The 143984-nt window shown below is 37.5% G+C and overlaps 6 protein-coding genes and 1 long non-coding RNA gene across 11 annotated transcripts; 4 read left to right on the forward strand and 3 right to left on the reverse strand.

Annotated features, from left to right (window-relative positions):
- Window positions 1–2045: 2045 nt before the first annotated feature.
- Window positions 2046–10007, reverse strand: hic2 (hypermethylated in cancer 2). Of its 2 annotated transcripts, XM_053475872.1 has the most exons (3): window positions 9948–9995; window positions 9199–9208; window positions 2046–5276 (listed from the first exon to the last, which is right to left on the reverse strand). In XM_053475872.1, exons 1-3 carry the CDS (start codon window positions 9993–9995, stop codon window positions 3553–3555), a joined length of 1782 nt encoding a protein of 593 aa, XP_053331847.1. In that variant the 3' UTR covers window positions 2046–3552. The 2 variants fall into 2 exon arrangements, with proteins under 2 accessions (XP_053331847.1, XP_053331846.1); XM_053475871.1 differs by lacking the exon at window positions 9199–9208 and having other exon boundaries at window positions 2046–5284; window positions 9948–10007.
- A 5129-nt stretch (window positions 10008–15136) lies between these two features.
- On the forward strand, window positions 15137–18602 carry ube2l3a (ubiquitin-conjugating enzyme E2L 3a). The gene is made up of 4 exons (XM_053515517.1): window positions 15137–15214; window positions 16347–16442; window positions 17103–17289; window positions 17428–18602. Exons 1-4 carry the CDS (start codon window positions 15188–15190, stop codon window positions 17580–17582), a joined length of 465 nt encoding a protein of 154 aa, XP_053371492.1. The 5' UTR covers window positions 15137–15187; the 3' UTR covers window positions 17583–18602.
- A 5714-nt stretch (window positions 18603–24316) lies between these two features.
- Window positions 24317–69653, reverse strand: rasgrf2a (Ras protein-specific guanine nucleotide-releasing factor 2a). 2 transcript variants are annotated; one of them, XM_053516499.1, is made up of 28 exons: window positions 69028–69653; window positions 56074–56180; window positions 54925–55072; window positions 49093–49182; window positions 48718–48971; window positions 48496–48575; window positions 47644–47837; window positions 47430–47539; window positions 46942–47060; window positions 46630–46790; window positions 46155–46221; window positions 45206–45342; window positions 44191–44273; window positions 43027–43275; window positions 40961–41053; window positions 40257–40600; window positions 38764–38901; window positions 38499–38588; window positions 37325–37431; window positions 35913–36025; window positions 34310–34370; window positions 34037–34140; window positions 31948–32032; window positions 31586–31783; window positions 31375–31454; window positions 31170–31287; window positions 27022–27090; window positions 24317–26790 (listed from the first exon to the last, which is right to left on the reverse strand). In XM_053516499.1, exons 1-28 carry the CDS (start codon window positions 69304–69306, stop codon window positions 26692–26694), a joined length of 3777 nt encoding a protein of 1258 aa, XP_053372474.1. In that variant the 5' UTR covers window positions 69307–69653; the 3' UTR covers window positions 24317–26691. The 2 variants fall into 2 exon arrangements, with proteins under 2 accessions (XP_053372474.1, XP_053372475.1); XM_053516500.1 differs by lacking the exon at window positions 40961–41053.
- Window positions 69654–77206: 7553 nt separating this feature from the next.
- On the forward strand, window positions 77207–82141 carry ankrd34ba (ankyrin repeat domain 34Ba). The gene is made up of 2 exons (XM_053476180.1): window positions 77207–77276; window positions 80424–82141. Exon 2 carries the CDS (start codon window positions 80485–80487, stop codon window positions 82135–82137), a length of 1653 nt encoding a protein of 550 aa, XP_053332155.1. The 5' UTR covers window positions 77207–77276; window positions 80424–80484; the 3' UTR covers window positions 82138–82141.
- Window positions 82142–83128: 987 nt separating this feature from the next.
- Window positions 83129–88174, forward strand: LOC128505646 (uncharacterized). The gene is made up of 5 exons (XR_008355597.1): window positions 83129–83203; window positions 84299–84346; window positions 86317–86348; window positions 86465–86648; window positions 87153–88174. It is a non-coding gene; the product is annotated as an uncharacterized LOC128505646 (long non-coding RNA).
- A 1685-nt stretch (window positions 88175–89859) lies between these two features.
- zfyve16 (zinc finger, FYVE domain containing 16) lies at window positions 89860–118672 on the reverse strand. Of its 3 annotated transcripts, none has more exons than XM_053515961.1 (18): window positions 118545–118672; window positions 117818–117916; window positions 113277–115312; window positions 110192–110288; window positions 104118–104294; window positions 103813–103952; window positions 103385–103595; window positions 101527–101649; window positions 101256–101411; window positions 100921–101145; window positions 99311–99393; window positions 98767–98871; window positions 98527–98677; window positions 98348–98428; window positions 97826–97991; window positions 92246–92351; window positions 91962–92138; window positions 89860–91617 (listed from the first exon to the last, which is right to left on the reverse strand). In XM_053515961.1, exons 2-18 carry the CDS (start codon window positions 117885–117887, stop codon window positions 91459–91461), a joined length of 4263 nt encoding a protein of 1420 aa, XP_053371936.1. In that variant the 5' UTR covers window positions 117888–117916; window positions 118545–118672; the 3' UTR covers window positions 89860–91458. The 3 variants fall into 3 exon arrangements, with proteins under 3 accessions (XP_053371936.1, XP_053371934.1, XP_053371935.1); XM_053515959.1 differs by having other exon boundaries at window positions 103376–103595; XM_053515960.1 differs by lacking the exon at window positions 118545–118672 and adding an exon at window positions 118183–118462 and having other exon boundaries at window positions 103376–103595.
- Window positions 118673–124047: 5375 nt separating this feature from the next.
- LOC128505572 (MARVEL domain-containing protein 2-like) lies at window positions 124048–141847 on the forward strand. The gene is made up of 15 exons (XM_053476075.1): window positions 124048–124325; window positions 125905–127082; window positions 128532–128564; window positions 128664–128809; window positions 129146–129317; window positions 130382–130432; window positions 131000–131116; window positions 134762–134817; window positions 135062–135710; window positions 135979–136146; window positions 136865–136983; window positions 138906–139088; window positions 140954–141125; window positions 141349–141390; window positions 141567–141847. Exons 2-15 carry the CDS (start codon window positions 125931–125933, stop codon window positions 141663–141665), a joined length of 3159 nt encoding a protein of 1052 aa, XP_053332050.1. The 5' UTR covers window positions 124048–124325; window positions 125905–125930; the 3' UTR covers window positions 141666–141847.
- Window positions 141848–143984: the final 2137 nt, after the last annotated feature.

Below are 143984 nucleotides of genomic sequence, written 5' to 3' on the forward strand. Positions count from 1 at the left end.
GTCGAAAGCTCCACATTTCCAAAATATGTAGAACCATCCCTGAAGTCTGAAGTAGAAACATTATTGTCACAGTTTGAAACTTTGCCATCCTTTTCATGCTGTTTCAGCTCTGAACACTTCAGTCGTGCAACACATCCCTGCTACGACACTGATGTACTGGTTAAATGCTGATATGTACACAAGAGATGTACATAGATGTTTTTTTTTTTCCTGGAATCCTGTGTGGTTTATGAAAGTGACAAGGAGGACACAGTAATGTCTCCCTGAGCAGATACGAGTACTTCAACACCAGGGTGGATGCCAAGCATGACCTGCTTAATTACCATAACTAAGTTTCTGTTTAAGGAAACCAACATTACCCTTAAGGAAGCAACCATTCAAATAATTAAGATTTTGGACCAAGAGTATGTCTGTAAAGGGCAGATATGAGCAAATGGACAGGGCTGCAGACTAACTAATGGCCTGAGAATTTGATGCTGCCCATAATCTCCTTAACTGCTTAATCCTTGGCAGAAAGAGGAAAAAACTTGTGTCAAAACAGTGTTTACAGTGTAATAACTTATGGAGTTACATGATATACAGGACCATGCAAACATTTTAAACCACCACTCATTTCTTCATATTAAATAAAATTTATTTATGTTGATTAAACAAATGGGAAAAAAATGTTTTACTGCAACAGGCTGCAAAGTGCCTAAAGATACATTTTAAAATTTGCTTGTTTATGTAACAACCTCAGCAGTAACCTCATTTCCCCTCCATCAGTTCCAACCCCTGTATACCAGTGTAAGTATGTATCCAATTTATAAACTTAAAGCACTTTTTGCAAGTTGCTCTGGATAAGAGCGTCTGCCAAATGCCTAAATGTAGATGTATAATAATTACCGGCCTGATCATCCATCATTATCTGCACCGGTTTCTCACTGGTTTATGCCTCAGTTACATTTTCTTAATGCTTAAGTGATTCATAGGTCACTGTGTGGCTTAACAAAAAAACATATCTCTAAAACTGGACAGGTACAGGGACTGGACTTAAAAGGGGACAAAAAAAAAATCCTTCAGAAAGCCTGGAGAACTATTCCTCATGACTACACCTTAAATACAAGAAAGCCTGGCTCTTTGGAATCAACATATGAAGAAATAGTGTGTGGCTAAAGACTTTTGCACAGCACTGTATATGGATTTAAGTCTCTGATAAGATGAATTCAGACAAAATTCCAGGAAAAAGGAAGGCAGTGTACATTGTTCTAAGGTATATGACAACAGCTGCATCTCATGATCATTAGTAAGCACTTGCACTGGGCTTTGGATTAAGAACCAGAACAAATAAAAACAAACAAAAGGAATGCCATTAAAATTTGCATTGACAAGGGTAAAAGTTACACATGGAATGTGATGCACTGGAACTGGCTGTAAAAAAAAAAAAATAATAATAATAATAATGCAAATAGAGGGTGTAAAAATTTCAGCAGTGAAATATGAATATCTCCTAGCAGAGATACTGTCTGAGCTGATAAGGTAACAGTGACTCCCAAGTCAGTAACCTAGGACGACGACTAGGGTTTTGGAATAACTCGTCTTTCTCAGAACTATGCAAAGGATTTATACAATACTCAACATCAGTTCCTGTATGAGCCACAAAAAAGCCCAAGAGCATTTCTTTTGACTGTAGAAACAATCCAGTGTATTGATTCCTCATTGAATGAACTTCTCCAAAATGGTGGTCATGTAACACAGGCATAACAACTCTACTCAGTTTGTCTTACTTCTTCCTTTTTTTTTTTGGTCTGAACTAAAATAAATTAGTCCTTCTAAAGTCCTTCAATAAAGTTCGTCTGAAGACAAAAGCAATGACAAACCAACTTGAGAAACTAATGTAAACTTCAAAATTGAAAAACTGCCAGCCCACCAATCAGCAGAAGTTTTACAAAAGTTGTTCATTGGTTTTGTGTACAATGTCCAGTATAAACTAACATCATTCATCTTTACTGAGATCTAAAAGTAAAAAAAAAAAAAAAAAGAAAAAAAATCTGTTTAATATTTTTTTTCTCCTGAAATGTTATTTTCTGTATTTAATCTAAAAACTTTGGTAGTGACATTCTACAGAAAAAAGTTTTGTTCATAAGCCATTATTTTCCTCAGTACTAGTTTTCTCTTTGGATTTCTTTAACATAAAACTTAAATACATGCATCCAACAAGCTAAGTTCTAGTTCTACTATGTTAAATATTAAAAAAAAAAAGAAAAAAGAAACACACAAACATCAAAACCTTTGTTGAGAGATGGGCAGGTTAGGACCATTCTGAAAACCTTACCAAACTTTATACAACCTTGTGGGGACCAGCTACATCCAGACCCCCACTTTTCTACCAATGAACGACTGTTCTTAAGAATTAAGAGGTAGCAATGTGACAAGACTACAAATAAAAGATTTTTAGTGAAGCAAAAACCTTAACAATCATAACTGAATAACAGTACCAACAAAATTGACATTCAAAATTCAATAAAACAAACCCAACCAAATCACCTGAATCGCCCCACCCCAAAGAAATATCAAAAGAACTTCCAGTTGAAACATTCACTGAAGCATAACAATAAGTTATCTAAAACAAGTACCATTACTTTTGGCTTTTTGTCTCAAGAGTAAACCCCTATATAGATATATATTATATGAGTAAACATTAGAGCTGAAAAGAACACCCAGAATCACTCTTCTATACCCCCCATTTGCCCATGTCAGGCACAGAAGGAGCCCACAAGGGTACATCGAATAATTCCCATTTTTCACACCACTTTTTGCAACTACTGAATGGACCATGATCAGGGACAGCAAAAAAGCTCCAGCATGTCAGTTTTATGTAACAATCAAAATCTAAACCGACGAAATGTGTGCTATTGTATGAACGCTTTTATGGACCCTGTCTCCTTCATGGCTAGAAATAGGCAATGGGCATATGTTACTAAAGCTTGTGAATGTGTTTGGTCAGATGCACAAAGCTTTTATAACACTATAAACATTTCTAAAGGCTCTTAGTCATATTTCAATCTTCCTTTAAAGTTAAAAAAAATAATAATAATAAAATAAAAAAAAGGGTTAGCAATTATTAGTTAATCAATTAGAGACAGTGTTTTACATTTTCTTAACTCCTGTCCCTTGCTTTTTGTGGACCGAAGAAAATTAAACTGTATACTTGGAGACAACAGCTAGTGAAACATATAATGAAACCAATGCATAGACTGGTCTAAAGCGATCCAGAGCGCCCAAAGAATTTCGAAACAGCATAATTGCTCAAGGCATACATTCGCAGCATTGAAGGAAGGGAAAAAATAAAATAATTAAAAGAAAAAGCCATCATATCATACCAATAAAAAAAAAAAAATCTCTTTTAACTGTTGGGGCATTAATATATAGAAATACTACTCCTGTCACTCAAACAGAGAGCGACCGCACCGTCAGATCACCCACTCATAGCCATCATCTTTACAGAATACAGGTGTGCACTGTAACGAAATCTTTTTGCGCTCAAGGTATTCCATTCAAAATGTCTTTGGCTTATGATGGGGAGGTATGCATTCGAAGGTGGCTGATGAGGTTACGCTGTTGGGTGAACTTGCCCCCACAAAGCTGACATTCATAGGGCTTTTCCCCAGAGTGTACCCGCATGTGCTCTGTGAGTCGGTACTGGCGGGTGAATCGCATGCCACACTCCTCACAGGCAAACGGTTTTAGACCAAGGTGGCTGCGCATGTGTCGCGTCATGGTGCCGCGCTGCGTGAACATCTTCCCGCAGATGTTGCAGGGAAAAGGCCGCGTAAGCCAGTGCGTCTTCTCGTGCTGCCGCAGCGTTGCAGGATCTTTGTAGCTTTTATTGCACACTGTACAGCAAAAGCGTCGCGCTTCTATGCCGTGCACTTGGACCGTCTGAGATGACAAGTCCTCAGCTTCAGCCTCATCTTCCTTTGGATAGGTATCGTCCTCCTCCTCTTTGATGTAAAGCTCTTCTTCAGTATGGGTCTCCACATGGGCGTTTAGCTCCTCCGAGCTAGGGAAACCTTTACCACAGGGAATACACACATAAAGGTTGTCACCAAGGGCAGGCTCAAAGCCTTCCTGCCGATAGACATAGTTGGCACTATTGCGTCCACCTTCATTCTCACTGTGGCCACTCTCTTCACTCTGCTCCTGGCCATTCTCCATTCCTTCTTCCTCATCCTTACACTGGTAGGACAGATCCGAGTTGACGTTTCCTCCACCTGTGAGCCTTTCTCCAGCCACATTCAGCCTCTTGGCAACTCCGTTGGGCAAAGTGGACCTTTCCATATCTTCACCTTTGTGACCCTCACCCTTGGCTTGTCGCCTGGACCTTGATATCTGGCGGGTGCTTTTTCGTTGCTCAGCGTCTGGAAAATGCTGGTTCTCGTCACATTCCTCTGCTTCACCAGTTTCCATAGGCTCTCCAGTAGTTAGGCTCTGTGGGTTAGTAGGGAGATCATCGAATGAGGCACTGTTGGCTGTGGATTCTGAGGCAGACTGAGGTGATTCTTGTGGGATACTGCTTGGACTTACTTCTTCAGTGACCGTGCTTCCTGAAGGGCTTTTCTTAGAGAGGTCCAGGCCAAGCTCCAAAAGTCCACCACTGCTTGTAATGGGGCCATTGCTCCCATTCTTACTAGTAGAGGGACTAAGAGAGTTGGCTGGGTTTGCACACTGAGCATTCCTGACAAAAATCTCATCCTCTGACAACTCATCTTTAAGGAGCTCATCATGTCTCTTTATTTTTTCACTGTCTTTAAACCCTGAAATTTGGTTTGGTGTGATGGGTGTGGAGGACAGCCTTTGGTTCCTAGAAGTTCTTCCATTGGTAGGAGTTGTGGGTTTGTTGTGGAGAGATCTGCCATTGCGTTTAAGCTTTTTTCTGCAGAGAGCAGCTAGGTCATGGAGTTGGAGGTAGCTTGCTGCCGTTAGGAGGGCATTAAAATTGTGGTCACTGACCTGATCTGAGGACAAAAGCTTGCCGGTGTAAATAAAGTCCAGTACTTGCCGAAAAATTGACGGATTGACCATATCTGTGTCGAGGTTAATTAAGTTGTCATGAAGGATGAGGGACTTAAAGTAGATACTACTGGCTGCCAAAATGTTCTTGTGTGCCCGAAAGAGGGCATTTTCTACAACTATAATCACATCACACAGATAACCTTTGGCTCTTTGTTGGTTCAGCTGCAGCAGCAATTGTTTGGCATGATTTGGCAGTTCCATTTCCAGCTTTTTTCCTGCACCTAGAAACCTGTAAAGATACATAAGAAGATCAAAAACAAGAATGAAACAAAGAAAACACTCAAAATGCTATTCAATGTACAGTAATTTTCTGACAATATATATTGTGGCCTAAACTAAATCCAATGTGGGAAAAATGACTATTTCACAACCATTACAGACTTTCAAGCAGAAACCTGTGCTACACAAAACACTATAGGTGTAGACAATCCAAGCACAAAGCAGGTAAGGCGGTGCAGCCAATAGTAACATTTTTCTCGTCTTAGCCTTCTTAACGTTCCTGCCACCACTCATTAATGCCAGCCTCCAGGGTCAGTCTCTTTGTTGAAAGATGGGGGTTGGGGAAAGGAGACCAGTGGATGTTTCTGGCTGGCTTGCATGAAGGACAACATGAAACTTGAGCCAGAGGAGATACTTAGGGTGTGGTGGGAACAGGTAAGCCAACAGTCCCTCCATTGGATAAGCAGGCCCTGACTTGTAACAGAATCTTTGCAATTTCCAAGATAAAGGTTAAGTCATTTAGCAACAAGTGCTGGTATTGGTTGTGGAATCTATAGGATATCACAATACTTGATCAATACAAAAGAATAATGGTCATCAGTAATCAAACTGCAACCACAAGTGTATTAATAAAGCCATTTATATCTACAATTAGAGATCTTACAGTGGTTATAATCTAAGTGGATACACTATAATACTTTTCACCTAGAACTTAATGAATTAAGCCAAAGTAATATAGGATACGTAGTGTATAAATTATAAACAAAAAGTTATTGTACAGTGGGAGCCATTACATTTAAACTGTTTTGTAAATAAGAATATACATAGGCTTCACAGACACCTTAACTATTTATGATCTATTTGACAAACGTCAACCATAAGCTTTTCTTTCACAGTAGGGAACACCAAAAATTCAATCAGAAAGTCCAGACTTTTGCTTTATAATCGATTTTTTGTAGCCAGCAGAGGCGGTCACTGAAAAGCTGTGGAGAAGTATATTCATGGGTAAAAGAAGGTACAAGAATAACAAGTACATCCTTGTTATGGTTAGGCAACTGACCTTATTTAAGTAGATCATGTGAACCGAGCCCTTCCTTTTAACAATATCTTTACTTAACACTGGTTTCTGGAAATCGGAATTATCTGAATTTACTTCCAAAAAACCACCACACACTGTAGAGTTAGCCTTCTACTTCATTTAACACACCTGATTCAACGCATCAGCTCCTTATCTAGGACTTCATGGATTCAGTCCTTTGGGTTAGAAGAGGGTACATATAATTCACAATCAGCCTTTGGGCATCCAGTACTGCAGTCTGACACACCCGGTATCTCAGATGTCAGCCAACGCGACTTTTCCATATGGCAGAATAACTTGGGAATCTTCCCAAAAAAAACATGTTGACTTATTGCCGACATATTGACTTAACACACCACTTTGACTAGATCACAGTGGATTACTGCACATTATTTTGCAGTGGAAAAAAAAACAAACAACAACTTTGTTTAACAGCTTATGTGTGTGTGTGTGTGTGTTTGTGTGTGTGTGGGGGGGGGGGGTCTTTTGCAATTAGTCTTCCTCCAACTTTAAAGCCAATCCTAATTCTACTCAGAGTAAGACAATCACTCAAAAGATTCAGTTTTTAGACCAGAAGTATAAAAGCACACTTTAAGAATTACCAAAGTGACAAAAAAATATCTCGGGTCTGCCTGATGACTAGCAGGAAAATAACCCAACAGTAACGGTAATGAGAGGAAAGAATTTATCTGAATTGCATACACGGGTTGATAAGGTGCTGCTGACCCTCTTTATTGCTCTGTAGACATTCCTGTCCATGAACAGACCTGCACCGGCACCAAGATGAAACAACTGGCCTAATCAACAAGATTGCTACCAAGAGAAAAAGCCAAAGTGCAGAGGAACAGATCAGCCATACAGTGGGTAACCTTGTCTGGCAACAAACATGATTAGCCTTGAAAAAAAAATTTATAATAAATTCATCGGATTCCACAAACCATTAAAAACTTAATGTCTTTTTCCATTTGTGCAGATCCTATAAAAAGGCGATATAGAACTTAAATACCTAAAAACAGAGCGATACAGCTACATACAAGGTGTGAAAAGGTAAATAACATTAGAACAGAGCATTTATTTCCTCACAGTTATTTAAACATTTCCTGATTGAAACACTGTTTTTTAGAAGCATTCTGTAAGAATTTATCTTTTCCACAGATTGATAAGCTGCTCCTGACTCTTTTTACTGCTCTGTAGACATTCCTATCCATGAACAGACCTGCACCAGGACAGAGATGAAACAACTGGTCTAATCAGAGAGATTGCTTTTAGGAGAAAAAAAAAAGTGCAACAACAAAAAGAAGCGAAGTAGTAGACAAAATCTAATGTGGGTTGTGATTTGCCACATAAACCATTTCATCCAAAGCCGCAAACTCCCTGTGGTCTGTTTTTATTGTGCTCAATAGAAACAGACCTATGCATAGACTAAAAAGGTTTTAAAACATTGGGCTGGCTAGAAATACAGTTTATAGGTTTAAATATAAAGTAAATGGGCATTTTTCTCAAAAATTACTAATATTAAAAATGTAGCCTTTCACCTGTGCGTGTGTTTGTGTGTGTGAGAGAGAGAATAAGTTTCCTTCCCTTGACTCAAACTGCTACCTTAGCTTAAAAGCCCCTGTCTTATTTATGATTTCAGAAATATCAGAGAGAGAAGAAAAAAAAAGAAAGAAAGAAAAAAAAAACCACACGCATTTAAAAAGACAGCAGTCTTTACTCATTCCATAAACACTAATTTAATCAAAATGCCGGTTAGAACCAGGAGCATGTTATCTCAAGAATGCAAGACATCCTCGTTTCACTGCCCAAACCCATTTTCATTTCCTATCAGAGACAAACCTTGTTTCTGTCAAACCTAACCATGAAGGTTCAGCAAATTCCGCTCAGGTATACAAAAAGCAGCCTACAAAAGGCTCTTGAGGTTGTCACAAACACAGTTTTCAGGTGCGAGTCTGAATGATGACTTTGATGATAGCCTCAACTAGGACTCAGGACAAAAGATTGAAGTCGACTAATTAGAAAGGAAAAAAAAAAAAAGATTAGATCTGATGAAAATTTAAGGTTGTGTTCATCTTGTGCTCAGAGTGTTACAGACAGTCGTTTTAAATTGTGTGCAAGGGTTTAGCAAGAAATTGTTAAAACGCGCCAAATGGGTCAAAGATTCTTTCTCCACTTGGCTGCGGTTAGAATTACTAAAATAATGACTAAAAATGAAACAGTGAGATATTGCGCAGGTTGCGTGAGGCGTGTTAGGGATCTGAAACAGCAAATTACCAAAAACATAACACGTAAATGGAATAGCTTTTAACCAATCAGCTTTTCAACAAAAAACTGTTGAAATGTTACAACATACAAACATGCCAAGCATGCTGGGCAAGATTTCAAACATATGGCACTGCCTTTAAGCAACACAGTTCCTGCTTTTCAAGAACATGTTGTGTTATACATAAAAAAAAAAACTAAACATTTCCAGAAAAATGTACATCATCCGAATTTCTATAAGCGTTGAAATGAAATTTATCGTGCAAATTTTTACTCAATGACACAAACACAATGTGTGCACCTCCTGGGCAGGAAAAACCTTATACATTAATGTGAGTGCATGGGTGGGAGAAAAAGCCCTTGGGATTGCTCTCATTCAGGGAAACTGTCATGCACACTTCTACCTTCTGTGCAGAAAAGACCATTGTAAAACAACACCCCCTCCCCCCGAAGTCGTTAAAATAGACGAGATGAAAGGTTCACTTAAGAAATCCAATCACGTTTAGTACGAAAAAAGGAGAGAGAACCAGGAGAATAAAGTTGCCGTAAACGCCAGAGCTCGTCGCTTAGCATAACCTCCTGATCACAACGGCTTGGCTAATCGGAACAGAGAAAACGCAAACGTCGGGTTTTCTTCCAGTATATCGAAATATGCCATTTCACATATTGGTAGGATTTTCTTTTATTATTATTTTTTAGTTAAACTGTTAAACAGAAACAGAGGGCTGCTGCGCGTGCACAATCCCAAACTATACAGACATATGTAGTAGTACACGCAAAACGCACGCGCAGCTTTCCCTTTACTGCAAAACAAGCTTTTATCTAGGACTCTCACTCTCTCTCTCTCTCTCTCACACACACACACACACACACACACACGGGATTAAAAAAAAAAAAATCCGTAAAACCACAACTCGCCATTTGTCACACAGACCAGAAACATACTGACATTATAAAACTGCTTCAAACTGAGCGACTTATCACATTATTATTATTATTATTATTAGTAGTAGTAGTAGTACTACAGTTGATGAAGAAAGCAATTTTTACCTAAAAGCAAATAAATCCAGTGAATAAAGGACATTGCCACTAGCTTGCCAAGCTTGTCCTGGTGTAAAGCACTAAACAAGAGAAGCCCCTGTGGGCGCGCGCACACACACACACACAGAGAGTCTCTCTCTCTCTCTCTCTCTCTCGCGTGCGCACACACACACACCGTGCTATAGTTTCAGCAATATTATTTTATTTTAAAACCCGCATTCCTGAGGGGAAAAAAACCGCATCCGTGTTGTTGTGCCCTGCCGCCGAAATGAGAGAAAGAGGTAGAAGAGTTTACCTGAATACAGCGACCGAAGCTCTTCACACAGCCATCCTGCTCTCTCATCTCACAGCTCTGCGAGCGCCATCTTGCAGGCTTGTGACGTGAAGAATCCTCACCCCTGACCCAAATTTGAATAAAAGCCAGGAAAAGAGGGGGTGAGAAAGGCAGAGGGGGAGAAAAGAGGGAGCCACCAATTCGCTTCAGTGCCCGAGGCGTTTGCTTATATTCAGTTATTTGTTGTATGATTCATTCACACTCACCCTCACCAGGCGCTACTGCCCACCATACATACATACATACATACATACATATCACTCATCTTCTATACTGCTTTATCCTGTATTCAGGGTCGCGGGGACCTGGAGCCTATCCCAGGAGGCGTAAGGCACGAGGCAGGGTACACCCTGGACAGGGTGCCAATCCGTCGCAGGGCACACACACACACACGTAGCAATTTGGGATACTCTCACTTTGTACATCCTATAGCATAGTGGCCTATAAAACAATAAAACCATTACTATGTACATATCATTAAAACCACAATCCCACAAATCCCCATGTGCCACCCTTGGTGCCGCAGGGTCTTTGGGGTGTGCTGGGATGTTTGACGTTGGTAGGGCGATCCTTTGGGTGCTTTGGGTTGTGCGGTGGGCCCTTCATGATATGGACTTGTTTGTCGGGTGCATCCCATGGGTGCTCAATCCAATTAGGATATGGAGAATTTTGTGGCCAGGTCTGTGGCCTTGGGCTCATTGTCTGCTGGGCCACACACAACATTTTACATTTTGCAAACAATAAACCATAATAAGGTCTGCTTGGTTCTGTATATATAAAATAAATGAAGAAAGAGTAGCGACAGAAATATTTTCAGAAGAACTGTGGAACAACCTCCAAGCTGCTCCATAATACTTGCCAGCTAATTTTCTTAAAAAACAAAATGCACAAACTGCGCCTCATTCTACTCACTTGACACACTCACAAATAACTTTATTACTATTTAATGCTCCTCATGTGATTTTTTTAAATGTATAAACTGTTGTTGTTAATTGGTGTTTTTTTTTGAAGGCACCTTTGCTTTATAACAAACAACTTTTATAATTTTCACACAGAGATGCTGTGTAATATGGCATAAAGCATTCAACCAGTAGGCAGAAGATTGAAACATAAAGATAAATGTTCCATATTAATGTTCAATGAGGGGTTAAAAAATTCATCATGATATATGAATCTACACATGTCATTGTTGATATTGTTTTACTTTGGTGCTTGGTAATTTATTGTATTTATGAGTATGAATAAGATGATAATGTAAACCCTATGGTTTTGATATTGTTTGGTAAAACATAACAGTTATGATCTTTCACGATCAAATCAATGGAATGTTTTTAAAGAATTACCTGCATTCATCCAGTACAGTTCCAGTAGAATCTGTGCCAAAGTTTATTTTAATATTTACTCTATCACTCCTCAAGTGTATGAAAAATAAGAGAGAAAGAGAAAGAGTGAGAGATTTACATGGCTCTTGATGGTGTCAGCTTAACAATTAGTTTTTTCTGTCCTGGAGTGCACAGTGTAATGCATACAGTAATTTAGGGGTTTCCCAGTGTTTTAACACACTTGATCCAACTTCTTAGGTAATTATCATGCACTTCATAAGCAGAATCATGTTTGTGCCAGTGCAGGTTTTCAGCAGAACTGAAAGTATTTCAAGGATATCAGTGTTCGCCCTCCCACCTTGTTGTTCTAATAATCCTAGGACTTTAACTGTGTTGAGACAGGACGTCATGCTGTGTACTCCTGTGCCACCCAGAGGACATTGAGAGACATTAGCATTTATTTTCCTTATTCCATCTCTCTCTCTCTCTCTCTCTCTCTCTCTCTTTACCTGTCTATATAATAATAATAATATTAATAATAATAATAATAATAGTAATAAGGTACATTTAAATGGTTTTACCGAATCTAGAACTAATTATTGTAACACTCATATTTCACTGACATATATTACAATATTACAAAACTTACAATAAACACAATTTTTTAAATAAAAATAAACCATATACTGTATATAAACCTGTTACTCTTACAGCAGCTATAAAACAATAATTCCCTCACTTGCTTCTACCTTTTACATTCAAAAAGAAAAAGAGATTTAAACTTTCACTGGAATTTAACTGGTCTAATTTAAATCTCAGTTTAAATAGTATAAGCATGAATTTAATTACAATTTTTAAAATTTTTATGGCTCAAATAAATAGACAAATAATACTGCATGCATTTAAATGACGAGCCTAATATTGGAAAACCTCATAAAATGTACTAAGAAAGTACATGAAATTTATTTTACAGTTAACTCTTGCTATAGAACATTGAACAAATGTATTAATGCACACCTTTGTTTTGCCATGCAGCTAACACTATTGTCAGAAACTGCCAGAACTGCTAACAGTGCATTACTCAACAACTTTAATCCATATATATAGACTTCAGCAAGGACTAAAAAGTGAAGAATGAAGAGTTTGTTCAGGTAAGTTTAAAAGCTTGGTGTTTATTTATTTTTTGTACAATCTTCTTAAATATGAACAAACGTCATATAATTCTATTTACCACCCCCTGCTGGACAAAATCTTTACTGCCTCGTGATGGGTATATGTACAGTACAGTATATGGTGCCTTGCTAAAAGTATTCATACCTCTTAAACCTTTCCACATTTTCTCACGATACAACCACAAATGTAAATGTTTTTTATTTACATTTTATGTGAAAGACCAACACAAAGTGGCACATAATTGTGAAGTCGAAAGAAAACGGTTTTCTTTCTTTCTTTCTTTCCTTCTTTTCTTTTCTTTTTTTTTTTTTTTTTTACAAATAAATATCTGAAAAGTGTAGTGTGCATTCGTATTCAGCACACCCTGAGTTAAGTCTTTGTAGAACCACCTTTTGCTACAGCTAAATTTTTTTGGGGGAGTTTGTCTCTATAGGCTTTGCACATCTAGACTCTATAGGCTTTGCCCTTTCTTCTTTCCAAAATAGCTCAAGCTCAGTCAGATGAACAGCAATTTTCAAGTCTTGCCACAGATTCTTAATTGGATTTAGGTCTGGACTCTAACTGGGCAATTGTAACACATAAATATGCTTTGATCTGGCCATGGTATCCAGGTTAATGTCAGCATACCACCGAGAAGGACGAACCACATCCAACAGGAGTACTGTGGACACAAGAGGAAGCTGTCTGAAAAGGATGTCTGGGTGCTAAACCGGGTTGTATCCAAAAAACTGCAGAATTAAATGTGCATCTCAACTCTTCTGTTGCCACCTAAACTGTTTGTCGGGAGCTTCACAGGGTCAATGTACATGGCCGGGTTCCAATAGCCAAACCTTTGGTCACTTTTGCCAATGCCAAACATCGATTTCAATGGTGCCAGCAGCAAAAATCTTGGGCTGTGGACAATGTGAAACATGTATTGTTCTATGATGAGTCCACCTTCACCTTCACTCCACATCCGGTAGAGTTATGGTGTGAAGAAGCCCCAAAGAAGCGTACCACCCAGACTGTTGCTTGCCCAGAGTAAAGCATGGGGGTGGATCAGTTATGTTTTGGGCTGCAATATCATGGCATACCCTAAGCCCCATACTTGTGCAAGGACTACTAAACCATTCTGGAGGACCATGTGCACCCGATGGTTCAGACATTGTATCCTGAAGGTGGTGCCGTGTATCAGGATGATGATAATGAACCAATACACACAGCAAGACTGGTGACAGAGTGGTTTAATGAACATGAAAGTGAAGTTGAACATCTCCCATGGCCCGCACAGTCCTGGCCACTATTCTGCAAAAAGAATGGCTCAAAGTCCCTCTGGCCACTGTGCAGGACTTGTATATGTCATTTCCAAGACGATATGATGCAGTATTGGCCACAAAAAGGATGCCATACTAATGAATTATTGTGGTCTAAAACCAGGCATTTCATTGCCCAACCCCTGTATAAACATTTTTCACTCAATCATTACTCACTATATCGCTTTATCCTGTATACCCAGGAAACTTAGGGTAGAGGAGGTGTTCACCACTTGGATTTAAATACCAAATAGTTAAGAGCCTTTCATTGAATAATTACTGCAATGATTAATCTAGTTCTGTTGGCAACTAGTTCTTTACCCCGAAACTGATTCCGTGGGCAGCTTCTTACTTCTTAAACAACCATGTCATAAGTCATATCCTGTAGTCGTTCCATGCTCTTTAAAAAGAGTATTGGCCTGCATCAAGAAAAGAAAACAACTAAGGAGATTGATGAAATTAATAAAATTTGGTTAAGAACTGAAAAACGCATTACTAAAACCTGGAAGGATAGTGGTAAACCATCATCTTCGAGGAAGAAATGTGGTCAGAATAACATCCGGAATGAGCATGATGGGAGATCACTTAAACACTGACATCAAATCATAAAAAACAACAGTAACAGTAATTCATGAAAGTAATCAAATGTAATAAAAATAAAAGTAATCAGAAGTGGGGTGGTGCAAGGCAAACCCTTTTGTTCTTTGTAATGAACTACACGTTGTGTTTTTACTTTTTTAAATACACTTCCTGTGAGACGATCTACTTTTATCATTCACATTAGAGCTAATATAAGCTGTTGTTTCCTTAACAGTCATTTCTACCACTCGGCTTTCTGTAAGTTAACAAGATAAGACATATTCAGTTTGTCATGTTACAGAGATATCAGAAAGCGCACACAATTTTTTTCATGTAGAATATTCTTTGAAGCAAAACATACTAACTAAAGCTTTTAAATGGGAGAGTTTGTCTATAAATCTTACATAAATGTCTCCTTACAGAATGCTTTCTTGTATCAAATATTGTGCAAGATTTCTTTGCTGGTATTTTAAATGGCCATTTTCTTTTAGAGCAACACTTTATTTTGAAGGAGGGAATTTAAATGATGACTCTTCACAGAACTATTTTGATGACTCACAGTGACATTTAATTATACTGTATAGGTTTTTTTTTTTTTTTTTAACTAAAATCAGGGACCATCATTTTACACACAAAAATGTATATAAATATAGTTAGAGTAACAGTAAAAGATAGACATCCATTTTAATTTCTTAACAGTTTACAGCTCTGTAACTTTACATTGTTTGTTCACATTTGAATTTCTGATGACACACTGTATGTGCTAAGGGGGGTTTCCAGAAGAATAGTTATATCTGTCGCGGTGCACTCTGGGTAGTTAGTCAGCAAATCCAAGATGGCGGCAAGCAGGAGGCTGCATAAGGTAAATACCCTGAGTAATCCCTAATTATTGTTGTTAAATAAGATTTACTCCACTTTCCGCCTAGTCGCTTTTATGTCGTGCTTATAAGAAGCCGGTGTAAATTCAAAGTGGAATATTCCTGTAACTTCTGTCTTATGTCTAAGAAATATGATGATGGAGAAGCTAAAAAGCTAGCCGGTTTCATCGCATTTAACGTTAGCCGACAGCCTGGCTATGTAGTTAGCCTGTTAGCCCGCTTGCTAGTGAAAAAGCGAATGAACATGTTCGCTTGCCAAGGCCGCCGGCAAAAAGAACCGAATGTACTTTTCGCTAAAGTGTCTTATATTTCTCGCAAGCGACGTGTTTTTAATTTGAGTTGAAAAAGGTTAATAATAGGATTATCTGTCTGGTGTCACCGGTCTGAAAAGGTTTTGAGGAAACTGTTGGGTTAAAAGAGATCAAGTTAGCTAGCCGAGGACTCGGATGGCCTAAGAGCAAATTAGCTAGCTGTGTGATTGCTGATGGGTTTTCAATTTAGTCGTGTAACTGCTGGATAAAATCGTAACCAGTTAGTTAACATTATAATTATTGAACTTTAGTTGGCATAGGCGACTGGTTTTCTCCTAATTTCAGTGTCTTTATACCTTTCAGTAACACGGATTTATAATAGCAAAAGTGTTAGTTGGACAGAAGCAGGAAGTCACCGAGGTGTCGAATGGGTGTAGCTTTTACTTTAAGCACTTACATTTTACAGTATGCGATACGCTTGTCCCTGAAAATCTCGAGACTTGTTTTCTATTATTCTTAATTTTATTAACGTGAGATCACTCCCTAATTTATTCCCACATTTGATAATTTGTAGTAGATTGTAATCTAAGCATTATGACGAAGCTGGTGATTCACACAGCAATTAAGTTCGCCTGAAGTATCCTGTTCTCATGAGCTGCAGTTTTAAGATGGAAATGAAAATATAGCTGTATGAAGTTGTTTATCTCATCACCACCCATTAAATTAACTCTTTTTATTAGTCTTATGTTTGCATTGTTACAGTATAATCTAATTTGTGATGTAAAGCTCAGAGCCTAGTTTCAGGTGTTCGAACTAACCACTCTTGTCAAAAACATTTCCCGGATTTGTGCAATTTGTTTCATAGGAACTCGATGAAATCCGCAAGTCTGGAATGAAAAATTTCCGCAACATCCAAGTTGACGAGTCAAACATTTTGACTTGGCAAGGGCTTATTGTTCCTGTAAGTATGATTATAGTGGTATTTCATTGAATATGTATGGAAAATATTATTTTGTACATCACAATACATTTTATTTTCACTCAGATTTTAATGTATGTATTTGAATAAATTTATTTTATAACACTTAAAAGCAGAAAGAAATCTGCAGTAAACAGGCAATGTGTTAAGTTATGCGATGCTGCAATTCAGTAATGCCAGAAGTTTGTTGAAGAAAATTGTTTGGGTTTGAATATATTATGAATTGGAAATGCTCTGAACAGCAGAAATACTAATTCAAACTAGTTTTAAGACTTTGGCCTTGCTCACAGAGGGCAAGGTGAACTTGTGGGTGGGTCTTGCAGTGTTATTTAAATAATGCTTTTGTTATAGTGGCCTGCATTTAAATCCACCCCAAGGGCAAAAAAACCACCTAAAAATGCCTGTAATCCAACTGAGTCTGATATTTACACTATGCTGTCTAGATGGAGGTGTTTCCAAGGCGTGGTATGAATTGTACGCACTTGTTTTGTGCGGTGACCATGATTCGGTCATGCATTGAGTTAATTGAGCATTAACATGTTTGTCAATGTTAGGTGGTGCATTAAAAAATGGATTATAAAGTGTTTTCGCTCACACACAGATTAGTTAGAAATAATTAAAATGGATGTTTGTTTATTTCAGGACAACCCTCCGTACGATAAGGGTGCATTCAGGATTGAAATCATCTTCCCTGCTGAGTATCCCTTTAAGCCACCCAAGATCACCTTCAAAACAAAGATTTACCACCCAAACATAGATGAGAAAGGTCAGGTGTGCTTGCCAGTCATAAGTGCTGAAAACTGGAAACCTGCAACCAAAACCGATCAAGGTAAAGGCTCTGCATAGGAAGAAGCAACGTAGGCTTGAGTAATTAATATAAATGTAAATAATCTGCCGTTCTATTTAGGTCTCTGTTGTCTTTCGTATCCAACAAAATTTTCTTCTGTTTTTCTCTCCCACAAATTAGTAATTCAGTCTCTCATCGCCCTTGTCAATGACCCTCAGCCAGAGCACCCACTGAGGGCCGATCTAGCAGAGGAATACTCAAAAGACCGTAAAAAATTCTTTAAGAATGCAGAAGAGTTTACAAAGAAACATGGTGAAAAGCGGCCGGTGGACTAATAAGATGAGTGTGACTCCCACTCCTCTCCTTTGCCCACCTCTCCAGATCTTTAAACCTCTGCCTCTACCCGTCACCCTCCCACCCAAGCTCCCAGCATCCACTCCGAACTTGGAGCAGAGCATCCCAAAAGCATTTCGACCTCGCTACAGGACTTTTATGACTCAGTTCTACATGCCCTCTGGGTGCCAACTGGATGGCTGGTTTTTCTATAGTGTATAAAGCAAATGAGATCCAAATACATGTGTAAATGGAAACTTGGACAAAATGGCAAGTTTTGGGTAAGGAGGGTGGGGGTAAATGCTGTTCCTTTTAATTTGTTCTTAATTTGCACAGAGCTGTGTACTGGTCATAAAACCTGCTGTGCAATGAACCGTGACTGTTTTTTTTCTTTTCCCAGAGCAGATTACTACAGTGAATTTCATTCTGTTATGTCTTTTCGGTCTTTCTCCTCCACAAAATTGTCTTTGTTCGGGCTAAAAACCATGGTAGGCGACACTTAACGTATCAAAATTATAAAGGTGTGTGTGGCATACATTTCTTTTATATTTCTTTTTATTCTTTTGTTTTTGCTTAGGTTGCACTGTGTTCTGTGGAACGAAGTGTTATGTTCTTCATAACCTCTGTAATTCATCCAATATTCAAAACTTCAGCTTATTCACTGTTCCCGTATAATGTTTATGATGTTATAAAAAAGGGAAAAAAAACACAATTCGTGTCTGATTTTAAGAATGCTTTTACAGCTTCTTTTAATAGATTATGGTTTAATAGATGTCATTTTATTCTGAAAGAAACTTTCAAAATTACTTATTATACCATAGTGCCAAATTAACACACAACTGGGACCAGAATAATTTGTTTTAGTTAATTATTTGCAAGAGGTGTTTCAATTTAGCAGGATATGTTAAGTCTTGATATATTTTTATCACCAAGTGGAACTAATTTATGTACACATGGTGAATGACAACACAATAAACCCAACCCATCTTCTGATGTAGTCAAAATAAGAAGGTGGATCATATTTTCTGAATTATAAAGACCTTCTCCATCTTTTTCAGATAACTTATACTTATGTAGTGTCAAGTATTTGAATGAGCAATGCATTGACTGAAAAATGGCATGCAAATTGTACTATTTACATGAGGTAGCGCCATGGAAAGTCTGGTCTTATAAAAAGCTGCATTGTCCTTATGCTCCTAAATTCTAATGGTTTAAAGTCAAATCACTCAATCACTTAACAGTGTCTTAAGAACGCAAAATTTATAGTGGGTGGCACCTTTTTTGCTCTCAACAGCCTGTCATTTGTGTCATGGAGTCCACAAGACATTGTACACATTATTTTGCGATCATGGTCCATACTGACATAATTGCATCATGCAGTGCCTGTTGATCTCACTCAATGCTGCAAATCTCTTGTTTTACCAAGTTGTTCCGTTACATTCAGACTGGGAAGTGTCACTGAAGGAAACTGAACTCATTGACCTTTTGATAACACCATTTTTATGCTAGATGGGTAAATTGTGATCATAAAGTAATTGGGCCGTTGGATTTAAGTGAGTTTATTGTTATTAAAAGTGTCAGTGTTTCTAGAAAACATTTCTAACTATCACACCACTTCCACCAATGTGGAGTGTTAACACCAGACAAGTTGTGTCCATTGATTTATTCTGTTGGCCACAAATTATTCTTGCTCTATTATATCTGTGCCACTAGAAATCTAGATTTATCAGACCAGTCTTCAACCTTCCAGTTTTGGTGATTAAGATCATATGTAGTGGTTATCTGAGTTACTCTAGCCTTTCTGTCAGTTATGGAAAGGCTAGTACGAGGTACCGACAAGTAGCCTGCACTTTTGGACCAGCAGTGGATATGGCAGATCATAAGACACTAGCAGTTCACTTAACTACTCTGCAACCATTTCGTGGTTTAGTGCAAGTAGTAATAGTGGACTTCCAGACAGTAAGGAATTGCAGTAAGAGGTGACAAATGCATGAACTTGTTTTTCTGCATCATGTACAGTACATCCCTTATCTTGATAGTTCTTATACAAGTTACAAATGTTCATATATAATACTTAAAAGGTATAAATAAATTGAGATGCACATATATGTTGCTGAGGTGTAAGATTACTTATTCTATGCTGCAGTTCTTTTTTTATGACCATTACTGGAAGGCTATCTTTACCAAGACTGGTCCCATATATGTAAACTTTAAGAATGAAAAGATTATGAAAATAGGTTTGAAATGTGTGGAGAAATATGTATAAATTGTAATGACTAGGTTAGGCTGAGATGTCAATAGGAAGAAACCTTGAGAGGAAGAACTCAACAGGGAACCCATGCTCATTTGGCTAATATCAGATTGCAGACATTGATCTGTAGTCATACTGTGTGTTAGGAGCCTGAAAGTTTAGTATAACAGGAGAGGTGGTTAAGTTAATATAAAGTCCACTTTTGTTGATTGAGGCTCAGGTACAAAACTGTTTGTGGGAATTTCAGTTTTGAACTACTGAGCAACTGCAGTCATCAACCGAGTAAAAGACCATCTTTATGGTCAAGTGGAACCATGCCAAGTCACCACACGCATCCCAAGAAGACAATTTAAGGCCATTCTCAGCAGCAAGCCAGAGGCCTACATGTGATGAGAACTTCAACCAGAAGTGAGGCAACAGGGGAGGAAAGGGGAGGACTGGTTCACTGGCAGCTTGAGAGAGAGAGAGAGGAAAGTTATGTATGCTAACAGTGACATAATCTATAAGGCCAACGTATATTTGGTGCAGGGGACAAGCAGCGACTCTGGTTGGACTTACTATGACAGCATAACTAAAAGGGACAGCCAGAAGGAAAGCCAAACATGAGAGTTTCCTGTGAAAAAAAGCAACTTGTCACTTCACCGTTAACAAACCTACGTGATCAGTGAGAGTGGGGAAGACAGCATCTTAACATGCCAATTCACCATAAAACTCTATGCTTGTGATTTTCCCCGGATATGCCCCAATACTTATGACTAATCTATTCACAAAAGGCTTGACTAAATAAATGTGTATCAATCCTAGACTTATACACTGAGACGGTGTGTCTGAGTCCCAAACATTAATTGGAAGGCTATTACATAACGTCAGGGCTTTGTAAAAAAAAAAAAGCTCTGCCCCCTGCTGTAGTTTTCATAATACGAGGTACTGACAAGCAGCCTGCACTCTTTGTCCAACAGGCATGATGGATCATAAGACACTAGCAGTTCACTCGACTACTGTGCAACCATTTAGTGCTTTAGTGCAAAAAAGTAATAGTGGAATTCCAGACAGTAAGGAATCACAGTAATTCTACCTAGAGGTGACAAATGCATGAACTATTTTTTTGCATCATGTACAGTAGTGACAATACATCCCTTATCTTGCCAATATTTCCAGCACCTTGTTAAATCTATGCTAGAAAGAAGTAAGGAAGATCTGAAGGCCAAATTGGGTCTGAGAGTACTATTTGTACTCTGTGTACCTAATGAAGTGGCCAGTGATTTTTTTTGTTGTTGTTATTGTTGCACCTAGTGGACCCAATCAAACACACGGTTTGGGTCTAAGGTATTAGGCAAAAAGGTAACCCTGGTGTTTTATGGAACAAAGATTAGCATTATGTGATGTACTTCACTAAGCAGCTATAGGCCTGAGAGTTAGGCCCACTACATAATCTGTCCAGGGACAGAGGCTGTAATTACAGTAAATGAGGAGAAGATAGCGTTGGATGTCTTTCAGCTGCTGCCGCCGAAGGGTCGCCACAGCGGACCATTCGATCCAGACAACAGCATGGCACAGGTTTTACACTAGATGCCGTCCGGGTGCAACCTTCCCATTTTATCCATGCCTTGGACCAGGAAAATATTACGTTATAATTTGTAATAATAATAATAATAATAATAATAATAATAATCTGGTTATCTTATCAGAAACACTTCTTTGAGATAAAAATATTATGTTGTATTTAAGGTTAACATCTGGCAAGATCTTAAAAAAAATATGATAAACTGTTGATAAACTGTATGACAAGATTTTTTAAAAGAAAAAATTGTAAGCAACAACCCACGTTAGGGGTTTTGGAGATAAAGTCAGAGAGTCCAGACTGAGGTGGTTTGGACATGTTCAGAGGAGAGATTTTAAATATATATGGATGCTGAGCTTGGAAACTTCCAGGCAGGAGGTCTAGAAGGGAGGCCCAAGAGGAGATTTATGGATGTAGTGAAAGAGGACATTAAGTTAGTTGGTGTAAGAGAAAAGGATGCAGAGAATAAGGTTAGATGGAGGCAGGGGATTCGCTGTGGCAATCACTAAAAGGGAATAGGCAAAAGATAAAGAAGAAAATGTACAATACAAAAAATTGTAAGTTTTAGCTTGTTCAGTGTCAGAGTGACACGAAAGCTGTGTGTGAGACATTTTGTCCCTTCGGAGCTTGGACCTGGTCACTTATGTAAAGTCACAGATTATTAAGTACAATTAAGAGGATGGAGGAGCATTCTGGTGGTAAAACCAATAAAGCATTGACTAAATATTTGGCAAAAAAGGTAATCAGTGTCAACGTGTTCCATTTAAAAACAAAATGACATTTGTAGTTTAAAGATTTATTTTTACAGATCTTCAAGTGTATGTGAGACATCTGTTTAGATGTGGTGTTAGGGTGCGTGCACATAACTAACCAGTCTGTCTGAATAATGGTGTCACTACCTTGATGTCCTGGCCCCTCAGACTCATTTTTTTGACCATCGGCACAATTTTTCTGCCCTTTAGATGAACTCAAACACTTAAGTTATACATACAGTTCATCTGACCATACCACCTGTCAGTGAGCTACTGTATACATAACTACTGGACATAACTCCAAAATGTAAAACAATAACGGAACAAATTTGAGAAATGAATGATTAATATCTGGTCAACTCTATAGCTTGACCTACGGCAGCTGGCATTTAACCACATCAGTCATGGGTGGAATCAACAGATGGACATTTCAGAAGGTTCGAGTCTATGTAATATTTTTGAACTACAATAGCTGAGGCATACTAAATTAGGGTAAACATGATAGATTAAAAATAAATAATATAATAAATTAGGAGCTTTGTCATGCTCATCACTTGCAGTTAGGACCGTACAAACAGCAGCCAATTATCCAGAAAAGGGAGCTGCAGAAATTCCTATGCACTCACTTTCCAAACACTTTATTTGCTAGAGTTAAGCCAAAGAGAAAGAAACTGGATTGATATCTCTGCTTATACACAGATCGGCCATAATATTAAAACTATTAACATTAAAGCTACCGGGGCACCTCTGGCCCCTTGCTGTGTGTCAGGACGTGGCAGTGGATCCTTTATGTACTGTGGGTTGTGGCGAGGGGTATACCTGGATGGACATGTTGTCTGGCATATCCCATGGGTAGTAATCAGATTTTGATCTGGGAAGTGTAGAGGCTGACTTAGTGGCCTTGGCCTCTTTGCCTGCTGGGCTCAGTACATGGCATTCTGTGGTGCGCTGGGTGTTTTGTTATCTTTCTATTGCAGCCAGTATACATTCGTGATCAGTGATCATGCTTGGGTACATTGGGTACGCATTTGATTTAAATGAATCCATCAGCCTGTAGTTCAGCTGTGGCAAGGCCTTAAACTTATGGCATAAAGTGACACATAACTTCCTAATAACTTCCTAAAAAAGTGACTAATAACCTTAGTAACCTTAACAACAACCTTGTACTAAGAGGCTAATTGTTAAGGCTAATAACCTTAACAAGCTTAATATAAGTGGCATCATATTGAGTGACATCTCTTATCGCAAAAATCTGCAAATAACGAATAATCCTGAGTGAAATCATACTGAGTGATATCACATTTAGTGATCAAAGTGTAATGCATTTTTTCCAGCACCAGGGGCATTTTAAAGCTTTTCTTGGGCTTTACTTGGGCTTTTTTTTAATATGCTCAAAATCACACATGTTGCATGGTGCACCCGAGCAGAAATGACAGTGGTAGGTTTCTTGTCTACCATTTGAAAGGCCGGGTTCTATTCCCAGCCAATGCCCAAACCCCAGCCACTGGATGCAGTGCCAGTCCCAAGCCCGGATAAAACGGGCGAGTGGCATCAGGAAGGGCTTCACGTGTAAAACCTGTGCTAAGTTGTTTTGTAGATCCGATGTAGCGACCCCTCAATGGAAACAGCCGAAAGACCAATAACAACATCAGCCTATATACTACTAATAAAGATATTGGCATCAACCTATAAATTGTTTATGCTGGAGGTAGGGATGAAAGTATTTTAAAATTCTTGCAACTACTATGTAGCCAAAAGAGAATAAACCATGGAGGTTTTCTTTATATCTCAATTTATTCCACTTTAAAATAACCACAGCAACTGTTTCGTGGAAAATGAGTTCTAGTTCAGTGGCTACAGCGGTCACAGACTCCCCACACCTGCACGGGCACATTTCTCTAATCTTCAGTTGTCCTTCTTCAGTGGACCTGTATCTAGTATAGCCTCAGATTTCTGTTCCTGGCTGAAAGGGGTGAAATTTAAGTGGTATTCTGCTATTGTAGCCCGTCCATTTCGCCACTATTAGTTATTTAAGTACCAAAGACTTGTGACTCTAATCGAGCCTTTGATGCTCATAGATCGTTTTTTGTTTTCTGCACCATCTGTGTAAACCTTGCTTTCACATGATTGGCTGTTTGAATCATAGCAGGAATAAGCAGGGGTACAGGTGAATAATGTAGTCAGTCAGAGTATTTTTAATTCCACATACAATGCTTACTTTTTGAAGGGATATAACTGTTTGCAGCTGACTATTTTAAACTAGCAACATATAGACCAAATGAGTGCATTAAATCACATAGAGCTTTGTGCATAAAAAAACAAACAAGCAATTACACTGATTACATTTACAGTAGCATTTTAAATAAACAAATGGCTTATTCAATTCAAACGAATATGTTAACTGTTAAATTATTTACAATTACAAAAACAGAAATGAAAGGTTTACAAATAAAAAGATATTCTGTCATGCTGGGACATTATTAGTATTGCTAGGATGTTTACATTTTAAGAAATCCTTTTCCAATTATTTTCATTTTCTCTTAGATAGCAAATGCTACAAAATTGATGGGAATTTTAATTAAATAAAAAGACCTTACCCATGGTACTTCTGAGTTGCAGAGTAAATGCTTTTTATATACACTATTAGTAATGCGAAACTAATACCTTATTAACATAAATCAGACATTTGTGTTATGAGATCATTCAATCTGCTATCAAAAAAATTGAATCACATAAATAAATCACATTAAAAGCAGCATTTTATTTTCTATTTATATCATCGCTTATATAATTTCACAAATAACTAAAGGTGCTGTGCGGGGTTAATCCCTGAGATTGCATGATGTTTCACTCTTCTCCAGTAGGTGGAGCCATTGTTAATGCAATAGACCACATTGAACACCTTCACAGCCATTTAGAAACAAAGAGACATGAACAAAAAGTGTTAAAATGTGACCCAGGTTATAAAGGTTCAGTCTATCACACCATCAGTACCCTATTTGATTAAAGTCATTGTGTTTCAGCATGGCTCCATGATATTCTGTTGTCAGTGCAAACATTTTAAAATGTAGGAAAGTCCAAATCATTCTGTCCTTGAGTATGATTTTTATTTTACACAGATATTCCGCATTCAGTAGAAAGGCACAGTATGACCTGAGTATTATATAAGAGAATATTCTACATCTAGCATTTTAAATGTCCCATAAATATTATATCATAAGAAACGTGATAACAGTAACAATTTAATAAGATGGATGTGTCTGTGTACAATTAAGACCAAAAGGTTACAGATTCTATTAGGCGCAATTAGGACATCTACTTTAATTCCATAAAAGGGATAAAATAATAGTGTGTTTCATCTCTTATTTACTTTAATAAAGTTTTTAAATTTTACTTACAGTTTGTCAGTTTTTGCCAGCATTGCGTTTTTTTAATTGTTAATGGCTTGAATTTATAGACTTCCACGTGCTTTTCACTACACTTTGCTGAAATTTCTCTTGATCAGAACCAGTATAAATCAGTCAGGTTTGACGTCCTCCTTTCTCGGACACATTTTTTCTTCTTTTTTTAAATTGAGAACTGGGTTACGGTCAGGGCTTTATAATGGTCACGTCAATATTTTTACTTTGTGTTTTTACATCTTACAATTCCTTAAAAAAAAGAAGAAGGTACATTTAGGGTCAGTGTCCTATTAATTCAGTTGTGACCACGTTTAACTTCTGGATAATGTCTTGAGGTGTTGCGTCAGTATTCTTTTATAGAATAATATAATATCTTTTAAGATAATCCTCCTTTCTCATGACACCATCCACTGAATTATTTTTTTTAAAGAACACCAGTCGCTTTTTCAGCAAACGCACAATTCCACAAGACGATGCTCTCACCATCATACTTTACAATAGGGATGAAAAATTAAATGCCTCAATTTAAATTATAAGCCTCACCCTTTCCCCCAATACAATACAATCTTTGATCATTATGGCCACGCAGTACATTTTTTTAAATTACTTCATCTGACCTGAGAACACTCCTCCAACAGCCTGAATCTTGCCTAAAAACCTAATCCTGGCTTGTTTTAATGCCAGTCTTGGAGGACAGGCTTTCAACAGTCTCCTTCAGACCATGGTGATGCTGGACTCTCTTAACTACATTATCCAGAGTGACTCTGGTACCTGATGCCTCTCACCAGTTCTTTTGTTGTTGTCTCATGGTTTAGTAGAAATTGGTAGAAATACCCTTTTTGCTAATTAATTGTTTTCAAATGACCTCTGATTTGAAGAAATTAAATGCCCTAATTGACTTACCAAAAGAAATATAAGGTAACAAAAAATATTAATGAATACCATCAGTCTAAGTGTATTAAAACATCTGCCCTGAACTGTATAAATGTCATGTGTGATCGTAAACAAACTGGAAAGACAATCATGATCTCTCCTCATTTTCACATTTACCTAAGCATTTCCCGGCCAGTTGCCAAAGTAGGAAATACTTTTTCTGTCCATATGTAATGTTCCAGGATGGGCTCACAGAAGGGCTAAAAGATTACTCTAGTTGCCAGGTGGGACTCTTGGTTCAAGCCTTAGAGAAAGTTCATACAGTGTGTCATCATCCATAACGAGCATTTTGTCAAGCAGGAACTGTGTCACCTGTTCAGAAGAGGAAAGGAACATGACTTTCAAAACATTTGCCAGAGTCTCTCTAAGCTAGAAAATCTGCAAAACAAAACGTAACATTTAATATAATTGCTCAAGTTTAAATTATTTAAATATCTTTTGAAAGGTGAAACTTTAAATAGCTTAGGAGTGCTTCGAAATTAAAATTAGCATCTGCTCCCGTAATATCCAGTGTACTGCTCCAAAGCTCAGATGTTGAAGTACCTTGGGTTGATGCTCTATCCTGTAGGGGGCCTGCTGAAACTGGCGTATCTCCCTTATGATGTGAGAAATCTGTAGATTACACACAAGGAATTTATTACTGCTCACACTCTCATATTTTAAAGGGATAGGTCAGAGTTTTTTCAATTTTGTCTTACATTTTGTTTAGTTTCCAGTGTTGAAATAATGAATACAGCATTTGTGCATATTTCTGGCACCCAATTGACAATATTAATGATGTGTAAGATGATGTGGACCTTTTGTATATATGTAATAAATCACTCACTCACTTATCATCAATACCGCTTTATCCTGTATATAACATTGCGGTGGGCCTAGAACCTATCCCAGAAGACTTATGCCACGAGGCACGAGGCAGTGTTTACATTTACACTTGAATAAATGAGATCCTATATAATGAGTATATAATATATATATATATATATATATATATATATATATATATATATATATATATGGAAGGCGACAGTGCTGAGCTAACACACAGTGCCAATATATTGATAGTGCCAATATATGTGTATAAAATACATTGCCAGGCCAAAAAAAGTAGCATACAGTCCAAGTTTTGCAATGTTTGTGTATTTGCAACCTTACACAACATTAAAACATTTATTTCGATTCAGATTTTGGTCAAAATCTTGTATTGATAAGTGTTTTGGAGAATCTAACCACTCCATAAAGTCTTCTCCAGCACATCCCAAAGCGGTTAGGGTGGTGGCAGTTCATGTGTGAAAATGATTGATGATGATGCTCCCAGAATCACTCCTTCACAATTTGAGGCTGATGAAGCTCAACATTTCGAGTCTGAGTTGGAATATGCCTGTGTCATTAAAAATTAAATGCATATAAATGGGATAACCTGGCCATTCAGTACATTAGTTAGCTGACTTAATTTTAGTGCCACATAACGTTCGTACCCTAGGCCCGTAGCCTATATGCCTAATGAATACAACTGTTTATTCCAAATCCTGTGAGAGCAGTCGCTATTATACATACAGTAGCAGTGGTTTCTACTGTTGATGTTTTACAACACAACTTCTCCAGATGTTTAAGTGATCTCTAATCACAGTTAAATATCTTTTTTCACAACAGTTCAGCACTATCCTTTCAGGTTTTAAACAACAGTTCCTAACCTAATTCCAATCATTTTAGCAATCTCCTTTACCAAAATTTTCACCCTTCTGACACACAGTGTCATATTTTCCAGGACTACAGGGTATGCCTTGTGGCAGGGTTGTTTAAGAGATGAAAAGCTACTTATTGCATCATTTAGGGTTAGAAATGTCTGCCAGTTAGCAGATAATAATCAGTGCAGCAATTATTTTTAATAATAAGTTAATAATGCTTTATTAACTTAAGCATTTGCTTTTTGCAATACAAATATTGACTTTTTTTGGCCAGAGAGCATATATTTTAACACATCCCAGTTTACTACATATACAAATTAAAATGGAAGCGTTTAATTTTAATGATTTAAGGCAATCCTGTTAATTACATAAAGTCAATGTTAATATATATAAAAGATTTTTTCACTCACTCACTCATCGTCTATACCGCATAACCTGAGACATCACAGTAAATATGTTTTTTCTCTGTCATATTTGGAAAAGTTGACGTCATTCTGATACAATTATGGACTGATAAATGTAAAATAACAAGTTTAACTTCTCTTATAACATGAAAATGTAAATGTTAAATATAATTGCAAATGTTAAACATATCTCTAGTTGTGAAAAAAATGCAGAACTTGTTTCTTTTGTTCATATGCTACTGTACATGTCAACATGTAGTATGCAACTGCCCACATGTGCGTGCCATGGGAACCACCATGATGTGCTAGCAGTTAAACAACACTGAAGGTTGTCAAAAGCAATACTGCTGGTGGCATTTTGGGCTGAAAACAGTCCGTGTCTACCAAGATTTTGTTTTAAAGCAAATAACAACATAAGCTATGGCAAAGGGGAAAATGTAAATGTAGGTAGTGTAGACGTATATACAACATACTGAACTATATTATATGTAATATACAGTACATTGTAGTGATTGATTTGGGACTGTGATGGCATCACTAGAATTGCCACATTTTGAAATTAGTCTCTGTTGGAGGGATAAAAAAAAAAATACAAAAGTAGGTAAATGTTAAGGAAGGTAGTTAGCACTAGCTAGTCAGGTAGGCAGCTTAGCTTCCACGAATGTAATGTAATCTAATGTGTTCACTTAAGTACATCTGGAATTTTATAATAGACACTAGTTTTAGGGTTAACCAGCTACAGGCATTGTGTTCCCAAAACACCAGTGGACTTGCTCTTTATACGGACTACAATTGTTCCGAAGCTAGCACCGTATAGTGTAGTATTTACCTGATATCCCTGCCAGCAACATGTTTTCCCAATTAAACATACTTGGAAAGAACAAGGGCAATTATCATATGAACCAAAATTTTCCACATTCAATATTTATTTCACATGTATATTATAAAAATAATATTTTACATTGCTATTTAATAATTTGATCTATTTTAAATCCCTTGGCTGAGAGGGAAGAATTGTTCATCAGTCAATTTTGTTTAACTTGTCCTACTATGACAAGACCAACAAAATGCAGCAACAGCCCTGTGAACATATATGTGCTACTGTAGGGATTTTATCCACAGACACATGGTAACGAGAAACAGGGGACAGGTCTGAGATTTCCCAACCGAATATGCAGCACACATGAGTCTGTGTATGAGCAGAGCAATTTAGACTATATGGGCTTCATCAGTTCCATTGTGTACATCTGTGCAAACACCTGTTTGATACACTGTTTAAAAATGAGATCCTAGGCACACAGTAAACAATACACACTAATACAGTGTGTCTCTCATATGTCTATGTATAATCATACTTTTTATAATGTAGGCCATATTGGCCACTGTGCATGATCTCGTCGTCATTGCAAGCCTAAATCTACACTTTATTAGAATAATGTATTTGTATAACTGGACATTTCTGCTGTTATCTGATTCATTTGGGCACTGCACAGGAAAAAAAAACATGCAGCTGCAGTTCAAAAGCTTTGATTGATGTTCTGGGCTGGTTTAAGTATTACAGAAACTGATAAAGCTTACACAGAATGGAGCAAATAAGAAAGATACATGTTGAGTGACAGATCGCAAGAGGAAACGCAAGAGGTCAAAGCATAAACCCAATATTGGTTTAAGCTGCCAAGAAAGATATACCAACTTATTTAATCACTCTTTATAACCATAGTGAGGAGAAATTCATGTTAAAAATGCACAAAATATTAAACCTTGCTGTGGATAGGCTATAACAGCAGAAGTCTACATCAGGCTCCACTACTTTAAGTAAGGAACAGGAATCTGACGCTATGACGAGCACAGGCTAATTAAACTGTCCGTTTCCCAGTCTTCAACCAGAAAAAGTTAAAACAGGGACGTGTGATTGTGCAGGAAAAACAGAACACAGTTATGAGAGTAAAAAGTGCTACATGACCACTAATGCACTTATCCCAGCGTTTTACTAAGGTGTGGATATCATCAAGGTAGAAAGTTTTCTTAGTACGCCAGAGATGTGATCAATCATCCTGAGTCACATCTGAAACGCTGGCCTCCCAGGAATTCATCTAATGGCACAAACATGTGGAAATCACTTGGCCATATATGCAGATATGGCAGTGACTCCCAGCACACGCAGGGGTGTTTGTAAATGATTGTGTGACAGTTCCCACAGACAGATGCATCTCTTCCATAGATTGACTACACGTTATCCGTCAATTTTGAGACGATCCACTTGCTCGATATTCACAGGACTGAGGGCTATTGCCACCCTGAGTTGTTTAAAATTTGGCACAATTCAAATGTTTTACTGAGGCTAAGTATCTCATCACGGTACTGTGCTTGAAGTCTTCATTTAATGAGTTTTAGGCCTTCCGTCATGAGAAATTTGATCAAGTTTGACTTGAATGCTTCTCGTAGATACTATATGTAAAATGTGCAGGTGTTATAAAACTGTAATAAATAAATAAATAAATACTACTGTAAAATAGCTCAGCTTGACAGTTTCATAGGTTTGTGTGTGCGTGTGTGTGTGTGTGTGCAATGTGTGTGACGAAGTATGTTCTATGCCCACCATTCTCATTTTGGAGAAATTGACCAGCCCCTCTTCTGTGAAATTCGGTGTACCTTCTTCAATAAATGCCAAGTCTGTTAGGTACATCCCCAAATATGGCACACATGGGGGATTGCAGCTGTGGGTGAAAAAAAAATTATACACTATTCTATAAACACCATAGACTCTACAGTAGTATTGTATCATTAACCTTATAAAAGCTTACTTTTTCAGGGTTTCTCTTAGGTTTTTAAACCTTCCTTCAGAAGACACTATTTTCTGCAGCCTGTCCATTAATGCTTTGGCCTTAAAAGGAAAAAATGCAACCACATTCGCATTTAGTCAAAACATATTTAAAATTAAAGTATTTTCTAAACCCATTCCTTGGTTGGATGTTTAATTGTTAGACATAAGTTAACGTTTGCATGGCAGTGTACCTGCTTGCAGACTTTAGCCCAGGTCTTTTTCAACCTAAATATGGCACTGCGATTGAGAGCGGATGTGATCTCCAACACTCCGTTGTAGTTGTTGAGGCAGCGACAGATATCAGCCACTGCCAACCACTTGTCAATTGAGTTCGCCCTGGAGCTCACCTCTGTGTGGGACATGATCTCAGATGCCACCAGATTACTCATCTGAGAGAATGTGAGTGATAGTGTGTGTGTGTGTGTGTGTGTGTGTGTATATGTGAGTGAGTGAGAGTGTGTGTGAGAGAGAGAGAGAAAGAGAGAAAATTACCTAAAAGAAGGTAAGGAAACCTGATTGAAAATCTTTGATTTGTTTTTCTGTGCTTGCTCACATCATTGAAGTGCTGACTGGTCTTCATGATGTATGGTGTTCTTTCATTTTTGTCCATTTTCATCCATCCTTGGCCAAGAAATTCCCTGATATATTAAGTCACATAAGAGGTTACAGTAGGTCACAGGTTCCCAACCCGGGTCACGGATTAACCCTGTGCTATAAATGCTACGTTTTTTCCGCTCAAACCCACATCAGATAGACAGCTAATTACCACCCCTTTCTGTGATGAAGTGTGTGTTAGCTCAGCAAAAACACTAAAATGCAGAACAAGAGGTATTCAAGTATTATAAACCAGTCCAACCCTGACCAGGAAATTCTATTTATGTATCTATCTATTTTTGTATACATTTCTATCTATCTTCTGAGAAAGGTCTACAGGAATCCCATAAGAAATATTATGTTATAGGTAGGAATATACAGTGGAACCTCGGATTACGAGTAACGTGGTTTACGAGTGTTTTGCAAGACGAGCAACAATTTTTAATAAATTTTTACTTGAAAAACGAGCATTGTCTTAGTCAACGAGCACCGAGTATCATGTTTCACGCATGCGCTTCTTGTTTTAACAACGAGCGATACGTCATCACAAGTGAGCCAACGGTTTTTCTCTCTCTTGCAGCAGAATTGTAGGTAATCGTCTCTCCTGCTGGGTGAATACACACACGCGCTGTGTGTGTGTGTGTGGATGTGCGTGTGCGCGCGCACACACACACACACACACACACACATTAACGGAGAGACCGTTTTTAAAACCGTTTAAACAATAGCAAGGAACATCGCTAGTCACACTTGCGTGAGTGCATACTAACAGGATTACTACTGTAAAGTAAAACAACAACAACAACAACAACAAAAACAAAAATTAAACAGCTCCTCACCTTTGAAAACAGTCGCGACAGAGAAGAGTTTGTGTGTTTATTTGGCAACCTGAGAGAAGGGGAGCTGTAAAGCCGAGACCTATCGTCTCCCCTGCTGGGTCTTAGTGCTTGCAGTGTTTTTGCGTGCGCGTGTTTGAGTCTGTGTAAGGCAGAAAGTTTGTGTGTTTGTTTGGCAACCTGAGAGAAGGGGGCCGTAAATGCGAGCGAGCCCCCCTTCATCCCCCCTCCTCTCAGGTTGCCAAATAAACACACAAACTCCTCTCTGTCGCGATTGTTTTCAAAGGTGAGGAGCTGTTTAATTTGTTTTTTTTTGTTGTTGTTTTACTTACAGCAGTGATCCTGTTAGTATGCGCTCACGTGAGTGTGACTAGGAATGTTCCTTGCAAATTTTTAAATGGTTTTAAAAACGGTCTATCCGTAAATGTGTGTGTGTGTGTGTGTGTTGTGCGCGCGCACATTTTACACACATACACTCTGCATGCACAAACGAAAACCCTTATCTGTCGGGGTTTAATTTTACATTTTTTTTAAGGTAAAGTACAGGTTAATTTGTTTTATTTTTACTTTATATTTTGTATTAATTATATTTATGTATTTATTTTTTTGGGCTGTAGAACGAATAATTTAATTTTCTATTATTTCCTATGGGAAAATTAAATTTGGTTTACGAGTGTTTTGGAATACGAGCCCACTTCCGGGACGAATTAAGCTCGTAATCCAAGGTTCCACTGTATTTGCTTATATAGCTGATATGTGCTGATACAGAACATATTACTGAAGTACCACTGTAATTCATTCATTCATTCATTCATTCATTCATCTTCTATACCGCTTATCCTATACAGGGATGCAAGAGGTTTGAATCCTATTTCAGGAGACTTTAAGCCCAAGGTAGGACACACCCTGAACAAGGGGAGCTATCCGTCACAAGGCGCACACACACTACGGCCAATTTGGGAATGCCAGTTAGTCTGTGGCGGCTATAATACCCACCCTGCCGCCCTACCACTGTAACATATTATGTACTGTAATATATATATATATATATATATATATATATATATATATATATATATATATATGTATTATGGCATGTACTATGCCCATAGTAAACTATAGCACATGTAAGCCATAGTAAACTTTAGGTCATGTGTCATGTATTTACCAGAAAAACTGCCAATTTAGCAGGATCTATCAAAAGATACTCACTCATAGGGAATATTTCTGAACACAATATGGTCCAGTAAGGTGATTTGCTCAGCCAGCTCCATAGCAGACAGAGACTCAAAACACTCCATTTTGGGATATTTGGCCTAAGACACACACACACACACACACACACACACACACACACACACACACACACATCAAGAAAAAAACACATAAAGGTTACAGAAGTGTATACAATATCTACAATATCTACAATATGTAGGTATTAAATTAGAGTAAACTCTAATCAGTAAGCGCACAGCCGGTGCTCACCGTTTGGAGAATATCGTTAATTTTAAGCTGTGTGTCATCTGATTCTTCTTGAGAAAGGGCACTGGAGGATAAGAAAGGGTACAGGATGGACATTATTGGGAGTTTATTTATTACCTGTGAACATACATTTTTTATTACCATATAGGATGACGTTTTATTTAATAATGACCATTGTTAAAGGTGCTATATAAATAAAACTGAATTGAACTTAAATGGAGAGCACAGTTCCCATGGAACAGCAGTTTCACTGTTTTTTTTTCCTCCCATGTCCCTTTAGGGGCCCTGTTCAGTTTTTTACATTGAGAAGTTGCTGTGTGTGTAAATGTGTGTGCGTGTCTAATAGTCAATGTACAGTACATTACTGTGCAAAAAGTCTGTACAAGAATGCCTTCAAAAAACAAACAAAGTCAGTATTTGGTGTATATAAATAAGCTACAAGGTTTACCGAGCATCCTGCAGAACCAGCCACAAATCATCTGAAAACTTTGACTTTAAATTTCCATTTGTTTTAGTTTATTGTCTAAAAAGTGCTCCTACCCAAATCTCATCTGCTTGTGAGGAGCACAGACTTGGCCTCACAGAAATGGCAATGCAGCACAACGTACCAAGCCCCAAAAAGGCAGTGCTGGCCACAATAGAAAGGCTCCAGAACTCCACAGCCCACCGTGGTAAAGAGCCCAAGGACACCTGCCCAGCCTCTTACCTCCCAAGATCCCAATTCGATCGAGCAACTATGGAATATGCCAGGCAAACAAATCGGATTCACTGAGGTCATAATCTGCAACTCCCATTTAATGCCCTGGTGCCAGACACCACAGCACACCCCAGAGGTCTTGTGCATGCCTGAGGAGCCAGAATGGCCCGGGCTACACAAAGGGATAATAAAACCTAGACAATACTTGGCATAATGTTTCACGCTGTTGTGGTTGATCAATGTATATAGTCTTGAATAAGCAATTTACTGCTGGTGGTACATTTTAATATACTAACACTTATTAAACTGATAATAATAAATAGTAAATGTATAATGTACTTTACTCAACTGTATACACATTGTTCAAGACTATAAAGACATTTGACTATACACACACATTTGTTACAATCAATTGAGCAAAAACCCTGCTTCATTAGGGAAGAGCTGCATTTCCACAGACTTGCATTCGCTTATGAATGATTCTCGCCCCTGCTAATGTGGCAGTGGGAATGACGTATGAAGGCCGGGAGGCTGTGAATCCCTGAAACCCAGCAACACTCAAGGACCAAAGCATCGAAGAAAAGCACACAAGCTTCATTCTTGGGCACACTACAAATCTTAGGAAAGCTTAACAAAAAGCTTTCAAAATGTAAATATATATACATATATGTACAGTATATGCTTTAAAAGTTACACAAAAAAAACTGTTATGATGGAGCACAAAAAAACAAGTTAATGACCTCAATAGAATGAATACACTAGATTTTTTATTCGTTTTGGATTTTGAAACCCATAACAGTAAACATGACATGTACTGTAGGCTACAAAATCTACAGTGTATATTCTTCCAGTGTATAGTCTAGATGAAGGTAATGTCAGTGGTCAGGGTGAGAAGACTTCTGGTACAACCTTAGCATGTTGGTTGTGGCTTTTCTTTCCTGAGGTAGCAGGTCGGGATCCCTCAGCACTTCCTCTAGCAGAGTGATCACTTCCGCCTTCAGTTCACTGTTCATATCAAAGTCCTGTTCAGCACACATACACATAAACATTACATTTATTCATTCATCTTCAATAAACTCTGTATGTGTTCAGGAGTCTGAACAGGCAGGAATACACCCTGGATGAGACGCCAGTTTATTACAGTATACACATCCCATCATGGCCAATTAGTTTTCGTCTAAAAGAGAACAGTCTTGATTATCATGGCAACACCAAGCCAGTGTTAAGACCATAAAAAAACCTTGTTTAAAGTGACCTTGTACTGACTAGAATAATCTAAAAAAATTGCTGCTGGTCATAAAATCATCATCGTCAGCAGATAGAGGAATTAAACACTCTCAACACACATCTCATGCTGATACTGAGTTAAGATTTGATCAAATATATTAAATATGGTTCAATTCAGATTTATTTAACCATTGCCAATTACCTGCCTCACATCCCTGTAATTTATAAATACACCCTGTTCTTTATTATTGTCTTAGTAATCCATACTATTATCTTATACTATTAACTTATTTTTCTTTTTGTAATAGAAGATGAAGTATTTAACTGTTTTATTTAGTTACATAGATTAAATTAAAGACATTGGAATAAATGTTTCTACTGTGATAGGCTGCAAAGTGCATTAGTGCAAAAAAAACAATAGTATTTAATGTAACAACCTCATCAGCAACCTCATTTCCCCTCGCATCTGTTTAAACCACTTAGCATTCAGCATTACCAGTATACGTATCTCCAGCATGATCATCTGTCATCATCTGCACCTGTATCTCACTGGTTCATACTGTAGGTCACCGTGTGGCTTATTAAACAAACAACATTTCTCTTTCACTGGTCAGTTACATAAAAAGTAATTCAGGAAGGCTAGAAAACAATTCCTCAATACTACTGGACATTAAAAATACAGGCATGTCTGACATTTTGGAGGCAAAATGCAGTGTTTGCTCAAGAAATGTTTTTAGGCACTGTGGCAAGAGGATGTTGGAACGTTAATAATTAATTTCTCATGGAGGATAGAGGGTAATATTTATTTCTTATGGAAACTTGGGACTGTGAAGGTGGGTAAGTATGGAGCCCTGAGTAACAGAGGGCCCCTTAAAAGTGCTACGGCTGTCAGAAAAAAAAAAAAAAAAAATCACATTACTACAGTATAGGGAGGAGACACTGCCAGAGACAAATGATTATTATCAGTGTACACTGTTCAGGCAGTGTACCCCAATTGCCCAAAGTCTGGCGGGCCACCATGCCAAAAACACTGAAATATGAAAAAATGAGATGTGGCTCAAGACTGTAGGTGATAAGGATAATATGGCACTAACCTGGGAGTGTTTGGAAACCCAGTGCCGCAGGACATTGAGCACCCTGTTTGTAGCGGCTCGGCGGATAAGAAACTCCTTATCATATGACTTCTCTGGGCTGGTGAAACCTAGTGGGAGCATTTTTTTTTAGTATGAGGCAATGACTGAGCATAATCTTGAAAATACATTATATGGTCAAAGGTTTGTAAAAACAAGGCCATCACACCCACATACAGTATGCTTTTTCAACATCCAATTCCAGATTTTGTCCCCCATTGTTACCAATGGTGGGACCATAACAACATTGTTGTGTGTGTGTGGGGGGGGGGGGGACTTTCCATTAGACTTTAGAGTGTGATATTGCATTTTAGACAAAAGAGAATTAATGAGGTCAGGGAAGTCCGTGACGTAGGCTGCATGCTACTGTAGTTCATCTCAAAGGTTTTCGGTCATGATGAGGTCAGGGCTCTGGGTAAAACGCTCGAGTTCTTTGCTTTTTGCATAAAGGCACTGTTACGGCGGAATAGAGTTTGGGTCCCTTAGGCCCAGTAAAGGAAATATGTGATGCGCCAAACAGACAAAGGCACATTATACTATTGTGTGTTTCCAACTTTGTCACCACGGTTTGAGGAAGAAAGATATAGCGATGTGATGGGCTGGTGTCCACACTTCGCATTTTACTGCTAATCCCAGTTAACATTTACTGGAATTTCAAGCATTAAGTGATTACTACTAGGCATTCATGCCCTGGATTTGTACAGATATAATAGAGTTGCATGAATTGATAAACAAAATCAAATTGTGATTATTTTGACACATTGTGATTTAAACTGTGATATTGCATTTTGTATCCAAACCTACTTATCCAGTGTAATAGGAAGTAATGGCACAGGTGATATAATTCAACAACAACAACAAAAACAAAAAACACTGAAAAATGTAAACAAAAATAAATAAATAAATAAAAATCTGCTCCATATTGCAATTTTTTATGTGATTAATTGTGTAACTCTACAGTTGTAATATCCTCTTTATAAGATTAAAATAGCTATTTAACTAAAAACACTATCTTTAACACTATACGTTGTAAATGTTTTTAAACCAACACCAGCCACCCATAGGCACATGTTATGTTTTACATGTGGAAGTGAGAGATTTGTAATGGAGCTGTCATCTCTCATAAGCACTGTCTGACCTTGAGGGCCACTGTGTCCAGCTGCTGCTGTGGCGATGGCAAAGGCAGAGGCAGGGGACACTGTACAGCGCAGATTCTCCATGGACTGACCTATCATAGCAGGGGATGATGGTTGTCATTAAATAGCAAAAAACAAATATAATGGTCTTGTGCATGGGTGGTGCTGTAGTTAATTTTAGCACTGGTGTCATGCTGAACAGTTGTTCACTACACTACTAATGCATCTCAGATACAAAATAAGATAGAGAAATCCTAAATCATTTACCTCCAGGCTGTCTGTAACGAGGATGGCGTGGAGTAGAGGAAGGGGTAGAGGGCAAGCTGCACAGAGATGAATCTCCTGACTCGACAGAGGTAGGTGTCTCTGGGATGAACTTGTCAAATGACATAGACTCTATGAAATCTGTCAGGGCACAAGATAATCATAATTACTTAGAGGACTCTTCAGTGTTATTAAGAGCTAGCTATTATTACACATTTAACACTGTGTAATACACAGTGTTACAACATCTGCCAAATATTAAACTGCACAAAACAGATGATGTCACTATTTAATTAGCACAAGGCTGTTTTTCACTAGTTTCGCAGTTAATTAGCACAAGGCTAGAACTAAATTAGTGATTACCACTGCAGGAGGAGGTCGTGGGGCCAATTAACTGAAAAACTAGTGAAAAACAGGTTATGTGACAATGGTATTACGCTTCTGGAGCCATGGCCAGGGGCATCTCTGTGCCTGTATACCCAACAGAAAACTGCTGGACAATGGTGATGAAAGACATTAGAAATCTTTACATGATCTTCAGGAAGAAGCCAAGCAGGGGTGGATTATATTCAATGTTGTATAACAATTTTAAAGCGTAAAAAATTTGAAATTGTCATTAAAACATTAAATTTAATTTTTATCTCTCTGCTTTTGGCCACCACCATCTTCCTAATATTATCACACAGTAAATAGTTTTATAAAAAACATCTAAACAGTAATACCACTGCTGCCCTCGGTGTCTCCCATCCCTGAGGTTTGAAATGAAGAAAGGAAACTCATGCAGCGATTCCAGATCTGAACCAGAGCCACCTGCAGTACATTTAATTAGACATCGTTTTTCCTTCCTGATGCCATGTTAAACTGCAAAAAGCTGTGTTTAAAGATACATACAGGGTCGCTCTGTGTTCATCGTTCCACTTTATCATTTGCAATTTTTTGCAGTGATTACATAGCAACTGTTTTGTAAGTTTCAACAATGTGAACAATATGCATGTGATGTCTCTTGTAATTCTTTTTCATTTGATTATGATAAGTGAGTGTGTCAGTTAGAAGCATCATATGGTAATCTTTTAGGTGTGGTAGTACTGTATATATTATGCAGATAAGGATTACTTAAAAATGGAGGTTATGGGGCTAATGATTCGACTCCACATTAATCTTTTCTAAGCCAGTGCAGGTTAGAGAACCAAATGGCCATCACATAAGATGATAAGGACAATGTTAATCTGTGTACTTCTTTTATGCGGAAATTAACAATAAACACAGTGTGAAGATGAAGTTACATTTGGAATGACTATTCCAGTAAACTTTGGTGTACAATTTAACTATAAAACCATTAACCCTAAGAGTAATGCGTTAATTTTTGGCTCAGTCCTTGTTTCTAAATGGGAAGTGGGAAAAATACCCACCGAAACATCCAAATTTTCACGAATTACTCCGCCTAACGCTTCTCCTCAGCTTGCCACAGAATGCATCAATATGTGGGAGTTCCCCACCTTTCTCTGGAGTGGTGGGGCCTAGCTCTGGTGAAGTGGGGCCCTTGCTCAGGTCCAGTGGAGCCTTAGTACAGTTGGGTGGTGGAGAAAGGACCATGGGGTTGTAGGTAGATGTGGGACTACTGACTGCCAAGGATGAGGCTGAAAGATCCAGAGCCATGGCTTTGCCCCCACTCACAGGTGAGCTGAGTGAGAGTTTACGGCAATGCATGGGCGAGGATGTCCGGGAAGGGATTGAGAGAGGAGGAGGTGTAGAGAACTTGCGTGACAGTCGGGGGGACTTGTTGTTCAGGAGCTCATTGCCCCATGGGCCCTGGTTAGTGGCAAAAAATAGCTCAAGCGACCTGAGAGACCAGATGAGGTGCAGAAGTGTAGAGAAAGAGAACGAGAGAAAGAAAAGCAGAGAGATTCATAAATGCATAGCAAAACTGATCTTGCTAAAGTAAAAGGCCTGGAACATATACTCCAAAAACAGCATTTGAAATGACTGTGCTGACCCTGGGGAATCCCTAAATCACGTAGGAGATTAACACATAGAGTTAGAGTTGCAATAATTAAGTAAGAGATATACAGCACAAAATATGTTTATAATTAAGGGACTGATGGTATTAGGTATAATGCACAAGAAGATGCAGAAATAAGAGAATGAGGACGAGATGAAAGACAGGAGAAGAAGGAGAAACAAAAATGTATGATAGATTTACTTTGACTGGTCCAGGGCAAGCCTTGTGACCTTCAGGCTGTAGTCTGGACAGACGGAGGAGATGGACAAGCGGTCAGATGAGTGGTACTGAATTCTGTAAATGGCAGTGATAGTGGAGCAGGGAGGAAGGGAGAGGGTTTGGGTTACAGCTCAATTCACTGTACACAATACCACTAAACCTCAGACACAGCTTTTTATGCGGTTTACAAAGCTTTATATATATATATATATATATATATATATATATATATATATATATATATATATATAGTGCATCTCAATAAATGAAAATATTGAAAGCATTTTTTTTGTTTTACTGTGGATAATTATGGCTTACAGCTCAAAAAAGATTTTAAGATCCTAAATTCTAAAGATTTACAATACTATGTATCATTGTGGCATCGGATGGGGACGATCAGCCTGTAACAAGACCAGGTTGCTCTGATAGCAGCCAATAGCTCCTCTGTATTGTTAGGTAGGGAGTTTCTCATCTTTCTTCTTGATATTACTACATAAATTCTTTATGGGATTTATGGCTGGCCAATCAAGTACAGTAATATCATGGTCTGAAAACCAGTTAGTGGTAGATTTGGCACTGTGGGCAGGTGCTAAATTCTGCTGGAAAAAGATATCTCCATAAAGCTTGTCGGCAGATGGAAGCATGAAGTGCTCTAATATCTCCTGGTAAATGACTGCTTATCTTTGGATTTGATAAAACACAGTTGACCAACACCAGCAGGTGACATGGCACTCTAAATCATCACCGCCTGTAGAAATTTTACACTTGACTTTAAGCATTCTGCATTCTGTGCCTTGTCACTCCTCTTCCAGACTCTGGGACTTTGATTGCCAAAAAAAATGCAAAATTGACTTCCATCTGAAAAGATGGCTTTGGACAACTGAGTAACCACCCAGATTCTTTTCACCTTAGCCCAGATAAGGCGCTTCTGATATTGTCTCTGGTTCAGCATTGGCTTGATACTAGGAATGTAACAGTAGTTACCCATTTTCTGAAGCCACCTGTGTGTGGTGGCTCTTGATGCACTGACTCCAACCTCCCTTCAATCCTTGTGAAGTGCTCTTAAGTTCGTGAAAAGGCTTTGATTGACAATTTTCTTACGGCTGCAATCCTACCACATTATAGTACCTTTCATTCAACTTCCCATGAATATTCTTTAATACAGTTCTCTCTAAACAGCCAGCCCTTTCAGCGATGACCTTCTTGATGCAGAAGCATAAATTAGCCTTAAGCCATAATCATTAAAATTAAAACAAAAGAGAACTGAAATATTTCACTTTTATGTGTAATGAGTTTAGAATGAAAGCTTAAAAATATATTATTTATTTTATTTCTTTTTTTTTATATATGCATCTCAATAAAAAATTTAAATGAATATTGATGCATTGTACAATTATTCAACCTCCACAACCATGCTTTATTGCATGGGGGTGTTCTTAGGGTGATGAGTAGTTCTCGAGTTTGTAGTACTTTGTTGGAAGTCCAAATGTTTTACAAATATGGAAATTTTTAAACAGGATTTTATATGGCTGGCCACACTTTTATAATGCCCAGTGTTTCTGGTCTATGGGTATTCTGTAAACAGTTTCACCGATCTGAAGTATGGATTTCTCCTTCAGAGTTACACTTGCACTCTTGGCTGATTTCCCAACTAATGCCCCCCTATATTACCTAAGCACTAATCTTTGATATTATATTTTCCTCTAGGTAGAGTCTTAATATGTTATACTGTTTTCATGTTTTAATCATGGATTTAATGCTGCTCTGCAAGATGTTTGCAGGTAGGAAATTTGTAATGACAAACCTTGATCCTTTCTAAAAACTTTCTTCTGGATGTGTTTTTGATAGCTTCAGGATGCTCGATGCATTAGTGATACATTATTTGCAAACAGGTAGACTAAATACAGGGTATTTGATCCGGGTTTCTTGAACCAGCACTAATTACAATGCTTTACATCTAAATATATATGTTATGCAATGAAAACAACAAAAAAACAACCCTACAAACAAACAAACAAACAAACAAACAAAAAACAGTAAGGCCTGACCTTACAGGAATGGAGGTGAAAGGCCTCTTGTAGATGTCATTTAACTTGTCCATGACCACAGCTGCAGTGGTAAAGATGCGGTATGTGTGCAGGAACGTGTTAAGGTAGTCAATGGAGAGGAAGCGCAGGTCAGTGAGCCGCTCCAGCAGACGGTCAACGCTGGCATAGCGGATCTGTGGCACCTTGCAGGAGTTGAGCGTTTTGCTGAAGCAAATATCCACATCATCATTGTGTAGCCGTGTGTCTGACCTGCAGGGGAATATCAACTTTTGAGTTTTACATACTGTAAATATTTTGTCTTATAAATAATAACAATAATGTGGAGATTTTAAATATATATACAGTATATAGGAAACAATATAATCTTGAAAATATACACAATTCTGGTTGGTCTATGTGACACAATATGTTGAATTTACATCATATATATGTGAAAGTATTAGCCTTGGTGCCCATGTATCAAAAGGGAATACAATTGTTCATGGAGTTCCTTATGGATTGATACTTAGACCACTTACACAGACCAGTCATAACATTATGACCACCCTCCTAACATTGAGTCCCACTTTGGCTATCAAAACAGCGATGCACTGTGAACGACTGCACTGCTGAAAGGGTTAATGCTAGTTTTTATAGAAAGAACACACAGTGCATTGGTGTTTTGGTGGCTACTCAATATTAGGCGAGTTGTTATAATGTTATAGGTAATCGTTGTATGTTTTTGCTTGTAAATGCTGCTATTAGATTAAACAATATGATGCATTTAACTTCCATGAAATTGTATATAATGTACAATTAAAAATCTTGTATACCACCAGGCTTTATCACATATGGTAAACAACGGTGAATATAACTTCCAATAATTAAATCTGTAAGTGAAATTTCATGGATGTGTCATTAATTAAAATTAATGAAAATGGTATACAAACTGCTATAGTGTAAGAGGAATAAAACAGGATCGGCTAACATTGAAAAAACAGCAATTGTGCGGTATGTCCAGTCTCGTTTTATGTTTTGCCAACACCTTATTATTAAAATTAATAAGAGCTATCATTTAACATTTATATACTCATTTAACCTGATTCACTAGCCATGTTATAATTGTCTGAAAAGGTTGTCATTTCATTGCAATGGATTTGTTGTTCTTGATGTTGTAATACTTACTTGAGCATGTGAGGCACAGTAACCTTGGAGTTCTCTTCAAAAACACTGGTCATAAGGCCATTGCAGCGAATATTATCAATACACTGTAAGAACAACGCAAAACAGTAAAATAAAGAATTTATATTTAACTTTTTAAGTTTGTACTTTCCACGTCCCATAAGGAAAAAATAAAATATTAAATAGTATGTTTTTTACTGTCTATAAATGTATAGAAAAAATACTATTTTATAGTAAATATTAAACTTATCCACAACGTTTAGTAATTACTATAGTAAATAGTAAGGTTTATAGTAAACACTATAGTAAACAGTTTACTACTATAGTCAACTCCAGTATACTATTTTATTTTTTCCTATGGATTACCAAATCATTCTTTAAAAATGAATGACTAATTAAATAAAAGTACTATAAAGATTACATATAAACCTTATTAAAAAATCACTGTTGAATGTCTTTAAGAAACGAAACAGATGTCTCGTGTGTTAGAACTCAAAATTCCTCTTCTGATTGGTTTTTATAGAGTGAATTTGTTTAAAAAGGACTAAAGCTAACCAGGAGCACCTATTAAAGTATATTTAAATGTAATGTGGAATGTATAGTAATTAGTAACACCCATCCATAGCAGTGATTTACTAACAAACTCATCTATTTATAACTTTCTTTTTGCTAAAATGGCTCCATACATTACAGTAAGAGTGAGGACGCAGTAAAACCACAGAGTGTTGTGGGCCCAGAGGGAGTACTGCAGCTGAAGGGAGGAGCTGGAAACACCCTCAAGCCCACAACAAAACAAGCAGCTTGTGTTCCCCAGAGCTTTAACCTCATTTGCACTACAAAAACACACAGCACCCCAGAGATCCCGCTTGTATATTACCTTGGTAGTTCGTTTTTTTTTTTTTTGTTTTTTTTGCACATTCAGCAGACCAGCTGTCTTTCAAATCATAATAATTATTTAAAAACAGAACTGTAATTAATTCAAATGTTAATGTTGTTTTTTCACACAATAAGACCTTACCTGGCTGATATCGCTGGTCCAGACAGCTTTCTCCTGGCGAGATGGGGCCAGCAGGACTACTGAGAAGGACGGCCCATCAGCTGGCTCAACCAGTAGCTTAAATTCTAAATGACTAAAACCCTGACCTGCCGCAGTATCTAAAAGGACAAAAAGAATCTGTCATTTTGACATCTACTTACTGTAGTCCTTTTCATCTTACTGTAGTACTTTTCTATCCAGTACTCCCAAAGAAGGCACTGAATGGAACACAAGGAACAAATATAGGTTTCACACTATTTTTATGCCACAAATATCACATTGGAAATGATTTTATATTAGTGATTATACAACCACACGATTCATTTTCTGTTAGGGCGACTTTGACATGTGAGTTAGGTTTAACTCAAATCACTAATTAATGCACCTTCTTATAACAACTAATTGAACAGGGCTTGTGTGGTGGATGCTCTACACAAAAAAAATCGCCTTTTAAGAAAAAAGCAAAATCTATAGTGAAAAGTAGAACCATAAACATATGGTACATACATAAAACATATTTATTTACTTTTGGCAGGAGTATCAGAGGTAAAGCTGTAAGTTTTTAACCACAGGAAAGCTCTTTTTCCCACATTAATTGTAACAAAAATGGCTGAAGGATATAATACATTGTTCAATAATAACTTAAAAATAATCTGCAAATTCCTGCGGTATAAAATAAAAAATCATTTTTTTTGTGTGTGCTGTACTAGCAAGATCAAGATCACCTTCTACTGTACCAGGATTTTAATTTGAGCATGGGAAGTACACGTTTCTTGTTCTAAAATATGCAATGTGATGTAAATATAACTTAATGTAAACTGTAATGTGTACTGACGGTCTGCTACAAGACCAATAAACCGAAGAAAATCTACACAAAATGAAACAGCTTAAACTTTGTCAGCTTAAACTTTAAGGTTGTCTGAGTACTTACAGTCTTCATCATTGGCATCTAGCTCTTCAATGAGGGTACAGTCTATCAGAGACAGAGTGCCTCCTTGCTGAGAAAAGAAGGCAAATGTTTTGTCATCATACTTCCATACTTCTAACCCTAAAATGTCCCTAAACAGACTTGTCTAGACTTACATTCCTCAGTACTGTACCTACATACAGTGGATAGAAAAGGTCTACACACCCTTGTTAAAACTCTGGGTTTCAGTGATGTTAAAAATCAAAACAAGATAAATGTCACCAGATCTTTTGCTACCTAAAATATTCAAATGAAAAATAAATGTGAACCATCACATCAAATCATAGCATCATTTCATGATGTAGTAAAAAAGAAGGAATCCTTTGCCTCATTTTAAATCCAAAATGTTTTTGCACAAAACTAACGCGTGCAACTTAATACCTGAATTGATATGATGTAAACACAGAGAAACATTTTAGGGGAAAATGAGGTAACTCACTTTGAGCAAATGCAGCTTTCCGCTTGAGGTGCGAGTGCAGATCAGGAGGTGTTTGGTGAAGAGGAAACATTGGCGCTCACCCTCTTTGCGCAGCGACAGTGTTCCTAGGCGGACTTTGCTCAGTTTACCTCTTTCCACTGAAGGGACCTGGATCAGGGAGCCTGAAAGAGCAAGACAGCTTTTTGAGAAAAATGAGGAAAATGAATAGGATCTAACCTAAATAATAATCGTGTGCACTTTCCAGATAAAGAAATTGCTAAAGCAAAAGTAGGAGAACCTTTGGAAAAGAGGACACAGCTCTATGTGATTCACCTTGCCGTACAAAGGTCTGGCTGGTGTCCAAGAGGATGTCACAGCCCTCCACAATCATGCGCTCAATGGCGAGATTCTTACGGATGTTCTCCGTGTCACTCACTTCATCATGCATCATTCTGAAAATGAAACCAAAATCTGTGCAGCTAAAACAATGTACTGGATATTACCTGAATACTTACACTTTCGGGTTGAAAACCCGCCTAAAAATTCTTATCATCATTATAAGCAATTATAATAATAGCTAAGACTTAAGGGACATGCATAACCCAAACCATCTTGTTGCAACACATTTTTTTTTTCCTTCCTTATTTTACGCCGTGTATTGGTGTTTGGTACATATAACAAGTTATATAAGAGTGACAGGTATTAACCAGGGTTAATTTCATCAGCTGATTTTTACACTGGAAAACCCTGATTACCTGTGTAATAATTACCTACGTATTATTAAGAATGTTTATCTGTCATAAATATATATTTTTGCATACTTGGACAGCTCCTCCAGTTTTGACTTGGCAAAATCCAGACTCTTGCGTTCTACATGCTCATGGGGAGTATGGGCAAGCAGTTCATGCAAAGTGATGATGTATCGAGGAATCTGGAACACAGTGAGATTTCAGATTCATATCCTTTGAACATACGTTTAAAAATTTTACAGAGAGAAGTTGTCTCTTTTAAACAATACAATTCAAAGATGTGTACCTGAAACATTGGGTAGGTCAGAAATGTCTCCAGCATTCTGCCTTCACAGGCCGCGTTGGACTCGTACTGTTTCAGGAGCTTGTCAAAGTCCCGGTTCTGTTTACAGTTTGCTAGAACCTGAAGACTGTACTGGTGGTTCCGTACATATTCTTGATAGATGTTTAACATTGGCAACAATATATCAAAAAGATCAGCTAAAAAGTAAGAAAAAAGATTTTGAATAGACATATATTAATTGTAAATTGTAGTGAATCCTAAATCATGTTCATGAAGTAATGGAGGTAATGGAATAGCTGATATAATTACTGTAGCAGACACAGTACTGTGTAAAGGTCTTGATCTAGCCTTCATTCCTTGTAAATGCAATTTAAAAAGTAGTTGTTTATGAAACAACATCATTATTTTCCCTCTCGTCACCAGTTTACTAATCACCAGCCTGATCATCTGTCCTTATCTGCACCTGTTTCTCACTGGTTTATGCCTTAAGTTAGAATGTTTTTTATGCTTGAATGATTCATAAGTTACTGTTTGGCTTAACAAACAAAATTCTTTCTAACCGAAGGTAAGAGACAAAAACTTGAGAGTCAAAAGAGTCTTACAGGATGCCTGCAGAACTATTCTTTATAACAAAAAAACAAGAATTGGGTAGTGTATTTGATAGTGCTGTAATAAAATCCTATAATTATCACTATTTTTTGTTTTATATTAATTAACCAAATTAATGTTATGTAATATTTAATTTCATGATTACTTTCAATTTGGTTTAAGTCTTAATTTGGTAAAAAAAATAAAATAAATAAATTATATGTGCTCAGGCTGCAAAAAGATCCATAAATAGTGAATGGTACTTACCTAAAACCAATCTTGGCCAGTTGGCGATTCTTGCTTTTAAACCTTGGTGAAATATCTCATGTAGAAACATTATAGTTTCACTTGGGGAGAAAAACAGTTAGATAAAAACAGTTAGTGGTTTTTTAAAAATAAATGCAAGGACATTTTAAGCTATACTAAGTATAAAATTAGACAAGCATATTTTACCGTGATATTATGGAATATATATTATGGAATATATACCTATTGAGGAAAATGCTGCTAACATCATCATGGCCAATTGGGGGTTTTTTGGAGCTGGCAGCCATCCTGAGTGGCCTCAGAAAGCAGTTCACCAGGATGGACAGCTGGAGGACATATTCGGTCTCTGCTTCCAACATGTTGAAAACAATCTGGTTCCTCTTCCTCATGCTTTCAGCATGGGGTGAGCAGATGTAGTCTTGAACAATGATCTTCCACTTTCTCCGACAAAGCCAGCCACGCATAAAGCTTTGTATCTGTAGAAAGCATACCATTAGTTATCTCTCAAAATTCATAATGATTTTATGTCTTTGACATTGTTTTTCACAAAATTATGTTTAATTATGGATGGATCTGTAGTATAGTCAAACTACTGACCTTCTTTATTTTCTTTATATCAGGATCATCTTCTTCTTGATTGGTAAGGCAAGGCAACATTTTTTCCTTAGATTTATTTAGGGTCCCAACCTAAGGTCAAATACAATCAAAACTCATCGGGTTAATTTAATAGGTGAATAAGTACAAAACAGAAGTACCATAAGGATGGACAGTAAATGTATAATCCCAAATAAATCCAGGTCAGTTTAAGATGCCAACACTACAAAATGTGTAAATGGTTGAAGGCGGGTTATCAAGGTCGTCCCTTGAAGGGCACTGCATGTTTTTTTTAGCCATTTTTTTTGTGTGTTTTTATGTTGATGCAGATTTCATTTCCTAGTGTTTTTTGTTTAAGTACATATTCTCCATTCTGTTCCACAGTGGAGTTTAATCCATACTCCCTACTCCCTGCTCCAAGTTGAGGGAATGCATTATTCCTCCATTTTTAATTTACTGCAACGTCCCCTAAACAAGAGATTACTCCCTCGGTGCATTACCCTAGTAACGCAATCACCCCGGATACCTGTTGCTGCTACTGTGGAAATTCCACACAACAGAAATTAATTATTGAATGTACACTGAAACTGATAAATAACAAAAACAGATACTACTAAAATTCTTGTGAATCAATATAATATGATTACAAGATGGATTTCACCATTAGTTATCTTTAATATTAAAATTATATATATATATAATTATTTTTTATTTTATAGAAAGTGCAGCAAGCAGCAGTTGATTCAGCTGCAGAATTGGGGGCTCCATATGCAGACCACCAGTGCAGAGCTTGCTCTGGAAGGGCAGCTGACAGATGAGTGCATTTGCATGCACAGTGAGGAGAAGACTATTTTGGAGGATGACCTGGTCTCAAGAAGGGCAGCAAAGTGTCCGCTTCTCTCCAGGTAAAAACTTCAGTGACAGACTGATATACTGCAAATGGTACAGGGATAGGACTACTGAGATATGGGTAAAGTAATTTTCTCTGCTGAATCTCTTTCCAATTATTTAAAATAGCCAGAAAAAAAGGTGAAGAAACGGTGACATGTTGCAGCACCTTTCAGTAGGGCAAGTATACCAAAGTAACATCTTACAAAAAGATCTAAAAGCTCTGAAGCAGGAGATTCTTAAAAAAAAATATATATATATATATATATTATATTTGTGTCATTCTCATTGTTTTTGGCCATGGCTGTCCAAGGCTGTCTAGTTGCTAGTCTTCCCAGGAGTGGTCGTTTATCCCAAGGTCAGTCTGTGCAATGCTCAGAGAAATACAAGAAAAACCCCTACAGGCCTCACTGAGCATGGTAAATGTTAAACTTCATGATAGCACAATTAGAAGAGAACTGAACAAGTACGGTTTGCTTTGAAGAGGTGCCAGGAGAAACCTCTTCTGTCTAAAAAAAAACATGGAAGCATGACTGAAGTTATCAAAATTGCATGCGATCAAACCACAAGGCTTTTGGAACAATGTCATATGGGCAGATGAGATCAAAGTGGAGCTGTTTGGCCTAAATGCCCGGGGCTATGTTTACCAAATTATTCTAGAAGCAAGTCTAAGTAAATGCCATCTGTCCAACAGTTAAAACTTGGTCAAAATTTCTTCATGTAACAGGACAATGATCCGAAGCACACCAGTTCATTTACGTTAGAATGGCAAAAAAATAATAATAGAATCAAGTTTTTGAAATGGCCAGAACTCAACTGAAATGTCCAGAACTCAACTGAAATGCTGTGGTGGGCCCTTAAAAGATCTGTGTATAAGAGAATGCCAAAAACCTCAGCAATGTTGTAAAGAATAGTTGAGACAGGAAGGGCATCTGGCATAAAACCTGTATGAGATCTTGCAGATAAAATAATTTGATGTGACAACCAGGGATGTTGCTAGATATAAAGCTCTTCTGGGCCAATTCAATTCAATCCCTTTTTTTTTTGTATAGCGCTTTTAACAATTGTAATTGTCACAAAGCAGCTTTACACAATCAGAGAATTACTTAAGTCTGAACCACAGGGCTCCAGTCAAACACAATTTTTTTTCTTAAATCTCTAATGCATGTATGCTAATGTGCTATACAGACTTCCCTTCTTTACACACTTTTACTGTTACTGCCATATTGCTGCTGCTCAAACTGCTGTATATTTGCATTTTCTGCATTTCACACTAATAGGAAAATAGTAAAAACGTTTTTCGGCCAAAGAGATTTCAAACAAACTATGATCTTATGAATTGAGTCAGACTTTTAAAATAAAGTATACACTCACTCATTCAAACTCCAGAGACTGTTGGGTGTGAAAACCCCAGTAGAGTTTCTATGAGATCATCAGTATTATTTATAAAACTTACTAGTCCCGTTCTGTTATAATAGCTTAGTCATGATTCTTGTTTTACATGCCAATACATTGTTAGCTGCATGTCACTGGCAACAAGATGCACACAGCTGTGCATGGATGAGCACTGTGGTGTACAGACCCAGACCACAAGATGCACCTCAATTTGTATTTTGTGATAAACTGTGTTGCTTTAACATTGTGCATTAGAAAAAATACATTCTTTTTCATTATTATCAATCTAACATAATCCACTGCCAAATATAGACACTTAAAATTGGAACATACGATTTTACTTGGGCACAGCAGATCAAAACTGGGCCATGCTTTTAAAGTTACTGTTTGTTGAATTAGTTTGTGAAGCTAATATGTTGCTAATAGTAGCCTGTATTGCATGCCAAAACAGGATAAATCTTTAGGCTCATAATTTTGAGAGATAATCTGAATGAAATTCAGTGTAAATTTACGAGCGAGAGTCATTACTAGAACCAGAAGATATGCACATATCCAAGACAAGCACATTACCATTAACTTTTCCACACTGCACTGGATACCAGACAAATTCCGCTGGAAATTTCATTTAAAGTACTATTTTTGTTGGATAAAGCATTTAATGGTCTCGTCAGCAGTATCTGAGTGAACTGCTAGTGTTTTACAATCCGTCATGCCTACTTCGATCAAAGGATGCAGGCTGTTTGTCAGTACCACATATTATGAAAACTACAGCAGGAGGTAGAACTTTTTCTTACAACGCCCCAAAGTTACTGTGTCAATTAATGTTCAGGACTCAGTCACAGTTTCAGTATTTTAAGTCTAGGCCAAAAACATTTATTTAGCCAAGGTTTTTTGTAAATAGATTTGCTTTAGGTAAAGGAGCAGTTCTGGGGGACTCATGGATGTAGAGTATTATGGTGAACTGGTATGTTTCCAGTTTCCAGATGCTGTCTTCCCCGCTCTCATTGATCACTCAATGATCTCACGATAAAGTGATTGGTTGCTTTATATCTCAGGAAGCCCTCATTTCTATGTTTCCTTCTTGTTCTTACTTTAAGTTATGCTGTCATAGTTGTCTCTGCTTGCACTCTGCACTAAATATATATTCACCTTATACAATATGTGACTGTGACCATACCTAACTGTTATCTCTCCTTCTCTACTACTCTCCTCTCTTCCTTTATCTCTCCCTCTCCCTGTCTGTCTCTGTCGGGCTACACATGTTGCTCCTGAGATGCCAGTGATCCAGACCCCCTCTGCCCTCTGGACATGTCTGACTCGTCCTGGTGCCCCGCTTCTGGTTGGAGATGTCGTCTGGTGTTCCCATGTTGTCTGCTTGGGATGTGTGTGGTAATTGGGGACCGTTCCACTTTACCATGAAGACGGTCCTGGCCTCGGCTGATGTAAACATTTTCTGAGTTGTTCTCTGAGTACCTGAGACTGATTTTCCTAAAGTCAACCAGTAACAAACTGGACTCCATATTAACTTAAAGACATCAATTGTTATGTTAATCTTCCAGCCATCAACATACAGTACGACTGCAGATTAATCCCTGCTATTTGTTATCGTCAAAATGAGAATGGGTTTTCTGTTGAGTCTGGTTCCTCCCAAGTTTTTTCTATCTATCTAATAATTTTAATTCATACACATTTTGTCCAACTTACCCTTAGGCATGAGAAGTATATCATCTGGCTTTTGGGGGATCTCTAAGACCTAAGACTCTCTAAGACTGCTGGCAGAACAGAACAATGGAGAAAACTTGACTAGGCAGGCTCTCAACTCATGTTCCAATGTGAAACTGGTAGCAAGAAGAGCTTAAGCAAAGCCAGACAAGAGGTCAGTTTCTCAATGGTGCTTCATGGAAGCCTGACTGGGCAGACTCTAAGCTTGTGATCACATGAAAGACCAACATTAAAGAAAATGCAAGTGTCTATGGTAAGGAGGCTCACTTTACCAAACCAATCTATGGCCAGCAGTATGGCGCTCTGACAATTGCACTCTTTTCAGCATCAAGCAGTTTAGCTGGACATCTGCTGAGCCCTGCATCTAAATAGAAAACCTGCTATTTAGGGCTGCAAAAACTACAGTAGCAAGGGAGACCTCCCTCACCAAGTCCCACCAAGATAAGATCCGTTTTTTGTTTTCTTTTAAAATTTTGTGTTGAGCCAAAGTTATGGCCTGGTGACCCAGATTTATGCTCCGTTGATCCAGAATCATGCCATATTATGCTCAATCATGTTATGCTATACATGAATCATGCCATGCTATGACTGAGTGATGCCGTAAGCAGTCATTCCATGCTCTGCTGCAGCCATGCTTTACATGTGCTACTCTCAGCTGAGGATGTTCTGCTGACGCTACTGGTTCGCTTTTACTGTGTCTTCTCAGCGTCCTTACTTCAAGAATGTCATGCATGGAAATACACTCTAACCTTTTAAAATACTGTGATCTCCTTATTGCTCATCACACTTTTAGTGCATTTCAGCCTTGAGAATGGCATACTGTACTCTCTGTGTTACCTGGCTTTGAGGATGTCACACTTGCTATGCACTCTAGCTTTTTTTTTTAATTTTTTTTAAAATAAATTTAGTCCTGTCCAATTCTTTTATTCCCCGATTTTCTCCCCAATCTAGTAGTGGCCAATTACTCCCCGTCGCTAGGAGGCTCCCACACACATCAAGGCTACTACAACCACTCAGTCGGGAGGACGAAAGCTATCCCGTGTTTCCTCCGAACCACGTGACGCGAGCCGACCGCATCTTTTCGAACTGCTCGCTCACGCACCATTAGGGGCGGAGTAACACACTCGGAGGAAAGCGCTAGCCGCTCCTTCCGTGTGCGCGAGCTCACAGACGCCCCTGATTGGCTGTAGAGCCGTGATTAATGTGGAAGCACAAGTACCTCTCATCCCTCCCCCCTGAGAGAGCTCGGCCAATCAGCTCTCTCTGTGCCTCCGGCTGTGAGAGGAAAAGAGCAACACCCGGGGTTCGAACCAGCGATCTCCGGATGATAGGGCGAGCGCTTTACCACTGCGCCACTCGGAGGCCTATGCACTCTAGCTTTGAGAACAATGTGTTGGTGCCACCCCAGGATTTGAAGACTTTTGCTATACATCCTATATCTCAGCCTGGTGGCAAGTTTCAAACCTGAGTCCCCATCAAGCCTTGGCCCGGTGCCCATGTCAAAGCTCAGCCCAGTGCGTTTGTTAAGCTTTGAGCCCTAGCCATAGATAAGGGCAGTGCCAAAGTCCTAGTTCTAATTCCAATCCCTTGGTCTCAGCCTACTTTTCAGGCCAAGCCCCAGCCCAACAGCCTAACCCTATCACTATGGCAAGTGACAGTCCAGTTCAGACCTGGCCCCTATGCTAACCCCATCAGACCACATATCAAGCTTCCACCCAGGTTAAGGTTTATTCCTATATATGTATGTTAGCGCATACATCCTACCTCATTCCTTGATTCTGCCAGAGGAAAATGCACGGCATATGTTCATTTAATGAAGATACTTTTTACCTCAGCCTTGAGCCTTTCAATTTCTGTATCCTGGTCCTCAAGCTGTGTGCGAAGTTGATTGGCAGCCACCTTCTCTGTCTCCATGATTTGGACCAGGTGGATGTACTTTTGCATAAGCACTTCACGCTCAATGATGAGATTAGAGTAGCTGAAGAATAAATATTGATAGAAAGATAAAGACAAACAGTTGAATAAAATAAAAGCAGTTATTGAAACTACAGCACATTATGCTATTTCTGGTATTAATGGTAAACATTTTATTACAGTTGAATATTATAAATTTATAATTATTTATATTTATATTACTTTATATTTAGGGTAATATGTAACCCTACATAAATGTTTTTTTTTATTTATGTATGCAGTTGAACCTTGGATAAGTAACTTGGTCTTAGAGTGTTTTGCTAATTTTTTACAAAATTTTAACTTGTTATACGAGTGAGGTCTTGATATACGAGTATCAGGTGATCACAACTGAGCCAATGGTTTTTCTCTCAATGCTCAGTCTCAGTGTGCGTGTATCACTTGTCAACATTCATGCGTAAAGGATTTTTAAAATTATTTTGTGTCCAAGTGTAGTGACTGTTTTTTAGTAACTGTGCTGCAACAACAGCCTTTGGGAGGAATTTTTCCTGGGAAATGTAAAAAGAAGCAGTATTTTTGGGCTGTGTAACAAAGCGGAGTTTCCATTATTTCTTCCTATTTAAATTTGATATACGATATACGCTTTGATATACGAGTGCTTTGATATACAAGCATGCTTTCCGAATGAATTATGCTCACAATAAAAGGTTTTGTATTAGTGATCTAGACTTCAAACCTAGGTAGTGTTATTGAGGACCTTAAAAGTAAACTATTGTCCAAACTAAAGATGATACATTTATGGGTAAAACGTAGGGATTTACAGTATATGGATCAAAAATCTCCATTTGTGAAGAACTAAAAAAGTTTACAACTTCAAGTTCTTTTTTTTTACAGAAAAACTGCAACCACAGAAATGACACATCACTTAATGAGAACATTTCAGCATTTCCTAAAACAGCTTCAGTATATCTGAAGTAGTATAGTGTTCAGGGACTGCACCTTACATAAGCTGAAGGTGCTTCCTTCTCATAAAAATCTGACAAATTATTTCATTTCCTGCTGTACCTGGCTTGCTGAATGGCTTCCACCCACTCATTACAGTCTGTATCCTCTTCGGTTCGCAACTCCAGAGATTTCTGCCCGTCATGGCCGAAGATGACCAGGAAATAGTGCTTAATAAGGGATAGACAATAAAGTCATCAGTAACTGTAACACACATTGGTCATACAATAAAAACTATGCAAGTGGTATTAACCATAGTCAAAAGACTTAACTGATATATTTTATACTGAGCATAAAATCGTAACACTTTTTGAAATTTTCACCTAGCACAACAGCATTTAATTTGGACTAAACTGTGGACAATTTTTTTTGCTTAGACACAAAGTGCATTTACTGGCAACATTTTCTCAAAATTCAACCGCCAGCAAAATTCTGATGTTTTTTAGACATAATGATGAGTTTAAAATATAGCAAAATGAGCTATACATCAGCTGAAAGGTGGCTTAGTGGTTAATACTGTTGCCTTGCACCTCCAGGGTCTGAGTTTGATTCCCAGCCAGGTTTAATTCCCACCTATATGCGCGTGGAGCTTGAATGTTCTCCCTGTGTTGGTGGGTTCCTTAGGGTGCTCTAGTTTCCTCCCAAAAATATGCAGTTTGGGCTAATTAGCGTTCTGAAATTGCCCAAAGTGTGTGCATGTATGGGCCCTTTGATGGATTGGCACCCTGTCCAGTGTGTACCTCTACTTTTGCCTTAGGGCCCATGGCCACAGCACACACATCAATATTACCTATGGTATTTTAACAGTTTTGTGTTGTGGGTCTGTTTTAGATTGTTTTGGAAACTGGGGCTACGCAAACACCCCACATGTTTGCATTTATCAATAAAATTGGTTTCAACCTGGTCATGACATTTTAGCACAGTAAGAATTTGGGAAAAGAGCTACAGTGGATGTTCCTGGTACTGTAAGAGGCGAGCCAATGTATTCAGCAATATCCTGGGACAAGTGGGGAGAAATATGCCAGTATTTGCAATTATATGATACAATATGCTATTTCACCAAAATATGTGGAAGATTGCATGGATTAAGCATTCAAAGAGTTTTTTTTTTGCAGGTGCAAGGTGTGACAGTGACACCCCACGGCCCCAGCCAGAGGACTGGCAAGGAGGACAAGGAGTATTTTATAGTATAGTTCTGGAAATGCTGCTTCATTTTTTTTTCTTAAGTTTCCACTTTATGTTGGTATTTTGGAATTGTATTACAAATGCATATGTAAAAACAAGGCTTTTTTTCTTTTGTATTGGAGCGTTGAGTTTACAGTATTTCACAAAAGTGAGTACACCCTCACAAAAGTGGGTACACCCCTCATATTTCTCAAGGGACAATAACTTAGAAATAAAAATTAGATATACTTTAGAGTAGTCAATGTGCAGCTTGTATAGCAGTACAGATTTACTGTCCTCTAACAATAACTCAACATGCAGACTTTATTGTCTAAATAACTGGCAATGAAAATTAGTACACCCTAAGTGAACATGTCAAAACTGTCTCCAAAGTGTCAATATTTTGTGTGAGCTCCATTGGTATCTAGCACAGCCTTAATCCTCCTGGGCATGGAATTCACCAGAGCTGCCCATGTTGTTGATGGCATCCTCTTCCACCCCTCCATAATGATATCACAGAGTTGCTGGATGTTAGACACATGGCGCTTTGCCACCAAAATGCCCCACAGGTGCTCAATAGGGTTCAAGTCTGAAGACATACATGGCCACTGACAAACACATGAACATGATAAATAGGACATGTGACTTTGCATACTAAGAGATGTATCACTTAGGGTGTACTCATTTTTGTTGCCAGCTATTCTGACAATAATGGCTGTATGCCGAGTTATTTTCAAAAAACAGTAAATCTATACTGTTATACAAGCTGCACATTGACTACTGTAAAATTTATCCAAGTTTCATTTCTATAGTATTTTTCTTTGAGAAGATATGATAAATTGTTTGCTGCAATTAGGGGGGTGTACTCAAGTTTGCAAGTAGGTGTATGTAAAGAAAAAGATTAATTAAAGATACAATTATGCATCTGGTAATGCCACATTCTTTATGGTTTTAGGTTATTCTGTTATGAGCAACAAATGAATGCATGTGTGTGTTTCGGTAGACTTGATGTACCAAGCTGCATGTTTGTAAAGCAAAATGAGAAAAGAGTTTTAAAAAGGTGAGCTTACAGTACAGTATTGAGAAGAGTATAACCAACTGTAAAACTGTAATACTGAAGATATTTGCTTGGGAAGAACAAGGCCTCACAGCAGTAACATTGTTGACATATTTTCCTTAAAGTAGATGTGTTGCAGCACATGTACTGTATGTAAAAACAGGAGAGATTTTCTTTTACATTCTCTTTTCCATTAAAGGATTATAGTGTGATTTGCAATCCAAAAGGGTGTTAATGCAACAGGTCGAGAGTGAATGTGTGAGTATGTGTAAACATGTATGGTATGGAACCTAAGCTTAAAGGTTTTCTGTCTTCTCTTACTGCATAGCAGGTCATCTGGTGTGTGTGTGTGTGTGTGTGTGTGTGTGTGTGTGTGTGTGTGTGTGTGTGTGTGTGTGTGTGTGCGTGCGCGCAGGCGCATATCTGCACTTATGTAACAGCCTTTGCTTCTCATCTCTGCTTTTAATGCACTCTCCTCAGCCTCAGGCTTTGTTTAAGCTGGAAGATAACAATAGAATCACTGTCTCCTTACACACACTTCTCAATCTCCCTTACATCCACCACTCCAACTGCTCATCACAATCATGTCTCCTGATACTGTGTGTGTGAATCTGACTAAATTATATCTATGTATTTAATTATATTTGCTACCACTGTATACTCCCTGAAAGGGGAACTAATATTTGTGCTTCCTGTGTGTGTATATAAATACCTACAGTACAATGCTCAGAGACCTCTCGAGTTTGCAAATGGTTGTGTTCAGGGGCGACATACTACCATGGAAGCTTCTATTACTTGTAAAGTAGTGGTGCATTATATAGCAGGGACGCACTTGCATGTGCACTTGTCTTTTAGAGCTTAGTCAAGTTAACACCTTGTAAATGTTTTTTTTTTTTTCCAGGGCTTTGTTCACAAACTGATACAGAATAATCTACAGCAAACTGTATGCAAAGAATGCAATTTTTGCATCTGAGGCCAGAGTTCACTAGTGGGATGGGGGTGGGGGTAGGATATCTTGTGTAACATTTTATGGTGAGTGCTTCTGGAATAATAATACAGGACCACTTCAGCATAACACGAAACCCGATTTCCATGGTAACCTGAGACATTTTAACTTGTTTCCAGTTCTGTCAAGTATGTTTCATTTGAAATCGAAATCTTTAACAGGTACAATCAAAGAGATTGATTGTCTTAATAATAGCTGTTGTGATTTGGTCAAATTTGACCATGCTAAACGCCTAACAGCTCTATTTGCCTTTAAAAGCTTTAATCCAATAATTCAATTCAGTAATGAAAATGTGTCAGATATGCTTTAAAAAATACACTGATCTGATTTTTGTTTTCCAGATGAATGATGGTAGCTTGATGGACTTGATATAATGAATCTTATAATGACTCCACAAACAACTGTTCTATGAATATGCAGAGTGGTTCACACATATCAAAGGCCTCCTCAGTGCAGCTGGCCAACAAACAAATTACAATGAGCCATTTGCTTTTAGAATGCCTTTTATTACTTTGAAGCTCGGTTCTTTTGTAGTAGTTTAGAGCTTCATTGCAGACATGTGTCGAGATTAGATCAGAATCTAAAAAGAATTTTTGTTCTTGTATTGCTCAAATATGAAGACAACTAGGGAATTAGGAACAAGGTGAAGAACAGTCAGTGCATTGCAGTAGAGTAGGAGTGCTCTCTGTGATGCTGCTGGCCATCAATGTCAAGGAGAAATAATGGCTGCTATGGGAGGTATAGAGTCCCATCAGAGTCACTGTCTGTCCTGCAGGGGAAGATAGAGAGAGCTTGTTCAAACATGCACTGAGTTTGTACACTGTTGCGCCACTGAAGGCTGTGTCTTTTGTAGGCTGTTGATTTCTCCTGGAGGATAAGTGATTATCTGTTCCCTGCCTCACCCCTCCCTCTGCTTTTCCAGACACTGGTGCTGAATTGGTGCTGTATGTTGAGGTTTGTTCTCAAATTTCTTCCCATGCATGTGAATTGTGCTATATCCACCATCACAGTACTCCCGGTTTAGCTATAAGCGAATGACTGATGTAGGCTGCATCAGTTGTTTGCTAATATCCAGGACTTGGTGTTTCTCTCTAACCCTAGGCATTGGTCTGAACTATGATGGAGTTCCTGAGTACTGCAGTATTCCCCAGGATCACTTTTTTAGCACCTGTTGTGCACACCTGGCCTATCTGCTCTTTTCTTAGAAGAGAGGCTATAAAAAAAAGAAAAGTACTTGGTACCCCAACAGTGCCATTCTATTGTTGCTCTTCACCAGAGTTGACCTCTTCAGTGACCTGGTGAGACAGGGAAGTCAAGTGGTTTGTGGGTACTCTAAAGTCATTATTGTTTAGTGTCACCTCCAGCTTCTTCCTCAGTGCCCCAGTGCCATCTTCTTCAGGCATGCATTACGCAGGTCAGCGGCGGCAGTGCTGGCGGTTGGGCTTCTCTGTGGAAACCTTCACCAGTCTCTTCTTAGAATGAGAGACACAGATAAGTACATTGGCCCCAAACAATACTGGCCATTTGTCCCTCTGGCAAAGCTGAATGTCTAAATGTCTGAGGAGAATACAAGAGAGACCATTCTACCTGAATTATCAATGCTGGATCTGGTGTTCCATTTTTGGTAACTTCTACCTGGGGTAAAGCTGTGGCCTGCATTGTAGGAGTCAAGCTTCTAGTAAGGTCAAGATAGTGAGGGCATCCAACATTGCCTGAGAAGAGGCCTGGGCATGCATGCTGACCTCCTAACATTCCTTACCTACATAAGATAGAACAGAGCTCTCAATTCCTCTATTTACATTTAGGCATTTGGCAGACGCTGTTATCCAGAGCGACTTACATTTTTTATCTCATTACACATCTGAGCAGTTGAGGGTTAAGGGCCTTGCTCAAGGGCCCAACAGTGGCAACTTGGTGGTTGTGGGGTTTGAACCTGGGATCTTCTGAACCATAATTCAATGCCTTAAATTTTTCTGTTGGTCTTGGTGACTTTGTATCCTCCTCAGCAGCTCTCACATGTGGGGTCACTCAAGGGTCTATTCTCAGGCTTTGGTTATTTTCACTTTACTTACTGCCATTGGGATCCATTATTGACTAGCACAGAACAGTCTTTTCACTGTTATGCAGATGATATTCAAATTTATTTTCCTTTAAACAAAGAGATACAAAAAATTTAACACCACTGTTGGAACATCTCGAGGATGCCAACTTGTGGACGGCCGTGAAAAAAAGTCTTAATGAAATTCAAATGGATGTGCTAGTATTTGCAGCCAGTGGAGTCTGTGTTCACCCTTTTATCGAGACATGCTCCCTTAAATTTTATGTTAAATTTTACATTGATATTTAACTTGAATAAGCTAATTAATTTTGTTCTTAAAGTTAGCTTTTTTTCAGCTTAGTCTTTTGTCCAAGGTTTTTAACAAAAACAATATCTTGAAAAGGTTACACACACTTTTATTTCAAGTCAGTTTGATTATTCTAATGTTCTCTGTTAGTGTTGGCCAGGCCTCTCTTGCACAGTTGCAGTTGGTCCAAAACGCTGCTGCACATTTTTTAACAGGAACACGTAAGCGTGAACACATAACTCCTGTCCTGGCATCCCTACAATGGCTTCCTGTGCAGTTCAGGGTCAAGTTCAAGGTCGTGTTAATAGCCTGCAAAGCCCTGAATAATCAAGCACCACCATATATTGTTGAACTTTTAATTCAGCATGGTCTTTCAGGTCTGGTGATCAGCTTTTATTTACAAATCCCAAATCTAGGTTAAAGAGTTCGGGTGATCATGACTCTGTACATCAGACAGGGCCCTACTCCTCCTATTTTTACATCACACCTCAATACCTTTTTATACTATTAGCCATTTAATACAGAGTGAGGACTTACAGTATACTTTTACTGTATACAAATGTACTTTTTACTAATTTGATTTATTTGATTGTTGTTTATTGTTTTAGTTGGATTTCATTTTATTGTTATTGTCTGCTACTATGTCTGCAGCTACGTACGATTATACAGAATTTTGCTCAACTGTGCAGTGTTAAATGTTCTTTAAAAATACATTTGTCTATCACAGTGCCTCCAGCCAACTTCCTCGTTTCTTGTTCCTTGTTTCTGATGTTGTAAGACCACTGCTGAAACTCTGTTGTGGCATTGTTGGAGAAGAGGATGCAATAGGCTAGGATTTCACTCCTTAGCATAGTCAGTGGAGATGCTCACTGGTAGAGAAAGATATGGTTAAACAAAATATAGACTGACCAAGTTTTAACAAGCTCCTACATCTGGCAGTGAATTAATTTAGATTGATAATGCCAGAAAAGCGTCCGTCAGATTAATTTTTTTAAACCCCAATATCAAAGAAACCCAGTTTGACCCAAAAGATGAACTAATTTTGACTTGAACATTACTAACTGATGTAGATAAGCATCAAACACCAAAATTTCTTTGAAGGAGGCAGAGACACAGAAGCAGTAAGGAGGGAAAGATAAGAGTGAGAGAACTAAGTCTTGGTCTAATTAATCACAATAAACCACAATTTGGACTCTCAAACTGCCGTGGAATAATGTATTATTAATAATAATAATAATAATAATAATATTGTATAAAATGTAAGTATAGAGCAGTTTCAGCAGCAGTATGGCAGTGTGATTAATAAGCAAGAGAAGTTTGTATTTCACATTAGCACATGCATTAGATTTTCAAGGAAAAAAATCATTGAATTAACTCTTTTTCCCAAGAAGAGTTTTATACCCATAGTAATATATCTATAGTTTTTAACAACCTCTAAAGGGTTCTTTCTATTGTCATCTCGGAGAGTTTTTTTACTTATAAAACATTAATCATAATAATTTTTTTGAACATTTTTCCAAATTTCTTTGCATATATATATATTTTATTTTGTAAAGTTGCTTTTTTTACAATGTCAATGTTAAATTAAATTTAATAAAAAATGGGTGCACGGTGACTTAGTGGTTAGCACTGTCCCCTTGCACCACAAGGGACCAGGTTTGATTCCCACCTCAGGGTCTGTGTGCATGAAGTTTGCATGTTCTCCCCATGCTTTGTGACTTTCCTCCCATAGTCCAAAGGCATGCAGATCAGTCTAATTGGTGTCCCCAAATTGCCTGTGAGTGTGTGTATGTCTCCTAAGTCTCTTGGGATAGGCTCTAGGCCCCCTGCAACTATCTATACAGGATAAAGTGGTATAGAAGGTGAGTGAATTGGTATTGGAATATGGTCTTTTGGCTTCTCAAACAAGAAGAGTAGCAAAGGTTCAGCCTTTTCTGGCCCAACCTTTTGAGTATAACAAAAGGGCGGGAGGCTTCCATCCAGTCGTCTGGAGTGACCTTGGATGCTGTGCCTCCACCTGGGAATCTGGGAGTCATGACTGGCTGTTGCAGCTGTCATTATTGTAGAAGCTCGTGTTTGGTGGCAACATGAGTAAGACATGAGTAGTATTTCATAGAAGGGCTCGGATAGGAGATTATGTCTGTTGGCTGTATTCTTTGATAGCGTACAGACTACAGCATAAGTGAGCGGAATACAGGCATTAGACAAAGTTGGGTGAAAAATAAAGTGCTTGTTTTATTTAGTCTATTATGCTCCTAGTCACTTAGTATCACTCGAGCATGTACACCAATCTCCTTTGACCATACCAATGAAGTCTTATTAATGTTCTAGTGCACAATATAAACTTACTTATCTTCCCTGTTATCATCATAAGCCACTCCACGTATTTGCGGCTTCCATTTAAAACCTGTGCCAAGCTTGTACAGTATGTGCGGACCAAGTGTCTGCTGTGGCGACCCTTTACCGGGAGCAGCCGAAAGACCAACAGCAACATTTAAACATGGTCAGCTGACCTCCTTGCCTCACACCTCCTTTGCAATTAAAAATTTCGCTTTACCACTGGCCTCCGGAACGGAAGCCGAGGGACCACTGTATAATCATTTATATTCCCTGTGAATATTTGTTTTAAACCAGTATGCCTACCACAATAACTTACTTAAGCATTTCCTAATATTTTACCCACTTAATGTATATATTCATTATAATTTAAATGACCAAAGATCTGATAATTTTTCTTACAAGTGGTTTTTAGCATTGGTCATCTTACTATTTACTGGAAGGCCTTTAGAATTGTCTACTGCTAGCAGAAAAAAGTTAAGAAATTATCTTCTGAAAGTGCTTTGTCTATTTAGACGATTGTCCAGATACCTAGGAAAATATTCCTGTTACCTAATTGTACTCTACTGCTGCAAAAATTAAACTGCATCTTGTAAATTTCAAATTCTTTGTACTAACATTCAGAAATGAACACCAAATCTAGACTGACTTATAAATATGTCAATAAATTGCATCTTTCCCCATCATTAGGCTGCAAAAAGAAGTCGAGGAAATACTTCTTTTTATTTCTAATTATTTAACTGGCAAGCTTACCAACAGCAAAAGGCCTGGAAGAGCACGGAAGACCATGATGAAGATGAACCCTTTCACAACACTCAGCCAAGTCGCGCACACTCTTGAGGAAGTAGGTATGTCATTATCAAAGTCTACACTCTAGGGGGAGATAAACCACTGGTAACGCTCTGGAACATGAAGACCATCTTAGACTTTGCCAAAAACTTTGCCAGATTCTTTGAACTGATGAAACAAAAATTACTTTGTACCTAAATGATGGGAAAAGAGAAGAACGGAGAAAAAAAATGGGTCACAATCCGAAGCATACAGTACCACATCTTCTGTCAAGTAGAGTGGAGGCAGTGTATGGCTACCAATGAAACCGGGTCTCTCTTGTATGCACAATGAATTTTGAAGTCTATAGGACTATACTCTCTGACCCGATTCAGCCAAATGCTGGAAAACTGATACAGTGAAAGCTACCCAGTGCAAAGAAATGAGATATGCTTCATTGGCCAAGCCAGTCAAATCAAATGCTGCAACCCAATGGAGCATTACTAAATACAAGACTAAAGACAGAAAGACGCACAAACGGCAGCCAAAGCCATGGCCTGGCGAAGTATCTCAGCGGAGGAAACTCAGCATTTAAATTAAATTAAATTAAAATTTATTGATATAGCATTTTTAACAATGGTCATTGTGGCAAAGCAGCTTTAAAGAATCAAAAAGAAAATTATGGAAATGAGTATGAAAAAGTGTGAGGAAATATGTATAAATCCAAATTAATAATCCAATTGGTCATGTCCATGGGTTTCAAAACTTCAGGCAGTCATTGACTGAAAAGGATTTTCGTCCAAGTATTAAAGCCAGTCTTTATGTTTGTTATTGTTAGTTTGTTACATTATTCAATTAAATAATTGAAAATAATTAAAAGCAATAAAGTTACTATTTATCATACACAATTTCAAAATTTAGTTCAAATTCAATTACCTTTCTTATACACTGCCTGGCAAAAAACAACAACAACACACATGCTAATATTTCAACACTTTAATACACGCTAAAAACATGCTAATAACCCAACATCTAGCTAGAGAAATATTAATTATTAATATGGACCTATTGCATGGTTAGCACAAAGAAGAAAGAAAACAGGAGAGGGTGGGAGAGAAGGAGAGAGAGAGAGAGAGAAAGTAGGATTAACACCATAAAACTAACCATATACAGTAGTGATACACCTAATTCCCAGCATATTCTATTTTTTTAATGTAGCATGATAATATTAATATTAATTATATTAAAGATTAATATTGCTTACTAATTAATCAACTATTGGTGTTATTCAAAATAGATTTAACATATATTAAAATAATGAAATAAAACCAACCACAAAATAATAATTACTATTAATAGCAATAATAACTTGCTATTATTTATAAATTAAATAACTTATGTCAAACCACTGCAGTAATTATCTATTAAAAGGCTCTAAAATATTTGCTTAGTTAAATCTAGGAGGTGACTTTTTTTTAGCTGAGCAGTGTGTGTGTGTGTGTGTGTGTGTGTGTGTGTAAAAAAAAAAAATCTGTGGTCTAGCTGTCATTTAAAAATAGTATTCTGTATGGAAATTTTTTACCAGTTGTAATTTGCATTACAGTAGTATAGAAGATTGTGTGTACTGTATAATGATAAAGTATGGCTGTAATGTCCTTATAATACATTAAATATATACTTTAATTTCATTAATTACTGTCAGGTATGTACGTTAGAACATACACAGTCATATACTTTAAGCGTACTAAGTATACTCAAAGTTGTTCCACTTTAGCACACAAAAGTATACTTAACACACTTAAAATCGTGCTTTTGTACAGTTTAAATACAACTTGAATGCATTTAGTACAAAATTTGTTGTTTCAAAATATTAAACTTTAAGTATACTAGACATCAGTCTTGCTGCAAATACACGCGAGTATGCTTTGACATGCTAGGATTTATTACTTAGCATACTATTGGGGACAATATTAGCTTGGCAGCTAAGGTGTTGGACTTTGCTGCTCAGGAGGTACCTGGTTCAAACTTCAACCGCTTAGATACAATCGGGTGTTGAGCTGGCAACCCGACCCTGTAAGAAAGAGATATATCTACGGGGAGGGGAGTGTTTGTCACTCAAAGTGCCTGAGGGCATGTTGAAGGAACCTTACATTCTAAATATTATATCGACTCACATATTGCTCCATAGACTCATTTATTGCTCCATCCAAATGTATGTACTGCATTTTTCCCCCTCCAAAGTAGATAAAAGTACTCATATATAACACAGGGAGCTACTTTTTTGGTGGTGACAAAAAATTGTGTATTACAAAATATTGTGTATTAAAATCACACTAAATCTTTAAGATGCCATTATTTGGAGTATCCACTTTGGAAAGCAAAGTGATCCGCATGGGCAGAAAAAAAAAGTATCCTAAATAGAATAAAAAAAAAAAAAAAAAATCTGTCCAGATTTGGACTGAATCTATCCTAATACTTGAGCTGTTTCTGTTGAAATTACTTTGCCAATTTAGCATTAACATGTTACTCAAATATTTATCTAAATTTATAATGCATTACATTAAATGGACTATCCTTCAGTATCAGAAATTAAATACACAAAGATCAATTTTTATGAGGTTTTTTATTTTATTTTACTTTTCCCCTCGAGGTGGGTGAGTCTCTAAGTGTCACTCAGCAGAGCAAATCAACACAATATTTTACAGTGTATACACAGAGTAAGCGGAAGACACAGAAACAACGATAATGCACCTACAAAGCACCCAAAAGCTCACAAAACACAAACGGACGCAACACAACAATGCTTATTCAAAAAAAGGCAAGTACACTATGAAAACTGAACCGATCAATGTATTTTTATTCTCACGTCGTAAAGTTTAGAACCAGTTTGTCTCATATGATCCAAATCTGTGGTACTAATAACAATCCATAATGTGGAATCCGACTATGAGATAAAACATGGGGTTAGAGCAAACATATCCGCAGCAGTCCAAGGTGAGCGCAAGCGAAATACTGTACCTGAACTGAGAGCACAGTGAGATGCTTTAAAATCAAATGGTGAGTAAAAAGTGATTATGTGATACAGTAATGAGCTGGATTTAATAATCTACTTTAAAACAAGCCACTAATAAGCTACTTGCTCAAAGTAAACAAGTACCTGCACTAATAGATATTAATAAAGCTAAACTGAATATTTTTACTGTTCATATTTTTACCACTGAAGTGGTATACAGTAGAGTAAGTGAATTTGAATGCTCTGGAGTCATTTTAAGAAAACCTAAAAAACCTAATCTTTATCTGGTCTACTTTCTTGATTTCTCATCTGTGATTTACTCTCTGTTTACTGACCAGGGAGTGTACAGTATTTGGCTGGCAATCAAAGAAGTACAACGTAGCGTAAACAAGGTGTAAGATACTTAATCTTACAATTTTTTATTTCTTTGTATCAAAATGTTAGACAGAGAGTTCTACCATACAGAAAGACAGGCAGACATGTATGTGGGCTTCAATCTAAAAAAAATTGTTTTTTAACTTTAACCTTTTAACTATTTCTAATAACACTTTTTCCTGCAAGGATGGGTACACTAGTTTCACATAAACCAAATCCACAAAACATTTATTTGAAGCTCACAGTTCTCATAAGCTTTATACATTAATGTGTAATCCCAAAATGGCACATTTATGGTTTGACGGTATAACAGCTGGTGTCACTGAAAATAACCTGAATTGCTTCCTTGTCTGTGGTGAATATGGAAAGTAAAATGTCACCATGACAAGTCAGACCAAAAGTGTCAAAGAAGTTAACTTTTAATTGTTTTGCTAAACATTCAAATTCAGATTGTGAAGGAATCAGGGTCCAGTAAGTCAATGACCAGGGGCAAACATAATAGAAAGTGTCATGCTTAATAAAGTCTGCAGTGTATAATCTCATCTCAGAGAAGGGTCAGAGGGTGAGTAATGGTAGGGCAGTGCGGGCACATCTGCTTTTATATAGTACAGTGTCCATGTGTGCAGTCATGCAGATACTGTACATCGGTGCTACTCAGAGATGCTGCAAGTACACTATTATCCCATATTCATATAGATGCCAACTGACAACTGAGAATCAAAATACTATACTTAGTGTCAGAGTCAGAGTCACATTAACCCCCCCCCCCCCCCCCCGCCCCCCCACCTGTTTTCTTGTTGGAGTACGATTAATGTGCTACTATGGTCACCACCTGACACACATACACACGCATGTATACACGCACAACACACACACACTCTCTCTCTCTCTCTCTCACACACACACACATACACTAATAATAATAATAATAATAATAATAATAGAGCTGTACCTGCTGCTTATCTGAACTGTCTCGGCTGCCTGCGGATCCTTTGGGCGCTGATGCGCGCTCGCAGGTGCTCCCTTCCAGTAAGTAAATCCCCGTCGGCCTGGTGCTCTGCTCATTCTCAAAGTAAAAAAGGATGTTTTGGTACAGAGCAAAGTATTTTTCGTTCCAGCGACTGTTCTCGGCTGCTTTCTTGCTCAAGTAGCCCCGTTTGGTTCCCTCCTTCCGCGCGATGATCGAGAGGAAAAGTGCGTGCCCCTCATTGTAGCGCACACTCTTCTGCATTTTACAGCCCGAATTCTTACAGCGCTTTGCATGAGATCACCATCATCATCATCATCTTCATCATCATCATCGGGGACGGAGGTGTAAAAAAAAAAAAAAAAGTAAGAAAGCTGAAATGATAGAGAAAGGCAAGTCAGGAATAATCCGATCCGTGAGAAACACACAAACAACCTGAACAGTAAACCACAGCCGTGCGACTGAAGAGTCCGCTTAAGTCCACTAAGATCTCATTAACCGTCTGATCGCCTAGTGCACACAATAACATATAAAAACCGATTGAGTGAACAGACGCTAAAAGCAGAATCGACCCTAATCGGCTTTAGTCGCAACTTAAAGAGACACAGCTCTGTTTCCTCACCGGCTGCTGAAGATGCGCTACTGATCCCCAGAGACGGAGAAAAGCGCGCGCTGCTGTGGAACGCCAAAAGCTCAGGCACGCTCCAAACATCTGGAAACAGCGCTAAAATAATCGAAATGCTTCTTTAACACCGGTCCTAAATGTTTTTTTTTTTTTTTTGAAGCACAAACACATTCTCTTATTAATGATGTGAAGGAGCACTACAGTATATTGTTTTCTATTTTCTTTTTGTATTTGCATTTAACCTGCCTGCCTACTGTAGCATTGCATTTATATAGAGTTTATTAGGCATACAAATCAAAACTATTAGTGATTGCATATTTCACATTGTGCACTTTTAGTAGTTGAAATATGAATAGTAGTAGAGACATCACCCTCTAGTGGCCATTGAGGTTTTTGTTTGTTTTTGCAAAGATTAAAGTCAGACCATTACAACCACCCCACAGCTTCTTTTACGATTCAGTAATTAAAGCTCTGTCTGTTAATGGTCAGTGTGCATGGTGTTTGCATGTTCTCCCTGTGCTTGGTGGGTTTCCTCTGGTTGCTCCGGTTTCCTCCCACAGTCCAAAAACCTGCAGATTAGCTTAATTGGCGTTCCCAGGTTGCCCATAGTGTGTATGTGTGTGTGCTCTGCGATAGATTGGCACCCTGTCAAGGGTGTACCCTGTCTCCTGGGATAGGCTCCAGGACCCCCTCGACCCTAAATACAGCATAAAGCGGTATAAAAGATGAGTGAGAGTGAGTAAAGTCAGACCATTACAACCACCCACAGCTTCTTTTACGATTCAGTAATTAAAGCTAAATGTGTTTCTTGATAAAGCGGTGTGGTGGCTTAGTGGATCATACTGTTGCCTTGCAATCTCCATGGTCCGGATTCGATTCCCACCTCGGGTCTGTGTGCATGGAGTTTGCATGTTCTCCCCATGCTTGGTGGGTTTTCCTCTGGGTACTCCGGTTTCCTCCCACAATCCAAAGACATGCGGATTAGGCTATTTGCCATTCCCAAATTGGACAGAGTGTGAATGAGCATGTGAGTATATGTGTATGTGTTTGCCCTGTGATAGATTGACATCCCATCCAGGCTGTACCTCCCCCTACCTTGTCTTCTAGGATAGGCTCCAGGCCCCCCTGACCCTGTACACAGGATAAGGTGGTATAGACAATGAGTGAGAGAGTGTTACCTGATTATAGATAAATCTGCAACAATTGAACCTTCAGAAGGCCTGAACACCAGTACCAATTTTAATATAATAATCTCTCAAACTAAACATGGCTGTGTAAACCTAAAGCCTTATTTAAAACACACCTCTCAATCACTTGTAATTAGTGGAATTCACACATTTAAAAAGTAAAACTGTGGCAAAGTTTTTTAAAGAATTGTTTGCACTGAAATCAAGGGCAATTCCTGGGATTATGGTGGATTACTGCTATGTCTGTCAATCCCAGAAATAGCTACACTGTTAACCCTTGCTGTATTTTTTGCACATATAATCTCATAATTTAGATTACATTTCATTTCAAATTATAGTGAATTGGAGTGTGGTCAATTAAATTCGTTAATTTGGCCCCTCCGAAAAGTTCTGCTTTTTTTTTTTCATCTTAGTGATGGCCTCCTTTGCTTGTATCGGTACAACTTTTAACTTCTTGTAGAGGGTTCCAGTGAACAGCTACCAAATTTGATAGCCTTAATGTTTTGCAAAAAAACTAAGAAACTGGCTGAAACATTTTTTAATGAAACCTCTTGATTTAAAACTTAAAGTCTACACTTGCTAACAAGAGATGAGTCGCATTTTTGTTAGTAAATGCTTATTAGATAATAAGTTACCTGTTATCATTTAGCATTTTACAGATGTTGCAGTGTACACCCCAAATATATCTATAATAATTGTCCTTAAGTGGTGGCTATAAGTGCTTTATAATGTGCTACAAATTTAAGATTTAACTATTTAAGCTTTAGTTATTAGAAGGATGTTCAACACTGATTATTTTTTTGTTCAAAATTAACCACAAGGTACGTTTACTGTGTAATAAATTAAAAAACAAAATGTAACACTTGAAGAAAGTTAAAAGGTTAAGATTTTGATTTAAATTTAAACAGAACCAAAAAGAAACCAAATGGGACTTTGGGACTAAATATAAGTTACAGTATTGGATATTTACAGTCATCAGTTAATTAAGATAGGAGCGTCAGTAGTCTTTGAATTTAGCCTTTAATAATTTAATTAAATTGTATTGGGACATTTTTCAACCGAAAAAATACTTTAAAAAGTCAAAAAGTAATGCATTCATGTCTGAGTGACATCAGATACTGAGGTTATGAATCATTACTTTCATGGCTATCTATGACTATTAAAGGTATACCTGATGTTCAGTTTGCTCTCATTTTAAAAATAATTCCTGAGATAAACACAAGAAAACAAACAAACAAACAAACAAAAAAAAAAAAAACACTGTTTTGTGAAGACTATTACATTTTTAGAGAATTTCCATCTATTTCATTGAAAGGCTGTTCATACAGTGCCATCTTTTGGCAAGTCATGAAAATGACAATGCAAATTGTCAAAGGTGTCATTTTAAATACTAAATTGTTCTTGTTGAAACAGAATAATTCTGTCCAGACCATGAATTTACCATGATCAGATAAAAATGAGCATGAGTCTGCTGACTGTTAAAGGCATTCAGGGACTGATGCAGAGAGCGATGTTCCTCATTCTAGGGCTGACAGAAAAATATTTTGTAAAATCAGTCACAACATGGTTAAAAAAAAATTGGAGATTTCTGTCTTGTAAACCCTTTTTTTTTTTTTTTTTTTTTTATTTGATCATGACACCATTATATGTAATATTCTGATTGCTGGTCACTTAAAACTTAAAACTGACAAATTGTTGTCTTTGGTATCAAGATGAAATATATTGCAGAAGTTGGTTCTGTTTGGAAAACATCTGCTAGATTGGCACACCTAAGAGCAGGACCACCATCCATAAGGTTGTTGGTGATTAGATTAGTGATATCTTCGGACAGAAATCCAGCTAAAAATGGCTCAGTTTTTGATATTTGGTTTAAAGAATGTCAAAAATGCTAAGTTTTCTGTACACATTAGGAATGTCATTAGATATTTTTATAAGGTTTGTACCCCATTTTAAGAACTATATTTGTAGGTTCTAAGAATAGTACTTTTTGTTTTTAGAACTCTTAACATGCCATATATTTAAAACATTGTTCTAAAAATATTGTAAATGTATGTCTTTTTGTGTTTTGTGAAAAGTACATTAATAATATGCTTGTATTGCTGAGGTTCAGGGACATTTCATTTTTTGCTTTGTGCTGGATGCTTTATTTGTCTTAGATAAAAGGATTGCTACCTACTGTATATGTATCATTATACCAGGTCATTAAACATGTAGAAAACTGTACATACAGGTAGTGACAAAATAAATAAATAATACAAACAATTGACAACAACAAATAATCAGAGCCACTAAATCGCTTAAAATCAGATTAAAATAGATAAGATAAAAAAAACAACATTTAAACGGATTAAAAACCACTCAAATTGAGTTTGCATAAGAAGAATACATAACCCATGCCTGGCCAAAAAGAGCTTTCAGAGGTTCTATGCATAAATGATTATTACGATGATTTACATAAAGCTGGAAAGGGTTACAAAGTGATGTTACAAGACTTTGGAAATTTACTAGTCTATAGTTTGACAAATAAAGACACTTTGGGACTGTGGTGACCAAAAAGTGGGTACCCAGTCAAAATGACCCGAAGAACACAATATCTACATCTATGAGGTACAGAAAAACCCAAGAAGGCATCATTGAAACGAGTAGGGTGTCCATGGCAAGTGTACACAAGTCGGGTGTCCACAAATGAAGCCGCTGCCTATTAAAAAGAACATTTGCTGCACGACTGAAGAGGCGAAAGAACACAGTGACATTCCACAGCGGTATTGGCAAAATGTTTTGTGCACTGATAAAACTAAGATTGAACTAATTGGCAAGAACACACAGCACTACATCTGATGTAAAAAGGGCACTGCATATTATCATGAAAACATCCCAATTATAAAATATAGTGGAGGAAGTATCATGATTTGGACCTGCTTTGCTGCATCAGGGTCTGGCCAGCTTGCAGTCATTGAGGGGAAGATGAATTCCCAAGTGTATCAAAAATCTTTAGGATAGTGTAAGAATATCTGTACATCAGCTAAAACTCTGTAAAAGATAGGTGATGCAACAGGACAATGACCCAAAGCACTGGAGCAAGTCTACAACAGAACGGCTTTAGAAAAACATAATCCGCTTTTGTTTCAACCCAAAAGAGATGCTATGGAATATCACATGAGAGGTCTAAAGAATATGACAGAGCTAAAGCAGTTCTGCCAGGAGAAATGGGCTAAAATTTCACAGATCCACTGCTACATAAAGCACCTGATTGAGGTTATTGCTGCCAAGGTAGGTCAACCAGTTATTAATTCCAAGGGTTAATTTACTTTTTCCATTACCATTTTGAATGTTGAATGAGTAAATTTATATATAGTATGTATATATAAAGAAACACACACAGTATATACAGTATGTAAACCAGCCACTCTATTACTCTTATACTATTATAACCTTTAGAAAACTACACATTAACACATACTAACACACTTAAGACAGGATATACAACTTACAGATATTTCCCTACTTACTCACTAACACAAAATAAAAAAAAACATACTTTAATTAAATTAAATTAAATTTTATTTGTATAGCGGTTTTAACAATTGGCATTGTCCCAAAGCAGCTTTACACAATCAAAAGAATTATTTAAGTTTGTATGGAATTTGAATGTGTATGAATTAAAATGGTCAGATAGTCCCATTACTTTAGCATGTAATCAGTAGAGTAGCTGCTCATTAAGAAATTTTATGGGAGCAAATATAAGGAAACAAATTACAGTGAAACCTCGGATTGTAATTAACACAGTTTGCGAGTGTTCCGCAAGACAAGCAAAAATTTTTAAAAAATTGTGACTTGACAAACGAGCAAGTCTTGCTTGTACCGAGTATCATGTACAGTATCACGCATGCGCTTCTTGTTTTGACGGCGAGCGTCACGTGATTACAACTGAGACAATATTTTTTTTCTTTCTTAAGCTACGAATTTGGTAATTGTCTCTCCTGCTGGGTCTTAGTGCGCGTCTCTCACTGGTATATTCAATATCCATGCTCGTCATTTTCCCCTCAGCCTGTCGTGTGTGCGCGCGTAATTTGACACTGTGCCGTTTCACTCTCTCTCTCGCATTTAGTGTGTGTGTGTGTGTGTGTGTGTGTTTGTGAACCAGCATGGTGTTAAATTACACGCGTGCACACATATAATGACAAACACACACACACCTGCGCGCAAAACCGAACCGCTTATTTGTCAGGATTTATTTTTACTTTTTTTTTTTAAAGGCTAAGTGCAGGTTAATTTGTTTTATTTTTACTTTGTATTTTGTATTAATTATTTTCATGTATTTTAGTTTTTTGGTTTGTGAAATGAATCATTTGAGTTTCTATTATTTCTTATAGGAAAATTAAATTTGGCTTACAAGTGTTTTGGCATATGAGCCCACTTCCGGAACAAATTATGCTCGTAATTCAAGGTTCCACTGTAGTTCCAACCTGTACTTCTTCCCAGAATTTAGTAGCTCATACTTAGGATCCAACACAAACTAAAAACTTGAGCCTCTTATATTTCTTATATTCTTGAATTCGCTGGTAAAACAAAGGCAAACTTGATTATTCAGTTCTTTCATTCAGTTTTATTGCACATCTTTTTATTATCTTGGGCTAAAAAAAATTTTGTCATAATGTAAGAAATAATTGGACAAATTTTAGTTAGGCATGTAACTATAGAAATTTTTATATAGATTAGATTGGCCATACCCGCAGCACTTCTGGCAGATGACTCAATGACAATAAAGTGAGATTGAGACTGACAACGTTGGGAAGCATTTTTTTAAGAATCACATTAAAATATTTATATGTTTCAAAGTACACTTGACAGCACTGAGCCTGTTCTGGCATTAATACAATAGATGCAGTACCTTATGACTGGTTAAAAGAGTTCTGTAATATCTGTGACTGGTGTTCCAATCCCAGATCACAAACACAGGACATAAAAACATTTGTGATTTTGGGCTGAACATCTTTATGCCACAGATAGTATTACACTGAGTGTGATTAACAAAATTGATTATTTAAAGAGGTTTAAACAATGTTAAATATGTAAGCTAGCAATAAAGGAAAGAAAATAACATCTGCAAGGGACTGAACTTACAAGGATGTTTTTCCATCTACATTTGCTGAGTTTTTGAAATGTGAGAAATTTGTATAGTACAAAATAAATGCTTGCCTTTTAGTGTGTGTGTGTCTGTATGTGTGTGTGTGTGTGTGTGTGTGTGTGTGTGTGTGTGTGTGTGTATTTGTTTGAGAAAAAGTATTTTTCAGACTACCAAAATAACTGAGATCAGTACTCAAAGCTGTATTACAGGGTGAAACCCAGTGACTGTGGTATTTATCTCATCTTATTTCATTAAATTAATTCAGTTTTATTTTTTTATAATGGCCCTGAAACTATACAATGCCACAAATGCAGCAAAAAATGTCTTAAATAATAATTTGGTTCTTTGTGCACAACCCACACTAAAAAGCAGAATAGCTATGGGTAGTTGTCATAGTGATGGCATTGCAAAGATCATCAAAATTACAGCTCACCTTCCCATCAGCCTGCGCTGAATACATCTTAAATGAAAAATGAAATGAAATCAAAGCAGAAATCTGGACAGATAGGGAACTCAGGCAGCACGGTGGCTTAGAGGTTAACACTTACACATCCATGGCTGGGGGCTCTAATTTTGCCTTTGGTCTATATGTGTGAAGTTTGCTTAGTGCGGTGCTCGGGTTTAAAGACATGTACTGTAGGTTGTCAGAAGGTTGGGGTCCTCAACAGCATACTGTTACATCACGTTACAGCAATAACCACTGGAGTAAAGACATTGCAGGCAACCATTATTCAACAATGACGACTTGAATGAGTGAATGAGAGTAAAAGAGTCCTCTGGCTTCTTGGTGCTCCTGGGATTTGACTTCCGTTCAGTCAATAGCACAGAATCCTAATGACTGAGGTACCATAACATTTTGGGGTAACATACTGTATTATAAATACTAATGAACACTACTCATGGGACAGAGAAGTCATTTTTAGTCTAATCTCTAATCTATGATCACATTGCTCAACAATGTATTTTTAGGTAATCACTGTAATAATAACTAAACAATAAATACATGTTAAACATTCCTAATGGTTTCTTTATTTAAAGAAAGAAATTTCATGTAAATTAATGGTATATACAAAGCAGAAAATTCTTTCTCTATTCTTTTCCATCTCTCCCTCCCAAACAGCTCTCTTGTGTATGAGTAATCTCCACATTGTCACTCCGATCTGACCAACGTCACACCTGCTATCTACGCACCCACTCTTGCATTAACTCGACAGTCAGACAACAGCCTGGCCAACTGGCATTAACATAACTAATAAAGCATCAACACGACTACATTTCTTCACAAGATTTCAGGGTGAGTGCTACTATACTACATGCCTTTTTCACTAATCATTTTTTGTCAGACATATACAGCATTTTTCCTCTGTTTCCCTTAGAATATATGAAATATTATTAAAATCGAAACAATCTGTGTGTAATCAAATTAGTTACTTGTCCTTTAAACCCGTCTGTTAGCTGAACATGTTGAGAGAGCATTTTTGAAAAGCTGTACCTTGATGAGAATAGAAACACTTGACAACCTCTTCAGAACCTCAAGAGCAAAATGAATATGGCTTTTAAAAATCTTTTTTGCATACCCAGCATATGCAGTCTTGTACTGCATATGACATGACGTTGCCTAGTTCTTTATATTCTATCATAAAATTTATTCCGATTGTTGAGGCTTGCACAAGGCCATTTAAGTCTGTAATTATGGAACAATTGGCTATGTGATTCAAACAAAGCCTTTCCCCTTGGAGCACATCAGAACATTGCTGACAGGGGCAGAAGTTGCTGCCACACTCATGCAATGCACATGTGCTCCATGGTAACTGTGCACTCACTGCGAACAGTAATGCTTTCTTTAGCTGCTTTTCCATTGCATTTCTTATTTAATAGGATCTTGTGATGCCATGAGTGGCTCTATGCTTAGTACCTGCATGTCCCTCATCTTATTTAGGGCTTGTTATATCTAACAGCCATACAAAATGTTCCACATAAATACTCTATTTGCTAAAATATGTATGTTATTAATCTAAATCTGCAATTACTTTATAGCTTAATCTTTGACAATCAGATTTTTTTTAATTGCAGAAAATGATTGTAACTAAATAAAGCATGAAAAAACATTTTTAGTGAATAACCCTGGTCTGTGGTTATACAGTACACATCCCTTTACTTAAATTAAGGCTGGTTGCCAGAAAACCAACAAAAGCCCTTAGGCATGTTTGCCATGTGAAAGAAGATGGCCATTACTAATTATTGACAAGGGCAGCAATAAAAGAAAAAAAAAAAAGACTGAAACATTATTTTCTCTCTTAACCTTGCTTTGTAGAATAAAAACTGAATCAAACTTAGTGTGGAAAGAATACAGCTATACCACTTTGTATATTATTTTATTCTCTATTATAGTGAAACAGGTAAGATATACCATACTGTATAGCAATACCCTTTTTATTAACAAATTAATTGCCTTGTTGGCAATGCTAAGGTACTACTCAACATAGTCTCCGTCACAAGTGACGCATTTGCAGCATCACTGAACTCAGCTCTTGAAACCTAGTGGCATTTCCACAAACATTCTGTAGTGCAGTGGAAGACCATCAAATGCATCAAAGGGAATTTTCAAAAGGAAAATAATTTAATACCTTTGTATAGAAGAAGAAAAGTAACTATCCTAACATGTTCAATTTGAATGACCTATATCAGGTAAGTTTGCATTACTTTCTGCATATCCCTCATACTGTATCTCATTACAGGTTACATAGAATCTGGGTCCTTATAATGAAAATGTACATTGTCTGGGCAAAAAAGCATCAAACAAATCTGCATCAAACAAATAAAAGGAGAATTGCTAAAATTTCTGCAATTGGGTTAAGATTAAGAATTCAATACAATTTTATTCAAAATAAAATTAGGGAAATGAGTATGAAATGTGTGAGAAAGTATAAATCAAAATATCAGATTGTCTCTGATGATTAAGCTGAGGGCAGCGAAGTGGTTGGAAGTTCAATATAATATATTAGATGTGTTTAAGTTAATGGAATCCAGTTTTACTACTGGAAACTCAGGTACAAAACTTTGCGTAGGGATTTCAGTCCTGAACCACTGAGTGACTGCAGTCACAAGGCCTGCATCAGTTGAGTCCAAGACTATTTCATGGTAAAGTGGAACCGTCCCCAGTCACCACATGCATCCCAAGCAGACCACCTGGGGCCTCCATGTGACAAGATCTCCACCAGAAGTGGGCCAGAGGGGCTTAGGAACACCATGTGCAGCTCCACAGAAAGAGATAGAGAAGGAAAGAGTCAGAAAGAGAGAGAGTGAGAAGAGAAAGAAAAAGAGGGAAAACAGTTAGGTCCCACTTATTAATGAGGGTAATTGGAAAAAGGCTCCAATTTTATAGAGATTGTAAAGTTTAGACATGGAAAAAAGAGAGGAAAAATTATTTTTTGCGGACATATTACAGGACTCAAATTGTGATTTGCCATCTTCTGCATGACTTGTGCAGAATGTGCAGGCCAAGTGTTCAGACACATTTTACAAAATAATGTGCTGAGCCATGATGTTATGCAAGCATTGCCTGCAGTACTAAGAGAGTAACTGTGAGGCTGGCAAGCACAATTGGCTTTGGAGTGAAATGAGGCTGTCTGGCCTCAAGGTTTCTGCCTAAGCCTATTGAATTAACAAACTCTTAAGGGAATATTGACTGCAGAGAAAGATGGATTGGCAGCCCTAAATCTGACTGAATCTTTTTACAGGCTAGGTTTGTTATGATTCTGTCCCATAAATCTGTCCTGAAAATCATTAGAATTTAGTGGTTTTCAGTAAAGGCTACATTTATGTGTATAAAAAAATCTAATTAAATATCAATTTATTTTTCGTTCTGTATATATATCCCCTAACACAGTTGGAGTGAAGCAAATAGATCTGAAGAGGGTGGGTGTCAGAACAATTACTTTCCAGTATATACAAAGCCTGATGATTATTCTGCACTGAGTGCGAAGCAGCTGGCAACAGCAATAAAAATAAATACTTGTTTAGTACATACTACATTTTGATAGCTATGAACAAATAAAATACAATAAGAGCTGAAAAATTAGAGGGAAACATAAGCTTTGCAGAAGAAGTGTTCAATAAATTTATTAATGACTGTGATTGGAGATCACTCAAACACTTGGTGAAGTTTCCTATAATTGAACTTTAATTCCAAAGAAAACAGCAATTATAAGGTATAATAATTCATAGATAAAGATATGATATTTGAGATATTTTAGGTATGCTTAAAAAAAGAGATAAAAAGAATCACATTCATTTCACAAAAACATTAATGAAAAAATATAAATAAATCTGTTGAATGTGATAGGTATAAAAGGTTAAATACTTGAAGGTTAAATACTCGGACCAAATAATGAAAAAATTAATTTAAATATCTGTTAATAAAATGTATATCTTCTTACAGGCAGTGCTATGGCAACACTGTAGTCTGCTGGCTGGTTTGGCAGACAGCAAAAGAAGCAAAGATGAATGGAGTGGAGAGCATTCACACAGACAGTAACTCTCTGCTCAAAGCAGTGTATCTGGGCCGTCTCCGCCTGACACGCCTTCTCTTAGAGGGTGGGGCTTACATAAATGAGAGCAATGAGCATGGAGAGACACCCCTTATGATTGCCTGTAAAAGCAGGTACTCTGACACCCAGGGGGTTCCGAAGGCAAAGATGGTGGGATATCTTCTGGAGAGCGGGGCTGATCCAAACATACAGGACAAAAGTGGAAAGACTGCTCTAATGCATGCCTGCCTAGAGCAAGCAGGACCTGAGGTGGTGTCCCTTCTCCTAGATAGTGAGGCTGATCCCTGTCTGGAGGACCACATTGGCTCCTCTGCTCTGATCCATGCCATTAGGTCCAGTGATGAGGAAACACTGAAACTGCTAATGGATGCTTTCAAGGCCAGAGGTAAAGAGGTCATCATCATCACCACAGACAGACTTGTCTGTGGAAAGCAGATAGTCAAACAGAATCTTAAAGTTCCTTTACGGCCAGAAGTAGACCAGTGTGATAACTTGCATTCCTCCTCAATACCCTGCGCTTCTCCTTCTGAAATTCACCTCAGCACATCACCCCTAGAGAAACTTTCCTCCAGCCTCTCAGAGCACAAGTTCTCTTTCCAGGATCTGCAGAACATGGCCAAATCCCAGACAACCCCTTCCTCTCACCAGCCACCTCTTGCACACAGAGGACTGAACAAGGATCACCATCTGCATAGACTACACTCAGAACCATGGCTAAAGATACCTCAGTCTTTTTTATCAGAACAACAAGCCAAAGGTAACTCTCAAATGGAAGAACTGCCTGACATAACACCCGAGGAAGAACTTGCTTTCAGTGTTGACAGACGACTGGCATTTGACCCTCCTCGTTTGTGTCAGGTTAGCACTGACCTTAAAGAAGCAACTAATTTGAGCATGCCTCAGCATCAAGAAAACAAAACAAGAAATTCTGGATTTTTAAAACCAGAAAGAGCACTGTCCCACAACATGTCCTTTAATGGCTTATCTTCACAGTACTCTCTCTCCCACCCAGATCTTCACTCCAAAAGCAGTGAATTCTTACCAGCAGAGACTCACACAGAAAAGCTTCTCCCTAACCTGGCAGTGTCAAGTCTAATCAACATCATCCAGCGTCGAAAGCTTGGAGTGGACCATTACAGCTCTGATTCACAGCTTTCAGTGTCGGGTAACTCCCTAGCAGGAGGTAAAAAACAGCTTGACAACAGGCAGTTACTGACTTCACAATCGTCCACTTTGATAGGCTCACAGGAATCAACAGGGAGCACTTTACTGGAAAATATACACAAGCGACACCAAAGCTATCTAGAGAGGAGGGGATCCGGGGCTCTTCTCGCGGATCTACCAATTAACTCTCGACCAGGCTTTCTACCACCACTGAATCATCATACCTCAAGCCCACAAATGACCGGAGCAAGCAGCTCTAACAACATCTGCCCCAGCAACAAGCCAACATGTGATTTGGTGACAGGCATAAGGCAGTATCTACCCTCAGCTCCTGCTGGCTTACCAAAGAATCTCAAGACCAGAAGAATGCTGATGAGAAGGCACTCCATGCAGCCTGAACAAATTAAACAGCTAGGTAACCTTAAGGAGATCTTTGGTTAATGATCTTGGAAATACAATGCATTAGGTAAATAAACCTTACATATGAAAACATTGGAAGTTTAAGGCAATGGATTTTTTTTTAATGATGAGAAACTTGTATGAGATTAATATCCAGCACACATTTAAGATACCATGCTATAAGTAAGATACTGCATTTAATTATTTAAAGTAAATTCCTGTGTTTATATTTCTGGCTGTTCAATGTATGTAATACACACATTTCTTGAAAATTGCCCAATAAAGTAATGTTTAACTGTTTACACATTAATCAGTATACTACAGGATTAACCGGGGGTAACATAACATGTGACAGTGGTCCACTAACTATTCACAGTATAAAATAAGCTAACAGTAACTTTTTAGTTCAATTAATTTTCTTTTTCATCCTCTTTGAATTCTTTGAATGGGTTATAGTGATAATTAAACCTTATGAAGAGGTTTTTAGGTAGGTAAGGTTCTTAATTGATATAGTTCAATTATTCAAACCCACCATGGAACACATGAGGTGCAATAAAGAGCATTACATAAATAAGCATTACTTTTGAGACAGCCCTCATATTGTTATTATGACAGTGATCTGACAGAGATCGTTCAACAACACTGCATTGTGTTGTTGTGGCTCTTCACCTACACTAAGGTAATATTCAACGCAGTCTCCATCACAAGTGATGCATTTATTATCTGCATCATCGTTAAACCCAACTCTCGAATCCTCTTTAAAAATCCCTTTTGTTGTAGTTGGTGGTTTCCCAGAGCATTGTTTGTCTTTAGTGCTTTTCCCCCTTTCCCACACGCACTCAAAAAACGAATTTGGCTCGTACATTTTGTAACATATAATTTATTGTTTGCAAAATTAACATGAATTTGTAAGGTTTGTTTAAAATTTAGCTTTTTAGCTTTCACTTGATTACATTTTATCAAAATAACAAGAAACAATTAAGTTTCCTCGCACTTCCTGAAAAATTATTGCCATTATCGCGATAAAACTTCCCGAGACAATGAATTGAAAAACCGTGGAGAAGAAAGACACCTGAGGGAGGCAGTTGGTGAGCGCGCGCATGGAAAGGTAAGAGCAAATCCTTTATTATCTGTTTGTGACTTATTATTAAGTACTTTTACTTAATAATATCATGTTATAGGCGGCGCATTTCTCTCTATATATATATATAAAATAATTCTTTTTTTTTTGCTAATTGACCCAAAGTTTTATTTTACTCGGGGTTAAAAGATGGCGACTTGGTCTACGTAGGAATGTGCTAGGGATGAAACAATTCATCGAGTATGTACTGTCCCTTTGGCGCAAATTAACATTATTATTAAATGAGGCACGCTTGTTTTATTTGCTGTACGGAACAGTTACAACACCTGCCTCTGTGTGCATGTGTGATAATACTGTATGCTAGTTGACTTACATGTATGCAACTTACGCCAACAATTAGCTAGCTTTGTGTTGCCAGGGTCGCGGTTTTACCGCACAATTGGGGTATTTTAAAAATCCAGTCGCGGGAAAAATTACGGAGCCGCAGGTTGTGTTTTTTTTTTTTTTGGGGGGGGGGGGGTTGCTTTTATAACGTAACGCGGCCCCGCAAAAACCATTTGTCAGTGGAAAATAATAAAGATAAATGCCTAATTTCTAATTTGGATTAATCACAGGACAGAATACCTGGCAACCCACGGACCACTGCAGCGTCAGCTAGTCAGGAGGAAACCTGATTGGTAGAGCGCGTTTGGCGTTTACTGTGCTTAAGTTAAACCGGGAATGTTGTAGTGATTGTACAGTAGAGGTCGTGGATGTAATAGCAGGTACATGGGGAAAAATATGGTAAATATCGCAAAGAATGGGAGACTGGAAAAGGTTTAATGGAATGGATTCGTAGCACTTTGCATGATAAATTCTTTGAAATCGGATATGTGAGTATAAAGAACAAATATAAAACAAGAACATGTCCCGATGTTTTCTGATCCTTTACAAAGATCTATAGATACCTGTAAGTATTTGTAATGGTCTTTCTAAAGGATCAGAATGTCAGGGACAACATGACCTTGTCTTATATTAGTTGTTTATACCTGCAGAGCATATTCAAAGAATTTATCATGCAAAGTGCTTCCACAGTTTAAGTCACTGATCTTACCTCACTGATGCTATTTTTTTGTTTCACAGGTCCATCTTGCTATTTGCAAAGTTAACACATTCAAAGGCTTTATAATGGTAAGTACTGTTGCATTTGCATTGTTGCACTGTTGAAAGTGGCTACTATCACTCCTCTCCTCAAGAAGCCTTCACTCGATCCGTCTGTTTTAAAAAATTATCGTTCTATCTCTGTTCTACCATTTGTGTCTAAAGTCTTAGAAAAGATTGTGTTTCTTGAACTCCAATCTTTTCTTGCTTTAAACAGCTTGTTTGAGCATTTTCAATCTGGTTTTAAGGCGGCCCACAGTACTGAATCAGCCCTCTTGAGAGTGTTAAACGACATCCTTTTAGCCACTGATACGGGGGTTTCTGTGGTCCTTGTTCTTTTAGATTTATCAGCTGCTTTCGACACTATTAGTCACTCAATACTATTACATAGACTAGAGTCTTGGGTGGGTCTTTCTGGCATAGTTTTAAAGTAGTTTCAGTCATTTTTATCCAACAGAAAATATGTGGTTAAGATAGGAGATTTTTCCTCATCGACTTCTTCTTTTCCCTGTGGTCTTCCACAAGGCTCTGTGTTGGCTCCTACTCTATTCTCATTGTAAATGCTACCTCTGGCCTCCATTTTAGGAAACATGGGGTATCTTTCCACTTTTATGCTGACGACACGCAAATCTACTTACCTTTTAAGAAAAATGATGACCTGGCCATGACTACTTTGTTATCCTGCTTAGATGAAGTTAAATCTTGGTTATCTCATAATTTTTTATCCCTTAATGAAAAGAAAACCGAGGTGATAGTCTTTGGCCCTTCGGAACACACGAAGGCCCCTGATCTTGATCTGGGTCCTCTATCAGCCTTTAGATCCTCTCAGGTTCGGAACTTAGGTTTCCTATTAGATGATTCACTAAAACTTGAGAAACAAATCTCTACCGTGATTGGATCTAGCTTTTATCAGCTCCGTACGCTCGCAAAGATTAGACCTTTTCTCACTAATAAGACTCTAGAGATGGCCATTCATGCTTTCATTACAACCCGCCTTGACTATTGTAACTCTCTCAATTATGGTATTTCTAAATCTCAAATCGCCCGTCTTCAACTGGTCCAGAACGCCGCTGCTGAATTTCTCTTAAAAAAGAAAAAAAGGGATCATGTGATTCCGCTTTTGAAAGCCTTTCATTGGCTGCCTGTTCACTTCCGAATTCATTTTAAAATTTTACTATTTGTGTTTAAATCGTTACACCAGCAAGCACCCCTTTACTTATCTGAATTACTGCACCACCATACCCCCCTGAGAAGTTTGAGATCCTGTGACCAGAATCTCCTTTTAATCCCACACTCCAGACTTAAGCGTAGAGGTGACCGTGCTTTTTTGGTTATTGGGCCTCGTCTTTGGAATGACTTGCCAAATGATATCCGAATGACTCCTAGTTTACCTATTTTTAAATCCCTTTTAAAAACCTATTTGTTTTCCATGGCTTACTAGGCGCTACTGTGCCTACTAGTTTCATTAGTTTTGTGTGTATCGTGTACTTTTAGCCTTTTGATGATGTGGATGTACAGCACTTTGGTCAGTCTCACGGCTGTTTTAAATGTGCTATATAAATAAACTAAACCTAAACCATTTCTTGTAAATTTACTTCCCTCGTCTCAAACTCTTCTTTTGTTCTTCTACTTTTTTAGTTGAAGTTTTTCTTTTTTTTTTTTTTTTGATAAACTATTAACCTTTTTATATCTTCCCTTTTTTACCTTGCAAATTCAATAGTGTTTCTTGGTTGCTGGTTAAAATGGCTCAAAATAAAAATATGACTTTTAATTGGCTGGTTAAGAAGGACATAATATAATTACTTTTAATACAGAAGGTGCTTCTGTCACACACTGTTTTGCATATCTTAAAAGTCCAAAGCAATCTGATGCATATGTTGCTCCACAACATCACACAGTCTCCAAACCTCTTCCAGTTGTCCAGTAGGGGTCCTTTTTTTTAATACATTTTGTTAAAGGACCTACTTACATTTAGACATTTATTATTATATTTTTTCCAGACTGCTCTCAAAACAGACTGCTGCATAAAAACGTAAGTCTGCCATATAATAAAATGTTTAAATCCGTTACTCTGATTTGGTGGCGCTTAGTTGGAGACAGGTTTTTGGACTCCATTGAGTTACATGATATCTTGTCTCTTTTGTACAGGGCATGAATTAAGATGCCATCAAGGAGGCCATTAAAGACACCACTGTTGGTATTTATGTTCTTAAACAACATACAGTAGTGGTTATGCTGCTCGGACTGATGTATGCTCTAAACCTCAGCTACCCTGCCAACCGTCGCTTCACGTTTGAGGTTGTTCCATAGATTTTTATGGAACCGGATGGAGGTACACTTTTTAACAAAGCACTCACTCACTCATCTTCTATACTGCTTTATCCTGTATTTAGGGTCGTGGGGACCTGGAGCGTATCCCAGGAGACTTGGGGCACGAGGCAGAGTACACCCTGGACAGGCTGTCAATCCATCACAGAGCACACACACCCCCATTCACACACTACGGGCAATTTGAATCAGAATCAGAAAGAGTTTAATTGCCAAGTACGCTTGCACGTACAAGGAACTTTGACAGAGTGACAGAGCTTCCAGAACTAAAAACAAATGACAAGACAAAACAGCACGACACAAGAAGAAGAAGAAAAAAAAGGTTCAAATGGAGTAGGGTGTGAGATTTTTAAATAAGTTACAAAAATATCTGAAATCTGTGGTATTATACAGTATATTGCACTGTGGTACTGTACACAATATTGCACATATATTTATTGACCGTTAGAATGATGTTCAACTGTTTAACGCCAATTAGTCTCACATGCATATCTTTGGACTGTGGAAGGAAACAGGAGTACCCGGAGGAAACCCACAAAGCACGGGAGAACATGCAAACTCAATCCAGACAGAGACGGGAATCGAGCCTGGTCGGGAATCGAACCTGGAGGTGCAAGGCGACAGTGCTAACCACTATACCACCACAGACTACAGTAGTTCAATGAAAAGGTTACAGAGTCTGAATTTAACACAAATAGATAGTTTAAATTTTATGAACACTTGAATTGTTCATAAAGGCATTGCTACTATATATTATTAGCATTTTTTTTATGAATTCACTGTAACTTTACAATGTTTTCTTTTATGAATTCATTATTTAAACAGGTTTTTAACATTTTTGGTTTGCAGAGTTAGCAAAACAGTTTTTTTTTTTTTTAGGGATGCACCGAAATGAAAATTCTGGGCCAAAAACGAAACCGAAATTTTTGGATGCACTTGGCCGAAAACCGATACCGAAACCGAAAATGGCTTCATTAAAAAAACGTTTAAAATATTTTCTTTTTGTTTGTATTAAAAAAATGTTGCATATTGCAACTTTGCTGTCCTCATCTGAAACTTTGAAGTGCTTCCAAACCGCCAACATACTCCGTGTTTAATGCGTAATGACAGCGCGAACGAGACGGGAGGATGGGAGAGGCGTGGCGACAATTTCGGCTTTTATTTTCGGCGCTTTCTTACGTTTCGGCCGAAACCGATAATGCTATTTCGGCCGAAAATTTTCGCCGGCCGAAATTTCGGTGCATCCCTAGTTTTTTTATTTGCTATATTGAATATATATATATATTTTTTAGAGTTATTCCTTATCAAAGGTTGTTTACGCTGGGTTGTCTTTTTAGTGGTTTAGCCATTTATAATAATTTGCCTTATTCACTTATGTTGCCACATTTAGTGAATTTTCTGTGAAATTATTTTTCTTCAAAATTTACTTTGTAACTCTTTACACTTGCATTTTGCTGTGACAGTAAATTATACATGATTTGATGCAATGTCTGGTTTGCAAAGTTTTAATGGTCAGTAGAGCATGTTTGTATAAAGACCTGATTCTGCATTTTTTGTCAGTGTGATTTTTTTCCATTGATTGTTTTCTATTTGCACACACTTAAACCTGAAACCTATAAATTGCCTACTATATGTCAGGAACATGATAAAATTACTGTTAAATTACATTTAACATTTGAATAATGTAAGCACTAAAAAATTGTTAGATTTTGCAATGATAATGGAGTATCATAGACATAATTCGATTCCATTACAATTACACAATCGATATTACATTAAATGATAAAAAATTATGTGGTTTAGCAGGGCACATTTTGTGGGACTGATGTACACATTAAAATCAAAGGATTATTTTTTTCAGTGTGTATGCACATATACATTTTTACATACACTATATATATAGTGCACAGGACTGCTGTGCAAATCAGAGCATTATCTGATTGTATTGCAGAATGCTTTTGGATTGCAGAATATTTCAGTTTCAACTGGAGATCTATGATCTATACTTCCTTTTTTCTATAACTGTATATTATAGCCATGTTTTAAAGTAAGTATTTTACTAAAGTAAAGTATATTGTTAAATAACGGCAGTGAAAAAACTAATATATGTTATTAGTCTGGGGCTATATTTGCCTAATACTAAGACCTGCTATAATCAGATGGTTTTTTATTAAGTTTTATTTTTATTACACAAACCATATAGAATTAAAAGGACTAAATATAGGATTAAAAGAACTAACTTTAGAACATAACTGTACTTTACAGTATATTCAGTCAAAGGAAAAAGGAATTATAGTCTCCTTTAAATTGATGTTTTATTTGTCAGAGAATAAATAACAATTACTGTATGTGGTCCTCGGGGCCACTGCTTGGACCCCAACCTTGACTAGGAGTTCATTTCAACCGGAATAATTGGAACTGAAATAACTGGGGCTCTTGAAATAATCCTTACTTAACCCCCTTTATGGCACCCATAGTGCTCCTATAAACACTCTGCCTCCTTCCACAAAAGAAGTGTAACTATTGGACATCAATGAAAGTACAACATTCGGCAGTTTGTTTTAATGAAACACTCGGGTGTCTAAATCGTGTCAAGAAGAAAGGACATCAGACATGACCTCATGAGTCTGGGAAGGATTATAGGGCAATCTCCAAAAAATTTGCCATTCTACTTGCAGACGCTTTTACGAGTTGAGAAAAAAAAAATCCCGAAGAGTTACATCATGTGACCTACAGGCCACTTTAGGCAAATTAAATATTTACATTCATGAAAGCACACTCACAAAAAGTCCTATAGTTTCTCAGCCACACTGAAATATAGCTTTCATGAAAGGTTGGCTAAAAACTCTCCGAAAGTTTGTTAGCAAACAGTATGTCCAAAGCACCTGAACTTAATATTTAAGAAAGAATTCCATATATTACCATAAAGTGTAATGTGATACATAAATACATGTGAACCATTACTGAACAGATACAAATATTTTCTTTTTTCTTGGTTTTGCAAGTTCTTAAATATTAACTGACACAGTAAAAGGTGAAAAATTATGTCCTAAACCTCCATGTATAATTGGGCAGAACATTATATAAGATGTACAGTATCACATTTCATCTTTAATTGTCAATCAGAATGATTTGTACTGTATGTCTATAGAATGAGTATTACCTTTTTATTTATTTTGTATGAGACAGACAGATAGATGGATTAGATAGATAGATAAAGAAAATGCACACAATTTATTGACTTAATTAGGCTCTTTTATCTGGCTTCATGAAAAAAAACACTTCTCAGAAAGCAGGATGTAGAATTATACACCATATAATCACAATTGGTTTCAGGCAAAAAAACAACAACAAACAAACCAAAAAAGAAAACCAAAAAAGAAAAAAAAATGCAGTATACATTACATGAAATCTAATAAGAACATACAATCACTTCTTGGTCATCAAGTTCATGTTATGAAAGTGCATATTCTGTATTTTGGAATCTGTTGATGGCTGGCATCCAAGAACTTCATTTTACGCTGGTTTTCAAGAACATGTTTCTCCCTTCTCTTCACTTACTCTCTCACTCAGCAATTTAGCTCAATAAGTTTCAAAATGAAAATCATTCTCTTTTCACTGTAAGTCACTACATAAAGTGGCAGAAAACATATTGGCACTTTTTTAAGTTTCCTCCAATGTTACTGGTGTCTATCATTTCATTTATTTGGTTATGCAAAAAAGATACTGTTTTGTTACTAATATGCTATAGTGTTCTCTTCCCATTTTATATTAGTCTAATGTAATGGTCAGCCTGTCAGTAGTATGATCAGTTCTTTCTCACGATCATGCTGTGTGCTTGCTCACATTTGCTAATCAATCTGCTGCATTAAGCATTAATTCACTAGACATTAGTTTTTGTCTCCTGTGTCACTAGGAGTTTTTTTGCTAATGCATTATAAGCCAACATAGTTTAGGGTTTTTCAGCAAATGGCAAGATGGTGGAACAAAACAAAGATGTTTCTTCTTGAGGAGTTATAGTGTGGTAATATGTTAATACTGTGATGTTGGGACAAAATGAAAAGAAAAAAGTCATCATAAAATTAGCAAGGTCTTAAAAGATCAGACCGGATGATGTGTGAGAGCTACACTACTTGTCACTTGAATTGATATGACTCAAGTCAAATACATATTCAGTAAAAACAATTAATAATAAAACAGTATTTATGGAAAAAAGATAATATAATTTAAAACCACAGTTTGTAGTGTAAATGAGTAATGGAGTTGGTTTGGAAAACTTTGCTCCATTTTAATTAACCAAACTTAATATAATTCTACTTCAATTGAATGGGAACAAATAAAGATATATCTAATTGTGCAATATACTGTATATGAACTTTTACATTTCAGTGTTTTATTACTATCATTAACATTTTATTTAAGAATGTATAATGGATGAGTATGATAAAATCACGGTCCTCAAAAGACAATGAGACTGCAAAACTAGCAGAATGGCCTATCAAAAATATAATCTTTATTTAACATGTGTAACTATTGCAAAAATAGTCTTTAAGCTTAATAAAAGCTTAACAGAACTGAGAGATGAATTCATGTACAAATTTTGGAAAGTTTAAGACCTCAATTCAACCTCATTCTTTAGAACTTTAATGAGCTCCAACATCAATTACATCCAGTTTGCAAAACTTTCCATACCTTGTCAGAATGTAGGATGTCTGTTCAGTTATTTGGATGTGCTTATCCAGCTTTGCTATTAATTGGTTCAAAGAAGGACTAACATCCCTGTCAGTAAAGGGGTCTGCTCTCATGCGGCACACTCAAAGTGTTTGTGTAATGTAGAAGAAGAACTCCATGTCCATGGCTTGGTGTGGGACACAGGAGCTTCCACCATGAATAACAGGGATCAGTGCTCCATCCAACTCATTCATATATTTCTGAGGCAGAAGGCTTCCGCCTGAACCCGCTTGGTATTCAACCTAGGGAAAATGATTAAACAAACAAAAAATTTATATATAGTATAATATATATTAATTCAGAAATCAGCGCTGATTGCTAGTGTTGTTGGTAGTGCTAATTTCTGAATTAATAGGTTGTCACATCAACATAAAAATGTATAGACTGCATTGAGTATATAATTTATGAATTACTGTACTGTACATGCTACAGCCTAGAAGAACAGGTAGGACAAAAACAGGGCAGTCCACGCTACTACAAAGAATTGTTTAAATGCATCCATGTGCATAGACACATGGATCTTATTTCGTCTCCTGTTAGAAAATGGGCTATAACAATTTTTTAAATAGTTTAATAAGACCATTACCATGTCAGTATCAGTAGAGACGCGTAGTGCAAGATGGTTAATTCCATTGGCTATAAGTACAGAGAGGTGAGGACACAGCGCTGCACAGCTGGCAGTGGAAATCTCTCTTTGGAACTGAGAGCAGGAGATGAGAACCGCAGACTGAGAGCAGTCTTGATTCTTCAGAAGGTAAAACACCTTATGGGAACAAATGGGAAAAAGAGCAAGGAAGTGAATATGAAGGGTACACTGGACTTTGTCGTTTCCCCTTAAGGAAAATGCATGCAAATTTTATAAAGACGCACCTCAGTGCACTTTATAGTCCGTCCATCCATCTCAAACTCAGAGTCCTGCTTGACGTTGATACTGGACACACCTTCTAGAGACTTCCCGTCTATAGGGCTGATGATGCTGGAAATGAAACACATTTACATTTGACAGGGTGTCAAATCAGGGCAAAATCAGGGCAAAAAACATACACACATACAGTTTGCTCAAGGATTATTGTCAAAAAAAAAAAGGGTTTTCGCCACAGACAGTATACTCCCCTTGTCTTGGTAAAAAAAGAAATAACCCACCATCAATAGGCATCTAAAAAAAGCAGCTTGATTAAAATTGAAACACCAAATCTATTTCTTTCCCTTTTCAGAGTGCAGAAAGGCTGCTTTGAACACCACTAATTAATTGGCCAGCAAAAATGGGATTTGCATAAAAATAGAAAGAAGCAAGTGTGACAAAGTTAGCAGGAGAACTCGTATTCTCCAACAAGCTCAGTAAAACCTTAAACCTATTTCACTTTTAGCACTGTGCAAAAGTCTCCGGCACATACAAGAATATGGCATAAGCAAAAGATGCTTTCGAAAAATTTCTGCATGAAAGAAACTTCTATAAAGAGCAATAAAGAGCAATAAAATAAATAGAAAATATTTGGAGTAAAACTCATTGCTTAAAATCAGGAGTTTTAAACATATTTGTGCAGTTTTATAAGAAAACAGCTCTTAGGTTTTACTGAGCTTGCTGGAGAATATCAGTGCTTCTGATAACTTTGTCACACTCGCTCCTTCCTATTTTTATTTTCTATTTCCTACAAATCTCAGGAGCATACATTTTTGTTTTCATCTGAAAAATGGTCTGTTTTGTACTATATACATTGTACTATGTTAAAATAATGTTATTTATTTATTAATTTTTGAGTTATATATGGAAATACTGAATGATTTTGTACATAATTATGCAGACATGATAAACTTACAGTGCATCCGGGAAAGTATTCACAGCACATCACTTTTTCCACATTTTGTCATGTCACAGCCTTATTTTAAAATGGCTTAAATTCATTTTTTTTCTCAGAATTCTACACACTACACCCCGTAATGACAAAATGATAAAAAAAAAGTTGAGGAAGCACATGTACATAAGTATTCATCAGGCCTATAAGGTAGAGTGGCCAGATGGAAGCCACTCCTTAGTAAAAGGCACATGGCAGCCAGGAGTTTGCCAAAAGGCACCTGAAGGACTCTCGGACCATAAGAAAAAAAATTCTCAGGTCTGATGAGACTCTCTGGCCACTCTACCACATAGGCCTGATTGGTGAATTGCTGCAGAGATAGTTGTCCTTCTGGAAAGTTCTCCTCTCTCCAAAGAGGACCTCTGGAGCTCTGATAGAGTGACCATCGTGTTCTTGGTCACCTCCCTGACTAAGGCCCTTCTCACCTGATCGCTCAGTTTAGATGGCCGGCCAGCGCTAGGAAGAGTCCTGGTGGTTTCAAACTTCTTCCACTTACGGATGATGGAGGCCACTCTGCTCATTGGAACCTTAAAAGCGGCAGAAATTTTTCTGTAACCCTCCCCAGATTTGTGCCACATTTGTGTCTCGGAGGCAATTTCAAAACAAGACAATTTCTTTGACTTCATGCTTGGTTTGTGCTCTGACATGAATTGTCAACTGTGGAACCTTATATAGACAGGTGTGCGCCTTTCCAAATCATGTCCAATCAACTGAATTTACCACAAGTGGACTCCAAGTAAGCTGCAGAAACATCTCAAGGATATGCCCAAGCTCAATTTTGCAAACGCAAATGTGAATTTTATGTACATGTATGTGCTTTCTCAATTTTTAAATTTTTAATAAATTTGCAAAAATCACAAGTAAACTTTTTTTCATGTTTTGATTATGGGGTGTTCTGAGAATTTTTTTTTAAAATCCATTTTGGAATAAGGCTGTGACATGACGTAAAATGTGAAAAAAGTGATGCGCTGTGAATACTTTTCGGATGCACTGTATATAACAAAATTCGTACAGCATATAATATGGTACCCAAGACTTTTGCACAGTACTATAGGTCATTTCTTAATTAAAAAAAAGTTATACTAATAAAGTATACTAATAAAGTTAAGCCCACATTTTCTTTACTTTTTGGTAAAGGCCTTGTTTGTATATCTTGTATATATACTGTACAACAATAATAAAAAAAGAAATTAAGATTGATCTTTTTCCATATCACTGCAAGAGGGCACAATTCATCCTCCTCCAGCTGCGTTCACCTTGTCCATGTTATTTGTTTTGTTTGTACTGAAAGATGACGGCTGACTTCTTGACCTTAGAGTAATTAATCTCAGGCATCTTGTGTACTGTGCTCAATTTTTTTTCTGGTTTAGGGAACCAGAGTGGTAGTGTGGGTGAAGGAAAATTTCTTGTTCTTTTTACTTGTGCCCATTATCATGATTAGCCTCTTGAGTACCTTTGAGTAATCTTTGTACCCAGTTGGTGTACAGCTTTCATGGAAATAAAACAAAGACGACGGCTCACTTTTTCTAACGGTGAGGTAATGCAGGAAATGCACGTCAGGTTTAAGCCTGGAGTGAATACTGTAGGTGGTAACTGGTTCGGCTCCTGACCTACTTTCATTATTTCACAGATTATAGCAGAAATACGCTACCTTAATTCATTTAGCTGATGTTCCAAACAAAGTACATAATGGCATCTAGAATGCAACTGCAAAATAAAACTGGAGAGAGAGATGGTGAGGCCTCTAGTAAATCAGATGACCCTGCGCCTCTCCCCAGGGATGCACCCGCTCTACCCGACAATCTTGAAAGGCTTCGTTCCTCCTATCGTAAAGAAGTAAATACGCCACCTGTGAACACGACTCTGGAACAAGTAAAATCATACTATGAAGACCACGACCAACATCTGCGCAAGGTAAAGACGGTCTAAATGATCATAGTGACAGGCTGGTAAGTGTCGAGGCCTCTGTAGACACGCTAAGGAAGGAAAACGAGTATCTAAAAAAGAAGCTAGATGATCTAGAGAACCGTTCACGGAGATCTAACATGAGGGTCAGGTGCATTCCCGAAAAGCTTGAGGGGTCAGACCCAATTAAATTCATGACAGTCTTTTTTGAGGAAGTATGGGGTAATGATTTATTTGAAAGACCTCTCTTTATTTCGCGAGACCATCCTATCGATCCCAAGCTACAGTAAATAACGATGCCAAGGCCAGTCAGAGCAAACCCAGATATTCTTGGTGTACTTTAATTTTTTTCAAGACAAGCACCGTAACTTCCAATTTAGCAGACAGAAAAAAAATGTGCGTTTTCGTGGGAACAGGGTGTTTTTTCATGAGGACTTTAGTGCTAAGCTTGGTAAAAAACAAGCGTCATTTAAGGATGTGAAATCGCAACACTACAATAAAGGAGTCAAATTCGCCCTCCTGTACCTGGCAAAGCTATGTATTACTCACGAAGGAAATCTACTCAGAAGAAGCCAGCGATTTTTACTTCTCTCATTGAGGAGAAATACATAACTTTATCCTTAAGGATATCATTTTTGTTGTTAAAACGAACTAGGGCTAGACTTTCTAATTTAGAAACCTTTAGTATTATATAGGCTTGTAATCTGTAAAAAATAAATAAATAAAATAAATACATCTCCGTACATCTTGTAAATTAATCGAATCATTTTCGTTATATATTTTATAATGGTATTAGTTTTTGTTTAAATAAAACTAATAGCAACACCAAACGAAACGGAGCATAATCGTGGTGTTTGCTTATGGCTATGACATAGAATAGGTAATTATCTGCTGTGGTAGATCTGATCTGATTTATTCAAATGCAATAGAATGAATGAACTAATTAATTTTCCCAAAACGTTATAAAATTAAGTAGAGCTAAATCCTTAAATCTCCTTATAAAATATTGATGATTATTATATTATATAATATATATTATATTATTATATCGCTGCGGGAATGAATGGCGAATTAATTATTCACAGGGGAATATATATACAGAATGAAACCTGAGATAGTTACATATACTGTACCACTGAATGACGCAAAGACAGTATGCGTGATCCCTTGCGCCATATGCTGAGAGAAATGCAGATTGGAAAAGGCAGGAAACGGCATGACCGCCGCGCAGCTGTCAGGAATTTCACGTAAATGAGAGTAAAATGGCTTTATACTGGCTTTTACTGGTGCGATTAAAAAAAATGTAAGCATAGTAATTAAGCTCATAGATCTAGGAAAAGTCACGAAAGGAGGTCAATTATTGCGGTCAAAATGACCGGTGCTCGGCGCTTCTTGTGTTAACAAGCAAGTTCTTATACTTACAGTGTTGCTGTGGTAACTGTGGTAAATTACTTTTGTTACAGCACAATGTTTTATATATATATATATATATATATATATATATATATATATATATATATATATATATATAAAATGTATATATATATTCACCTAAAGTATTATTAGGAACACTTGTTCAATTTCTTGTGCAATCATCTAATCAACCAATCACATGACAGTTGCTTCAATGCATTTAGGGGTGTGGTCCTGGTCAAGACAATCTCCTGAACTCCAAACTAAATGTCAGAATGGGAAAGAAAGGTGATTTAAGCAATTTTGAGCGTGGCATGGTTGTTGGTGCCAGACGGGCCAGTCTGAGTATTTCACAATCTGCTCAGTTACTGGGATTTTCACGCACAACCATTTCTAGGGTTTACAAAGAATGGTGTAAAAAGGGAAAAACATCCAGTATGCGGCAGTCCTGTGGGTGAAAATGCCTTGTTGATGCTAGAGGTCAAGCAAGAATGGGCCGACTGATTCAAGCTGATAGAAGAGCAACTTTGACTGAAATAACCACTCGTTACAACCGAGGTATGCAGCAAAGCATTTGTGAAGCCACAACACGCACAACCTTGAGGCGGATGGGCTACAACAGCAGAAGACCCCACCGGGTAACACTTATCTCCACTACAATTAGGAAAAAGAGGCTACAATTTGCACGAGCTCACCAAAATTGGACAGTTGAAGACTGGAAAAATGTTGCCTGGTCTGATGAGTCTCGATATCTGTTAAGACATTCAAATGGTGGAGTCAGAATTTGGCGTAAACAGAATGAGAACATGGATCCATCATGCCTTGTTACAACTGTGCAGGCTGGTGGTGGTGTAATGGTGTGGGGGATGTTTTCTTGGCACACTTTTTAGTGCCAACTGGGCATCGTTTAAATGCCACGGGCTACCTGAGCATTGTTTCTGACCATGTCCATCCCTTTATGACCATCATGTACCCATCCTCTGATGGCTACTTCCAGCAGAATAATGCACCATGTCACAAAGCTCGAATCATTTCAAATTGGTTTCTTGAACATGACAATGAGTTCACTGTACTAAAATGGCCCCCACAGTCACCAGATTTCAACCCTAAAGAGCATTTTTGGGATGTGGTGGGAGCTTTGTGCCCTGGATGTGCATCCCACAAATCAAGTCGTTCTAGTACAACTAGACAAACTACTCAACTACACCAGTAGTGGATTTACCACAAGCTCTAAATAAGTATTGATTTTTTGTAAAATTTAGCAGACCATATGTATTACCCTGTATTGTTGGGAGCCGTCCAGTCCACCCAGCGTATGTTGACGTTTTCTCTGTCCTCTGGCGCTGTGTCAGTTTTCCCACAGGTGATTCGGAAGTCTTTCTGATCCTGTAAGGCCTGGCGCAGAGCCTCCATTGTCTCCGGGGGGATTTGCACCATTAAACCATCTGAATGATTCACAGATAGAGCAACACTTAATCAACAGCTATAGGTATAGATTTTCAAACGGACTCAAAATGTACCTTTTAATTAAAAAACAAACAAACAAAAAAAAAACATGACGAATGATTACATAATAATAACTACCACGAATTATTACATAATAATAACTACTACGAATGATTACATAATAATAACTACTACGAATGATTACATTATAATGAAAGCAAACAGGGATTGTCATACAACACAAATCAGATTATACATGATGCCTCACATAGTCTACATTTGTTTACTATGTTACTGTGCATGTAGATTTTAAGCTAGCAAAACTTAACCTTTTAAATGGGCTTTGACTGAGTACCTTCAACAATACTAGATTTGGCAATATATCCTGAAGAGGCCTTCAGAGCACCATTAAAAACCACAAAGCTCGCCCCGGTCACTAAAAAAAAAGAAAGCATTAGATGAAAAAGTTGACAATGGAATGTTACCTTCGAAAACAACAAATGCATATGTATGCTAGTGTTGAAGCCATCTAACCTCTTCTGGTCTTTCCCTGAATGCTGTTGGCTTGTGTCTGGTAGCTTCCATCCTCGTTCTGAACACAGATCAAGTGCGAGTCTGCTTCAGTACTGAAGCAAGCCCCGACACTTATTACATGCTCGTTGGAAGAATTCACTACTTTCAGCATCTGTAAGTGATGCACTTTTTAGCACAACAATCAACAACCAATGAATATCTTAAGAACCACTGAAATGTGAAAAATGTCTGTAATATCACCTCATTAAACTTTGACTTGGGTATGTCAATATAGCTGTTCCCTACTTCCATGTGTATCCTCAGGGCATCGACCACAGGCAAACTATACTGGTAGTTTCTCAGGTCCTGTGGACAATTAATAAACTTCTGTTAGCACAGATATCGCAAAATGCTGCATGTGTATGAGAGTCATTAAAGAGGAAACTGAATTTGAGTAGCCAGTTTATTATCAAAGTAAAATAATACAATACGAGCTCCAAAAACTCTCTACTGTTTAGCCTGTGCAGGGTCACAGGGGGCCTGGAGTTTAAGGGACTTAGGGCACCAGGCATGCTACACCCTGGAGGGAATCAAGCACAATCACACACACACAATCATGGGGAATTGAAAAACACCAATTAACCTACACCACATGTCTTTGGAGGAAACCCAACATGGAGGGGAGAACATGCAAACCAAACAGAGACCGGTGGCGAGATTTAAACCCCAACCCTGGAGGTATGAGGCGGCAGTACTAATCCATAAGACATGGTGCCTCATAAAAATCTATACTGCAGGCACTTACTGCAAGCAGGTTCATGATGGTATGTCCCGTCTCTCTGAAGACAGGTTCACGGAACCGCACACTGACCAAAGGACACGGATACACTGGCAAGACAAAAAAAAAAAGGGACATGATAAAAAAGGCTGAATGGGAATTGCAGCATAAAAAATACTTTTTGGTTTGGCTGAAATAAATCTTCCTAGATAAAAGGGCATTGCATGACCAGCGGGCTTTTAAACAGTTGTATAAGCAGTTGTTTCTACTTTGCTGCCATCAACAATCATCCTAGGTAAAAGTGACCTAGCTAAAAGCTAAAGACCTTCGGAATGTCCACAGTGAAAGTATTTATACAACCGTTTATAAGCATGCTGGAAACTTTGTGCTTGCTGTTTTAATTTTTTTTTTGGTGTTTATGAGAGGGGAGGTGTTTAAGGTCTGATTTCATTTTATTACCCAGTGACAACACCAGAAATGTCCCAGCTTAGTAAGATTTCTTAGTCACAGCTCCTAGAATGTGTTTGCCTGTGACTAACTGCACTGCTGGGCCAAAAAAAGGTCATTGTATTAATTAAGGTAATTTAATTAGATAATTACTGCAATGATTAGCTGTTTCAGCTGGCAACAATTCATTTAACCCTAACCGATGAAGTCAGTAGCTTCCTTTTCCTTAAACAACCATGTCGAAAAATGTTTCTAGTGGTTAGGGAAAAAGGTTACTGTGTTTCAGAAGAGTCATATAATAATCAAATAATAGGTCCTGCATCAAGAAAAGAAAACCACTAAGGAGATTGCTAAAATTATTAGAGGACCTTACTTCAAATTATTTAAAGACTTATACAGTACATACAGTAGGGTGGCCTGATATCTTACAACATCAACCACATAATCTTGGCCAGAAATTTGATTGAAACATGGTGAATGCGCAGCATACAAAAAGCTGGAGATTCATAATCTGATGTGTTTAAATATGCTTTTAATCAAATTTGAGGCAAATTTAATTACACAATCACAGGTCTTGATTGTTATGAATTTCTTTCTCTGTACACCGACCGTGAAGTTTGTTACACGGATTGCAAATACAATGTTAGTAATCCACAACCCCCATTCCATACAAAAGCGCATTACAATTTGCTCAGACTCTTCCATAGTCCCACTGAGCTAAACTAAGTTGGTATGTTTCAAAGTTATGGTTTATTTAGTACAAATTTAACTCATTTAGGTAACCGGAACTAGCCATATGGCTAACCTAAACTAGCAATATAGCTGTACGGCCATTTCTGTGAAAAGAAAAATTTACTAACACACTGTTGTTGTGAAAGATGCAAACTCGACTGTTGAATGTGAATGTTACCACATGTAATGTTTATCCACTGACTGTTACTGTTTATAATTTTAATAAAGTAACTGTCACAGTATATTGTATTCTAATAATGTTATACAGTATTGTTATTAAGAGTGAGTGTTCCTCCATCTAGTGCTTATAATGAAATTACCTTAGTCTTAATTATAAAGTGACTGAGGTTCAAAACAATGTAATTGTTATTGTACATTGTGCAATGATCACTAGCAGAAGTGAATCAAGATGCAGGCAAATTTCAAACGGAAAATTGGGGAAAATATGACAGACTCACCATTACTTTCTATTCCCATACTGAGAACTAAGCGGAGGGGGAACACTTTAGCCCAGGGTACCTCCAACTTATGAATGAGGACTCCAAACAGGAAGAAACTGTGAGGCAAGCCAAGACCATCCAGAGACTGAAAGCTCTGAGAGACAAAGAGGATGCCACCATGTTCCTTACTGCCCAGAAAACTGTCAGCAAACGTCACATTGCCAAGTTCCTCAATATATTTTCCTGTAATCAAAAAAGAGCATGAAAGACTAAATTCAGAAAGAGCATAGAAGCGCAAAAAACAACATGACCTTGATATATTCTTTGTGCTCTGATAAGTGCTAACAAGATACCTTTTTGTGCATCTTGGTATATGTTTATGTAAAGACCAAAGATGTCTCTAGGCAGACTGTTCTCCTCAGGGAGACATTCTATAACGAATGCAAGTTCTCTCTGTCCGACTCCCTGAAGACCATTAGAGCTCAAACACCAGCACTTCCGCCCACAACCTAAAACACAAATCTACAGTTAAAAGTCAATTAAAAAGCCTAAGCATCAAAAAATTAATAAAGCAAATGTGTATTCTGAACTATATCCCATTAATTGAATGACCCAAAGACATACACTCAGCCAGCTTCACATTGACCAGGAGGTTGGCATTGAGCACGAATGTCAAAGGTCTTGGACCTCCTTCCTCTAAGAGCAGCATAATCTGACAGGCAGCAGGACGCTCTTCCACTAACAAATCTGCAAGAAGGAGCAAAGCTACATGATACCATGTATTTCATTTTATTTTTATAGCATTTTTAACAATGGTCATTGTCACAAAGCAGCTTCACAGAATCAAAAGTATTGTGTAGTACTATCTATGTATTCCATGTAGTCTACTGTATGTATTGTGTAATACTTGTTCTTTATAAAAACCTCTGCTATTTACATTTTGCACTCACAGCCTAAGACTGGTATCTTCTTGTATATCTTATCTTTTAACTTACTTTTGATATGAATTCAGTTATACAGTATGCGCTATAAGACTATTCATCTATGGAACCATATACAGTAGCAACACAATGGTGCCTGTTTCTAAAGATATTGGTACAGTATATAGTGTATAATGTCATGCTAATAAATAACCAAACAGAAAACAATATCAATCTGAGCATATTTCCTGAATAATGATAGAAACCACATAAAAAACAGACTACAAGCTGTGCTCTGCAAAACTGTCTCAATTTCTATCCTGTTACTATTACAGGATCATCCTAACTAAAGATGCACTGATATATTGGCCTGATTTTAGTTTGATCGGCCATGACCTGTGATCACTCTCAGGTATAAGAAATTCCATGATGCTCGTACATGCACTCTTAAATCTCGCTACAGCTATCTGTGGCCTGGAGTCGAGGACGCAAATCGGCCATGCTCCCTGGGGTGTGGGGCGCACATTTACATCAATCATCGTGGCACTAACACTCTGTGCATTAAACCTGCCTCTAACCCGGCTATTGCAGCAGCTAAAAAATCTTGTGACTCAGAGAACGCACCCTCCTGTTGAATTTTGTGTTGCAGTTGGATTTAATTTCTACAAAAAAAAAAAAAGCTTTGATCAATAACATACAGAAGGTCCTTGTGCAGTTTTGAGGAAAATTGTAAGTTCACGTGAAAATTGTGGATAAACATCTATGTTTTATTACAAACATAAAATAGAAATATTTTTCTATTTAAGAAAAGTTATAAAATTGTGTATGCTGAATTATAGTTCTTCAGAAAAAAGAAAATTGGAATCTGACAAAACCAGTATTGGCAGGTCAGACCCCATAAAATGGAAATCAGTATTAACCATGAAAACTGCAATCACTGCATCTCTATTACTAGCAGTTATCTGATAAAACATCATTACAATATTTAAAGTGGATATTCACAAGACAGCACAGTGATGGCCAACCTAAGCACAAAGAGCAATATCAGGCACCATGTTTAAGAAAAATGAGGTGATGTACTACAGTATGAATGTTATGCAAGCACTGAGTACAGAGACAAATGGCTTGACAGTTTACATAGTCCTGGTGTAATTCAAGTAATGCCACAAGCAAAAATATCAGCAAGAGATTTACAGTACATTACCAACAACCAACCAACAGGTTGTAGCCACCAATGCTGCAGCAAAGGCTGTCTAGGCTAAGTGAGTGGCAACGCTAGGTGAGTGAAAGTAAGAGCTCTTACCCAGTGTATTGCTCTTTATGATCAGCCACTATTGGTACTCAACAATGAGGAATTCTGCATCATTACACTCCAAATGCTGCTGAATGTATGTGCTCCTACGTGGCTTGAAAGAAATGTCATCCATTTACGTTTATACATAATGTGTCTTGGTCAATTGGAATAAGACTATGTGCACTCCATATAATACCAACATTTCTTTTTGTGGACAGTATGTTCGGTGCTGTCATTTATTTATTTTTTCAAGGTTTACCATACACACCCCCTCCATCTTCCTCCCCCGTGGTGATAAGGAGCGGAGGCAGACCAGCGTCATCATCAGGCAGGAGACTCGGAGAATGCTGCACACAGCTACCCAGGCCACAGAGTAACGCATAGTCCCAGGGCCCGCTGAGTGCCTTTCTTGGTGCCTCTGAACCTGTCTCAGAGCTTGGTACTGACCCCTCATTTACTTCTGGGAATTTGGTAGTTGGCTGAAGAAGATGGTACAGGCAGTTCAAACAGACAAAGACAATTGAAACCTTTTTTCTATTCTGCTGCCAGTGTGACCTGGAAAGTATTTATGCTTTTTTCATTCAATTATTTATAGCTACATATCTATATTATTTGTACTATCTATATCTATATTGTCAAAAAAATTTAACCTTAACTTAGACATATGTATGTATGCGTGGCTTGTTTTCCCCATACCGTTGGAGGGTCTGGTGTAATGGGGCTGGATTCCTGAGATGATCTCCGTGGCCTCACAGAAAGCCTAGTGGTGTCTGCCACCTCTCCATTAGGCAGTATTCCATCAGCAAACCAGACATGCTTCTGTTCTCTTGGGAATCCTAGCAAATAAATATTAATGTGCCAATAATATTTTAGCCAATATAATAACTAATTTTTTTTTCCTAATATTGAGTGTGGGAGACCCAGCCGAGGCACAGCTGTTGCACTATTCAAAACAATCTCAAAACTTGCCCACTGAGGCATAGCAGAAGTGTGTGCATTACCATCATTACTGGGATGCTTAAGAACAGAAACTGGCACCATGACGGTGGGGGGTGGGGAGTTGAGGGTGCCTGCTGCTCGAGCCTGCTGCATGGGAGGAATTGTGGAGCAGTACTCGGATGGGACGTTAGGATTCGGACTAGGCCCGGTAGGGCTCATCATTCTCTCAAGGGCCTGAGCTGCAAAAATACAAAACCATCAATCAAAAACACGTTCTGGAGATGCACCAATTCTGTATTTGTCTATTTGTTTCATACTAACATCATGCTAAATGTGACGTGTGTGACTTAGGGTGCTTGAGGACAATCTGCACCCTCATGGTCATATGCATGTCTTCACCCACATGTGCATGACATAATATACATTCATGGCACAGAATTTGTCAATAAATAGAATCAGAAAATATGTCAAATCTACTGTAATCTGATCGGATTCTACATTTCAGGCATGTTTTCTAATATCAACACTGATTATATTTATAGCCCTTTCTCATTTAATTTCTTAAGCAAAATAACTTAAAGCAAAAAAAGTCACTGGATCAGAGCCGAACAATAAGATGTTTAGTTTAATTATCTGAATTTTAAAAAAATACCAGACCCACCACTTGTTAAACAAACGGACATGGAAACAAATTTATTACCAAAAAGATTGTTCAACAAAAATATTTTATTTTGACACACATTTTATTCCAAACAAAACAACTTGACTAAACAAAATAAGTAACAGACAGGACATTAAGATGTAAACAAACAAGCAGACCATGAAACTTGGTTATGCATTAAAGTGGGCAAAAGTTATTTTTTAACTCTCATGCCAGATGTGGCATTCATAGCTGCTGACTCCAACAAAAGTGCTGAGTAAGGCTTGCCTTGCGGAATATTGATTAAGCATCATAGAACCTCATCGACTTGATTACATTGGCACTGGTTCTGATGAATGAATGCGTAAACCAGCAGGACAAACAGAAAACACAACAAAGAGACTCAAATGACTCATTAAAATGATGATGATCGCAACCTCTGCACGGTACACCGCTCGTCCTTCAACTATTCTGTAAATCTGACTGTCCGGAGCATGAGAACAGAAGACGCTTTGCTAGTGTCAAGGAGATTTCAAGGAACTTGTGTCAAAATGCCTAGACAGTATTATTAATTTAATGGATGTTACTGGATTATCAATTCACCTTACCTTAACTAAGAAACTGAATTTCCTTTCATCTTAGTCATGGTGCATGTGTTCAGTTCAATTTCCCTGGAGAATTTCAGCTTGAACTCAGCATGGTTTGAGAATGATAGAGAAAGAGAGTGAGAGAGGGCAAGCATCCTTTCTTTTCAGTGTCTCTTCCCAAATGGTGAGCAGCCCACTTTCAGGCAATCATCCTGTGCTCCCGCCTGGGTCTAACCTCCACAATAATAATCGTTCTCTCTCCTTGTTCTTCACAACAAATGGCTGCTAAGATGGACGAGTCTGTATTAAATGGCTGTCCTGGACTGAGAAACGACCGAAAGCAATACAGAAGGGTGACGTATGCCTTCCTGTCCTGACGCTGAAGAGGAGGGTGAGTGCGTGTGCGTGTGCATGTGCGCGTGTGTGTGCGTGTGTGTCTCTGCCCAAAGCTGAAGCAGAGAGACTGAGATCACTGTGCATCCCAGGTGGATCTGTGCCACACACAGTCAAGGACAACCAGTGCCCAGAGGCACCACCCTGCAAATAAGCCTCTCTGTTTCTCTGTCTTGAGCTCCTTCATGCACCGACATTGCTCATTACTGTCCTTTGTAATCTGCAAATGACTCTGCATCTGCAAAAAGCTTTTTTTTAGACCACACCAGAGCTCACCAATTCACACATTCTTGCTCACCATTACATCGTCTCTTTACATAAATAAATAGATTTTGGTAAAGCAAGAGGAATATGTTTGTGTTTATCATAATCTATTTTGGGTATCCATTTGCAAATTAGGATATTAGGATATTGACCTAGGTGAAGATGCCTTACTGAGGCTATCAAAGCCCAGTTTCTCTACTGGTCTCTTTATGTTAATCACTTATTTAGCAACTTCAAAGATTACTTCTATATCGCTTGCTTGTCAATGTCAGGTGCTGCATTGAACGATTCTTCTTTCATTTTGTGTGTTCTTATTTTACATATATCTTTGACAACGTTGGATGTATAGAAAGTCTCAAGCTTTCTCCCATACATTTCCAAAGATTTTTCATATCTACTGGGTGTCTTATGTTTCTATTCTTTTATGAAATTGCAAAAACTGCAGCTATACAAAAAGCCAAAACACAGTTGTTTAAACGAATGTATAGAGCAAATTGATGAAATGAAGTTCCCTTATTTAATTTAATGTTCTAGTGTTGGCCTGAATATTAAAATAAATATATTATTAAACAGGTTATGTATTACATTATAAATGTTTTTTCGTCACCTAAACAGATCATAAGATCAAACTCATTGAGATAAAATTGTATTAGATAATGACATGATTATAACCCTACATGATAAGCTTTACAGACACTGGAGCTATTTTCAGCACTGACAATCACTGCTTGTTTTGTATGACAGGTGTAATGTGACAAAAGCTTTACTTAATAAACTATTAACATAATGAATTTTTAACTCAACATTTAATTAAATATCTGAAAGTAATTTGTTTAAATATTTGATGCGTATGTTAAGTTGAATGTTATGTTTTATGTTTTTATTAAGTCAGTTGCATTTCACTGCTAAGTACAGTATATAACTGTAGCCTTATGCAGTATAAATCATTTAATTACATTTCAAAAACATCTTTGACAACCAGGGGTTGAAATGAAAGAGTACAATAATAACATAAATAGGTAAAACTTAGAAAAAACAACAGTGTGATGGCATAATACTTGTGTGACAATTATGTACAATGAACTTCAGTATGTTATTAGAGTTTCTGATCTCCCACACAGCATTGTAATACACATGGTTTAGTGGATTGCTTCTGCAGGTGATGTGGGTTTAATTCTCGGTCAATGCAAAAAAAACTTTCTAGGCCTATCTGTGCAAAAGAGGATGTAAACTACAGCATCCTCTGCTATTTTTGAGCGACCACACTTCACATTTTCTTGTAGAAATCCATCTCTAGTTAATTATGGCTATACTCAACAGGTAGCTGGCACTAGGTCATAGTTAATAACCAGTTTTCTCAGTTCAGCCGTAAACCAACACAGAAAAGTACTGTTAACAAAATAGCTCACTTAGTTAACTGATATAAAGCAGTTTTCCCACACATGGAGTATACTTGGAATGGCCCTCTAAGCATATTTGGGCACCCTTTTTAAAAATCTGTCCATGAGATCGATGCCATCAGAGATCAATTAGCCAGCAGCGGACAGTTCCCTCTCGTGCCTCTCCTACTATACTGCTCCTGTAAAATGTAAAACTCACATAATGTGCATATTATTTATTCACGAGACGTGCCCGTGACTTCATTTGCATGAAATTTAATTGCGCACACAAGCGCATTTAAAAAAAAAAAAAAAAAGCTCCATCTGTTGAATTTTGGAATGAAGTAAAATTTTGTTGCCGTGAGGTGCACGGAATGAAGGTGTAAGATTACATTTATTAAGTAGATTTCAACTGCACTCTCATAAGCGCGTATTAAAAATATACTATTCAATCTGTTGAATTTTGAGATGAATTAATGATTTTTTTTTCAAGGTATTTTTTTTTGTTATTTTTTATGATATAACAACGTTTTCCATTTAAATTTCAAAGTACTGTAGCATCTCTTTTCATGTTGGCCAATTACACTGAAGCAAAGTTTACAGTATATGTTACCTTAAATACACCTGTGACAACCCTATTAAAATATGTTCAAACAAACATTTAAAAAACCATCTTGATGTGTTCTATTACTCATTTTACGTCCACACGAATTTTTTCTGCAAATATCTTCAATGTACAGACTTGACAACTTTACATGTGATCTAATTACTCTTTGCTATTTCTTTGCCTATGTGACGCAGTTTTTTTGGGGGGTGCGGGGGGTTGTGGCTCAGGCACATTTATATAGTTGGTTAAGATAAAATAAAATTTGGTTCATGATATTGCCTATTTTGTGCTAAAATAAAATAATAATTTAAAAAAGCTAAAAAAAAATGCTCTGGTTTTTAGGGGTTGCAAACAAACAAACATTGCCACTTTGAAACATTGTACACCACTAGAATAGACGTATTAAATTAATCAAGGTGTTGTAATCATACGTATTAGTTGTTTGTTGTATGTAGTAGTACTTTAATGCCGACCCTACAACCGGCATTTAAGTACTACTACATACAACCGCATGTTGTTGGCTACAACCGCAAGTATATTTCAGACCTGAGAGGAAACACTGTTAACAAATTTAAACAATTTTATTAAAAAACGAGCAATATTACATGCATCTTTGAAGGCTTTTCAAAAACACTTTTGTAAGCGATCTAGCTACCAGTTAATTTATTTTGTAATGACATTTATATAATATTGTCAAATTTTGCCCTCTATAGTTTCACTGCTGTACAGCAGGTCAGGTATCAGAGACAATACATATACTGTTTAGGTCTCTCAAATCTACATATATTTGACAGACATACATTTAATCAAGAATTAGTTGTAACTAACATTCATGAATTATCTGGAAAGATGACAACATAAAACATACAATATTCATGCAATATATAATATATAAGCTATATTTTATCCTGCAGTCACATCTATTAAAGTGTAAACTCTTTGTAAGTTCTACTTACTAATAGAGCACATCCAATCGAAGCAAGCAAAATGCTAATGTATGTTTAAACTAGTTTGGATATTTGTGTGCTGCATTCACAAATGTGGTGCGAGAATGCCTACACTGATGCACATACAGTATACTGTACCGAAAGACATGATGTGTGTCAATTAGAGGGTGCCTGTAACCGGCTGTAATACCACCAACTACTTAAGCAATGTCACACAAGAAGTGCTGTTGTACTGAATATCAGCACGAGGGCGCAGCCCGAGTCCTCTGCTGTGATATTGCTTAATTATTTGTTAGGGGTCTACTACTAAATAGTGGTCAATACTAAAAAAAAAAAAAAAAAAGGGCAAACAGTACTTGTTTTTCATAGGCACCATTATTTGAACTTTACAGTGATTTCAATTTTAGTTGGCCCCACAAATGCACAACAACCCTGACCACAAACAACCCTGATCACTTTTGTCTAATAAAAAGGGGCTCACTACAAAAAATATGCATGTATTTCCAGCTGAAAAGTTGATTATTACACAATTCATCATTGCAGAAATATTGCTCCTTAATGGAAGAACATCTTGGATAAACAATATATAGACCAATTAGTCCATTGTCCCCGGGTGATGCTGTAGCTTCTCACAGCCGAGGGCCTGGAGAGGCCTAATTGGCTGAGCACTCCCAGCAGGGTGGTATGGGAGGCACTTAGAGCTCCCACAGTAATTACGGTTCTACATCCAATCAGGGGCGTCTGAGCTCACGCAAGCAAAAGAAGCAGATAGCGCTGTCCTCAGAGTGTGTTACACTGCCCCCAACGTGCGTGAGTAAGCAGTTCGAAAAGATGCGGTTGGTGGCGTCACGTTGTTCGGAGGATACATGTGATAGTCTTCGGCCCTCCCGACTGGATGGCCGCAGTAGCCTTAATGTGGGAGCCCCCTAGTGACGGGGAGGAATTGGATACGACTAAATTAGGAAGAAAAATCGGAGAAACACCCCCTATCCCACCCCACACCCCCTAACCAGCACTAAACATACCAACAGCAAGCAACACGAAGTCACTAGTTGCACTATCTACTGTACACCTTTAAACAACCAAATCAACTGATTAAAGAATATCTACTTTGCTGTTTTAAGTCCTAATCCAACTGTAAACGTTAGATCAGACAGAGCTAGATCTCACCAGACGTAACCTGCTTCACCCATTCATGTGGTAAAAATTATTTTCATGAGCTACTTGCAACTTAAATGAACATAAATTAAAAAATCAAAGAACACTGTAAACAACACAGCTTTTCAATGTAAATAGTGAAGATAAGAAAAAGCACTTACCTCTATGTATAGTTTCATAGCAGACCACACAAACTCTGGCCTCTTTCTCCATGTACTTCAGTTTGCATTTACGGTTGCAGCAAATAGCGCAATATACCTATAACCAAACATTTCAATAAGCAAAGGCTTATAATACTGGACTTTTTTTAAGGTATTAAGAACAACTTTACAATGTCAAGCAGTTTTAGAAAATCTAGAAAAATGCCATTAATAATATCCACTGACTCGTAAATTATCTAATTAATGGGAGTAAAAACCCAAAAAGTTAGAAGCCACCAGATTCAATGTTCCTTGGGATCAATTATACAAATTTCATTAACTGTACTGGAAAGAAAAAAACAAACAAAAAAAACACAGTTCGGATGGAATGGAAGAGCACTGTAATAATCCCCTTGCTTCAATATGCTCTATTGGGTTGAGGTTTTTTGACAACACATGTGATTTACATCATTTAAATTGTCATTAATCACTTTCAATGAAAGTATTCTCTCCCTGAAAAGAAAAAAAAAAATCCTAGAGATTATCAGCTAGAATAACTTCTGCACTTTTATATTTGTCAATAATAGAATGAAGGATGAATTGTCTAATCAGATATTTCCCCACCACAAACATGTCTATTGTCCAGTGCCTATGGTTTTTGTTCAAACTGAATTCTCGAATAGGCATTTATCTTCATGACAAGGTGTTTATAAACTGTAGCCCTACAATATTGTCCATCTAAATATAGTGGATGAATGTCTTGCTGTCAGTCTGATCATATCCTACACTGACATTCTCAGTCACAAACAGTTTTTTTTATTCCTATTTTCTTTTATTCCTAAATTCCCCTTTAAAGTTCTAAATAAAGATAAATCTAAGTGAAACATAGAGTGATGAGCGTGTCAAAAAAAAACAAAAAAAACAGTTTAGTCACTCTTGCCATTGTGAAGTCAACTGGGTTACTGCTTAGCATTTACACACGCCACAGATCAACACAGGTAATAACTGCTTAATTATATAATTAAGTAATATCACACAAGAGGGAGTGGAACTAACTAACCGCGACTAGCAAAGCTGGTGACTGACAGAGGGAAAGTAGTTTAAAATTCTTACTGGTGCTACAGTATGTGGCCAAAAGGTGAGGAGAATAAAACATGGAGGTGGTGGACAGACCTGTAAATTTCACAAGGTTCTCTTTATATTTTCACTTACTTCACTTTAGAACATCAACTAACTTCTGGTCCTTGGGTTGATTTCCAAATAGCACTAAATTGATAGCTAATAAAAGGGGGCACGGTGGCTTAGTGGTAAGCACTGTTGCCTTGCACCTCCAGGGGCCGGGTTTGATTCCTGATATTATAGTACTGCAAAAAAATTTCTAAAATGCACTGGTTTAAAGGGCTTCCTCTGACAACAGTGCCATCTTTATACATAAAAGGGTGTTTAGTTCTTAATTTTTTTTACTTATTGACTTTTTAAATTTATTTCTTACTCTTCACATGGAGTAAGATGGAGGGTAAGGTTTGTAGGTTGGATCTCTGAAATTATTAGACATATCAAATAAATAAAAATAGTGTTAAAGGTTATATTTATAAATTTTTTCAATTCAATTCAATTTTATTTATATAGCGCTTTTAACAATGGTGATTGTCTCAAAGCAGCTTCACAAAAAAAAAATATTTTTTTTTTTAGAAAAGAAAAAATATTTGGAAGTGTGTATGTGTGAGAAAAATGTGTCTAGATAATAATTAGATGAATGAATGATGAATTAAATGTCTCTGATGAGCAAGCCAAGGGTGACGGCGACGTTTTTGTTGTGAGTAGTACACAACTTTTGTGCTGACCACTTTTTATGCTGGCCAGGGAATGCCGGCTACCGCCACAAGAATATCTCACACTTGTAGGAATTGCTGCACCCCATTTAGTGTACCCCAGCTCATACCCCAAGTATCCTGGGATAGGCTCCAGGCCCGTCCATGACCCTGTATACAGGATAAAGCGGTATAGACAATGAGTGAATGAGTGACAGCTAGTGAGCAATACAGGGTGTGCATTTCCTTGTTCAAGACACCAAATTTAGATCAGGGGTTACAAAGGGATTTGGGATTCAGCCACATGCTAGAAACTATTTAGCCTAGTAGCTTATGTTAGCCATGAACAGCATGGAGGGTTCATTGGTTTTGGGCAACAACAGAAGCAATAACTAAGGAAACAAAGTGTCGTTTAAGATGACATAACATTATCAGATGTATTTTTTGCTAAATATGCTTCTGTGACGGGTTTTGAAAGTGGGAGCTGGCGAGCAGCTGATCTCCTTTCTTTCCAGTAATGCAGAATACTGACCTTCATTCACCTATGCTGGCGACCTACAGTTAGTACAATTAACTATTATTAGAACCTCTGCTGATGTAGAGCATAACAGCACTGGGACAAGTACAGTTCATCACTCATGGAATGGCTTTTTATTATGGTCACAATACAGCATCTGCCTCTGATCTTTCAGGGCTGTCAAAAGCTTTTTATTTATACTTATGTCAATGTCAAGTAACATTGACCGATAACCAATATTCTAACCTACTCTTCTAACAGGGGTTTAACATTTATTTATTTGTTTATTTATTTAACATTAGGTTCAACCAGCATTGTCACAATATCTAGAAAGAAAATAGAGGAATTAAAAATTCTATATGAAATGAGACTTAACAGATTATATGTTTAACTTTTAGCATGCTAATGAAACTATATTTATCATTAACACCTTCTATATGTAGATGAATTTAGCACACTGAACTGCTCGATTTTGCCCCCTGGTGGAATTTCACAAACTTTGTCTCCAGCTGCTCCTCAGTCAATCCCCAAATACCCACAACTACCAAGGCACATTTTAATTTAGCTACAAAAAAATGAAAAAAAAAAAAATTTTCTTTTTATTTTTTTATTTTAATCTGCATCACCCCCAATCACTTAAAATTCAACTGATGGGCTGGATTAAAGCCTTTACTGGACCAATTATTCTCCACAGACTTTATGTTCCATACCCTAGTTTAGAATATAAATCTGAAACACAATAGAATCTAGAAATACCTGGTAATAGAAAGTGACTTACTTTGCCACATGCTCTGCAGTGATGTCTCCTCTTGGTAAAAGTGAACTTTTGGCCACATTTCATGCAGTTAGGTGCCTCAGAATCAGGGACCCAGGGCGGCTGCCTCAAACCAAGGCCTGTCTCCTCTGATCCTGACTGATCCACTGCTTCTTCAGAAATATCCCCTGGATAAGGTGGTGGCTCCGAAAGCTCATCATGACCATAATTGTGATCACAGATGTCATTATTACTGGTAGATTCAAAGGTACTGTTGCTATGATTGGAAGGTTGTCTTGATATGGGAATAACAGACGAGACCTTCTCCTCTTCCAAACTCGAAATATTCTCTTCGGATCGGCTATTCTGCCCTTCTTGTGGTGGAAATGGTCTTACATTTTGGCTGGACAGCTGCTTTGGTCGGGCTCCACCATAACACGGAGACTGGTTTGCATTGCCAACTGACTGAACATCAGTCAAACTTGGCGTGGCTTCCGTATTATCCATTTGTGTGGTTTCTGGTTTCAGGGGGCTACTCTCCTGTGATGAAGAAGAAACATTGGAACCTTCGCTTTCATCTAAAAAACGAAGAGACCTGTCACTTTCAGGTGAGGCAAATGAATCAACTGGGCAGCTTCGTAACTCTCCCCCTAAATCCCCGTTTAATTCTGAAAATCCTTCATCTACAAATTTCTCAGCGGAAATCTCAGAGTTGTTTCTTTGCCCCTCACCCATCAGATAAGCATCTAGTTCTTCATCAGTTACCATCATCATATTTTGCTCACATTCAGGAAGGTAATCACTGGCAAAATCAAATTCTACAGGGTAATCGGGGCTCTGTGGATTGCTGGAAGCTTGGCTACTCTCATGCAAATCCCTAGAGGTTAAATTCTCCGAAAGTGTTAAGCTGCATTCAAACGTTCTATTAGAAAGAGAAGCCGTATGAGTTGTTGCCCCTGCAGGATTTGACATTATTTGCACCAGCTCAGGATCATCCTCAGGTGAGAAATCCGGTTGGCTAAGACATAGGGACGCTTCTTCAGATGGAACAATGAAGTTCTTAATCTCCTCAGTGACTTCAGTGACTGGGGTGTCTTTAGATTCAGAAGGAGGGATTTCTGTGCTATCTTTGGTTTCAACCACCATTGTCTCCTGGTCTAAAGAGGCCACAAGAGATCCACAAATGGATACGGTCATGGGGAGGCAGGATAGTGAAGATGTCCTTTCGCTGGTGGGAATGGCTGTCGTGATTTCATGGTCCCCATTACTGCTGTCCACAGAGTATTCCTTTTCTGGTACATTAGGCAAATTTGTACTAATATCAGCAACTGCTGCAGTGTCCTTCTCTGTTACACTTGAAGAAATTAGGCTGTCGGGGTTTTTTTCAGGTTCTAAAGTGCACTGGGAGTTGCTTTGAAGTTCAGATGAATTAGACAAATCTGGACAGCTACTTTGAGGCACCTCAACCTCATTATTATCTAAAGGCTCTAGGTCATTTGAAATATTCTGAGGTACAGCAGTCTTCTCCACAGCCGCAGGCAATATAATATCCAGTAAACTAAAACAGTTTGAGGGACCATCAAAGTGGCCACCATCAACCAGCCCCTGTAAGTCATCATGCCCAGACTTTATGTTCTCTGGATAAAAAACAGCTGGAGCATCAAAGTCTACGAGAAGCCCCTCCTCAGGCTGTTTTTCAGCAACTTCTATCTCTTTGAAGGCATCGTGACTGTTTGTGCGTGGGTGACTAGCTGATCCTGTATCATTAACAAGGTCACATATAGGTTTTAAAGATCTATCTGGACAAGAAGGAGTCAAGCTTTTGGAAGCTCTGCTATCAACAGAAGAAAGGAGGTCAACACCAGTCAACACCCTCCCTTTTGTATCTAGATCTCTTTGGTCAGGGGAAACAACAGGTGCAGATGGACCATAATGGAGAGAATTTACATCAGGGAGAGGATGTGAAACTGTGGATGGCTCAGGTATAAAGCACTGGGAAAAGAGGGCTGGGTCCTGGCATGCAGAATTTATGAACGTCGTAGACGTGTTCTCAGCCTCCTCTGGAAAGAGAAAAAAAAAGGAGGTTATGATATAAATTGTTGTGCATCCACATGATAAAATTAAATGATAAAATTACTAAACAGTTTACTATAGCATCTATTCTGTGGTGGCTAAAAACTGCTTACTTGTATATTGATCTCTTAAAAGAAAAAGATCTCTTACCTTATTGCAATTAAATAATTAATTAACAGATTAATTAATAATTAATTAATTTTTACAATTAATTTGATCTTTAGTATCGTCTAAAAAATTTTTGTAATGAAATTTAAATTGACTTTGGATTCATTATTTGACAGTTTTTGTTTTAATAGCTTCTTTTATTACCCACAATACCACCAGACTCCCTGCCAAACAGGAATGTCCAAATCAATATTTTCTTTTTGCTCTGAGTACTTCATTAATAAGTATTGCAAGACTGATCTATAATATTAATTCTATAAGCAATTCTTACTTTTCCAGTCAAATTAGGGCAACATATGCCAAGCTCAAATAAGTTTGCATTAAGAAATTACTACAATCACAGCTTGCCTTAAAACTGATTTTAAGAAAAGGGGGGGAAAAAAGACACATGACTTAATTTAAAAGCATTCTTATAAAGAACTAGTTCCTAAACCTCGCGGTTTGTAGAGATTCTACATTGTCTTTAATTCTCTCTTGGAGTGAAATGCTAACCGGTAATTGAGGCTTCTTTTTGAGGCAGATCGGCATCTCTGCCTTGTCAGCTGACAGATGGTTTCTCTTCTCTACCTACAGTACATTCTCTACTACAAAGATTGCCTGGTCATTTAGATCAATACATTCAACAAACCCCTTTGTCTTTCTCTTGCCTTGTGCAAGTTCCAAGGAAATTTCTCACACGTGAACTTGTGGTATTTCCTAAGATGCTTTCTGTTCATGAATGTGGCTTTTGTGCTGTTTTCATTGTCTACACTGGATTAACTCATCCAATAACAGGCTTCCAATAACTGCAACATGTCAGTTACATAAAGGAAATAAAACTTAGAATTCCTACTTGGAAACTGGGAGTTCAACGGATATGAAATCAAATCAACATGGTTGCTCACAGCATCAACAGCGAACAAAGTGTCAAGCTTCATACTGCCATTTGCTTCTGATCAAGCAACATACTAACATATATACTTGTTAAATCTATATCGCTGACTATATAGTCTAGTGCAAGCATCACTAAATGGCAGACCGTCGTCTGAATCCAGACCGCGTGACAGTTCTACCCGTATGCTTTGCTGATAAATTATATGGTATAAAAGAATATGATAATATATCAATAATGTACTGCTTTTTTCCCCACGGCCGCGGCACTCAACAGAGCCAATTAAGATAGTTTCCTATGTACAGACAGAGTGTGCAGAAGATAACGGACTGAAAATGAGAGAGCATGGCTTACTTTAAGAAAAAGAAAGTAGACTATAAAAACTGTACCTTCAAATATGAATAGACAAATCAATATATGCATATTCTTCCTATATGAGGTTTAAAACCAGCTTGCCTCATACGTTCCAAAACTGTGGTGATAATAAAAAGCAGTGATGTGAAGTGCCACTATGAGACAAAACACGAGTCATTTAAGCAAACATAGCCGCAACAGTCCAAGGTAAAGTCATGTAAAATACTCAAACTGAGATCCCAGCATGACAGAACAACCAGAGTCCTTTCACAGTCTTTTACTGGCCAACAGCGTGTAAATCAAGGTTCACTAAAGATTGGTCAAAGATTGTTATTTGTATTCTTTACAAATAAATACATAAGGCTATTAAAGTTTATATTGTCCACATGTTTAAAGTAGTTACTAAAATTGACAAATATTATTAAAATGCTATAGAAACTTTTAATTGCTTATTTAAGATTTACAATGACTGCATATAAAGAAATTTGAATCCAACCACAAAAAAATTTGGACCTTGGCGGAAAAGAAATTATAATAATTGACCGGATCTTATAACATTTTAGTTCGGTACCCCTGGTCTAGCGTTTTGAGCAGGTGAAAACATGAATCACCTCAGCCAGTGCTATTGTGTTTCTCATCTTGGAGATCACCAACTAGCTGAGCTTTCAGTCTCTGCTATTTCTCTGCTGGGTTTTCAATAATTTCATGTTTAACACTGCTGAAAATGTGGAGGAATATGTGGAAAGAAGCTCCTTGCCCCCTGCCACATCGGACCAGCACTCAACCACAAACTTCTTACAGGAAAAATAAAAATACAGCATGAAACAAAGAATCCGCACCGGAATCTCCAAGCTTATGAAAAACATCTCTCTTTCCGTGATGTCTTGCTTTAATTAGACACAACACTTTAAAAATCACATCATCACCAACTGTATTCTAGCTTCCCTTTTTGGTCTTTTGTTCCTTTTGTTCCATTAGCTTTTACAAAAGACAAAATTAGCTTGTGTCTTCAATAGAAGCAAATAGGGAACAAAGTAGTAAGAAATGCTGCACTTCTCTTTGTCATCATGAGATTCATAAACAAGGTGAATCCTCTAACCTGTGTTTAACTCAAAGTCATCCAAGAGTTTGTCCAAGTCACATACAGCAGCTTTGAAGTAATTGTCCATCCTAGGGAAGGAGTCTGTTTTGTTCAACCCTGTGAAAACAGTTCAAGTTGATTTACATTTAAACAAAAATGAAAATGGAGTATAATCTACATCATATATCAAGTCAGTATAATCAGCTAGGCAGATCAGTGTTGTAAAGTTAACATAGTAATTTCCTGATCTTTAATGACAGATTGATCAGTGTCAATCTGTCATTAAAGGGATATTGTACTGTTTAGTTGCTTTAAACGACATGACCAGGAATATATACACGGATTAATACGATTAACAAGATTCCTAAGCAGTCTAGTGTTACCTGTAACCCTTTAAACCGTCCCCTGTCACACAGTAACACTAACGCTGTTCAATAAGCCCTTAGCAACATTTCGTTAGCGAGTCAGTTCATCCGCTCCTATCTGAGTAATACATATGAATAGGTGGATAACAGGCTAACAACCAGTTCAGACATTATATAATTTCTAATCGATACATATTATAATGCTGTTATTTAATATCTCTAACGCGAGCCGTTCAGATAAATATCTTTCTTGGACGCTCGCTAGCTCTTCAGTCCGTTTACGCGTTAGCTGGCTAGCTAACCGTTTACTGACACACACACACACACAAAACAGAACCTAGTAAGATAACTAGCCGCGTTTTATTTTGTGAGTTAGGTACCGTAAAATGCGTCATAGTCCCGATTCTCGTTTTTCAGGTATTTACGCTGTTTCTCTCCTTACAAGGGCTTCAGTATTACATCAAGCAACCTATCAGTAATTCCCCATAAATTCCACAGTGCGACCATTTCCACCGCCGGTGCGTGGAACAGGAAAAACTCTCTTAAAGGGACAGTGCACGTCTTTCACCGAGCCTCAGCAGATCCCTTTCTTTATACTATACATTCTGCTTTATTATATTCTAATAACTGCTTACAAGATTTCTATTTATTATATTTATGTATGTGTTCATCTATTTTATAATTAATTAATTAATTAAGACATTTTAATAGGTCGTAAAGTTACAATCGTGATACCAGGGGGTATCAAAAAGTTTAGAGATTCGCGTCACAGATCCAGGGTTTTCTGTCATTTTTTCAAACACTGTCAGAAGTTTCTACTGACAGAAAAAAAGGAATGGTTAAATCAGTATTTGCTACTTTATTAATATTTCCTAGCTGTAGTTTTGGGCTGGAAGGCGGCATGGAGGTGTTAGTGGTTAACACCTCCAGAGTCCTGCCTCATGGTCTGTGTGCATGGAGTTTGCATGTTCTCCCCATGCTTGATTGGTTTCCTCTAGCTACTCTGGTTTCTTCCCATCCAAAGACATTCAGATTAGGTTGGTTAGTGTTCCCAAAAGTTTCCTGGTATAGGCTTCAGGCCCCCCGTGACCCTTTATACAGGATAAGCAGTATAGTCGATGAATGAGTAAGTGAGTGAATCCCTAAGACTGGTGGTATTTTCTGACACATTGATTTAACGTTGTGTTAGCTGAAATAAATATTAAAAACATTTCAGTACTACTCATCAAACCACAAGAAGCATAGATTTTTGGGTGGGGCGGTACCCCAGCGAAACATACGGTATTTTAACCTGGCTCTTCCACTGTGAAGACCATTGCTTTGTCACATACGCTTAACTTTGGTTGGTAATGTTCATCGGCATGGAGGAGGGATCATCCACGGGGAGGCTGACGGTTCTTGGCAGACTTCGACGCAATGTTCCTTCTGCTCCTGCATCTGCAGCCTCGGGATGAACTTAGCAGCAACACAGCACATGTTCAATTCACATGTTAGGATTTCCTAGGATTGTTGTGGATTGTTCTCAGACGATCATCATGCATAAGTTCCCGAATGTTTGCGTAATTTTTTGGGGTTGAGTTTGTTTAAGGTCTTCCAGATCACTCATTGTGTTCCACTGATATTCTTCCACTCTTGAAGTGAGGATGCCACTCAGAACACCTCGAATGACTTATTGCAGCAACGCTGTAAAACTGAATCATGTCAGTCATCCCTGTAGTAGCTTTGCCCAGTTTCACGCAGAATTTCATGTTCGCTCTTTGTTCTAACCTGCTGTCCATGATAAAATAGTACATGTGGTATTGCACGTGGTCAAAATCGCACCAGTTGCACAAGTCTTGATGTACACAGAACAATGTCTTTTGGCACACTGACTTATGAAGGTCATGACTGTGACTATGTTTTATGTGCATGCAACCTTGTGCTGACACCAGTTGGCATGTAATAAAACTAGTTTTCTACAAAACTAGAAACATTTACTTTCATTAGGTACACATCGTTAGTACTGGGTTGGAACACACATTTTGCTTTTGGACCTGCCTTAATTCTTTGTGGCAGGTGCTGTATTGATCTGAGATCTATTAACTGCGGAGGCCATTTGAGTACACTGAACACATTTTCATATTCAAGAAACCAGTTTGAGATGATTTTAGCTCTGTGGTCATAAATCAATGGACATTGTCAGCAACAATACTCAGGTAGGCTGTGGCATTTAAACAGTGCTCAGTTGGTATTAAGCAGCCCAATGTGTGCAAAAAACATGTCCCCCACACCATTACACCACAACCACCAGCCTGAACTGTTAATACAAGGCATGATGAATCCATGCTTTCATGTTGTTTACAACAAATTTAGATACTAAAATCGTCGTAGGAGAAATTGAGTCTTCTATTGTCTAGCCCCAGTTTCCTGTTCTTATCTGATAAGAGTGGCTCCCAGTGTGGCCCTCTGCTACTGTGGCCCATCGGCTTCAAGGTTTGATATGATGTGTCCAAAGATGCTCTTTGGCACACCTACATTGCAATGCCATGTTATTGTCACTTAAATCAAATTTCTTGTTGTTTGAACTTTATCTGGTTTGTTGCCATCTGATTGGCTGATTAGATATTTACATTAACAAACAGTTGAACAGGTGTTGTTAATGAAGTGTTCAGTGAGTGTACACGATCACTGTGTACACTCACAGACCACTTTATTGACTACACCTTGTAATAAAAAATCAAGGGGGATGGTGTGGTCAGGTTTAAAAGTCTGTCTGTCTGTCTGTATATCTATCCACCCATCCATCCATCTACACCATGGATGGGGTGCCATTTCAAACCAGGGCACAATTATGCACACCCTTACACACTATGGGCAATTTGGAAACTTCAATTAGCCTAATCAGCATCAGTCTTTGTACTGTCGTAGGAAACCAGAGCAAATGACAAATACATTCGAATTCATTTATTTTCAACCCCAGATTATGCAGAACACCTGCTATATACAGTATGTCCCAGTGTCAGCACCCCTGTCTGAGAATTACCACTAACACAAATGATTCAACCCAAGCTTGAGAACAGATCATTAAAATAAATACACATACACACATAATGTAACTGCTGGTGACAAGAACCTAGACAAGCATTATTAGCCAAGCATGTTATTTAGCCAAGCATTTTTGTGAATAGATTTGCCTTAGGCAAAGGAACAGATCCGGGGACTCAGGGATATAGAGTATTATGGTGAAGGGGTATGTTTAGATGCTGTCTTTCTCACTCTCATTGATCACTTAGGTTTCTTGGTAAAGTAATTGGTTGCTTTGCATCCTAGGGAGCCCTCATATCTGTGTTTTCTTCTGGCTCTCCCTTTTAGTCATATACTGTCATAGTTAGACCTGCCAGAGTACCTGCATACACTCTGAACTAAATACACATTTACCTTATACATGATGTGACTGTGATTATATCTAACTGCTATATCTCCTTCTCTTTTTCTCTCTTCTCTCTCCCTCTCCTTGTATTTCTCTGTCGAGCTACACATGCCGCTCATGAGCCGCCATTGATTCAGACCTTCTCTGCCCTCTGGACCTGTCTGACTCATCTTTGAGTCCCAGTTCTGGTTGGAGATCTCATCACATGGAGGCCCCATGTGGTCCGCTTGGAGTGTGTGTTATAGCTGGGGTCGGTTCCATTTGACCATGAACATGGTCCTGGCCTCGGATGATGCAGACAGCTGTTCTCTAAGGACTTGCGATTACAGTCACTCAATAGTTTAGGACTGAAATGTCAATGTCTACCTTAGCCTTCAATAATAAATTGGACTCCTGGAGTTTTTCCTTGCCACCGTCACCCTTGGTTTGCACATCAGGGACAATCTGATCATTTTGATTCATGCACATTTGTTCACATTTCATACACATTTCCATCATTTTGCTACACTGCTTTGCTACAATGCCATTGTTAAAAGCGCTATATACTAAAAAAATGAATTAAATTGAATCATGCCACCTCTGTGTGTGTAATGTTACAAACGTTTTCTTTTACATAAAATCTTTTAAATAAATTCTTGACTAGACATGCATTATATCCCCTTATTACTTATTGTATATGCAAATTAGTAAAAGAAAATTAGTAAACCATTTAAAATCATATTATAACAATTTTTCCCACTGTTGAAATAGTGTAACAACATTTGATAACCTTTGATATATGACAGAACCTTGTTGCATGTGACCTTATGGTTCTTTAATCGGTTGTAGTTTTTGCACTGATAATGGCAGATATAAACATTCTGAAAAAGAATACTCTACAGTATTTGAGACAATATTCTGTGTATTCACACATATGAATTTAGAAAATAGAAACTCAGAAAGGAAACAGAAAGGTCTAATTACAGTACAGTTTATACAATTATGTTTCATGCAACCACACCTACATGCAATTGATACTGTAGCATATGTTCCTAACATTTCATATAATCATTTGCAATGGCATCTTCTCAAGTTCCACTCTGTGCTAAAGACGGGAAGTCTAAAATTTTATGAATAAAAGGCATGGTTTAGTACATTTATATGCAGCCAAAAAAAGGATCAAAACTGTAAGCCAATAATGCTACCTGCTGTCTTTCTTTACTTTCAAGCACAAGCACCATACTGCAGCTAGACATGGTTTTGTAGTTCATGACTGGGAAGGTGGATGGAGGAGAGTGTGGCTCTACACTGAGGGGTTGGGAGCTAGAGGCTGCAACAACGTGAATCCTCAAGGTTCAGGGGAGCCTGACTGCAAATGACAACCGAGAATCTATCAGAGAAAGCAAGCTTCTGGTTATGGATGGAAAGACAGGAGAAAACATGGGTATAAGACAAATATAAGCATTAGGTCATACAACCAACATATATATTCCTGTTTAACCCTGCTGACCGATCTTTTTAAGTTCAGTTTATAGACTGAATGCAATGAGGTTTCATCCAAACCATACTAATTTGCCAACACAAAGCCGGGAGAACAGGTTGTAAGTTGGAACTATATATCCTGGACATGATGACAATTCATTACACAGCACGATGCACACACTTTCACCATAGCCAATCCAGCTGGGATGTTTTGGAGAGGACAGGAGGACATGGGGACATGGGGACATAGGGACATAGGGAGAATGTGCACAGGTGGAGATCTTTGGATTGATACTGGAGCGGTGAAAATACAATGCTAATTAAAAAATAGTCTGTAAATGATTCTTAGTCTGAGATGAGATAATATCTTAAACATAGAGCAGGTTGTGATAGTCCTTTCCATATAATTTGTATTGCCACAGCTTTATTTACATTTTAACATAAGATTTTTTGTTCTCCACTGTACAGAGTGCACTCTAAATAGAGTCTCACCTGCAACTTGTATAAATCTGTGGAAACCTCACGAGTGTGACAGTAACAGAGAAGATTTGTGTGTGTGTGTGTGTGTGTGTGTGTGTTTTATAATATTTAAGAGTGCAACCAGAGAGTCCTACCGTACATAAAGACAGGCAGACATGTACGTGGGCTTCAACCTAAAATAACAGTATCACTGATTACCTTAAAGCTGATCAGCTTACTTTGAACTTTAACCTTCTAACTATTTCTAACAGCAGAATCTTTAACCGTCAACGGCGAGCACTAACGCTACAGCAGCTAAAATCTAGTAAATCTGACAATGATTTGTTAATATGGCAAAAATAATTATATAATTTAAAGTGAAAGTATAGGATTCATGAATAAAAATTTGAATAGATTTTTCGACTCGATTGTACCCCCCCCACACACACACGCAAAAAAAAAATTTTTTACTTGCTTTTTGCGGAGCATCGAATTTCAATGCCTGACGTCACGCGCTGGGATAGGCTTGGTCACGTGATATGTTTCCAAACCGCTGGGTCCAGGGGAAAAAATTGCGAAGGCGTGAAAGTCCGTGTAAGTTTGTCGTGAGGGTGGAAAGCCAGGAGAGTTAATGTTTGGTTTCGTATTCCGGTCAAGATTAAGAAGTTAAACTGGACTTTCTGCGAGTCTGTTGTTTGTTTGAAGTACTCTCCAGGAGAAAGAAAAGGTTGACTTCGGGGCCAGCGCGACTCACTGCTACCTGGTAGCTTGTTTATTATGGCGCGCGCTGTATGATGACTGGCTGCGCTTGTGTGTATCTCCCTGATAACGGGTATGGAGTTATTTTGAATGATTATGTATTAGTATTGTATTGGTAACGTTTTCTTTTCATCGTTGCTGGTTAAGTTTCTTAAGTGCATTTCTGATTTTTTTTACGGGTAGTCCCTACATACTTCAGCAATAAAATGTAGGCATGTTGTCTCACTTTACTGTCAAGCACAAGCTTGAAAGTAAAGCTTTAGTAGATTTGGACATGGGGCTCATTCTAATTCTAACTCATTATGAATGTCCTCTGACCTATGGTTATTATTTTATTGGTAATGGCACGAGAGCATGAATATGCAGAAGTTAAGGAGACACACCAATAGATTGATCTATCTTCTATTAGTGTGTCTCCCCAACGTCTGTATATACATGCCCTTGAAAAAATAAAAAGATACATTTACTACCAATAAAACAACCTGAGCAACTCAAACATTTAAATAAATACCTTTACAACATTAGATCCAAAAATAACATGGATGCACTTTTTATATCCCCAGCTTTGGTGAAACTGAAGACTTAAGGTTTCTTTTACTTTCTGCCTGGACAATATACTGTATGTCCAAGCGGTACTTGCTCGGGCTCACCTGTCTTCTCTGAGAGTGAACTACAGGGTTTGGTTACAGTAGTATCAGAACCGTGTTCATGTTACACAGCGTGACAAGCCATCCTCATGAACAGCTTGGTTTCAGTATTGTCTTACTGTTGGTCCTCAGGTCTTATTCGCTAAACCTCATTACATCCTGTAGGTGATATATATACAATGAAGATTAATTTTACTGAGTGATTAGAAAACAACACAAACATGAAATTCTTTCTTTTAAACAGAGGAACTACTTACTAAAGAGTTTTTCCAACTTCCCATCAACACACACAGTCACAATTTGGCAAACAGGAACCAAATTTTCCCCAAGCTGTGAATTCTGTTTTAGGCACCACAGCCTTAAAAAACTATTTTCTTGACATAGTCCAGAAACTTTGGTTATTGTTTTTTTTTTTCTCTTTCATGGATTTATAAAGAGAACATGTAGAATTTACTGTGGTAAAATGTGTATTTACAATGCCAGAAAAAAGTTACTACTCCTGAAAACAGACTGAATGATTGAAAATCTTTACACATGTCTTAAAGCCACCCCTCAATTTTACTTTCAAAGACCCAGTTTTAATATAGTCTTAAGGAATAGTAAAGGTTCTGAAGGACCTTTTTTGAATCTCATTTTTAGTCGTCCCTGTATCTTACCAGTTTTAAAGGAATGTCTTTTGTTTGTTAAGCCACACAGTGACTATGAATCATTCAGGCATTAACAACACCTAATTTTTAACTTGGACCAGTAAGAACCGTGCAGGTAATGACAGGTGATCAGGCAGGTGATTAGTTTACTGGTGATGCTGAATGTTGAGTGGATGGAACAGTCAAGTGGGGAAATGAGGTTGATTTAATGAGGTTGTTAAATAAATTTATTTTAATTTATTGATTGTATCTTTAGGCACTTTGAAGGTTGTTGCAGTAAAATAGATTCCCATTTTTTAAATGAATGTAAATTAGTTTAATTGAATATTAACAGTTAGATAATTTTATGTCCGTCTAGGTCAAACTGCATTTCTGCATTTTCTGATGTCCTCTAATGGTGACTCTCCTGGCCGCTTTGGGCGTGCCCGAACTGCTCCTCACTATAACGATGAACCACCAGACCCAGTACAGTGGAGTAATGGCCTTTCTAGTTTGCGACATCAGAAGTCATCAGATTTGGCTCTGAGCTTGGACCCTCTGCCTCCTCCTCCTCTCCCTGGTGAGCCACCGATTGGACCAGAGTTTGACCTTAGTGACAATGAAAACTGCGAAAATCCATCAGTTGACATCAAACCTGTTCACCGCTTCATTCCTGACTCGTGGAAGAACTTCTTTCGTGGGAGCAACAGAAGCAGCAATAGCTCAGCTCCTGTATCTGCTAATTTGAACACCACTACAGAGGGCATTAGGTGCTCTCCTCCTCATTCGCCCTCAGTCTCAGAGTCATTTCATGATAAGTTTGGGGGCTCTGGAGGCAGCTACAATTCCCACAAAGAGCATGAAGCTATGCTAGGAGAGCATCCAGAGTCAATGGATGGTCGCACTGCACACACCACTGCACATACTGTTCTGACCTACAGTGAAAGAGTTGAAGAATACCACCAGCGTTACGCATACATGAAGTCCTGGCCAGGGCTGCTAAGAATTCTTGGTTGCATTGAATTGCTTTTAGGGGCAGCTGTTTTTGCTTGTGTCTGTGCATACATTCACAAAGACAATGAGTGGTTTAATATGTTTGGTTACTCACAGCCCCAAATGTCCGGTGGTGTGTATGGCATGTATGGGGACACGTATTACACTGGGCCCAAGACACCGTTTATTCTTGTTGTGGTTGGCCTGGCGTGGATAGTGACTGTGATTATACTTGTGTTGGGCATGAGCATGTACTATCGTGCTATCCTTTTAGACTCAAACTGGTGGCCTGTTACAGAATTTGTGATCAACCTGGTTCTTGCTATACTTTACATGGCTGCTGGTATTGTGTATGTAAGGGACACAACACGAGGTGGACTGTGCTATTACCCTGTTTTCAACAATGTCATCAACGCAGCTTACTGTCGCACCGAAGCTGGGCAAACAGCAGCTATCATTTTTCTCTTCGTGGGGATGCTCGTGTATCTGATAGGAGCTATTGTATGCCTGAAACTATGGAGACACGAAGCTGCACGCCGCTACAGAGAGAAGTACGGCCATGAGGTGAGACTGTGGCATTTCTTAGATTTTTCACTATTTTACCAAACATTTGTGAACACCTGACAGTCATAACCATGATTCTTTTTCAAACTGTTTCCACAAAGCAAGCAGCACACAATTGAATATGATGTCTTAGTATGCTGTAGCATTACGATTTTCCTTCACTGGAACTAACCTGGACCCAAACCTATTCCAGCATGCCTGATTATAAAGCCATAAAGACATGAACTACCATTTGGTGTGGAAGAACTTGAGTGACCTGCGTCAAACCTTGAGCTCAACCATACTAAAACTTGCATAGTATGCGTTTAGTCTCCTTAATGTTTGTGTGGGTAAATGAACAAATTCCCATATCCACATTCCAAAATGTAGTGGAAAGCCTTCCTTAAAGAGATGAGGAGTAAAGCAGAAAACAAATTCTAGTCAGTTTTTAAAAAGCACACACAGGTGTGATGGTCAGGTGTCCATTAACTTTTGCCCCTAAAAATTACTGAATTGAAGCAATATATAAGAAAAATTCAGTTAAGATTTTTCAAAAATTATTTAGAAATTTGATTTAAAAAATATTTATATTCAAGTTTATACATTTTCTCACCTGGTTTCTGGTTTATCTTTTGTGTTTTTGTTGTCACCTGAGGTTATCTGTTATTAGGGACCACACAATTGTTATTTAGGCCCTGATAACTACACCATAAAATTGAAAGATGGTTTATGTACTTTCCCCATGTATACAGTACAGATTAATAGAATTACATAAATGCCCTTGTTCTAACATGTTCTTGGTTCTAAAGCCATTCCCATTTGTATGGTGAATGCTCTTTATAATCTGAGACTAATTGATTTTATTTCCCCAAGAGAGCTAAAAGAACCTTTTTTGTTCCACCTTCTTTCAGTGTTATGTCTTTTTTAAGTATGATTTTATCAAAAGTCTTTGATGAATCAGGTCAACATAGCAGTGTCTGGTACGTCATGTTATAAACAGCAAAGCTGTTAGTTGAAGAAGCAAGTAACAACTAGCTGCTGTAGCTTGACTTATAAACAACAAATTTTGGAACTAAATCCAAAACAGAACTCAGTAAGGCTGTGTAGTAGGGTTTTAAAGTGATGTGCTAAAAGCCTCTTAATTTTGGTAATTTTTTGTTCTATGGAAGCAATGTGTATATAAATTTGTAAATAATAGGCAGACATGAACAGGCTTCACTGGGTGTCTGTTAGCTCTGTGGTCAGGAGCTTTAAAAAAGGTATTGATGCATTGTGCTGTTCACTGAAAACTGATCAGTTAAATAAATGACCAGCACAATATTGCAGCGAGAGGTTGTATAGTTTTTTAAAAAGTTGCCTAAACATTTAACTGCTGCATTTTTTTATGTTAAATGTTAAAGAAGAGTGGGATTCTTGTGTAGTATAGCTACATGTGAAATTCTACCTCATGTTTTAATTTTCTTTCCTTAGATGCACTCAGAGTTACCTGTGGCTCATTCTATGGTAACCAAAGCTTTGCTCTCTCTTCTGCTTTTTTTTTTTTAAAGGATCTTCATATCACCTCGATAATATTTTTTTGTTTCTTTTTTTTCTCTTTGGTAGGCAAGACCAAGAATTTCTGAGCCTGTCCTCGTTTCCTCTGCACCATTTCACACCGAAGCTCCTGCACCTTTCAAGGCAAAAGTGGTTAAAGGACAAATTCCCCCTGGACACATTCCCAAACCTGTGATTGTACCTGACTACCTATCGTGAGTGCTTCTTAATTTTTTTACAGGTTTTCAATCCCAGGATAACACATGGCAACATAATAACAGCCCACATATGCAATTCAAATCTGCAGCTTTTAATGTAATAATACAACAAATGAAATAAATAGCTATTACATTTTCAGAGATTTGTTACATTTGGGTTTCAGCTTTCCAAATTGTATGTCTTATGTTTGTGAGAAATTTATTAAATTTATGGAACTATTAAATTAAAAACTGCAGATTTGTATTGTGTTTGTGGTTTACTACATATGTGCCTGTTATCACATTGGCAGTTGTTACATATTTCTATTAGTCTTTTGTTTTTGTTTTTTTCAGTAAATACCCAGCTATTCGAAATGACGAGGAACGGGACCAGTACAAAGCTGTCTTTAATGACCAGTACTCTGAGTATAAAGAGCTGCATGCAGAGGTTCATGCAACACTGAAAAGGTTTAATGAAATGGATAGCATGATGCGCAACCTGCCTCGGAACCTCTCCAGTCAAGAGGTCTGTTATTTGCATATTGTTGCAGTATCTAATTATTTCAGTTTCGGGCTTCACGGGTGAGGTTTGTAATATTAATACATTCCTTTATGCCTAACAGGAAATGTGCATAAATATGTAATGAATCACATTGAATCATGGGGGAAATATTTTAGTAATTGTTTAGTGTTGAATGCGTTCAACAAAGGTATTCTCATATAATATTGATAATGTTAGTGTCTGGCATTTTGGCAAATGGGATGCTCTTGCAAACTCTTTTGGTAAATAGATTTTAAGCTAAAATATGTTGATTATTTAGCATTGATGCCTACTTTGACACCTACAGACCCAGGAGTTTTCATGTCCTTTTTTTTCTTTTCTTTTTTTTTTTTTATCTGGTCACTCATTCAAAATGTTCATGTGCACATTTAACTAAAATGAGTGAAGAAAAAAAAAATATGTATATGATGTTTCCAATCCAGGTCTCCATAGATATCCCACTTTTAATACCCTATAAATATATTTCTCCCAAAAATTATTTATATATATTTTTTGGAGAAAAAATTTTTCTCCCTAATTTAGTTGTAGAGTTATACACAGAGTCAGTTTCCACCCCATCTTAGGGCTCTCTGTCAATCAATAGCTGCCAACCAGCTGCTTTTCTCCCCAAAAATTGTTGCTCACGCATCATTATGAGCAGCGTAACTCCCTTTCTGCCAGTGTTAATTTGCAGAAACCCATAATTGCCTAGCATCGCTGTAATTGATATAGGAGGGCAAGCATGCCACTCTGTTCCCTCCATGAGCGCAGCTATGGCAGCTATTTTTGCGACTATGGCAAATGCACATTTCTACCTTTCACTGTTGTGAATAAGGAGATCTTAAAATGTTAGACCTTTACCTCGGTTAATAAATGTGTTTCAGAACTGTATATAGTGAAAATTGTAAAAATCTTACGAAAGGTTATCTCTGCTAAACAACTTGGACAGAAAGTTTCATTCAATGTGCTATAACTGGGCATGGGTTTTATTTTAATTAAAATATTATTATTTGTGTGTAAATTTAAAACCATTGTATTTTTTCTCCCAGGAATCTGACCGCATAAATAGAATCTTTCAGACATATCAACAAAGGAAAAATGTAAGTTCAATTAATTTTTACCCAAAAATCCTAATCCTGTTTCAATGTATGTACAGTGCTATCCTCTGGTCTGCTGAGGTTTAATCATAGCAGAGTGAGTGACCAAAGGAGGAAGAGGGGTGGGAGGGGAAGGGGCAGGGCTCATTTGTTTTTCCGAAAAGGAAATGACAGTTGACTTTGTTGACAAAAGAGTGACTTTTAAAAAGATGCAATGCAAATACTTTTAGTGAAAAAATTAAATCCAAAGATGAATCTATATCTAAAGACTACATTCAGTAAAACTGAATATTTAATAAATATTATATGCAGTTGCTTCAGTTACCAGCATGTGTTTAAGATGTATTTAAACACATGATATATTAATATTAAGATATATTTAATATTTAGCTTTTAACATTTTTTTAAATATGAATAATTATTATCAAAGTTTGAATACCCACCAAATTACATTGTAAATGGCAGAAGGTTCTTGTTTGTAGACTTCAGTGCAAAATGTAAGGTCAAAATGCTACTTTTATTAGAATAATTGAATAAATACTGTTTCATTATTTTTTTTTTTATGTACAGGATCCCTCATTTCTTGAGAAAAAGCAAAGATGTGAATACCTCAAAAACAAACTCTCTCACATCAAGCATCGCATTCAAGAATACGATAAGGTCATGACATGGAATGATGGCTATGGATAAATCTTTTCCTGAGTTCATGATGGAATATGCTGTAATGGTCTTTTATTTCAACTTGGAACATCTCATTGGTACTTCACAAACGAGAAGAAAGATGTGAAATGACCCACAAACATGACTTCAGATGATTAAGCCAAAGGAAAATGTGAGCTATATTTACATAATTATCCTAATATACTGAATGCAATGCAGTATTGACTTGACATTCTTATTTATGTTAGTGGGTCGTTCAGTTCTTCATTTTGGTTGTTTTGACTCGGCTTGTGTGTAACTACTGCTTTCATTTATGATGAAAACTTTCAAAAACTGTGACTGTGTCTTATGTTGACTGTGTATGTTTCCTATGACCAAAATGCACTTACCTTTTTACATCTTTTGGATATTGTCCACATCAGTTCAGTTTGTCATTTTATGTGTTGTGTGTACAGAGGGAACATTTATTTAATTATGCACTGAATGGCATTTCCCACATTTCATAAAGTTTAACTTTTTTTGTTCAGCAGGTATTAGTGTGGAATGTATTAACAGTATTTTTCTAAACTTTTTGGTCTTCAAAAATGTAACCAAACGTTTAAGTCTAGATTTAACTATTATTGAGTTATTATAATATATATATATACCTTATATTTCTAAGACATATTTCTAAATACATTGCCATGGCTGTGTTCAATTATTCTGTAATAGAAAACAATGCATTATTTGTATATTTGAAATATTTTTGTCTGTTACACTGAAAAAACAAATGTATTACTGTCTTATGCTGTCTTAAAAAACGGACCAATCATAAATCAATTCTTACAAGTTGTGGCTGTTGTGTTTACTGAGAAGGTAGTCAAGTAGGCCATTTTCTTATGGCATGAAAATATATATACAGTATGTTTATTTTTGTATCATATAGCATGTTTAATTATGGGTATCTTCTACATTCTACATTCTAGCTGTTAAATTCTTATCATCTCAACATCAGCAGACTTCACAAGGTGAGTCACACTAAACAGATGAGACCCACTTGCATGCCGCATGTCTTTTACTGATCTTATTCAGCGATTTGGTGTACAGTATGTTGTATTTGGTATAGTTTCAGCAGTTTGATATAACTGGGAAATGACAGTGGTTCTTAAAGATGTTCCTGGAGGACCCCTGCCCTTCATATTTGAGTGTTTTCCCTACTGTACATAGCCACTTTAAATAATACAGAATCTGTTAATTAGTTGATTAATTAAATAAGACATGCTGGGAGCTAAGAAAACTGAAGCAATGGGTCCTCCAGAACCAGGCTTGAGAACTGCTGATCTAGACCTAAAAATAAGATTTAAAATTGTATTGATTAATTTATAAATTATTAATGAAAACAAGAGATTAAATAGAAATATGTAAAATAGCTAATTGTATATACTGAGGATTAGGTGGAGGGCAGTATAAACAAGCCAAACAAAAACAGTTGCTTTTTAATATGAAGTATACTCTTACACATAATGCTGAACCTTTTCTGGATGCTCTGTCAGTGCTATCAAGGGTACACTATACATGTTGTGTCCCACTCTTACACTCTAGAATTGTCTTGCATTGTATTCTATGATTGACCACCTCTGAGCCTACACTCTCAAGTCATCCAGGTCATCCTCAGGGCAATCTGGAACTCATACTTATACTCTCAGGGTACTTTGGAAACCTCAGTCACTTCATGTCTTTGCACTGAGGAAACCATCCAAGTACGGAGATGCATGCGGACTCCACATGTAAAGGGCGAAGGTGCAGTTTACCCCTCCAACTGTGAAGGTGTGAGGTGACAATGCTAACCACTGTTTTTGTCATTTGCATCATATAGTAGTACATGTCTCTTTCGCCTAGAAAGGTGGATGTGCTCTATCTTTAAAGCATTTAATTAGATTGTCCCTGATGAGCGAGCCGAGGGGGGACAGTGGCAAGGAAAAACTCTTTGAGGTGACAATAGGAAGAAACATTAAGAGGACCCAGACACATCAGGGAACCAGCCTCATTTGGGTGATTTGGGTAGACTTCCTTTTTTCAGAGAATGTATGCCTCTTATTTTTCTGTATGCCTGGAACTTGACCAGAGTTCAGAATTCAGAGAGCAGCAGTGATTGAAAAAAGAGACCAGTAAGACAGTGTACACTTTTTGTCATACCAAGAGAAAACTTTTAATATGAGTCTAATGTATATGAGTCTGATTATGCATAAAGTATAAGCTACCAGGGCAATCTATACAGTATAAATAAATAAATAAATAAAGGTTTTGTTTCTACATTGGTCAGAGCTATAAATTATATTTTTATGTTTCATACATTGGAGGACCTGAAACCAGTCTGTGACATTCAGATTTTGTCAAAGCATCATGACAAGTAAAACTGTTTCAGGATATTTGTCTGAAGTTAAACCTGTGTCATAAATTAAAGTCAAAACGTTGAGTAAAAGGTACGTTGAGCAGCGATGTACCAAATTATAATCCGTGAGTTTGACAGCTTACTGAACGTGTGTCTAACTGTGGGTCTTGAATTGATCCCTGTACAGAATTTAATGCAGTACTTGAATATCTGCCTGAAGTTTAACCCGCACCACAAGTGCCGTCAATATGGTGAGTAAAAGGCGATGCTATGAACAGTTGTCCCGGATTAAATAATCTACTTTAAAAAAAGTACTCTCATAAGAAAATATTAATTAGAAAAGCTAAACTGAATAATTTTACTGGAATTACCTAACATTTCCAGCGCCGAAATAACAATGCCGCAGTGGGACAAGGGAATTTTAACTGGAGTCGTTTTAAGACAAAAATCTTTACCCCATCTACTTTTTGATTTTTTTTGTCAGTGATTTTTCTATGATTACCGACCAGGAACTGTATTTATCTGAAGAAGAAAGAAGTACAACTAAGTGTCAGCAAGGTGTAAGAGTCAACCTTACAATTTTTTATTTCTTTGTAGCAATAAGTTAATCATAGAGTTCTGCCATAAAAACAGGCAGGCATGTTCGTGGGCTTCAACCTGAAATAATATCGTTGAATACATTCAATTGTTAATATAATTTTTTAAAACGTTTTAAATTACCCACATTTTAAGTTTCATCAAACACTGCTGCAGGAATCAGAATACTTCAAAATACTTCATAGAATTGACTGTCACCTGCTATTAAAAAAAAGATTTCAAAAGCCAATATGATATGCCCTTTGGCCAAAGGGGCGGGACGCTGACGTCATTTCGAGCGGTTGCTGGGGGAGGAGCTTAGAATACCTGTACAGATGTGAGAAGCAGCAGAGAGTGCAGCGTAATCACTGTGAGGAGGAGCGTTAGGGAAAAACAGGTGAGCTGAGTGTACCTTTGTCTACGCAACATTGTTATAGCAAACTATTTCAGCTCGTATTTTTGCGTTATGTTCTTTAAAAAATGAAAATTGATTTCTTGTCGGTCTCGATGGCGTTAGGGTTGAGATAATAGAGCAAGGAGTTTATCGGGTAAATCGTTTGTTAGCTTTATGTTGATTGTTTTGGTCTTTTTCCGGGACTTGAATAGGCTTGCAATAAAAGCACTTACCGATTAATATATATATATATATATATATATATATATATATATATATATATATATATATCAAGGTTGTATTTAATGAATACTCCTCTGTTGCAGGTTAAACCATGTCTTCCCATCCGAAGGAAAGTCCACCTCCCTATGAGTACGACCATGAATAGTAGGTCTATGTAACATTGTATCATAAATCCTTAAATTATATACATTATATCATTAATTACACTTTTTGCAATTTTGCTAGTTTGCTTGTTATGACTCAACACATAGGCCTAATGATTTTTATTGTCCTCACAACACGTTAATTTTTGTCTTCCTGGTCAGATCCCATAAATAGATTAAAGTGTATGAGGAGTTGTTGTTGTTGTTTGTGTGTCTCTAAGAATATTAAATCTTACTATCCACAGCGATGTCGTGCCTCAACCGGCACACTCCTATTATGCAGACGATGAACTCCAACACTTCTATCGATGGAACTCGCCACCAGGTATCATAAAAATCATGGCGGTCATCTGCATCATCCTGTGTGTTGGTATTTTTGCCTGTGTGGCGTCTACTTTAGCCTGGGACACCACAGGAAGTGTGACAGGCTTTTCGGGCAGCTATGGAGGAGGCTATGGAGGAGGCTATGCAGGAGGCTATGGAGGAGGCTACGGTGGGACTTCCTTCGGTGGAGGTTTTGGTGGTGGATCCTATGCCTACGGCATTCTGGGCTCACAAAACGACCCAAGACAAGCAAAGGCATTTATGATCACGATGGCCATTATTACCTTTGCAACTGTGATGGGCATCTTCATTGTTATAATCTCTCATAAGCGGTGGGCACAAAGCAGGAAGTTCTTCCTGGTTGTCATCATCGTCACAGCCATCTTGGCTCTTTTCATGCTTGTGGCCACTATGGTTTACTTGGTTGCTGTGAACCCCATGGCGCAAACCTCAGGCTCGGTGCAGTATTACCAGGTACAATCCCTGTGTGCCCAGTACCAGGGTCCTCAGCCTCTAGAACTCATGACCAACCAGTATCTGTATCACTATTGCGTGGTGGATCCACAAGAGGTGAGCACATTGCTTACTTGCAGTTTCTGTTAATGTGAAATGACGATTAAAAGTTTTGCAGTGAAAGATATCACAGCTTCTAATAATAGCTTTTTGTTCAGTATGGGGAAACTATATCTATATGTGGTTATATGTGGTGGTTTATTTATACATGTACGTGTGTGTGTGTGTGTGTATATATATATACACACCATTTTATATATAGTTTATAATACTAACATTCGTATATTCAATTAAAATTAAAGTAGCCTGTCTTCCTCCTTTGCAGGCAGTTGCCATTGTTTTTGGCTTCCTCGTCCTCATTTGTCTTATAATCATGATGGTTTTTGCTATCCTGACCCGGAGAAAAATGAACACTTATGGAAAAGAGAATATCCTGTGGCGTAGAGAGAAACCTGTTGAAGATCCAAATGCTCCTCCAGATGTAGAGGATTGGGTAAATGGATTTTTCTTAACATCTATGCCTGTTTTTATTAAAAAAAAAAAAAAAAAACCTCACACTTTTAGGCGTGTTTTGGTCAAAGTGTCTTGGTTCTAATTAAGTGACTGTTTTGAATTCAGTTGAATTGTTTTCTGTTGACCATAAACAGTAGGTTTCCTAACAATTGCAGAGAAATTGTTTTTGAATGATGTAGTGACTCAGTCATGTGAGAGTCAGCAGTTGCTTCAGTTTCTGTATTTTTAACCAGTGATCCACACTGAAGACTGTACCGGCAGCTGAAGTACATGCATTTGATGTTTGCTAACATGGTACAGGTGGAAAGACCGGTTTCTCTGTGCAGTAGAAAATGGGGGAGGGAACTCTCCTAACTGGTTTCTGGGTGTGGTTTGTGGTGACAGTTTCACTTGGATGCTTTCTGGAACAGACCTACAGATACAGTCAAATATAAAAAAGTATATTTTTCCAGTATTCAAAAAGCTCTACATTAAGTTGCTTTTAAGTGTCAAAAGTTGCTTTAAAAGTCTGTGTATACTGTACATCTCAAGCGCATAACACAAGTTATCAGTATAATTTGTTATCAGTACTAGATGAACGAGATCAACAGTGGTATGTAACATGCATTTCGCCTTCATTTGGAAAAGTGCAAGTTACAACTTGTCTTCTACTGAGCCCTGACCAAAAAAAAATCCAATAAAATTCTGTCTTTCTCCAGGTAAATAATGTTTCTGGTGAGCCAGAGCTTGTAAATAATGGGTTTCCTGAGAAGTTTGGAGGTTCAAGGGAACATCTAGATGACTACCACTCAAACTATGGTGGCAATAACAGTGTTTTGTGAGTTCATTTTTTTATCACTCTCATATAGTGTTTACTTTTGTGTATGTCTGAGTTTTTTTTTTTTTGTTTTTTTTTTTAAGGGAAATTAAAGATGTTCCCTGTTGTTGCATAAACTTTGCATAAACCTTTATAAGAAATAGTGTGTTCTTCAGCAGAGATAATTGATTAATATTCTGCTAGTTCAGAGTAAACTAAAAGGAGAGCAAAAGAGAGAGAAATACTTCTCCATCTCCAAACCACCCTCCCTCCCCCGTGTGTAATGTTCATGCATGCACAGGTATTCTCCTGGGTGTGTGATCATGCGTGAGCATGTGCATGTGGTTCTCCTGTTTTCTACATGTTGGAATTTGAGTTTCATATTGAGTGCTTGGAACCAGAAAGATATGCTTGTTTATACTAGTGAAAAGCTATTTCCATATGCACTCAGCTTCTGCTTTATTAGTGAGATGTATCCTGTTAGTTAGCACTTTGTAGTACTCCGAGTACTTTGGGTACTACTGTGAACACTTCTTGTTTTTCCTTTTTTTTTCTTGCACCTGCACATTTTTGCACCTACTTAATCATGGAAAAATCATGCAGATGCAAATTAAGATCTTTACTTAATCAAACACGAGAAATTTAGACAACTCGTGTTCTCTGTGACTTTGGTCTTGCCATGGGGCAACATCATACTATGAGGTGGGTGGGCTACGATAGAAGATGACTACAGTGGGTTGTGAAAACAGTGTGAAAACCCTAGATCAGCAGTATTTGAACTCACACCAACGGCCATATCATGGTTAACTTCACAGATCTCGATTCTCTCCCTCCTATGTTTTAACGTAAAACCCGAATTCCGGAAAAGTTGGGACCTTTTTCGAAATTTAAATAAAATAAAAACTAAAAGACTTTTAAATTACATGAGCCAATATTATATTCATGATAGAACGGGAAGAACATAAATGTTTAAACTAAGGAAATTTTTATACTTTTGCCCACTAAATGAGATTATCTCAAATTTTAAGTTGGCACGCGGCAACAAAGGGTTGGGGAAAAAAAAGACAAATTTTAAAGTCAATTAGCTCGGCTGGCTCTCATCACATCTGGACGTTATAAATGGGATGCCTTGGACGCAGAGTCTCTCAGAAGGAAAGATGGCGATAGGCTGTCCAATCTGTGAAGATTGTGGAATACTTTGAAAACAAGGTTGCACAACGTCAAATTACGAAGGCTTTGCTAATCGCATTATTTACAGTGCATAAACTTATCAAATGATCCAGAGAAACTGGAGAAATCTGTGCGTAAAGGGCAAGGCTGAGGATCTGTCATGCCGATGCCGTCACAATCATGTCGATGAGAGATGCAGTGTCGTCTGAGGGCCGAGGACCATGGGCATCCTTGTTGGATGCCCATGTTCCTCGGCCTTCAGACGACACTACATCTCTTCATCGGCATGATTGTGTCACTGACAATACTAAATAGGCCCAGGAATACTTCTAGAAACCATAGTCAATAAACACAATCCGCCATGCCATCTGCAGATGCCGACCAAAGCGATATCACTCAAAAATTAAGCCATATGCAAACATGGTCCAGAAGTGCCGTCGTGTCCCCTCGACCAAGGCTTATTTACAATGACCTTCCAGCATGTTCTCAACGTTCAGTTCAAAAGTCAGCATCTCTGATGGTATGGAGTGCATAAGTGCATCCAATATGCGGAGCTTGCCTTTAAAAACTGTTACTATTTAACATTTGTTTGCTTTGTTTATGATCTCAGAAGAAATATGGAATATCCACACCCTGAACTTTTTCTAGACGGCCCCTTTTTATTGTCATTGTGGCATTAATGAATGTAAAAAAATATTAATTTACTTTTAGCTTTGGTATGTTGTGTGAACACTGCACTGCTATCTTTTTATTCATCTATTTTTGTGGTACAGGGATGTGGAGCACAACATTCCAGTGCAGAATTCGCCCCCCTACTACAGCAGTTCGGACATGGGTAGCTCAGCAAGCAAGCCTAAGAAAAAACGCGCAGGACGCCCCCGCCGTACTGATGGTAAAGATAACGACACCGAATATGCATCATCTGGTGACGAACTCGACGATGAAGATTTTTCCAGGTACGCTCACACGTGTAAAGTGCAATAAACCAAAAACATTTAGCCCAATTTATTGCTATCATACGAGTGTTCAACACAACTGATCACACTCTACAAACTCCAGTTTTTTTGTAGGGGGCTGATTGAGACCTCGGTCATATACCTGTACTATATGGGAAAAAGTATGTAGACACGTGACCAAACACACACCCATATGTGATTGCTGGTAGTTCCCTTTCTGCTGTTATAATAATTAATTGAAACTTGACATATCAGCCCTGGTGCTCGCTCAGTGTTCCAAATATTTTCAGTTGGTTTGAGGTCGGGGATCTGAGCTCTAAAGCACCAGCTTTGTCAAACCATGTCTTTATATTATTTGTTTTATTTACATGAGTATTGTCATGGTGGAATAGGTTTCTGAAACTTGACTCCAGTAAAGAGGAAATGTTGGTGCTGTGTCATACAAAGGCATTCCAGACAATCCTAGACAATGCCGTCTTGGCCAGGTGTCTTTTGTAAAATAGATTTTCATCTCAGCATGACTTTTACATTGTTGAATAAAAGAAATGAAATGCAATTGTGTCCTTCTAGCACAGTTCGCTGAAGGCAAACATATCGATGTGATGGTCAGATGTCCACATACCTCTGGCCATATAGTGTAACACTGGGACACCAGTGAAAACACCTTTTAGGTAAAATATGTATGCATGTATCAGATGTTTCACTTATCTCAGGGACCTCTGCCTTGTTTGGCGAGGTTACTTCTAAGGCCTGATGGAAGGTTTTATTATCAATCTGGTGATGATAACTTAAGACTATTTCAGATTAAGCACATGCTGGCTAATATAGGAACATGGACAAAATTCACTAAATGACACTTATTGACATTTAATGACATTTATAAGGGGAAATAAAGATAGGAAGTTGGCAAGTGTACAGTATGTTACGTACCGTGTTGAACCTTAGCCCTGGATCTAGGTTTCTTCTGGTCTGTATGTTTTTGTGTTAATCCCTTCCTGATGAATAATAAAAAATCTCTAAATTCCGCCACCATCAAAAAGATCAAAGTAAGCTGAACATTTCAGAACTGTTTCAGTGTGCTTTATTAATTTAATTTGTGACTTTCAATTAAATTTTATTTGTATAGTGCTTTAAACAATAGACATTGTCGCAAAGCAGCTTTACACAATCAAAAGAATTATTTAAGTTTGTATGAAATGTGAATGTGTATAAATCAAAATGGTCAGATAGTCCCAACTCAACAGAGAACCCATCCTCATTAGGGTGAAAGCAGATAGCAGGGATTGATCTGCATCATACTGTGTGAGACTAGAAGTTCAGTATAACAGGAGATGTGTAAGTTAAAATTGAGTCCAGTTCGTGATTGGAGGCTCAGGTAGACTATAGGAAACTCCAGTCCTGAACAATCAAGCCGCTGAAGTCACAAGTCCTCAGAGAACAGCTGTCTGCATTAGCCAAGGACAGGACCGTCTTCGTGAAAAAGTGGGACCATCCCCAGTCACTACACACATCCCAGGCAGACCACTTGGTGTCCTGCTTCTGGTTGGAGATCTTGTTGCATGGATGCCCCAGGACAGTGATAAAAGTAGATTTTTTTTCGCCCTATTTATTGCTATTGTACGAGTGATCATCACAGCTGATCACACTCTACAATCTCTAATTCCTTGATTGAGACCTCAGTCATATACTACAGTATATGGCCAAAAGTATGTGGACAATAACATTAATAATTGGAAAATGATTTCCATAACTTTTTTTTTATTCTGGAAAGCTATTTTGTGACAATAAAATTGAATTGAATTTACAGTTTGGAGGATTTTAACTTGTTTGTGGAAGTTTGAAAGTTTGTGTTTTCTTTTGTTCAGTGAATACCCCCCTATCGCTAATGACAATGAAAGGGATGCCTACAAGCGTGAGTTTGACAGAGATCACCAAGTGTACAAGAGTCTGCAGGCTGAGCTAGATGACATTAACAAACGACTTGCTGATGTTGACCATGAGCTTGATGATCTTCAGGAAGGGACTCAACAGTACCTGGTAGGAGAAAATGGGGATGTTCTGTCTGGGCCTTCTTATTAATTTCAACACAATGGAAAATTCCTCAGTTCATAGACACAGATATTGATTTCAGATATTGAAGAATGAATGTTACTGTGATTAATATTTCACATTTTAATGCTTCTGAGTGTGATCAGCCTGCAGACATTTAAGGAATATAAATTTCACGTACTTTTACTGACCTGTCATTGTCCTGAAATAGAATGCCATGGATGAGTACAATGCACTGAAGGAACAGAAGAAGGTAAGAATGATTCAAAATTGATGTTTTCTTTAGTTAAATAGAGGTGAAGGGACCTGTCATTCAAATTTGCCCCTGCGGTTCAGAAATCTAGAAAAATATGGTGAAGATGGTGAGAAATTTGGGCTTGACTTTTACAACTGTTAATTAATTTGTCATTTTTATTTATATGTCAAAAGAGCGGTGACTACAGGATGAAGAAGAAGAGATGTAAGGAGCTGAAGGCAAAGTTAAGCCACATCAAGGAAATGGTGAGTGATTATGACAGCGGAAGATAAAAGCATTCAGAGACTCTGACAAGCCAGGGTAGACGTCCTACTGCATCTCTCTGGTGTCTGACATGAAGTTTGGGAGACAATTACTGTTATTACATGGCACATAATTCAAAAAGATTCATCACTTGTTGCATAAGCTTTTATACATGGTTTTGACCTCTTTGATTCTGTGATTAAACCCCACTTTATAAATGTAGCTTTTGTCTGTGTGCAACATTTGAAGAATTTTAGTAATGTATTAGCTTTTTATTTGTAACATGAGAGTGCCAACCTCTTCTATTAACTTATTTATACCAAATTACCTTTGTTTGTTTTGGGGTGAAAATGGTAATTCTTTAAAAACTTAGTTGGTTATTAAGAACGCATGCTTTGTATGTTTAATGGGACTGTAATTGTATAATGTTGCATTTATTGCTTTTTAAACTTGTTTGTATCTGTAAATATACAAATCTCAGGTTTCTGATTCTATTAGTCACTTTTTTGTGTTTTCTGTAAACAAATAGTATTTTATAGAATTTTTATATTGCAAAAGGTTATTAAAAAGTCCATCATTGGTGTCTTCCAATCTCTTGGTGTTGATTTCTCATATATTATGTTTTTTTGAGAGAGATATTGGCCAAAATGGTGTCCCCTCTAGGGTTTACAGAGAATGGTCTAAAAAAAAAGGGACACTATGACCACTCTGTGTACCCCTCTTTCAGCCATTAACAGGAAACTAAGGCTACAATTAGAATGCTCACTAAAATTGGACAATTGAAGATGGGGAAAATGTTGCCTGGCCTAATGCGTCTCAATTTCAGGTCAGGATTTGGTGTAAATAACATGAAAGCACCACACTGCCTTGTATCAACTTTTGGTGGTAACGGTGTGGGAAAGCATCGTTTAAATGCCACAGCCTACCTAAGTATTGACCAAGTTCATTGCATTAAGTCTACAGGATAACGTGGTTCTGAACGATAAAATGACTGGTGAGTGTAAATCAACTTAAGCCATATCAAATCATATAAACATAATGCAATCGCACACATACAGTAAAACAAATGGGTATACAAATAAAGGGTTTCTCACAGCACTCTTAAAATGTAGATAAAATGTAGATTAAATGTAGGATTACAAGTACATTCACCAAGAGACGTCATAAAAATTGACTACTTTCAAATCCTTGGTAATGACACAAGACTTGAATAACCCTCTGTAAGCTACTCTGTAAGCTATAAGTATTTGGAGCTAAGGAAGAAAGCCTAATTAGATGAGTGGATTTGAGAAATAAATTTGCAAAGGTACCTTGGTAAGTTACCAAGAAGTGATTTGTAAATAACAATAGACTAGTAGCTTAATTGACTCCTCGAGAGAGAGAGAACGCCATCCCACAACATAGTAAAGCATGCAATGTTGAGTCTCTGGTTTTTAGAATTTAAACAAACTTTACAAATGTATTTTATTTATTGAAGTTGCACACAAAAATTTAGATCACTTCATGTTCATAAATGAAAAGAAATCAATTAAAAACAAAGCCATAAATTAAAGAAAGAAAAAAAAATACAATTAGGGCAAAAGTGTAGTTCATCTTAAGTTAAACACACTATAGTGGTTGAGCTCATTAAACTTTCTTAAAATTGGATAATTTTATTCAATGTGTATAACTATTTATTGGTGCCCTAGAGATTTTTTTAAATTAAAGACTTTATTAAAATAATAATTTTTATTCAAGTACTTAAAAGCCTACTTATTTTTTAGTTACTGAGTTTTTGTTAACCTTAATAAATTCAAGTGACTTAAAAAGAAGAAGGAAATAATAAAAAAAAAAATCACCACTGTAACATCATTAGAACAACTAATCAGAGACCCCTGGCTGTTTCTGTACATCACTATCTTGAACGTGGCATTGTTGTTGGTGCCACACGGGTTGGTCTAAGTATTTCTGAAACTGGTGAGCTGTAACATCTTTGTATTAATCAGAGACCTCTGGCTGTTTCTGGACATCGGTTTGAAAAAAAACAACTCTTCAATAGATTTTTGTGGATGTCGTTAAATACAATTTATCTGTGCTACCTATGTCCTGGGTAAATTACAGGTGACTGGCATTTATCAACAAAAAGATACTAATAATCTTTTTGTAAATGTGGAAGGAATTTGAATTTTTTCACACACTTTAATAAATGTATGACCAAGAAATCCCAATACTTCTGAGACATGCTCTGGATTGACTAGGAGCCTGACCAAGAAAATGTTACTGAAGATGGATTATTTCACATTTTATTTTAAAAGAACTGCATAATTTTAATTTTGCAGCATTTAATAAAAAACAGCTGATCATATCAA

Source organism: Clarias gariepinus, chromosome 17, assembly GCF_024256425.1.
Source record: "Clarias gariepinus isolate MV-2021 ecotype Netherlands chromosome 17, CGAR_prim_01v2, whole genome shotgun sequence".
Lineage (NCBI taxonomy): Eukaryota > Metazoa > Chordata > Actinopteri > Siluriformes > Clariidae > Clarias > Clarias gariepinus.

Bases quoted from the DNA above. Each gene is read 5' to 3' on its own strand.
- rasgrf2a (XM_053516499.1), bottom strand. From the start codon at position 69,306: ATGCAGAAGAGTGTGCGCTACAATGAGGGGCACGCACTTTTCCTCTCG. The intron at 56,181-69,027 runs GTACAGCTCTAT...TCCCTTATTAAG, and splicing joins ACAGTTCAGATAAGCAGCAG to CACTATTTCCTGGTCATCTT. The intron at 32,033-34,036 runs GTGAGTATCTTT...TTAATATATCAG, and splicing joins TTCAGAAATATTCCCTATGA to GGAATTTCTTGGCCAAGGAT.
- ankrd34ba (XM_053476180.1), top strand. From the start codon at position 80,485: ATGAATGGAGTGGAGAGCATTCACACAGACAGTAACTCTCTGCTCAAA.
- hic2 (XM_053475872.1), bottom strand. From the start codon at position 9,995: ATGAGAGAGCAGGATGGCTGTGTGAAGAGCTTCGGTCGCTGTATTCAG.
- ube2l3a (XM_053515517.1), top strand. From the start codon at position 15,188: ATGGCGGCAAGCAGGAGGCTGCATAAG. The intron at 15,215-16,346 runs GTAAATACCCTG...TTTGTTTCATAG, and splicing joins CAAGCAGGAGGCTGCATAAG to GAACTCGATGAAATCCGCAA. The intron at 16,443-17,102 runs GTAAGTATGATT...TGTTTATTTCAG, and splicing joins GGCAAGGGCTTATTGTTCCT to GACAACCCTCCGTACGATAA.
- LOC128505572 (XM_053476075.1), top strand. From the start codon at position 125,931: ATGTCCTCTAATGGTGACTCTCCTGGCCGCTTTGGGCGTGCCCGAACT. The intron at 130,433-130,999 runs GTAAGTTCAATT...TTTTATGTACAG, and splicing joins CATATCAACAAAGGAAAAAT to GATCCCTCATTTCTTGAGAA. The intron at 136,984-138,905 runs GTGAGTTCATTT...TTTGTGGTACAG, and splicing joins GGTGGCAATAACAGTGTTTT to GGATGTGGAGCACAACATTC.
- zfyve16 (XM_053515959.1), bottom strand. From the start codon at position 117,887: ATGGACAATTACTTCAAAGCTGCTGTATGTGACTTGGACAAACTCTTG. The intron at 104,295-110,191 runs GTAAGTGCTTTT...GTATTTTTGCAG, and splicing joins CTATGAAACTATACATAGAG to CTCAGGCCCTTGAGAGAATG. The intron at 97,992-98,347 runs GTACTCAGTCAA...TGAATCATTCAG, and splicing joins CAAATCTAGTATTGTTGAAG to ATGGTTTAATGGTGCAAATC.